The sequence below is a fragment of the Oncorhynchus nerka genome, linkage group LG10, assembly GCF_034236695.1.
Source record: "Oncorhynchus nerka isolate Pitt River linkage group LG10, Oner_Uvic_2.0, whole genome shotgun sequence".
Taxonomy (NCBI): domain Eukaryota; kingdom Metazoa; phylum Chordata; class Actinopteri; order Salmoniformes; family Salmonidae; genus Oncorhynchus; species Oncorhynchus nerka.
The window spans coordinates 63891353-64015428 of NC_088405.1; the positions used below are offsets into that span (position 1 = coordinate 63891353).

Consider the following 124076-nt stretch of genomic DNA (forward strand, 5'->3'; position numbering starts at 1 on the left):
CGAGGTAGGTAGATAGATGGGCTGTTTACAGATGGGCTATGTACAGGTGCAGTGATCTGTGAGCTGCTCTGACAGCTGGTGCTTAAAGCTAGTGAGGGAGATATGAGTCTCCAACATCAGAGATTTTTGCAGTTCCTTCCAGTCATTGGCAGCAGAGAACTGGAAGGAAAGACGACCAAAGGAGGAATTGGCTTTGGGGGTGACCAGTGAGATATACCTACTGGAGCGCGTGCTACGAGTGGGTGCTGCTATGGTGACCAGTGAGCTGAGATAAGGCCGGGCTTTACCTAGCAGAGACTTGTAGATAACCTGTAGCCAGTGGGATTGGCGAGGAGTATGAAGCGAGGGCCAACCAACGAGAGTGTACAGGTCACAATGGTGGCTAGTGTATGGGGCTTTGGTGGCAAAATGGATGGCACTGTGATAGACTGCATCCAGTTTGTTGAGTAGAGTGTTGGAGGCTATTTTATGCTCCCGTTACGCACAATGACAGCGAAAGGTATTGCACGGGAGCTCTTCCATCTATTCAGTCGGGTGGATATTCCACGGGAAATCCTGACGGACCAGTGCACCACATTCATGTCTCGTGTAATGATAGATGTCTGAATCAAACAGGTGAGGACTAGTGTGTACCATCCACAAAAGGATGGGCTAGTCAAACGATTCAATAAGACTCTAAATCAGATGCTGAAGAAGGTCATCGAGAGAGACGGGAGGAACTGGGACCAGCTGTTGCCCCACCTGATGTTCTCGGTGAGCGAGGTACCACAAGCGTCCACTGAGTTCTCCCCCTTTGAGCTCTTGTATGGCCGTCGGCCCTGCGGACTGCTGGACCTAGCCAAGGAGGTCTGGGAGGACCAACAGAAGCCCCTTTACAGCGTGGTGGAACACGTGGAGCAGATGACGGAGAGGATTAAGGTGATTTGGTCAGTGGTGAGGGAGCACATGGCCCTGGCGCAACACGCCCAGGAGCGTGTATACAACAGAGAGCAAATTCCTGGCTGCGTGGCCCTACGACATCGTTGAGCGGATAGGCGACGTCCATTATAAGGTCCGCCAACCGTCGAAGTTTCAATGGGGGAAGACCACAGCCCGACCCAACGACAAGCTCTCTGGGAGTTGGTCCAGTGGAATACGTCCGTGTTCTCCAAGGCGCCGGGGCACACGGATCTTGTGAAACATCATATACACACACGTCCGGGACAAAAAGTATGTAAATGGCCATACTGGATACCAGAAGCCCGGAGGGCGGCAGTCTAGAGGGAAATGATGCCAATACTAGCGATGGGGGTACTGGAGGAGTCCCAGAGTGAGTGGTCTAGCCCTATAGTGCTGGTATCAAAACCGGACGGAACTGTCTAATTCTGAAATGACTTCCGGGGCCTGAACGAGGTCAGTAAATTTGACGCCTACCCCATGCCCCTCTAGTGGACGAACTGATCGACCACTAGAGGGGAAGGCGATATACAGTTGAAACCGGAAGTTTACATACACTTAGGTTGTAGTCATTAAAACTTGTTTTTCAACCACTCCATACATTTCTTGTTAACAAACTATAGTTTTGGCAAGTCGATTAGGACATCTACTTTGTGCATGACACACGTAATTTATCCAGCAATTGTTTACAGACAGATTATTTCACTTATAATTCACTGTATCACAATTCCAGTGGGTCAGAAGTTTACATACACTAAGTTGACTGTGCCTTTAAACAGCTTGTAAAATTCCAGAAAATTATGTCATGGCTTTAGAAGGGGGTGTACCTGTGGATATATTTCAAGGCCTACCTTCAAACTCAGTGCCTCTTTGCTTGGCATTATGGGAAAATCAAAATAAATTGTAGGCCCCCACAAGTCTGGTTCATCCGTGGGAGCATTTTCCAAATGCCTGAAGGTACCACGTTCATCTGTACAAACAATAGTACGCAAGTATAAACACCATGGGACCATGCAGCTGTCATACCGCTCAGGAAGGAGACGTGTTCTGTCTCCTAGAGATGAACGTACATTGGTGCGAAAAGTGCAAATAAATCCCAGAACAACAGCAAAGGTCCTTGCGAAGATACTGGAGGAAACAGGTACAAAGTATCTATATCCACAGTAAAACGAGTCCTACATCGACATAACCTGAAAGGCCACTCAGCAAGGAAGAAGCCACTGCTCCAAACCGCCATAAAAAAGCCAGACTACGGTTTGCAACTGCACAATGGGACAAAGATCGTACTTTTTGGAGAAATGTAATTTGGTCTGATGAAACAACAATCGAACTGTTGGCCATAATGACCAATGTTATGTTTGGAGGAAAAAGGGGGAGGCTTGAACACCATCCCAACCATGCAGCACGGGGGTGGCAGCATCATGTTGTGGGGGCGCTTTGCTGCAGGAGGGTCTGATGCACTTCACAAAATAGATGGCATCACGAGGATGGAAAATGATGTGGATATATTGAAGCAACATCTCAAGACATCAGTCAGGAAGTTAAAGCTTGGTTGCAAATGGGTCTTCCAAATGGACAATGACCCCAAGCATACTTCAAAGTTGTGTCAAAATGGCTTAAGGACAACAAAGTCAATGTTTTGGAGTGGTCATCACAAAGCCCTGACCTCAATCCCATAGAAAATGTGTGGGCAGAACTGAAAAAGCATGTGCGAGCAAGGAGGCCTACAAACCTGACTCAGTTACACCAGCTCTGTCAGGAGTAATGGGCCAAAATTCACCCAACTTATTGTGGGAAGCTTGTGGAGGGCTACCCGAAACGTTTGACCCAAGTTTTAAACAATTAAAGGCAATGCTACCAAATACTAATTGAGTGTACGTAAACTTCTGACACACTGGGAATGTGATTAAAGAAATAAAAGCTGAAATAAATCATTCTCTCTATGATTATTCTGACATTTCACATTCTTAAAATAAAGGGGTGATCCTAACTGACCTAAGACAGGGAATTTTGACTAGGATTAAATGTCAGGAATTGTGAAAACTGAGTTTAAATGTAGTTGGCTAAGGTGGATGTAAACTTCAGACTTCAACTGTATGTCAGTATCCTGGACCTGACGAAGGGGTACTGGCAGGTGCTGCTGGCAGCAGCCTCCCAGGAGAGGATGGCCTTCTCCACCCCAGGGGGGCTATACCACTACTTTTTGGGCTTCACAGGTCCCCAGCAACCTTCCAGTGACTCATGGACAGTGTCCTGCGCCCACACCGTGAGTACGCTGCTGCTAATTTGTATGATAGAATCGTGCACAGTGACAGTTGGGAGTCCCATCTCTGTAGGCTACAGGCGGTGGCGGATGTGCTAAGGGATGCGGGGCTGACCGCGAACCCCCATAAGTGCAAGCTGGGCTACGCCAAGGTGGAGTATGTGGGCTATCTGGAAATGTGAAGCCCCAAGAAGAAAAAAATGCTGCCATTGGTGAATGGCCGGTCCCCCGAACCAATGGGCAGGGTGTAGGCAAGTTGTTCCTGGGGTTAGCAGGCTATTACAGTCTATTTGTACCTAACTTTGCCGCAATAGCTTCTCCCCACACAGACCTAGCGAAGGCACGCCTACCCCAGATGGTGCGATGGATGGAGGACACCGAGGCGGCATTCCAGGCCCTGTTTTCACCCGATACTCGCCACCCCGGACTTCTCAAAAAATCTCCTGGGCCACACCGACGCGTCTGACACGGGTGGAGGCCGTCTTGTCCCTAGAGCAGGAAGGCGAGGAGCACTCCATGTATGAAGGCGAGGGAGAAGTACTCGATTGCCGAGAAGGTGAAGTGGGTGCTGGACACCCTCAAATATGACCTCCTTGGGAGGAATTTCACTTTGGTCAACATGCCCGACTCATGTGGATGGCAAGAGGTAAGAACACGAATGACCGCTTCACCCGCTGGTTCCTGTCCTTATAGCGATTCTCTTTCTCTGTTATCCACAGGTCGGGGGCCTGGCACGGCAATGCGGATGCCCTCTCCAGGAGGGACGCAAACCTAGTCCTAAGCACGCGCAAACCTAGTCCTGAGCACGCCTCCGATCTGGTCAGGGGTGGGTTGGTATCCCGGGAGGTCTACCCCGGGGGTGGGTGATAGAGGGGAGGAACGTGCTGTGAGTACCCGGCTGGACACCCCGACGCTGATGGCACCAATTAGGGGTAATCACGGCTATAAAACCAACCTTACTGAAGCACATTGATAGTTATTCCTATCACTGTCTATTGGCCTCGGCCTACTCACAGGGGTCCTCTTAGGATCCCTCACCCTGGACCCATCTTCCTCTACTACTCTCTTCACTGCCTCAGCATATGACACCTGTACTACTCTGATCCTGGCAACCTCAACTGCCTTTCTCTCACCGGACACTTCTGATCTCCAGCACCATGGGTACCCCTACAGTTAACACACACAATGTTTTGCACCAATACTACACATTCCTTTGACTCATGCCCACCTGCACACTTACCACATCTAGGAATATCCCTCCCTCACTGCTGCAACATGACCATAAGCTTGGCACCTAAAACACTATAATGGGTTTGAAACAAAATCTCTCACAGGATAACTGACACATCCTAGTTTGACTTTGTCGAGTAAAGACTGCATCAAAACTCAGCAGGACAGACAGTGTCGTCTCTGTTTCGCCACACTCTCTACCAGGTCTGTCACTCACTCGTGTGTCAAATTTTTTGGCAAAACACATGTGCATACAATCTGACTGGATAGGAATGTTAGGGGCTCGTTCTCCGCTCTGGTTCAGTGGTGGGCGGGGATGGACAGTACAGTGTAGGCTAATGTCTACGGTAGTACATTGCAGGAAGAAATATAGATAGAAGAATTGTATTGGAGGCCAAGCATTTGTTTCACCTGTCCTGATCAGTGTTGATGAAGACAAGGAGATAGACAACCCCTCTCAATGTGAAGCCCTTGGCCTAGTAGTGCATTGATCTGCATAGGCCAAAATATTGTCAGAAGCTGTCTACTAACTATATTGGCAAGAAATAAAAATGGTTTGCACCTTCTCCTTCATATACTACAGTCATTGGTTTGCACATATATCCTCCATCCATGCAACCTAGTGGAAACTCCTATGTGTAAGTCTTTTTTTTCCCTTGTAATTTTTCCACCCCTCCTTACCTTGAGGAAAAAGGGAGCCAACAACTAGTTGTACAATGCACCCTGAACCCCCCCCCCCCCTCCCCCTACAAGTTACATTAATCAACATTCTGTTGTGTTCCTCTCATTAGTAGACAACTACACATTCTTACTCCTCTCACTCGATTACTGAGCATTCTGACCTTGGGTTTGCCTGTTACCATAAATAATAGATAAACAACAGAATATTTGACATTTGGTTAGATTTTTTGTTGTTGTTGCAGTCAACATTCACACACATTCCTATTTAGCTGTTATTCAATTCAAATGTATGCAGCAGTGGATGAGCAAAGTATATGAACATAGCTATTGTGCAATGTATAATCCATGCTAACCATATGTTACAGGGCCTAGCAATGTACCAGGATAGTCTGAACTATTCCTCATAAAGAAAAAAAGATTGAATGCTGCCATCTGCTGACGGGAACTAAAACTTCATGATAACTAGTCAACAAGTTTGACCGGTTTATCCAAGGCTTCTATAATCTAAAGTAAATATATTGTAGTCTCTCTAAACAAGTGCCTATTCATCAAAGCAATGTCTGAAAAAATATATATACTGTATCAGTCAAAAGTTTGGACACACCTACTCATTCAAGGGTTTTTATTTATTTAAAAAAAACATTTCTACAATGTAGAATAATAGCGAAGACATCAAAACTATGAAATAACACATATTGAATCATGTAGTCAGCAAAAAAGTGTTAAACAAACCAAAATAGATTTTATATTTGAGATTATTCAAAGTAGCCACCCTTTACCTTGATGACAGCTTTGCACACTCTTGGCATTCTCTCAACCAGCTTCATGAGGTAGTCACCTTGAACGCATTTCAATTAAGTTTAGGTGCACCTTGTTTTTTTGTGGAATTTCTTTCCTTCTTAATGCGTTTGAGCCAATCAGTTGTGTTGTGACAAGGTAGGGGTGGTGTACAGAAGATATCCCTATTTGGTAAAAGACCAAGTCCATATTATGGCAAGAACAGCTCAAATAAGCAAAGAGAAATGACAGTCCATCATTACTTTAAGACATGAAGGTCAGTCAATCCGGAAGATTTCAAACACTTTGACAGTTTCTTCAAGTACAGTCGCAAAAACCATCAAGCGCTATGATGAAACTGGCTCTCATGAGGACCGCCACAGGAAAGAAAGACCCAGAGTTACCTCTGCTGCAGAGGATAAGTTCATTTAAGTTATCAGCCTCAGAAACTTGCAGCCCAAATAAATCCTTCACAGAGTTCAAGTAACAGACACATCTCAACATCAACTGTTCAGAGGAGACTGGGTGAATCAGGCCTTCATGGTCGAATTGCTGCCAAAAAAACTGTACTAAATGACACCAATAAGAAGAAGAGACTTGCTTGGGCCAAGAAACACGAGCAATGGACATTAGACCAGTGGAAATCTGTCCTTTGGTCTGATGAATCCAAATTTGAGATTTTTGGTGCCAACTGCCGTGTCTTTGTGAGATGCAGAGTTGGTGAACGGACGATCTCTGCATGTGTGGTTTTCACCGTGAAGCATGGAGAAGGTGTAACAATGTGGGGGTGCTTTGCTGGTGACACTGTCTGTGAATTATTTAGAATTCAAGGCACACTTAACCAGCATGGCTACTACAGCATTCTGCAGCGATACACCATCCCATCTGGTTGCGCTTAGTGAGACTATAATTTGTTTTTCAACAGGACAATGACCCAACATACCTCCAGGCTGTGTAAGGGCTATTTGACCAAGAAGGAGAGTGATGGAGTGCTGCATTAGATGACCTGGCCTCCACAATCACCCAACCTCAACCCAATTGAGATGGTTTGGGATGAGTTGGACCGCAGAGTGAAGGCAAAGCAGCTAAAAAGTGCTCAGCATATGTGGAAATTTCCTTCAAGACTGTTGGAAAAGCATTCCAGGTGATGCTGGTTGAGAGAATGAGTGTGAAAAGCTGTCATCAAGGCAAAGGGTGGCTACTTTGAATAATCTAAAATCTTAAATCAATTTGGATTTGCTTAACACTTTTTGGGTTACTACATTATTTAATATGTGTTATTTCATAGTGTTGATGTCTTCACTATTATTCTACAATGTAGAAAATAGTAAAAAAATAAAGAAAAATTCTTGAATGAGTAGCTGTGTCCAATCTTTTGACTGTTACTGTATATGAAGTAACATATTTAGCATTTTGTGGAGTCAATCTATTTGCAGACAAACTATACAGACTACAAGTAAAATGTAATATCAACACTTTTTGAGGGTCTTTAAGATCCATGCAACATAAGGACTGTATACATTCTCAGAAAGATGTCAATACAGTCCGCGGAGAGAAGAAAATGGAGACCTCATCTGAAAGCAGGAATCAAAACCTCATTTTTATTTTATATTTATTCCATAAACATTATTACAAAACTCAGCAAGTTACCAATATTACATTGTCACCATACAGGCTTGTTCACAAATATTTAAACCTTTGCAACAGTTACAACAAAACGAAATGATACTAGAATGATTTATAAAACAGCAATAAAATCACAAATATGTCTTTATTTCAGTTTTTCTTTTTCTTTTATCATACTTTTTACACAGTAGCACTACACTCCCACAACAAGATTGGTCTGATTACAAAACTTCAGACAAAATGTTACAGCCTTTTTTCCCAGTGTTTTCCCTCTCTCCTTTTATATTTTTTTTTGTCATGTTTGTTATTTTGGTTTTTAAAACCAAAGGCATGTCATTATACATCCCTTTCACTGCCTATAAAGGCGAAAAAAGGGTATCCACATTTACAAATACTTCACAGCACTTTCTAAGAAAAATATACACTTAGAAAATATTTTACAAATTGGCACACTGAAAAATATACAAGATTCATGGAGGATGTCAGGAGTTCTTGTGGAGTCCCTCTGGCAACAACTCTGACAATATTTATAAAGCTCAATATTCTTTTCAACAAAAATGGCAAAACACAATTCTAATTAATGTCAAAATCATGGCAGAATTACATCAAACATAACAGTATCTTATACATTCATAAATAGGGCACAGAGGATTTCTTCATCCTTTTTTCAGTTACCTGTAAGTTCATTTGCTTTCAAGCACCTTTTACAGGCAGCTCAACAGTGGTACATCATATAAAACTCGTGTTGGAGAGGAAGTCAAATACATTCAATTAACAATGGGCAGGGATGATATAAGGCAGTCTACTCCACACCACCTGGTGGTGACACCTGTCCTGATCCCCAGTCTCAATGGCTAGCCTGGCAACTTGGAGAAGATGGAGGGGAAGGGGGGTTTCGAGAGACAAAAGGTCTTCACAATAAATATTCAATCTCTGATGGATAGTATCAATTCATGTAAATTGAAATAAATTGTAGAAATCTAATACAGAGCTCCATGTTTGTGCAGTGGTAGGTGAATCCATGAGATTACATGAAGCAGTATACTAACCTTGAGTAGAGTACAAATTCAGACCTCAAGATTGAACTAACCTGTTAGAGCATAAAGATTTCTTATTGACACAGTGCTACTTTTTAGTTGCTGAAACAGCTTATGGCAGCTCTCCACAGGACCTATTTAATCCCCTTCTCTGTATCGCCATGCTGGCTGTTGATTTTGAGTTCAGATGGCAATCATTTCAAAGGAATGTATGAATGAAAAGACAGTCATTTGCATTTTGGTAAAAGGTGTATCACTGTCAGCTGCAGGTGCTTGGCAAACGGAATGAAGTGTAAGTTCTCTAGAATGTCGACCGGGCCACCGAAGTCCAGAACCCCCACCCCCCAACCCTAACAAAAAGAACATGAAACAGCCAATATACATATAGATAGAAAATGTTTATACAGATACTTGTTCAACGTTTGGCACATAATTCCATTTTTAACAATTATAATTATCGTCATATTCTGCAAATAGTGCATATGTCTCTGTACAATAGCATTAACAAATTGCAATTCTGGGTACTTACTCCACTTACCCTCCCACCTCCTCTCCCCAAACCATGGCAAAAAGCCAATGACAAATAATGCCATTTCAAGATATTAAGAAAATTAGGACAGTATGAGAAAGTCGTCTTATCGTTAATACAAAAATGTCCCTTTTTTATTCTGAAAAGTCTGGTTCCCAGCAGAACAGCGATACAGTTCTCCTACACCAGTAAAACATCCACAAATGGAATGGCTGGGTGGTATCAGTAATGATAGGACACTTCTATTGTTCCCTCATGACTAACTCTACTCCACTCTCGCTTTGTACACTGAAGGCAACCATTGACTAAATGTAAGGACGGACAACTTTTGAACTGTTATTTTAAACATTTGTGGAGAGCCACAAACTGAATTTTGACAATGTTAAGGAGGGGCAATCTGTTCCGCTGAAATGGAGAATTGAAAAAACAAAGCAAACCATTAAGTATCACAAAAATGATTTTCAAAACAGTTTCAAGGCAATTTTTCTTATTATACAAAAGTCAAACTTAAAGTAACAAAAAACAAAACAAACTAAAGACCAAGAAAGGTGAATCAAGCAGCAGTCAGAAACAAAAAGCAGCCACAGTAGTTTGAAATCACAGTCAAGCTGAAGACAATCAATCACACAATAGGTAGTTTCTCTGGAACAAATAAAAGCTCACATGCAAGTTGTTTCAGGGTAAAAGAAGGAGGTGGGGTAGTCAGGGTTAATGTCTTTGCCATGCAACACTTGGATTTAAGTCAAAAAGTGAGAGCAGTAAGGGAACCCAGGGAACTGAGCAAGAGGCGGGAGGAAATAGAGTGAGGGGGACGTATTTTGCAGCCACTGTTACAAAATATTACCTCAGTTTCTCATAAGAGGCCATCAGAGCTACGTTCTTGCTCGAGTCCCGCTTCCCTGTATTGTTTTCGTCTCCAGCAAATTTTGCACTGGTTTTGTGACGGTACATTTTTTTGTGTGCGGGCCCACAGATGCCAGGTATACCGAGGCTGGACTTGTTGAACATGTTGCAGTCTAGAGTGAGAGGGGGGAAGAAGGGGTTTGAAGGAATGAACTTGGATTGGTTTTTGGCTCCCCTGCCAGTTGCCTTCCTGCCCCTTCCTGCCCCAGGGGAGGTGGCATAACCACCCTTTTTCCTGACGTCAGCTGTTGTGCCCGCCAGGATTTTAAGTGTCTTAGTTTTAAGGCTGTTGGCCTCTGGAGGCTGACAGAGTCCAGACATGGGGTCCCACAGTGGCTCGATGGACACCTTCATAAACCTCTCGACCTCTGCCATCCCAGAGACTATGTTGGACAGGATGTTGGAGGGCTCCTCAAACTCTCGCTGGTCGTCATCCACAGCACTGTTGTTGTTGTTTCCGCCGTCTACCCAGCCCCCACCGTGCTCCCCCAGTAAAGGCCAGTCTTCTGACAGTCCAGCAAGACCTTCACTTTCTTCACCTTTCGCCTTTGCCTTTGCATCAAGCAGGGCTTTTAGCTTTTTGGATGAACGAGAATTCTGTCTAGGGGCTTTGTTCTTCTCTGTCTTGGGGGCCCTTGGAGTCTTGGTTTTCTGTTTACTGGTTGTTTTCCTTTTTGACTTGGGACCTTTAGTTCGGCCTCCAATAGATTCAGCCTGCTCATCAAAGACGTCCGTGCCGTCAATCTTATCACCTAACCCTGTGCCATCATTGTCATTGAAAGTATGGAACTGGAACTGATGATTGTTTATCGCTCTGCCATCATGGTTTTGTTGTGGCAGGACATTACAGTCCCACTTAGTCCCATCAGGTGTAGTTGAGAGAGTCATGTCTCCTGTCTCTCCTTGAAACTCCCTGGCTTTTCCTAGGCTTTCCCTCATTTCTGGACCCATCACCTGTGGGGAGAGATTTGGTGTGTCGGGTGGCGACATCTCTGACAACGACGAGTGCCTGAACTTATCGGGGGTGAAGTTGGAGATGTCCAGTAGGTCTGTGGACTCCCTAAGGGGAGTGATTTCATCAGTACTTTGCTGGATCACCAGTTTGGGACTACAGTGGGCCAAGAAGTTCTCGTTCACATCCTCTTCACTCTCCTTCTCACAGGACTTGTGACTCATAGTGCTGTAGTTGCTAGAGGAGGCAGACAGTGAACCCATAGAGTCATAGCTGGCCAGCCTGCTGTTCTCTGTGTTTAGAGTGACTCTATGGAACTGCACCTGTTCCTCTTCAGCTGACCGGCTGGCCTGTAGGGTTGAGTCTGGTCCTGGTGGCTCTTCAGGTAAATGTGCCTTATCATTCAGCAGTCTGTTGCCATCTACATTGACTTGACTATATCCTGACAAGGGCAAGTTGTTTGTCATTGGCAAAGGCATGGTGTTGGAAAAGCCAGCAGATTCAGGTGGAATGTCAGATGTAAATGGTAGCTGTTCACCTCCAGACTGCCATGATATGTGAGTGAAGTTTGGCTCCATCTGATTGGAGTTAGAGGGGGATTGTTGGAGCTCTGACTCTGAGGGAGGAGATAGAACACAGCTCTGGGCCAGCTGTAGGTTAGTGAATGGATTCTCTTCTTGGTAGAGCCCATGGGGAAACTGTTGTCGGGGATTCTGCTGCTGCTGCTGGGAGTAATATGACAGTCCAGTGTTACTGGATGAGTCAGAGGCATCTAGTAATGTCTGTAGGTAGCCTCCGGGGATGACAGGCAGACCACTATTCACATTTACAGGATGGGTCATTGTGCTGGAAGAGGAGCAGGGGGCTGGTGTAAAAGTAGACTTTTCAGTGGGGTCGACACTGACAGTGGAGTCATCACAAAGCTGAGGGCTGCCTGCTTTAGAGTAAACTATGTCAGGGTGCTGACTTGGGGATAGTGGGCCAACCTCTTGTAGGTGTACCACAGTTTTACCATCCTCCTGCTGAGCCTCTGTCATTTTTTTCGACTTCAGTCTGGCCTCGCTTTTAAATTTCCTTATTTTCAAAATCTTATTTCCAAGTCTTTTCCCCTCCCTCTCTAGCGATCTGCTTTTTCCTGTTACACTGCCTTGGTCTAATCTAGCAGCACAGTCAGAGGTTGTTGTTGTTATTGATGCCATATCTGTACAGGCAGCCTGATCCTCAGCTGCTCGCACCTCTTGCTTGTGATCGGCGTGGTTTGGCGAGAGCTCTACAGTGTGAATTCTTTGAATCCGGACTCTATTTGCAATCCTGTATTTTCGTTTTGTCAGGCTAGAATTAAGGGAACGCCTGCAGCCATTCGGAAATGTGTTTTTATCACCAGCAGCCAGCCTGCGCTGCTCCTGCATTTCCTGGCGCCTCTTTTGCCAGTAGTCTTTCAGAGGGGCCATTCTCTGGTACTTATGAACTAAGTCCTTACTTAAGCTTACTGTTGTCTCTGATGTGTCAATTTTTCCCAGCTTCACTAACATGTGCTTCTCCCCTTTAAATCGGTTTATGATGATGTATTTGATTATCACCGGAGGCTCTTTTCGTGAGGATTTTCTCCTCTTCTTTGGACACCAGTCGTCATCCTCCTCTTTTTTTGGACCCATCGGCTGCTTCTCTTTTTTCTCCGTGTTCTTCTCGCTCTCGATAGAATCCACGTCGTACAGATAGTCGTCGCTGTATCTGACTTTCCTCTTGGACCTCAGCCCATAGCTCAGCTGGCTGGAGGAGCTGGAGTTCTCCCTGGAGAGGAAGCAGTATTTCCGTTTGGTCTGGCAGGTGTCAAGGGAGGATCCAGTACAGGAGCTGTCATCGCTGTACTCTCCAGAGTCCTCTGTGGAGTTGTTGAAGTCAAACAGGTAGCTGCTCTCTGGACTGACACTCGGCATCACTTCAGCAGAGCTGCTGCTGTTGTTTTTGTCAACCTTTTCTCCAGCCACCCAGACTTCGACCTTCTCTCCATTCACCTGCGGCACTTCAGCTTCCTTCTTCACTGCTCCCTCTCCCTCCTTTTTGGCGACGACACTTGGGAAGAAGTTGAACTGGGTTTCCTCCTGAATGGTGTTGGTCTTCTCTCGGACGTTGTCCTGGAAGGACTCGTAGCGGATCTTCAGCGAGCACACGTCGCTGCCCAGGGTGGAGTCCTCATCATCAAACATATAGTTGTCTACGTCCTCTTCTGAGAAGAGGTTTACAGAGAGCTCGTTCTTAGAGCAGAGGTCCAGCAGCTCGATCTTACTCTCGCTGATAAAGGACTCAAAGCAGCCCCAGTCCTGGCTGGAGTTAGCCAGCAGAGCCTCCTCACCGTTGCACTTGTCCAGGAGCAGGCCTTCGTAGATACTCTTTGACGTGGCATCCTCCGAGTCACTGTCCTCCGCTGACTTCTCCTCATCTGTCTTCTCCACTGCTCTAACCTTGTGCTCTGGGTAGCTGAGGAGCTGGTCTGAGAGTAGCTGATCCCCGTAGCGGATACCAGAACTCATGCACTGCATGGCCATGTCAGGACAGGAGACAGGACAGGGGTTGTAGTCCCGGCCCAGGCCCAGCCCTGGCTCAGGCTCTGTAGCATCCTTGCTCTCGATGAAGCATCCCAGGCAGGTGCGGCTCTGTGGCATAAGGCAGTCCCCCCCAGACAGGGCCGAGACACTCCCTGTCTCCATCATGGTGAAGGCAGCCTTGTCACTACAGTCCTCTGGAAGAGCCCAGTGACTCACCAACTTGGTGGAGCAAGAGGAGGTGAGGGAGATGGTGTGAGTGGAGGAGGAATCATCAGCAGTAGTGGTGCTGGGCTCAGGGGTCTCTGTTGGGCTGAGAGGTGAGGATGGGCTAAGTGAGGTCCTCTCACTCTCAGGGCCTCCTTTTGGTAGATTGGCTTTAGGAGGGGTGCCGGGACTGTCTAGCTTCAAAGAACTGTCCTGGTTGTGTGATTCTGTAGAGCGGAACAAAGAGATAGTATCAGATATCAAGTAATTCCCTTGTGAACTCACTGATGCACAATGTGAGAGTACTTTAACATACTGTATTTCCTATATAAGATGACATTTTAATATACTATACTATTTCCTTTCTTTAATTATCTTTCATTTTAAGCTCAATGTACACAGTGTACAAAACATTAGGAACACCTCCCTAATATTGAGTTGCACCCCCTTTTGCCATCAGAACAGCCTCAATTCGTCGAGGCATGGGTTCTACAAGGTGTCGAAAGCATTCCACAGGGTCGCTGGCCCATGTTGACTCCAATGCTTCCAACAGTTGTGTCAAGTTGGCTGGATGCCCTTTGGGTGGTGGACCATTCTTGATACACACAGGAAACTGTTGAGCGTGAAAAACCCAGGAGTGTTGCAGTTCTTAACTCAAACCGGCACACCTGGCATCTACAACCATACCCCTTTCAAAGGGACTTCAATATGTTGTCTTGCCCATTCACCCTCAATGGCACACATACACAATCCATGTCTCACTTGTCTCAAGGCTTAAAAATCCTTCTTTAACCTCTCTCCTCCCCTTCATCTACAATGATTGAAGTGGATTTAGTAAGTGACATCAACAAGGGGTCATAGTTTTCCCCTGGATTCATCTGGTCAGTCATGGAAAGAACAGGTGTTCCTAATGTTTTGTGCACTCAGTGTATGTTCCTAGCCTCTCTTTCATCTGGTAAAATGCACAGGTCATGTTTTTTTCAAACAGGCTGCACAAAATAGTAGTTTTTTACAAAGACGAGGCATATTAGAGTTAATTCAAGCTGAAAAGGGGAATTCAGCTTTTTCTTGAGAAAAATGAAATGCTCATCATTAATCATCATCATTGTGTTTCTTGTGCTCTATAATTTGTGATAAGAATGCAATGAGAATAAAATAAAAGCCATAATAGAAAGTAATCATGGGACAAATTTTGTGGAAATATAGAAATCATTAGCCTTTTTTTTTCAATCTTAAATAAGGCCTCTGCCTTTTCTATTACTCTGATTGAACATCTTTATGTTGATGTGATGTATTTACAGGATGAATGGAAGGAATGACAAAAGGAATAACCTTTCCCGTCCTCTGTGTGAGTGACCTTTACCCTTTGACATTCAGGGTCGTTAAGGATGGGAGTGTCGTGCGAAAGGATGATAAGTTCTTTCAGAATTAAAAAAATGGACGAAAACATTCCACACATTCATTAGACCGTCTCTGGGCATTAAAACAGGTAGCAAAGGTTAAAGTCACTAAATATCAAGGCTGAGGCTTCTTGCCTTTCAGCTTTGTAAAGGTCACAGCCAAGCTAAATAGCGGAGGTGAAAACAATGCGTACTGTAGCATCTTGTTCCATATAAGAACTCGTACTACGATTGTGACATAATGTACCGTGATAATGTAGCAGCATTCCCTCTGTTCCTTCATAAAAACACATTGTAAAATGCTATAACATATGATACAATATGATACAATATAGCTACACCTGTGGAGAAGAATTAGGTCTTGGTGTGTCCATTTGTTTTTTTGTTTTTTTAAATTCAAGTAGGCCTCATGTGTTTCTAGCAAAGCAACATACACATGTCTTTACCATTCTGGTCCACTTTGTTGATCTGTTCCAGGTTTGAAGCCAGCACAGCAAAGTTGGGTTCTTGAAAAACATCCATCAATTTAGCGTGGTTCTTGTCCCTTACATTATTACCACTATCCAACCTGCAGAGGAAAAACACAAGACACATGAAAACACTGGTGCTGACCAAAGGAAAAGGTGTATTATGTCATCATAATAATATATACTGCCATGCAAATCCCTTGTTGACTCTCGCCTTTCTCAACTGCTGCATGAGCAGCAGCTACTATTCGGGATGCTATATTTCTACCTTTAGCCCAAGATTCTACTCTTTGTTCCTGTAAAATATATGTCCCCATCTATGGGCTACCAAGGGATATTGTTTTGGGCACCATTATAGGAGACTGCCGTATACTGTATCTAGTAGGCTTTTAAACACCTGAGCCTCAGTCTGCATGCAAATTGCAGGCACATCCTCCTGGCCTTTTGTTGATCGCTTTAAGTGTTTCTCAAATCGCAAAACTCCTCAATAACATGCTTGCTGAATGAGAATTGTTCTAAGCAAATGTCAGAAGTAATAATTGTATAAAATCATGCCCCCCAAAAAATCTTATTTCTGTTCTCTAACTAGCTCTCTAACTCTCTTGTTCACGCTCTCAAACTCCCCGTCCTCCTCCCACTATCCCCTTTCTTGCAGCCAGGGAGAAAAAACAAATGGCCAGATTAATGGAGACGGAGAAGAAGCAATAAGAGGTTGCATAAAATTAGCCCTATGTCCAACGATCATGTCCAATTTAACACATTATTAAGCCATGTTGTTTCTCCTGGAGGCAATTTGCGACAAAGGTTTGTGAGCCGCATGAAACAAGACTCTCTGCCAGCGCAGTGCTGACTCACTGCCAGCTAGAAAGATACTGTTAACCTGGCCTGGCTCTCTGTGTCATTAACCTGGGCCTCTGTCTGTGTTAACCTGGCCTGGCTCTCTGTGTCATTAACCTGGCCTGGCTCTCTGTGTCATTAACCTGGGCCTCTGTCTGTGTTAACCTAGGCCTCTGTCTGTGTTAACCTGGCCTGGCTCTCTGTGTCATTAACCTGGGCCTCTGTCTGTGTTAACCTGGCCTGGCTCTCTGTGTCATTAACCTGGGCCTCTGTCTGTGTTAACCTGGCCTGGCTCTCTATGTCATTAACCTGGGCCTCTCTCTGTGTTAACCTGGCCTGGTTCTCTGTGTCATTAACCTGGGCCTCTGTCTGTGTTAACCTGGCCTGGCTCTCTGTGTCATTAACCTGGGCCTCTGTCTGTGTTAACCTGGCCTGGCTCTCTGTGTCATTAACCTGGGCCTCTGTCTGTGTTAACCTGGCCTGGTTCTCTCAATGTTTTAACCTGGGCCTCTGTCTGTGTTAACCTGGCCTGGCTCTCTGTGTCATTAACCTGGGCCTCTGTCTGTGTTAACCTGGCCTGGCTCTCTGTGTCATTAACCTGGGCCTCTGTCTGTGTTAACCTGGCCTGGCTCTCTATGTCATTAACCTGGGCCTCTCTCTGTGTTAACCTGGCCTGGTTCTCTGTGTCATTAACCTGGGCCTCTGTCTGTGTTAACCTGGCCTGGCTCTCTGTGATAACCTGGCCATGGGTCTGTGTGTTAACCTGACCATGGGTCTGTGTGTTAACCTGGCCATGGGTCTGTGTGTTAACCTGGCCATGGGTCTGTGTGATAACCTGGCCATGGATCTGTGTGTTAACCTGGCCATGGGTCTGTGTGTTAACCTGGCCATGGGTCTGTGTGTTAACCTGGCCATGGGTCTGTGTGTTAACCTGGCCATGGGTCTGTGTGTTAACCTGGCCATGGGTCTGTGTGATAACCTGGCCATGAGTCTGTGCGTTAACCTGGCCATGGGTCTATGTGATAACCTGGCCATGGGCCTGTGTGTTAACCTGGCCATGGGTCTGTGTGATAACCTGGCCATGGATCTGTGTGTTAACCTGGCCATGGGTCTGTGTCTACCACTGTGCACTTACTGGAAAGACTCTAGTCAGTATGAGCCATTGGTAAGCCGTTTGAAAATCTTAACATTAGAATTGTTGAATCTCAGCACTGCATAGAGGGACCATTGGACACATAGTAGTATAGGGAGAGAGTTTGCAGAGACATGACAAATTATTCAGTGGGAGATGCTCAGCATCTTTTTACAACTAAAAACAACACCTGGCGGGCCCAAGATGACAAATGCGTGAAAGTATAACTGCCAGACTTGAATCCATTACTGGCATGGGGTAGCATCTGTGGTTATCAGACCCTTGTGAGGCACATTCAATTTATTTTTTTCCATTTCTGTATGCAGAGAAAAGGAAAACACATCCCATCATATGAAATGAAATGATGTTATTTCTAAGAGGCCCAGGTTATCAGAGCTTTCTCTCTGCTCAGAGTGCGGGCCACTGGCCCAGAGGCTCTGAGGTGATTAAACAGAAGGGATCACTGCTAATGCAGGAGATTCACTTTCAGTCCACATCCACATCACCTGATCCATCTGCTGCAATCAGGGCTCTAAATGGGAGTATATGTGACACTGAGTCTTTCTTCTCAGGAGGAACAACTGAATTCCCAGAGAAACACTGAAATCACAATTTTAGATGAACCAGAAATCAGCCAAATGGTGGTGCTGGGCTACAGCATAGCAAACATAACGTATGATTGACCAGTTTCACTTAAAATAATGAAACACTACAGTATGGGTTTGTAGTGGGGCATAGCAGTACACCATTGCAGAGGTATGATGATGTTATAGAAAATGATAAGTCTTCAATAATTCAACTTTCAAAATCCTACAGAGAACTACGTCAACCACTGCATAGTTACTGTATATTTGACTATATTACATCATACTGCACTCTGCATGCACTCATTCCTTTGTTTGAAGCCATATTGAGCAAAATTTGGAAAAACAGTGTGTTCTTAGCTGCTGAGCAAGGGAATAAAAACACATCTCCTGAAATGTTGCTTATTGATTTAATTTACTTGAGGACACATACAGTAGAGTAAGTGTATGAGAGGCTGTAGGCACCTAATTAATAATGGATGCATACTAGGGCTGGGAAATGCCAGGGACCTCACCATACGATATTATAGCGATACATAGTTGCCGATACGATATGTATTGCGATTCTCACAATTTTACAGTATGTATTGCGATTCGATACTGTGATTTTTATTATGATTCGATGTTTCAAACATATTGCTCACCATATGTCTGCTGCAAACGAGTTTTGATCAGTCTGTCACGTCGGTATGTACGATTCGGGAGACAGGCGCAGGAATGCGTAATAGTTTTTTTTATTACACCCAAATTAAGGCGTGCCGTGCAAGGGCACGGGGAAGAAGACCAAACAAACATGTATACAACACACAAGGTTGAAACCCAAACAAAAGAGCGAGGAGTACCTCAAATAAATAACACAAGCGCACAATGATTAACACACAGGACGAGACCCGTAATCATCTGCGCAATCCACAATGGTACGAAATCCAAAACACACAGCACAGATACTCACACGAACCAACGGACATTGTATCAATAATCGACAGCTCAATGGAAACCAAAGGGCACATATAATCAAATACAATTAGCGGGAATAGGGGCCAGGTGTGCGCAAAGTTCCAGAGGGATCCGTGACACAGTCATGGAAATAAAACTGCTGAAAAAAATGTGCTCCCTATTTAAAAATAATCTGGAGGATAAGCAATGAAGGAAAAATACTGGATTGTTGGTGCAGGTAGAGCCAACCAGCGCAAAAATAATATGATCAATACTGTCAAAATGGTAAGATATGATATATCCCTAAAATTATATCCAGATATGTAACTGTATCTATTTTTTCAACGAATTGTTACCATCGTTGTTCATGACTTGAATTTAGAAGCTGTTTCAATAGTTTAGCGTTTTAATTCATAGCAACATTAGCGTATTTTACTGATGTATTAGTCTCATTTCTGTAATGAACAGAGAAAAGGTTGACCCTTCAGATAGACAGCAGATTCCATGATAAAGGGAAAAAACATTTACAGTAAATAGCAAACAGGTGTGAAGACTTTTAAGAACCTGTAATAACCTCCATACATATCAAGAGGGGTATCAAGGCCAATGGGGAGCTGCTGTATTTCATATCAAAGCAGCTAATATAAATCCTGATAAGAGAAGCTCTAATCTGTAAACCCATAATAGCACTTTATTGTGACTAGCCACAAGCGGCTTAGAAGAAAGGAGTAAATACAGAGTAAAGAGGTAGAAAACCTGGGGTGATGAAGAGGAGGAACTGAAACTGGAGGTACTGAGGATGAAATGATGTTTTATGAATTGTATTAGTTATTTATTAGTATTATCCCTAGCTGTCACGTCTGTCCCCGCTCCCCCTCTCTGGCGCTCGAGGTCGCCAGGCTGCTCATCATTACGCACACCTGTCATCATCGTTACGCACACCTGTCATCATCGTTACGCACACCTGTCATCATCATTGCGCACACCTGTCATCATCGTTACGCACACCTGTCATCATCATTACGCACACCTGTCATCATCGTTACGCACACCAGTGCTTCATCGGACTCACCTGGACTCCATCACATCATTGATTGCCTACCCTATATCTGTCACTTCCTCAGTTTCATTCCCGTGTCTGCATTGATGTTGTTTTGTTTCTCTTGTCCAGACGATGTTCTTGTTTTGTTTCTATTTATTATTAAATCCCCACCCTGTATTGCTTCCCATCTCCCAGCGTCTGTGGTTACAGAACCGTTACAGAATGCAGACACCACAATTGGAAGCATCAGGGAGTTATTATAATGTTGTTGTTTTGGTGACATCGGGTCCAGGTGCCATTGCCGAAGCAACCAGGGATGCCTCAGCTGGCTCTTCAGGCTCCCAAGCCTCGGTTGGCTTGGTAGGGTCCCACGCCATGACTCAGATGGCTCGTCGGGTTCCCGCGCCTCAGCCGGCTCGTCGGGCTCCCGCACCTCGGCTGGCCCGTCAGGCTCGCCCAGGTAGGACGCCAGGTGGCGTCCCTAGAAGGGGGTACTCTCACGTCTGTCCCCGCTCCCCCTCTCTGGCGCTCGAGGTCGCCAGGCTGCTCATCATTACGCACACCTGTCACCATCGTTACGCGCACCAGCGCTTCATCGGACTCACCTGGACTCCAATCACGTCATTGATTGCCTCCCCTATATCTGTAAATTCCTCAGTTTCATTCCCGTGTCTGCATTGCTGTTGTTTTGTTTCTCTTGTCCAGACTCTGGTCTTGTTTAGTTTCATGTCAATTTATTATTAAATCCTCACCCTGTACTTGCTTCCCCGTCTCCCAGCGTCTGTGGTTACGGAACCGTTACCCCTACCAAGAACATTACTTTGAGCATACAGACGACCATATCTGCCGGTTTTCCTTCTGTCTTGCATCATATCCTGATTCATGTAATCAATTTTGCATGATGGATTGATTACTTGCACAGACTCAAATTGACAGTCCCACATAGAGTACTACCTGTATATAGGGCCTACACATTTGTCTGTGAGAGTGCGTCTGTGTGTGTTTGTACACTGTATAGCACGTATAGCTGAAGGTGGGAGGTAGAAGTGATTCATAATTCTGGTGCAGGAGGGCATCCTGACAAAGCTTAACTCCAGTGTACTAAGAGGCCAGTCTGGGAAGGCGCTGACTGACTGACTGATGCAACAATAGTTTTTTCACTGCAGGGAAATAACCCCATAATCCATCTCACATACTATTACACTGACAGCCGCCAGGGCAGCGCAGAGTGGGGATATGAAAGACTTCCCGAGTGATTCCACTACCAAGGCATAAACACAAGAAAAAATAAAACAGAATAGAATAGAACAAAACTCCACAGAGAGCTGGAGAGGGGGGAGCACTACCCACATACGAACCGAACAAGACTTCCCTGGCTGAATACACTTGAGTACTACGAACACAAAACATCAGCTACTTTATAACCATTTAGTATGACCCCCTTGATCCCTCATTTTGCTGACTTGAAACACTTGGGACACAACCATTGTTTTCTAGCTGTCATATCCTGAAACCTGAAACACCAGCCTCTCAATATAGGAGCTGACAACGGATCATTGTGATACATATTTTACAGAGAAAGAATTTCCAGTGTTCAGAATAATCATTGCCTGTGCAGAGCTGTGGTGTAGTGGTAACACTCAAGTCAGAAATACCATGCCCCACTGGAGACTGGGGTTAAATCCACCTACCTGTATCTGCTTCTGATTTCCAAAGTGTCTCAATAATAGTGTCCAATACCCAACAAAAATACGTTTAAAATGATAATCATTGCCCTTCCAATTTGTTTAAATTACTAAGGAACAGTAGTCAGATAATACAGTGGCAAGAAAACGTTTGTAAACCCTTCGGAATGACCTGGACTTCTGCATAAACTGGTCATAACACTTGATCTGATCTTCATCTAGGCCACAACAATAGACACAGTCTGCTTGAACTAATAACACAAACAATTATACGTTTTCATGTCTTTATTGAACACACCGTGTAAACATTCATAGTGCAAAGTGGGAAAAGTATCGGTGAACCCTTGGTTTTAATAACTGATTGACCCTCCTTTGGCAGCAATAACCTCAACCAAACGTTTTCTGTAGTTTCGGGTCAAACCTGCACAATGGTCAGGAGGAATTTTGGACCAGTCCTCTTTACAAAACTGTTTCAGTTCAGTAATATTATTGGGATGTCTGGTGTGATTCGCTCTCTTGAGGTCATACCACAGCATCTCAATCGGGTTGTGGTCAGGACTCTGACTGGGCCACTCCAGAAGGCATATTTTCTTCTGTTGAAGCCATTCTGTTGTTGATTTACTTTTGTGTTGTGGGTCGTTGTCCTGTTGCGTCACCCAACTTCTGTTGAGCTTCAATTGGCGAACAGATTCTCCTGCAAAATGTCTTGATAAACTTGGGAATAAATGTTTCCGTCGATGATAGCAAGCTGTCCAGGCCCTGAGGCAGCAAAGCAGCTTCAAACCATAATGCTCCCTTCACCATACTTTACAGTTGGGATGAGGTTTTGATGTTGGTGTGCTGTGCCTTTTTTTCTCCACACATAGTGTTGTGTGTTCCTTCCAAACAACTCAACTTTAGTTTAATCTGTCCAAAGAATATTTTGCCAGTAGTGCTGTGGAAAATCCAGGTGCTCTTTTGCTAACTTCAAACGTGCATGTTTTTTTTGGAGAGCAGTGGCTTCTTCCGTGGTGTCCTCACATGAACACCATTCTCGTTTAGTGTTTTACGTATAGTAGACTCATAAACAGAGATGTTAGCATGTTCCAGAGATTTCTTTAAGTCTTTAGCTGACACTCTAGGAGTCTTCTTAACCTCATTGAGCATTCTGCGCTGTGCTCTTGCAGTCATCTTTGCAGCACGGCCACTCCTAGGGAGAGTAGCAACAGTGCTGAACTTTCTCCATTTATAGACAATTTGTCTTACCGTGGACTGATGAACATCAAGGCTTTTAGAGATACTTTTGTAACCCTTTCCAGCTTTATGCAAGTTAACAATTATTAATATTAGGTCTTCTGAGATCTCTTTTGTTAGAGGCATGGTTCACATCAGGCAATGCTTCTTGTGAATAGCAATGGCCAAGCTGTGTCAACCATAAAATAAAAGAACATCTATCATGCTTTGCAAACAAATTATAGTGTTAAAAAACTAATGTAATGTTTTATTGTTGCATTTAACTGCCGAAAATTCTGTTATCAAGGTAATTTCTCAGGAAGTGACATCAGAGGTCAGCATGTGGAAGAAGTCGGAGTTCAGGGATGATAGACAAGTTTCCCACTAGTAATTAACAGATGGAGGGGCATAGAAGTGAATTTTCTTTTTTGTATAATATATTTTTTAAATGCATTGTATGTGGTAAATACCACCTTCCCACTTGGCTATGAATGCAGGGTTAGTGAACATTCACTATATATTTCAGCCACATCCGTTGCTGACAGGTGTATAAAATCAAACACACAGCCATGTAATCTCCATAGATAAGAATGGCCTTCCTGAAGAGCTCACTGACTTTCATAGGATACCACCTTTCCAACAAATCAGTTCGTCACATTTCTGCCCTGCTAGAGCTGCCCCGGTCAACTTTAAGTGCTGTTATTGTGAATTGGATATGTCTAGGAGAAACAACGGCTCAGCCGCGAAGTGGTAGGCCATACAAGCTCACAGAATGGGACCATCTAGTGCTGAAGCGCGTAGCGTGTAAAAATCGTCTGTCCTCGGTTGCAACACTCACTACCGGGTTCCAAACTGCCTCTGGAAGCAATGTCAGCACGAGAACTGTTCGTTTCCATGGCCGAGCAGCCGCACACTTGCCTAAGATCACCATGCGTAATGCCAAGCGTTGGCTGGAGTGGTGTAAAGCTTGCCGTCATTTGACTCTGGAGCAGTGAAAACACGTTCTCTGGAGTGATGAATCACGCTTCACCATCTGCCATTCCGACGGACGAATCTGGGTTTGGCGGATGCCAGGTGAATACTACCTTCCCAAATGCATAGTGCCAACTGTAAAGTTTGGTGGAGGGGGCCTCCCGAGTGGGGCAGTGGTCAGAGGCACTGCATCGCAGTTGCTAGCTGTACCACTAGAGATCCTGATTCAAGTCCAGGCTCTGTCGCAGACGGCCGTGACCGGGAGACCCATGGGTCAGCGCACAATTGGCCCAGTGTTGTCCAGCCTAGGGGAGGGTTTGGCCGGCAGGGATGTCCTTGTCCCATCGCACTCTAGCGACTCCTGTGGCGGCTTGGTTGGGTCATGTTGTCGGAGGACACTCTCGACCTTTGCCTCTCCCGAGTCCGTACAGGAGTTGCAGCGAGGAAACAAGACTGTAACTACCAACTGGATACCACGAAATTGGAGAGAAAAAGGGGTAAAAGTAAAATAATACATTTTAAAAACAGTTCGGTGGAGGAGGAATAAAGGTCTGGGACTGTTTTCATGATTCCAGCTAGGCACTTTAGTTCCAGTGAAGGGAAATCTTAACGCTACAGCATACAATGACATTCTAGACGATTCTGTGCTTCCAATTTTGTGGCAACAGTTTGGGGAAGGCCCTTTCCTGTTTCGGCATGACAATGCCCCCGTGCACAAAGCAAGGTCCATACAGAAATGGTTTGTCGATATCAGTGTGGAAGAATATGACTGGCCTGAACAGAGCCCTGACCGCAACTCCATCGAACACCTTTGGGATGAATTGGAATGTCAACTGTGAGCCAGGCATCACTGCCCGACCTCACTAATGCTCGTGGCTGAATGGAAGCAAGTCCCCGCAGCAATGTTCCAACTAGAGGTCGACCGATTATGATTTTTAAACGCCGATACCGATTATTGGAGGACCAAAAAAGCGGATACCGATTAATCGGCCGCTTTTATTTAATATTTTGTAATAATGACAATTACAACAACAATACTGAATGAACCCTTATTTTAACTTAATATAATACATCAATAAAATCTATTTAGCCTCAAGTAAATAATGAAACATGTTCAATTTGGTTTAAATAATGCAAAAACAAAGTGTTGGAGAAGAAAGTAAAAGTGCTATATGTGCTATGTAAGAAAGCTAACGTTTCAGTTCCTTGCGCAGAACTTGAGAACATATGAAAGCTGGTGGTTCCTTTTAACATGAGTCTTCAATATTCCCAGGTAAGAAGTTTTAGGTTGTAGTTATTATAGGAATTATAGGACTATTTCCCGCTATACCATTTGTATTTCATTAACCTTTGGCTATTGGATGTTCTTATAGGCACTTTAGTATTGCCAGTGAAACAGTATAGCTTCCGTCCCTCTAGTTAGCGCTTGCTAACTAGCTAGCCATTTCACTTTGGTTACACCAGCCTCATCTCTGGTGTTGATAGGCTTGAAGTCATAAACAGCGCAATGCTTGACGCACAACGAAGAGCTGCAGGCAAAACGCACGAAAGTGCTGTTTGAATGAATGTTTACGCGCCTGCTTCTGCCTACCACGGCTCAGTCAGATACTTAGATACTTGTATGCTCAGTCAGATTATATGCAACACAGGATACGCTAGATAATATCTAGTAATATCATCAACCATGTGTAGTTAACTAGTGATTATGATTGTTTTTTATAAGATAAGTTTAATGCTAGCTAGCAACTTAGCTTGGCTTACTGCATTCGCGTAACAGGCAGTCTCCTTGTGGAGTGCAACGAGAGAGAGGCAGGTCGTTATAGCGTTGGACTAGTTAACTGTAAGGTTGCAAGATTGTATCCAGTCGACCTTTAGTTCCAACATCTAGTGGAAAGCCTTCCCAAAAGAGTGGAGGCTGTTATAGCAGCAAAGGGGGTACCAATTCCAGATTAATGCCCATGATTTTGGAATGAGATGTTTGATGAGTAGGTGCCCACATACTTTTGGTCATGTAGTGTACTTTGTCTGTCTGCTAGCTACTGTATGCACGGTTTGACATCATATATTAGGGCAATTCCACAGTAAGAGTGATACTGAGGCTAAGATTGTCCACTTTAAAATGTATACCAAACAAAAAGCTATGACTGCAAAGTTAAACAAACCATTCAACTCTATGCACAAGGACTACTTTTAACTATTTCCACTAAACATTTTACAAAAACACATTTACTTGAAGAACAGTGAAGATGCAAAGTTTGGTAACAGAATGACTGTTTGTGCGGTCATTCTGTTACCAAACTTTGCATCTGCACCGTTCTTTAACAGTTCTGAAAAATATCCAATTCCACTTGTGATTGTGTATTCTCCTGGGGAAATACCAACGCTGCAACTGGCTCAAACTGAGAGATTCGCTGGATTCAAACTTCGTAGAATTGTAGAGCTAATTCTGAGACATGAAGTCATTTAAGAGCCCTCAAATGAATACTGGATGAAATATCCTGAGACACGTCAGAAAAGCAAGCAGAGAAACAAAGGTTGCTTGGGAATGGGATGTAGGCTAGTCGATATGATTTGGTGACAATTGAAGCAAATTTCAACCCTGACAGACTATATTTTGCCCTCTATCTTTTGCTGGAAGTAAAGACTTGGCTCTCCAATAGACACCCCCGCCCCCTCCAAGCATGGTGCACTAGACTTGGAAAGCTTGCCAATTGCCTACCCAGCAGAAACAAAGCAACACAACAAAATAAATGAGAAGGTCTTAACAGTGCAGTTAACTGCATCCACCCTCAACTGTCAATTCACCCACTGACTTATGGAAGGAAAACACAGCACAGGGCATACATTTGCAAACAAAATCAAATACATGCATTTCAGTTAATCCAATACACCAGTTTCCCTCTGTTTAAAAAACTTCAAAACAAGACAATGGGTCTCTTTAGTACATTCAACACCCCATCAATCGTTAAATATCGCAGATAATCATTTTATGAATGTATAGTATGTTGAGATATTTTTAAATAAATTACTCAAACTCATTCAAGTTATACTCCAAGATGATGATGGCCATCCCAATACGGTAGGTATTTTGGTCTCAATTCTAGCTCCAGGAATAGCTGATGTACAGATATAATATTGGTTGCAGCAAAGAATTTTCCTGCGCTTATAGATTTCCATAAATTCAATGAAAACTTGCAGTTCTCTTTCTCTCATTAGATCTCACACAAACAATTAGCCTACAGTAACCTTTTACACCTGCGACAAAACTGATCAAATTAAGATCCCGAATCTGTATATGGCTATTTCAACTACCCATCCCCCTGTATGACCAGACAGCATTGCATCTATTCAAAACGTTCCTCGTGTCTGGCAAGAACTGCTGTGGCAGACTGACTGCATATGGGACCCTAAGTGACAGATCGGGAACTCCACATGGCCGACTAGTCCAGAACAGAGCACAGTCATAGGGAACAAAAGAGAGGGACCACATCTGAAAACATCTCAGCAACTCAGCTTGAAACTACCTGCATGGTGGTCCACATTTATCTCACTTTAGGAGAATGAACACAAGACAAAGCAAGCCAAATGACCTAGATAACATAGGGTTGGCTAAAAGCATAGGAGCATGTGCAGTGATGATTGGATGGATTGGCCAACATGTTAAAACGTTGACATTTGTAACGATCATTTCATTATTATTATTATTATTATCATTATTATTATTATCATTTCATCATACCATTCTTATTCTGATATCAATAGTGATAGTGTGAAGGGAAGAGTGTAATAGCTATGAATTGCTATTACAGTATTCCAAGTGACAGTCGGAGACCAAGCCCTGCAATACTAGTTAAATAAAGGTTCAATCAAATTAAAATAAAATACAGGAAAAACCTAGTCAGTTGCACAACTGACTGCATTCAACCGAAATGTTCCTTCTGCATTTAACCCAACTCCTCTGAATCAGAGAGGTGCAGGGGGCTGCCTTAATCAAGGTAATCAGAACCCGAGGAGCAGTTGTTGATGGGGTTTAACTGCCTTGCTCAATGGCAGAATGGCAGTTCCCCCCCCACCTTGTCAGCTCGGGGACTCGAACCAGCAACCTTTCGGTTACTGGCCCAAAGCTCTTAACTGCTAGGCTACCTGCCGCCCACGTGACTCAACCTCTTATGTTAGGTCATTTACAAGTATAGAGAAAGGATTTATGCTGAACAACGCGTGGAATCTGGAACTAAAAAGAGAGTCAGAAGGAGATCATAGCAACAACAACCTTGTAAACAAAATTATTTTGTTTTCAGCCATTCATTTTTCTCCACAAAACATAATGAAGCAAAGGTGACATAAGTAACATACTGCATTTAACTGGGCTGTAAAGCCTCGGCTCTCATCTGGTTCAATAAGCAATTATAATGGCTACAGTTTGCGGCATGACTCATGATTCTGGATTTCTCTCAATGTTTCCAAGTGGAGTCACCGAGACAGACCAGGGCTTGAATCATAGCATCTATTATTTCTGCCTTTTAGACAATAATATATAGAGAGAACATATGGAGCAATCCATGTTATCCAAGGGTGCTACATTTATTTTATTTTTTGTTGTAAATAACAAATATGTTCAACTAGCGAATCCACAGAATGTGACATTTTCTGGTCCTGTTCTTCCCGTCTCTGGCGTCTTTTGTAGTCCAAGCCTCTTTGGCCCATTTGTGCTGCTGTATTAAGAGGCGAAAACTCGAGCTAATTGTGATTCAGCCTCTCCTCTCTCTGCACCCATACAACCCCCTCCACTTACACACACAGGCCACATCTCAAACAGAGTGGGGCGGGTAAGGAGGGTGGGGGGAGTGTGACAGAAAGGGGGGCTTTAGAACAGAGAAGCAGAGGGGTTGCATGCCGATTGCACAATACAGCCCATATAGGAGATGTCCTGGTTAGAACTGGAGACCTGACAATAGAACATGTTTTCTCCTTATTCCTTCAGGTGGGAACTGGGAAGGACTATATACCCATGATAAGAGGAGGTTCTGCAGTAAACAAGAAGCTCTTCCTTATTACAGTCAATAATACCTCCAGCATACACAAACAACAAACCTACTACTACACACACTGTGGAACAGTGCCATTCGTTATCCCTCTGACCAGTTTGGGGTGTTAAATAGTGTATTGAAGAGAACTGTCAACATTGCTGGCTGACCAGCCCTTTGTTCATTCTCCCATCAGCTTCCTCTTCGGTTTCACTCCAAATCATGAAGCAGCTCAAAAGACAAATGGGCAGTTATGTTCACCTCCTATGAAATATACCGTATGCATTATTAGAGTATAATCTAATAGAGTGTATTATTTAGGCCTTCATACATATTGTGTACATTTTGTACATCATTGAAGAAATGTATTACATTCCTCCCAAATTTTCAGTGCAAAAGCCCACTAAAAAACAATCAAAAACAGAATTGCTGGTGACTGCATATATCTTTTTCCTCCATTGTCATAACTTATTTGTCATCATGCGTATGATTATCATTTTATTTCAAATCAAACCAGAGGACGAAAAAAGGAAAAACATTGTGACTGTAACAAAAGTCTACAGTTTCGCATGGCCCCCTGTAAGGTCTGAGCAAGCCCACCTTTGTAGCTAATCTCATGCTATTCTACACATTTTGCCTTAAGGCCGAGAGAAAATGTTGCAGTTTTAAAACTATTTTCCTGCAATTCTACACACACTACCATGGGGCAGAGAGAAACATGTACAGTTTTATAGCTAATCTCATGCTATTCTACACATTTTGCAATGGGACAGAGAGGGAAATGTGCAGTTTTCAATCAAATGCATTTATAAAGCAAATTTTTCATCAGCAGACGTCACAAAGTGCTAATACAGAAACCAACCTCAAACCCCAAACAGCAAGCAATGCAGATGTAGAAGCACGGTGGCTGGGAAAAACTCCCTAGAAAGGTTGGTACTTAGGTATAAACCTGGAGAGGAACCAGGCTCTGAGGAGTGGCCAGTCCTCTTCTGGCTGTGCCGGTGGTCATTAAGGCCAGATTGTTCTTAAAGATGTTCAAACGTTCATAGATGATCAGCAGGGTCAAATAATAATCACATGTTCATATCTAAACATTCTTGCCATGGCTTATGACATGTTCAAATCCTATCTGGGGAGGCGGGGCAACCTCCAGGTCGGGGCAGGATGGAGGGGGTTGTGGGCTCCCAGAGCCCCTTGGCCCCCCTGCTTTGAGGGGGCTGCGTGGTACGCCAGTGAGCAAAAGCTCAATCTGCTCATTAACATTCAAAGACCCCCATCCCAGGGCTTTTGAAATGAGTTCTTCATTTTAGTCACAAATGTGATAACTTTTCCATTATGAAGCACAAAGACTTCATTCTGGGGTGCCTGATGTTGCAAATGATGGAAATAAAAACAACTCCACACAGTGAGACGTCTATAACAAATCAACTCCCCACTCCATTCAGTTTAGAGTGTATCTTTACTGTGTGGTTGAGTGTTCGAAACATGTTTTCTGGCGATGTGAAAAGGACTAATATCTGAAAAGGAATAAAAGGCCATGTGAAAAGGACTTTAGCTAAAGTATAATTACTTTCACGTGAGATGAAAACGTACAGTGCATTCGGAAAGTATTTAGACCACTTTACCTTTTCCACATTTCGTTATGTTAGAGCCTTGTTTTAAAATGGATTAAATTGTTTTTTTCCCTCGTCAATCTACACACAGTACCCCATAATATCAAAGCAAAAACTGTTTTTTAGACATTTTTGCAAATGTATATAAATAAAAAATGGAACTAACACATTTACATAAGTATTCAGACCCTTTACTCAGTACTTTGTTGAAGAACCTTTGGCAGTGATTACAGCCTTGAGTCTTCTTGTAGGTGGACACTACAAGCTTGGCACACCTGTATTTGAGGAGTTTCTCCCATTCTTCTCTGTATATCCTCTCAAGCTCTGTCAGGTTGGATGGGGAGCGTCGCTGCACAGCTATTTTCAGGTCTCTCAAGAAATGTTTGATTGGGTTCAAGTCAGGGCTCTGGCAGGGCCACTCAAGGGCATTCAGAGACTTGTCCCAAAGCCACTCCTGCGTTGTCTTGGCGGTGTGCTTAGGATCATTGTCCTGTTGGAAGGTGAACCTTCACCCCAGTCTGAGGTAGAGGTTGACCGATTAATTAGGGCCGATTTCAAGTTTTCATAACAATCGGTATTTTTGGGCGCCAATTTTTTAAACATTTTTTTTAAACATTTTTTTTATACCTTTATTTAACTAGGCAAGTCAGTTAAGAACACATTCTTATTTTCAATGACGGCGTAGGAACGGTGGGTTAACTGCCTTGTTCAGGGGCAGAACGACAGATGTTCACCATGTCAGCTCGGGGGATTCAATCTTGCACCCTTACAGTTAACTAGTCCAACGCAATAACGACCTGCCTCTCCACGTGGTTGATGATATTACTAGATATTATCTAGCGTGTCCTGCATTGCATATAATCTGACTGAGCATACAAGTATCTAAGTATCTGACTGAGTGGTGGTAGGCAGAAGCAGGCGCGTAAACATTCATTCAAACAGCACTTTCTTGCGTTTTGCCAGCAGCTCTTCGTTGTGTGTCAAGCATTGCGCTGTTTATGACTTCAAGCCTATCAACTCCCGAGATGAGGCTGGTGTAACCGAAGTGAAATGGCTAGCTAGTTAGCGCGCGCTAATTGTTGTTGTGTTGCTGGTTCGAGCCCAGGGGGGAGCGAGGAGAGGGACGGAAGCTATACTGTTACCCTGGCAATACTAAAGTGCCTATAAGAACATCCAATAGTCAAAGGTTCTTCGTTGTGCGTCAAGCATTGCGCTGTTTATGACTTCAAACCTATCAACTCCCGAGATGAGGCTGGTGTAACCGAAGTGAAATGGCTAGCTAGTTAACGCGCGCTAACTAGAGGGACGGAAGCTATACTGTTTCACTGGCAATACTAAAGTGCCTATAAGAACATCCAATAGTCAAAGGTTAATGAAATACAAATGGTATAGCGGGAAATAGTCCTATAATTCCTATAATAACTACAACCTAAAACTTCTTACCTGGGAATATTGAAGACTCATGTTAAAAGGAACCACCAGCTTTCATATGTTCTCATGTTCTGAGCAAGGAACTGAAACGTTAGCTTTCTTACATAGCACATATTGCACTTTTACTTTCTTCTCTAACACTTTGTTTTTGCGTTATTTAAACCAAATTGAACATGTTTCATTATTTACTTGAGGCTAAATTGATTTTATTGATGTATTATATTAAGTTAAAATAAGTGTTCATTCAGTATTGTTGTAATTGTCATTATTACAAATAAAATTTTAAAATAAAAATCGGCCGATTAATCGGTATCGGCTCTTTTGGTCCTCCAATAATCGCTATCGGTATCAGCGTTGAAAAGTCATAATCGGTCAACCTCTAGTCTGAGGTCCTGAGAGCTCTGGAACAGGTTTTCATCAAGGATCTCTCTGTACTTTCCCTCAATCCTGACTAGTCTCCCAGTCCCTGCACCTGAAAAACATCCCCACAGCATGATGCTGCCACCACCATGTTTCACCGTAGGGATGGTGCCAGATTTCCTCCAGACGTGACGCTTGGCATTCAGGTAAAAGAGTTCAATCTTGGTTTCATCAGAACAGAAAATCTTGTTTCTCGTGCTCTGAGAGTCTTTAAGTGCCTTTTGGCAAACTCCAAGCGTGCTTCGGTCTGGCCTGATTGGTGGAGTGCTGCAGAGATGGTTGTCCTTCTGGAAGGTTCTCCTAATTCCACAGAGGAAATCTGGAGCTCTGTCAGAGTGACCATCGGGTTTGTTGTCACCTCCCTGACCAAGGCACTTCTCCCCCTATTGCTCAGTATGGCTGGGCGGCCTGCTCTAGGTTGAGTTTTGGTGATTCCAAACTTCTTCCATTTAAGAATGATGGAGGCCACTGTGCTGTAGACATTTTTTGGTACATTTGTGCCTTGACACAATCCTGTCTCTGAGCTCTACGGACAATTCCTTTGACCTCATGGCTTGGTTTTTGCTCTGACATGCACTGTCAACTGTGGGACCTTATATAGACAGGTGTGTGCCTTTCCAAATCATGTCCAATCAATTGAATTTACCACAGGTGGACTCCAATCAAGTTGTAGAAACATCTCATGGATGATCAATGGAAACAGGATGCGCCTGAGCTCAATTTCGAGTCTCATAGCAACGAGTTATGTTTCGCTGTGTCATTATGGGGTATTGTGTGTAGATTGATGAGTATTTTTCGATTTTTAAAATCAATTTTAGAATAAGGCTGTAACGTAACAAAATGTGGAAAAAGTCAAGGGGTCTGAATACTTTCCAAATGCACTGTATACTACTTCCTTTGACCCTTTACTGATCCTAGAAATGAACATGTATCGGCATGCAAATCAAGGCCCGTTGACACAGAGGGTTCATTTCCTTACAGGAGGGGTGTCAAACAATCCGTCCCGCGGGTGGCTTGAGTAAAAAATGTAATAAACTCAATATACTTTTAAATGACTCAATTCATACAGTGTCTGGACTGGATCCAGTTCGCTAATAATCACCAAAATGGAAGCTATGAAACTATTAATAGAGGACTATTTTTTCTGATTTTGACAACGTTCAAGACCGAATGCAGCCCCTGTGGCATAATGAGTTTAACACCCCTGCCCTACAGTTTATCCTTCATAGTCCCTGGGATGGGAACCATTGTACCTATCCACTATGTATGACGGGAACAGTGTATTTATGGTCAGGAGAAAGCAAACAGAAGAGCAACCTCTCCATGTATGGGGGTTAGGATATGAAATATAAGGGAAATATTTTGAGTTTACATGAGAGTAAAGGGGTGGAACACACACAAGATTATACTAATGGCACACTGATTCTGTGTTACTGTACTATTCCACAGGTCTTAAAACCAGTTTACTTTGTTAATCTTGTTGATTAATAATGTGTTTTGCATACCAGTGCACAAAAAAATCCAATAATTGAACAAATAAAAGCAGTGAAATGATAATAAGCCATCTGGCTTGCTCTAGCGCATACCATAAGTAACAAGGAAGAAATTATATTTCAGATAGTGTTGTGTACAATACACAATTGGTTGACAGTGCTTAGGTTTGATTCCCAAGTTCAATAACCAGAGAAATAAGTATGCTGAAAAAACACAATACAGAGGTCAGGTCACACTTCAATCATTTCAATTTGTGTCCTGAAGCCGAATACTCCCACTTTATCTTCTGATATAATCATATGCTAACATATTCAGCACCCAGTAGCTTGGATTGTTAAAATATGAAAATATTAGGATGAATGAAGTATATTTGTTAGAAGAGATTAAATATCATCCTAGACTCAAGGATTAAGGCCTCAGAAGGAGATTTATCCTGAGACAAGTGGATAAACTGCCATTCTGGCCAATACAATACACCGATGAACATACAACTCTGGTGTGGATGTGTGACTTTGAGCATATTGACGCCACATCTCAATCTCTGTGCCACAGTAAATATATTGGGTAAAACATTTGTAGGGGACCAGTTAACCACCAATCTGAGGTTAGCATGGGGTTAGTCAGGTTGCATGGGAGGAGGCATTGGTTTCTCTTGGACAAATACAAACAATTGAAGCATGGCGTGGTGACTCACAGCTCTAATGAAGCAGTGTATTGACTCACTAAATTCCCCCTCTGTCTGCGAGGCGTGCATCCCAGCTGCCCCTCTGAATACCAATTACTGTACCGATGGGCTGCTCTGTCACTCAGCCCAAATGCCAGTGAGGAGCCAAAGAGCTGTGTGTGTGTGTGTGTGTGTGTGCGTGTGTGCGTGTGTGTGTGTGTGTGTGTGTGAAAGAGAGAGAGAGAGAGAGAGAGGCTGGGGGTCAAAAGCTCAGTGGATGCAGAACAGAATGTGTGAAGCTAGAGGTTTAGATTTTGATAACTGAAAATAACTAAATTACTTTTCAGTTCCATTTTCATATCCTATCAAACCACCTAGTCTCAGAAGATATTGGAGTGTTATAATCTATCACTGCTCAGTGCTCTATCTATAGAACTAAATACTGATGAACCAATAGGCCCAAAATGCTACAGAACATTTTCTAACTTATATTAGGTGTGATGGTGTGCTGACATATTTACATAGATTCAATGGCACAGTGACTAAGAAGAGGAGATGAGAAGTATTTGGTCTCTTCAGCATAATCTCTACATGGAATTGGTAAAGATTCCCTGTAAAGTACTGTAACTGTCAGGGGACAACTATACTATATATACAAAAGTATGTGGACACCCCTTCAGATTAGTGGATTTGGCTATTTCATTCATTAGTGGATTCGTTGCTAACAGGTGTATAAAATCGAGCACACAGTCATGCAATCTCTGTCGAAAAACATGGGCAGTAGAATGTCCTTACAGAAGAGCTCAGTTTCAATGTGGCACCGCCATAGGATGCCACCTTTCCAACAAGTCAGTTCGTCAAATTTCTGCCCTGTTAGAGCTGCCCCGGTCAACTGTAAGTGCTGTTATTGTAAAGTGGAAACGTCTAGGAGCAGCAACGGCTCAGCCGCGAAGTGGTAGGCCACACAAGCTCACAGAACGGGACCACTGATGCACATCGTCTGTCCTTGGTTGCAACACTCACTACCAAGTTCCAAACTGCCTCTGGAAGCAACTTCTGCACAAGAACTGTTTGTCGAGAGCTTCATGAAATGGGTTTCCATGGCCGAGCAGCCGCACATAGCCTAAGATCCCCATCCGCAATGTCAAGCGTTGGCTGGAGTGGTGTAAAGCTCGCCGCCATTGGACTCTGGAGCAGTGGAAACACGTTCTCTGGAGTGATGAATCACGCTTCACCATCTGTCTGGCCGACAGCAGAATCTGGGTTTGGCGGATGCCAGGAGAACCTGCCCCAATGCATAGTGCCAACTGTAAAGTTTGCTGGAGGAGGAATAATGGTCTGGGGCTGTTTTTCATGGTTCGGGCTAGGGCCCTTAGTTCCACTGAAGGTAAATCTTAACTCTGCAGCATACAATGACATTCTTGACGATTCTGTGCTTCCAACTTTGTGGCAACAGTTTGGTGAAGGCCTTTTCCTGTTTCAGCATGACAATACAGAAATGGTTTGTCGAGATCGGTGTGGAAGAACTTGACTGGCCTGCAGAGAGCCCTGACCTCAACCCCATTGAACACCTTTGGGATGAATTGGAATGCCGACGGCAAGCCAGGCCTAATCGCCCAACATCAGTGCCCGACTTGTGGCTAAATGGAAGCAAGTCCCTGCAGGATGTTCCAAAATCTAGCGGAAAGCCTTCCAGGAAGAGTAGAGGCTGTTATAGCAGCAATGGGGGGGACCATGATTTTGGAATGAGATGTTCGACGAGCAGGTGTCCACATACTTTTGGTCATGTAGTGTATAACTGTTGTTCAATATTGTAGCTCCTTTAATTCCCACCCTTTGGTTTTGTGGGAGGTCTTTGTATGATTTCTCTTGTCGTCTCTCCAAACAAAAATATAGGAGCTGAATAAAGATAATAATAAGAACTCTGAGTGGGCCAGGAGCAGGACAGTACAAAGCCTAGTAAACAGCCATTGATTTGAGCAGGGCAGGGCTGTTTACTAGGCTTTACCTCACTTCCCCTGACGGACAGGCCTGACAGCAGCTTCTTCAGCAAACTCCTTTTATTAAAAATGTGATTAATATTTATCCAGCATTAGAGCCTTGCTTAAGACTGAAACTAGACGGATTAGACGATCCCCCAGACAAGGAGTTATGGAAGAAGGGAAAACCAGCTGAAAGTAATTCTTCTTCTTCAAGCCTTAAAGATTTATCTGAATAATGGATGTATTGTGAACCATGGTTCGATTGTACTGTATGTCCACGAGGCTGGAGAAGGAAGGAATTTGAGGAATATCAGTTAATCGTTATTAAAAGCGTTATGCAAATGTCACTGACAGAATTACAGTACATAAAGGTAAATGTCTATGCCGTCAATATCTTTGTGGGAGAAGTAATATTTGCATTTTGTTTATCATATGCTCAATGCAAGGTAAGGTTGAAAATAAGATGAACGTCTTCCCCTTAGGTGTTGCAGAACAACAATGAGTAAAACGTTTTATCCTTACCCCACTTAAAAAGGGTTATCAAACCTCTAACCCATGCACCGATGAACCTTGACCTATGTATCAATACAACATGTCATTTAGAAAATGGTCTCAGAGACTGTAGAGTATGCTCATTTACTGAGAGGTTGACCTGAGAGGTTAACCAATGAGGTATCTGATTGTGAGAGACAGAACATAACTGCCATACCTCTGAAAACACGGACCCTATCCAAATAGAAACGTAAAACCTTGCTGTTATTTTCGTCTGGAACTTTTCTGATGACCAAGGTCATTAATGGTTGGCTGAACGACTCCTCCCCCTACACAGCTCTAGTGCATTAAACCGGAGGCTCCAGCTTCAAGGGGGAGAGGAACACAAAAGCCTCCTGTTATTCCTCTGTGCTGCTGCTTTCACCAGGACCTGTCTTTGCCTCTCTGAGTACATGGCTCTACAACGACGGCAACATGGCCCCGTCTGATGGACAGCCTGACATTCTGCAGCAGCCCACAATGGCAACATGTACTCACCCTACAATATCAACACCTCCCCCCTCAATCTCCCTGTGAATCAAAGCCATTTGTCACATATTTGTTAATAATAGAGCGTGCATGAGTCCTCAGCTAAGAGACATTGGTAGTAGGTTATTTAGCAACCAAAGCTGAGAGAAAAAGCTTTTTTCTAAAGGAAGAGATGCAACAACTGTCTTCCCTTCTACTAACTCTCTAATGCTTGGAGGCCTTAGGAAATATACAACAAGTCACCGTTGTTTTGAGTGTGTGTGCCCTATTCATGCCCTATGGGTGTTTTGAGTGTTTTATACAGCAAGGGAGGGGCTACCAAAAAAGATACAGACAAGAGTAGTCCAGGACCACAGCAGTGGGGTTGGTATCTGTCTGTCTGTGAGAATGATAGAGGAGCATTGTGAATGAAACAGGCCCAGCATGGGCAGCTAAAGAGCTCAGCACTCTGCTCTAATGTCTGTCTGTCTGTCTGTCTGTCTGTCTGTCTGTCTGTCTCTGTCTGTCTGTCTGTCTGTCTGTCTGTCTGTCTGTCCCACTAGAGAGGAAGCTCGGCTCAGACTCTTTCCCTGCAGTCATGAAAGCAATCAAAAGGGGCTGAGCCACCCGTCTCCCGGGGTTGTTACCTTTCTGTTAATTACAGCACACTGCCTCCACTCCCTCTGACGCCGAGCAGCGCCGCAGTCACCGCAACGGTGCAGTACTGAGGGAGGGAGGGGGCGCTCTCTGAGGGAATGAATGAGAGAAAACCAGGCACAATAGCATTTCAAATCAAATCAAATTGTATTTGTCACATGTGCCAAATAAAACAGGTATAGAGACCTTACTGTGAAATGCTTACTTACAAGCCCTTAACCAACAATGCAGAATAAGAAAATGCTAAATAAAATAAATGTACAATATAGTAACACAATAAAATAACGAGGCTATATACAGGGGGTACTTGCAGCGAGTCAATGTGCAAGGGTACTTGCCCACTATTCAACAGGTTCAATCGTATGAAAACATGTCTGTTAATGTTCTGTATAGCCATTTTAACAGAGGTGAAATTCAAGTTGATAGCATACATACAGGGTCCTATATAGAAGACTGAAATGTGTTAAATCAATGTGACATCTGCCCAGGTATTGGTACAACCCCTCACCCAACCTCCCAGGCAGCCTCACTCCTCCCCCTCTGGCACTACTTTCAGACAAACACAATGCAGTGCTGTGTGCAGCCCAGCCTTCAGAAACCTGCTCTCTCTTTGGCTGAGAACCTTGGGCTGCTGAAGTAAGGAAGACAAAACCCATAGAACGGTGGGACAGAGGATACATTAACAGGATTGTTGTTGTCTCACCCTGAACATGCCTCCTCAATCACATGAGGAGAGATGGGATGGGAGGACCAGGAAAGGAAAGAGGAATTGATGCATGGGAAAATGACCAGCATATTTCTTCAAAATGACTTTGAAACCTTATTGCATCAATGGAGCGACCTGGGGCAACACAACCCCTTGGGACAGTAAAGGACACGTACTAGGTCTGGCACTGGGATAGGTAGGCTTTAGCAGGAACCATGCTTGAGTTGATATACAGACCTGATCAAATTAAAGGATGTTCAGGGCCTATTAATGGGGATACTCTGAACTAAATGAACAGGGTTAGTTTGGTCCTCTTATCTGACGTATTTTCCAAAACACGAAACCAATGAATTAACCTTCAATTTCAAATAAACACTTGTGCATAATTAAGCCTGATAAACAATTCCCCAGCCATTTCACAAAGGAATGTTGTTGAGTTAAAGAGAGTAGGAGCCCTTTATCCAGGCGTTATTCTGGAAAGAGGGTGAATCATCTAGTTGAGCTCTCCCTCCCCTCAATCCAGCAGAGAGCTTGAAGTATGTTATTGCCATACATGTGAGAAGTAGGATATATATGAAACCTTACAATGATAATAATACTATGATAACAATTAAATCATTTGTGTGTCATTATTGTACACAAAGAGAGTATATTTCTGAGTGTGGCCGGTCTGAACTTATGTCACATACATATGTGAACTGAAATTGAACACAGCATCTAACCACAGGGGAAGATGAAAAGCTGGGAACTCAATGCTGAAAATAAATTAATCTGGGAGCACAGAGAAATGGTCGATTTCATGCCAAGGGGAGCACATTATTCAGTGAAATGTTCAAGTTGAAGCACCTTGTTTACTGAACTAAGCACTGCCAAATACCGCAAAGGTTGTCCACGACCTGTACTGACAATTCTCATATTGCCTCTGTGTGTGTGTGTGTGTGTGTGTGTGTGTGTGTGTGTGTGTTTGTTTTGGGGGATGGGATGTGGGGTGCAGTTTGCAGGTGCTCTAATGCTCCAATGTAGGGTATCACTTTTAAACCATAACATTTAAGGAATGATGCCTCTTAATGCATTTTATAACAATTGATGTCCCTCTCAGTTTAAAAGTGAAGTAACTGTAATACATGAAATACATGGTTAAAATACACATTCCCCAACAGATGAATGTTGATCTAATGTGATGCATGAAATACATTGTTAAAATACACATTCCCCAACAGATGAATGTTGTTCTAATGTGATGCATGAAATACCCGCCCCCTTTTATTTCGAATGAAGCCATATGAAGAAATTGCAGACTACGTTGAATATTCTTCACGCAAGTGTTTCCCTGACCTGAAAAACCATATTCGTTACTGTACAACATTTAACTTACCTCTATATTCACACCGGCTGCGCTTTTCCCGTCGCCAGCATTTCAATTACACAGTTGTTTATTTGACAGATGGAAACTGTATCTTCTCCTCAATGCAGCAACCTCACCATGTTTTTCCCAAGCCCGGACTCCCTGTATCAGCAGGTGGACGCGCCTCCCTATGATGGAGACAGCGCGCCTCGGTCCCCCTACCACTCCATTTTATTCTACAGTCTTCTTTGTAATCCAGGAAATAAACAAAATATCTTGACCATTCCATGTGTCATGTGTAGGTCATGTTTTATGAAGCGCCATGGCCATATTCATTTCCTATTAGGCTCCCTGGATTCATGTACACCGATACTGGATGCTGCTATTGTTATGCCATATTTTTTTTTCCCAGATGCACCCTGTCCCTGACAACGACGGCAGGCTCGTGTCAGTTTGCTCCCCCTCTTTTGCGACCTGCCATAAAGAGCGCGCCCACAAATTCCACTCGTGACCGCGCTTCTACGTCGTTGACGCGCCCAGTTTAACGGTGCAGTTTGGTTCTCAAGGAAAATAGCTATTACAATGTCATCACACACGTTGAAACGTTAAATGACAAGCAGAGCTCTCTTCTCTTAAAATGTATATTTAGCTAAACCTGGAACCTAGTTTATGGGCTTATAAATTGGATGGATTATATTTATTAGAGTTTTACCATTCTTCCTAACATGAAAAGCATGATTGCAGCCTGCAATTCGGGGCGTTCTTGCATGTGCACCCTACCTCGAGCATCCCATTGGTTCCTGCATGAATGCCACCCCTCGAGCACACGATTCATGCCTGTGTGACACTTTTGATATTCTAGATTTCCACTAATTGCCTGTGCAATAAAAATGTGTGTCAAAGGAGAAATAAAAGTATTATCTGAGTTTTTGGGGTGCAAGGGACACTATTTGTAGCTAGCACACAGTGTCCTTCGCTACCGCCTGCCGAACACCTGCCCTCACCGTCATTAACAGAACTGCTGGAAAGCAGTGCCCAACAGACAGGGGCGAAGACACTGCCTTACCGGTGTCCTAGCTAGCTACCGTTGTCAGCCCCGCCTCTTCTTCTGTGGGGTTTATCGGCAGTTGGCATCAAATTTTATGGTGCATTGCCTACTGTACTGGAGTGGCCCCACCTCCCACCTGTGTACCACAGTCCTAGCTTAAAAATGGACCAATTGAAGTATAAAAAGAGGGGTTCCTGCAGATGCAGAAATGCAGATGCAGAAGACCCTTTTTCCCGGGTGCAACTCCAGTCCTAGAGGGCCAGAGTCTGACAGTCATGGGACAACAGTTTTCTGCACAATTAAATGCAAGGTGAAACCAACATAACCTGCCTGGCCACCTTCAAGGAGCTGGGCATGTGAGTTAGAGATGTCCAACCTTGTAAGAGAATGGCACTTGGGGATAAATATAAATTGCAGGTGAGCTTTTTGTTCAGTGCTATATTCTTATTCACTCTCTGAGAATATGCTGCTCCTAAAAATCATCCAAGGCAGGGCTGTCTTGGCATGGATCCATCTAGTTAAAGGTACGGAGACAGGCTGATTTAACTACTCCTATTCTCAAATCAAAAGAGATGCAGGAAAATCTGGCAAATCGTGGATGTGATCATTTTAATCTTTAAGTTCTTCTTCAACTCAGACGATAATCATTGTCGACCACCTAGACCTGCAATTATGATTACGTTTTGGAGAGGCTGCAGGATCCTCGAGTTAAGTGAACAAAGTGTTTTTCATTTGTCACGTAAGAGCACTCCATACTAATCTAGCTACTAACCCTTCCTCTAACTACCAACTTTTCATTTGAGCAGCCTTTTCCCAGGTATCCTTGAGATTTGACATGAATGCACATGAGCTCTCCTCATCAATGGTGCCTGACTCACTATAACCACATGATACATATTTTCTAGAAATAACACCAAGAGAACTGAACTGGCAGTTCTGATAACCTGCAGTGGCATAGTTTGAGGAGAAAAACATATTGTGCAGAGAATGACATATCCCTTGTATCCCATTTTTAGACATGATTACAATATGTTAATATTCACTGAGTATACCAAACATTAGGAACACCTTCCTAATATTGAGTTGCACACCCCTCCCCCCTTTTGCCTGGCGGGGCATGGACTCTACAAGGTGTCAAAAGCGTTCCACAGGGATGCTGGCCCATGTTGACTCCAACAGTTGTGTCAAGTTGGCTGGATGTTCTTTGGGTGGTGGACCATTCTTGATACACACGGTAAACTGTTAAGTGTGAAAAACCCAGCAGTGTTGCAATTCTTGACACAAACCGGTATGCCTGTCACATGGCCCTTTCAAAGGCACTTAAATCCCCTCAATGGCACACACACAATCCATGTCTCAAATGTCTCAAGGCTTAAAAATCCTTTTCTCCCCTTCATCTACACACTGATTGAAGTGGATTTAACAAGTGACATAAATAAGGGATCATAGCTTTCACCTGGATTCACCTGGTCAGTCTGTCAGTATATGTACAGCAGTAGTTATATATACTGAACCAAAATATAAATGCAACATGTAAAGTGTTGGTCTAATGTTTTATGAGCTGAAATAAAAGATCCCCGAAATGTTCCATATGCACAGCAAAAGCGTATTTCTCTCAATACTTTTGGAGCTCACATACAGTAAGTCCAATTTGTAAGTCGCTCTGGATAAGAGCGTCTGCTAAATGACTTAAATGTAAATGTAAATGTCAAACATTTAATTGACTTATTGTAAAGTGGCTGTTCCACTGGATGTCATAAGGTGAATGCACCAATTTGTAAGTCGCTCTGGATAAGAGCGTCTGCTAAATGACTTAAATGTAAATGTAAATGTTAAGAGGCTTACTAAAGACTCAATTCTGACTGTTGACAGAGAGACCTGAATTTCAGTTTGAAATCAATCATCGCTGAAATTGTATTAATTAATGTTATATAATTAATTTTAGTTGTATGCTGCATAGCTTAGACACTGATATAATCAGTCTATTTTGTCTGAGTATGATACTCCTTATGAAATATCTTATGAGAGATATGGATAACAAGAAGCAAGCCCTGCTGGCAGACTGGGAATTTGGGGTTATGGTCAACCTTCCCACTAACCTTCTCCATACTTAATTTACTGAAAAGCACCACTCAAACATCTGCTATATTCTCTACCCCAGATGCTGCAGGTGCTCTTGTTATATCATGCCCTGTGTAGTGGCCTATCCCTGTTGGGAACTTTGTTTAATACTGCCATACTGTTGGTATGATACTGTTTTGCCCAACTAAGTGTTGGTTCTCCCTTCCTCATTATCCCACAGAGTTACACAGACTGTGAGTGGGCGGCTGGCCCTTTACAGTGGCAGCTTTAAACTGGGTCTTTAAACCTGCTCAGCACTGGGATGGGGGCACAACAAAGCCTTCACTGAGGGAGCAGTCGCTTCTGAGATTACAGATGCAGAGGGAGAAAGGAATTAATGAGCAAGAAAAAATGTATCCTTGTATCTCAGCGATTACACATTTCTGATTGTCTATCGATTCATATAATGACTGACAACAATAATCTCATATTATATACAGTGCCTTACAAATGTATTCACCCCCTGTTTTTTCTATTTTGTTGCATTACAACTGTAATTTAAAATGATTCTTATTTGAATTTCATGTAATGGACATACACAAAATAGTCCAAATTGGTGAAGTGAAATTAAAAAAAGAACTTGTTAAAAAATTCTAAAAAATAAAAAACAGCAAAGTGATGTGTGCATATGTATTCACCCCTTTGCTACAAAGCCCCTAAATAAGATCTGGTGCAACCAATTACGTTCAGAAGTCAAATAATTAGTTAAATAAAGTCCACCTGTGTGCAATCTAAGTGTCACATGATCTGTCACATGATCTCAGTATATATACACCTGTTCTGAAAGGCCCCAGAGTCTGCAACACCACTAAGCAAGGGGCACCACCAAGCAAGCGGGCACTGTGAAGACCAAGGAGCGCTCCAAACAGTTGGAGAAGTTGTGGAGAAGTACAGATCAGGGTTGGGTTATAAAAAAATATACGAAACTTTGAAAATCCCACGGAGCACCATTAAATCCATAATGTCAAAATGGAAAGAATATGGCACCACAACAAACCTGCCAAGAGAGGGCCGCCCACAAAAACTCACAGACCGGGCAAGGAGGGCATTAATCAGAGGCAAAAAGGAGATCAAAAATAACCCTGAAGGAGCTGCAAAGCTCCACAGCGGAGATTGGAGTATCTGTCCAAAGGACCACTATAAACTGTACACTCCACAGAGCTGGGCTTTACAGAAGAGTGTCCAGAAAAAAACACCTCTCATCACCCTGAGAGCACCATCCCTACAGTGAAACATGATGGTGGCAGCATCATGCTGTGGGGATGTTTTTCATCAGCAGGGACTGGGAAACTGGTCTGAATGGAAGGAATGATGGATGGCGCTAAATACAGGGAAATTCTTGAGGGAAACCTGTTTCAGTCTTCCAGAGATTTGAGACTGGAACGGAGGTTCACCTTTCAGCGGGACAATGACCCTAAGCATAGTGCTAAAGCAACCCTCGAGTGGTTTAAGCGAAAACATTTAAATGTCTTGGAATGGCCAGGTCAAAGCCCAGACCTCAATCCAATTGAGAATCTGCGGTATGACTTCAAGATTGCTGTACACCAGCGGAACCCATCCAAATTGAAGGAGCTCAAGCAGTGGCTAGATGTGCCAAGCTTATAGAGACATACCCCAAGAGCATTCAACTGTAATTGCTGCAAAAGGCAGCTCAACAAAGTATTGAGTTTGCTCAAGTTTTCTGTTTTATTGTCTTATTTGTTGTTTGTTTCACAATAAAATATATTTTGCATCTTCAAAGTGATAGGCGTGTTGTGTAAATCAAATGATACAAACCTCCAAAAAATATATTTTAATTCCAGGTTGTAAGGCAACAAAATAGGAAAAATGCCAAGGGGGTGAATACTTTCGCAAGCCACTGTCTTATTATGTCCATTAAGTTACAAACCCAAACAATTCAGGTCCCATTTTCCTAAGGTTATGTCCTGTGGAAATTCATATAAGCAACATCCACGTATTGTTTAATACATTTGTTAAACTATAGGGCTACATGTAAACTCCCCCACCACAACTATTTCACTAATAAGTGAGCTCTAAACAGGCCACCCTCTGGTTACCATGTCCCTAATCCTTAGTGATCTAAACTTTCCACAGATATTAATGCAGTTAACCCTGAAGGCTTCAGACGCGACTAGACGTTTAACAGCAACTTACTCTTTATACTGCCATTTTAAATATTACATGTCATATATCTATGATGTTCAAGTACCAGTAATCTCTGTTGGTTTATGCCCCTTTGTAGAATTTGAATAGAGAGTGGAACTAAAGACTGACGAAGACCTTCTGTTTGAAACGTCACACTCAATAAAACAAAGGGTGCATTCAGTATATGTATTTATTTTTCAGGATGGTTAGTCCAGGAATAAAATATGATAGGCCAGAGAGTTTTCCTGTCTCTTATGCTCATTAACTAGTATAATCAGAAAATGATTGGAGCTGCAGAGTTCCATACCCCATCCAGAGGGGTTATTTTGTAATAATGAGGGTTAATCCGTCTACATTTCTTAGAAACACAGTGTTCAGACAGACAGACAGTGAGGGCTACAGCAGTCAGGTGACACTGGTGAACCTAAAGCTCGTTATGACTGGAGTATCAGGAGTTGTTACAGGAGGTGGGACTCAGGTGAGCTCTGACCCTGGGTGTTGTCAATACACAGTGTCCATACAGGCGCCTTTTGTAGAAAAGGCTCTTGTAGTCATTATCATTTAAAAAGGAGATTTCCTACTGTAGCATATTATGCAGTTTTGCACAAACATTATTTTTTTTCCCATTTACATCATGCCTACATGGTGGCGCAACGGTCTAAGGCACTGCTTCTCAGTGCTAGAGGTGTCACTACAGACCCTGGTTCAATTCTAGGCTGTACATCAACAGGCTGTGATTGGGAGTCCCATAGGGTGGCAGGCAATTGGCCCAGTGTTGTCTGTGTTTGACTGGGGTATGCCGTCAATGTAAATAAGAATTTGTTCTTAACTGACTTGCCTATAAAAATAAATAATATACATTTATTACATTTAATTCACAATGAACTAACATGGGATGGGCACAGAAGCTGTCCTGTTATGTAGATGTCACATTGGTTGTTGGAATACTGTAAGTGTTTTCATGCTGACTGTGGGACTGTATAGCCAGCCATGGTTACTCAGACCTGGACCCACTGAAACCAGCCAGGCTATTTGCATATCCATGTGCTTTCATTGTTGATGGTTTATGGAAATCTGACAATTCACAAGTTTCTACAGGACCAGTGTGTTAGTAAGGCTCCTGGTGCCCAGTGTTTCATTGCACAAATGTAACATATTCAGAGATGGAACACACTGACATAATCTGACAAAATAAGCTCTTTTCTGTTTTACTGTCATTAAGGAACAGAAAAGTTAGCAACACAATTCCACTCGGATGCTGAGGTGATTTGGAAGCATTTCAAATAAGCTGCTTACATTAATTCTATTTGAGGAGCCAGGCTTTTTGTCATTTGTTTTTAAAAATGGTGTTTTGTCTTTGTTTTCCGCAAGAGCCGTCCCTCCCTTTTCACAAAACCAATTAATCTCCACACAGAGTTCTATACACAAGACTTAAAACGGTTTCATTAAAATATCCAGCAGCAGCGAAATTTAGGCTGCTGTGCTGCATTTTATTATACAAAAGACTGAGTTACATATACCGCCAAATGCTACTGTCAAGAGATGATGTTCAGGATTAATTTAGGATATTTGAAATTAACATAATACAATTTAAATGTTAAAGAATGTATTGAATACATTCACAGATGCTACAGTGGGTGCTTGTATTTATTGAGAGTATGTATTTTTTCCATAATTAAGTTGAATGATAAAGCCCCACTGGGCACACCATGTCATTTCAATGTGGAAATGTGGGTAATATTTGGTTGAGACTTTGACCAACAATGTGTTAACCATCTAAAATCAAATTCCAATGGAAAAACAATGTCTGATTTTTGGTTTAGTTGTCATCTAAATGTGTTACCACTGCACATTCAACCATTTAAAAGCACAGCAAAGTTTAAAAATTGGATTTTTAAAAATGTTATACCACAGATTGTGATATCACTGTGCTTCATCTAATAGCAGAACCAAATGACCTGGATTACAGTTGAGATTACACTAAAAGTACATGGTGCAAGTGATCAATTTTGTTCGAGATTCTGCACAGATTATTACAGCAATTGTGAATATCTCCACAGACCTGTGACGACCTATGCATGCACGCACGCTATCTTGAACATGCACGCTTTATATGATTACATAAAAAGAAATGTACAGTTACAGTAACTTCAAAAATCTGTCCATGGATGTCTTACTCATTTTAAGGTTGAATATTACATTAGTTTGCAAAATAGTCTTAACTTTAGGTGATTTACTATATTACAAAAGCGTTATAAAATGTGTTATATTTGTGCTTTACCTAATATCACAACCAAATTACCTGTATTGCAAATAAGATTACATTACAACAGATTGGAGATTCTGCACACATTATTATTATAGCAATTGCAAAGGTCTCCACAGAACTGCACCCTTTGCATGCCATCTTAACATGCAAGCTTTCTATGATTACATAAGACAATTACAGTAACCTGAAAACGTGGCCATGGACGTGTTACTCATTTTAAGGTTGAATAAGTAAGATAACATTAGGATATTTACTGTATTGCAAAAGTCATATTGAATTGTGTTTGGTTGTCAACACAACCAAATGTCAACATTTTAAGGAGATGTATCTTTTGTGCCACTGACTTAGTCTGGGTTTAATTCCAGTCGTTCTACAAACGAATAATTTACATGTTGGATGCACGTCTCCATCTCAACCAAAGTTAAAGAATAGGACTAAATCTAATCAAATTTTAAATGAACTTTAAATAAAGTTTGATTTAGTCCTATCCTTTAACTTAGATTTTTGGTTGAGCCAGAGACGTGAATCCAACATATCAATTATTTGTTTATCGAAAAACTGGAATTAAACCCAGACTAAGTCATATGCACAAAATATACATCTTCAAATTTTGACATTTGGTTGCGTTGACAACCAAACACAATTCGAAATCAACCAAAGCTTGAACCCTTTGCCTATATGTATTGTCAATTTTAGTTGAACTATGGGTTGAATTTAAACAAATCGCTGTAGACCTACATTCTATCCCTGATGACACATGACTAATAAAGTATGGTTTCATTTAAATTGCTCTGTTTAACCTACCCTTTGGAATGACTTTGATAGCAACAGTGAATCTATTTAGTTATTTACAGATCTCTCAATAATAATTCTCAAGATAGCACATTGGTAATAGTCAGTGACAAATATTAAAGCTAGGCTTGGTTAAAACCCTGAATGGGAGAGCAAATGGATAGCTGTAGATACATCAACTCCCCAGTAGGAGGTGCTGCCCAGCCTATAGTGGATATAACTTTGAAGATCTGACGTCTCAAATGTAGAAATTCAACATATATTATAGAAGATTTGTTTGTCTATGTTGAAAATTGGTTACCATGATGACATAATCCTGTGGTTGAAATTTCACCCTCAAAACAACAGTTGATTACTTTTTTCAAATCCAATGTATATTCCAGATAGATTCCACATCACAATATGTTAACAAATTACATTGAAACAATGTTGATTTAACCCGTTTGTGGCCAGTGGGGCATCCACTCTTTTTAAATATACAGTGCATTCGCAAAGTATTCTGACCCCTTGACTTTTTCCACATTTTGTTACGTTACAGCCATATTCTAAAATTTAGTTTTAAAAAATGTCCTTCGTCAATCTACACACAATGACAAAGCAAAAACAGATGTATACATTTTTTCAAATGTATAAAATAAAAAAACTGAAATATTACATTTGCATAAGTATTCAGACCCTTTACTCAGTACTTTGTTGAAGCACCATTGGCAGCGACTACAGCCTTGAGTCTTCTTAGGTGTGCCAAACTCCAAATGGGCTGTCATGTGCCTTTTACTGAGGAGTGGTTTCTCTCTGGCCACTCTACCATAAAGGCCTGATTGGTGGAGTGCTGCAGAGAAGGTTCTCCCATCTCCACAGAGGAACTCTGGAGCTCTGTCAGAGTGACCATCGTATTCTTGGTCACCTCCCTGACCAAGGCCCTTCTCTCCCGATTGATCAGTTTGGCCGGGCGGACAGCTCTAGGAAGAGTCTTAGTGGTTCCAAACTTCTTCCATTTAAGAATGATGGAGGCAACTATGTTCTTGGGGAGGTTCAATGCTGCAAACATTTTTTAGTACCCTTCCCCAGATCTGTGCCTTGACACAATTCTGTTTCGGAGCTCTACGGAAAATTCCTTCCACCTCATGGCTTGGTTTTGCTCTGACATGCACTGTCAACTGTGGGACCTTATGTAGGCAGGTGTGTGCCTTTCCAAATCACGTCCAATCAATTTAATTTACCACAAGTGGACTCCAGTCAAGTTGTTTGAAACATCTCAAGGATGATTAATGGAAACAGGATGCACCTGGGCTCAATTTTGAGTCGCATAGCAAAGGGTCTGAATACTTAATAAGGTATCTGTTTTTTATTTGTAATAAATGTTCAAACATTTCTAAAAACCTGTTTTCGCCTTGTCATTATGGGGTATTGTGTGTAGATTGATGAGGACATTTTTGTATTTAATCCATTTTAGAATAAGGTTGTAACATAACAAAATGTAGAAAAAGTTAAGGGGTCTGAATACTTTCCGAATGCACTGTACGTGTCCAATCAAAACAACAGCAACAGTTATTAGATGTCATGTAAAAAAGCCAAAGCCACTAATTTCCCGGGTACATTTCACTTTGAGACCCAACGACCCTGCAGTCACAATTGAGCAAATTAATAGGCAAGTGAACAATTGGAAAGCCAGACCTGGCAGAAAGTGACAGACAATACACAGCAAATAAGAGTAACATTGAAATGGCTTTTCTGTAAGAAACCAGCTGTTGTCTACGATTCAGCAACCTTTCGGAGAGGAACCAGCCCCTGCCAAGGGACAACTAAGCTAAGCTGGCTCCTCAGCCATGCAGCCAGGGGAGAGGTTGTCATGGGTGATGCAGTTTTGGTGCCAATTCTGTGTATTTCATCATGACATCTGGAACTGGCCTTTCACTGCCTGTAGATCAAAACATGCCAGGCATCATGCTGGTCACCTCTTGAATAGATCTCAAGAAAAGAGTTGTTATTCTCTGACACAGAAACATGCTCGTTATCTCTCTCATTCTCTACCTACACCATGCATAAGGTGAACCATACATTGAGACTTTAATATCTTTAAAGATACATTCAACTAAATGCAAATGAAAATACAAAGGCGAAATAGAAAGTAAATGGTTTAGATCTAGGTTGTCTGTGTGATTGTCTTTCAGGCCAAATTAAGACATTCTATTGAAACAGAGCACAGAGGTTTATTCACAGGCTTTTCACCCACATACAGTATGGTGTTAATCGTTTAGGAGCTACCGCCTGACAGGGGCCACAGGAGCCCTGGGCACATCCTATCGTGTTAATGGTCTGTCGTCAATCTTCATTTGTCCCTCTAATTTGACGAGGAGTTCTACGGATTTATCACACAATCTCACACCATGAAAAATACTTCCCACCTTCTTGAGATTCTGTCCCCGCCTTTTTCAATACAATGAACATTCATAAAATGCAAATAATTACAGAGAAGTTTGACAAGAAATTAGACGTACATTTGCTGTATATGTCAGGAATATAATTTTCTCACATCACCAGAGTGCTTTGAAAAGCAATATAACTCCCACACTGCTGTTACAAACTATGCTAATCACCCGTGGGGATGCCATCAACAGCTCTAATACCTGTTTGAAAAGGACATACAAACAACTGTTTCATGAGCAGACATCCTACACAAAATTGTAAAAAATAAAACATGAATTTTAATTAATTAAAAAAACATGAATGGTAGTTAGAGTATAGTTTGTGGTATGTGACAGGGAACTGTTTGCCCTCTCATTGCCCTCAATCAGTATCAATGGCCTTGCATTAGATTAGCATTTACCAATTAGCCAAACCACAAGAGTAACCTTCCTTCCCCTCACTGATCATTTGGCAAGCTCAACTCTGAAGGACACAACCTAGGTTGTTCCTGCAGTCTTCTTCTCATGTGGCACTAGTCCAAATCAGATGATTCAACACACACGTACACACACACACACACACACACACACACACACACACACACACACACAAAGACAGCTTTCAGGTGAAAATATGAGAATGTCCACAACCTTCAAACCAACAACTCATCAGTTGTGAAGAGAGTACCAGTACTAGTATCCTTTCTGAAAACGTAATTAGTGGCGTAAAGTGGTGCTACACAACAGCAGCTCAGGTTCCAGATGATCGGGGGTACTTGTCTGTCAGTAGAGACGCAGTCAGGCAGGCAGAGAGAGGGATACCAACATGACTATTTACTCTGCTGCCTATTGTCTAATGCCAGCTGCCACTGGGATGACTGCGGTCTCAGATGCATGTGCAAATTCCTCTAATCCAGGCAATATGGCACCCTAAGACTGCAACATGGCGTTAATATATCTAATCTAAAACTAAACTAATTTTCGAAAGCACTCCCGAAAGAAGAACCAACACCTTCTGACGTTTTCCAAAGGGCAATGAGTGATGAGTCTATTTTCCTCAAGAGGTTAGATATTTGTTTAACTAGATCAGATGATCTACTTGAAAGATATTTTTATTTTCATTACTGGAACCATGTTAAAAAAATACTGAGTTGATTCAATAGTAAGCATTTTTGTCGATACACTTCTAATGTAATGGGTTCTTTCTAAAGCATTTATTGACAAGACAAGTTGGCATATTCAAACATGTTCTGGTATTTAGTTTTAATTTCTGGAAATATTAATTACCCGAAGATTGGTTTGAATTTGTGATTTATCGGGAATGTGAAAATAGCATATAGAGAGCAATAGTGAAGGCGTCTTTTTGAAGGCATCAACTCTGGGGAAATTCATGTTATGTTTCACTATATTGGATCACTCCAATATATTGATATCACTCCGCGGCGGATGGATACATTCGAGGTGAGGATTTACAGATTTACTCCCGTGTACACCTGTGTCACGGCTGGGGTCCGCCCCTATATATAGACCCCATGGCCACGACACATGTTCTCTTTCATTTTCTCGGCGGACATCCGTATGGTTTGAGGTACAAACTTTCTGAAGTTCGCTTGGTAAGTCACTGGTAAGTGTAATATCCTGTGTGGAAGTATACTCCCCGACTGTTTGCAGCCTGGAGCAGCTGGCCACATGGCCAGCCCCTCCTCTTGAGTGCTCAACTCACAGTGCGCGTTTTTTCTGTATCTTCTGCCCGTGGTTTGTCGTACTTGTGTGTTGTTAGCGTTACACTATGACTCTGTGTGCATCCATTAGTATGGTGGCTCTTGCTGCCACAAACTGTAATTTACCTTAAACAACTTGTCGACTGGCTTGTTCTACTTTCAAAAAGTGCATGGATGCTCTCCTGGCAAATTCCACCTACCGAGGATGGTTGATTCTCAATTACCTGGATGATTGGCTGATTTGTGCCCCGACAAGGACCTAGATCCTGTCAGACAGAGATGCCCCTGACCCACATTGGCGGGCTGGGCATTACTGTAAACTACAAGAAGAGTCGTCTGACGCCCACCCAGAGGATGGCCATCGACATGGAACTGGACTCAGTCCTCATGAGAGCATGCCTGCCCACCAGAAGGTTCCAGGCGGTCTTATCTTGCCTCGACCACTTTCGGCAGGGGCGGGTGGTATCTGCCCTGACCTGCCAACGCCTGTTGAGGTTGCTGACGGCGGCCTCATTGCTGATTCCCCTGGGCCTGCTCCATATCCGGCCTCTAACGGTGGTTCAACTCCCACCGGCTGCACCCGAAGCGCCATCGTCACCGCCAGCTGCGGGTGACCGCACAGTACCTCAGGGCATTGTTGAGGTAGCATTATCACTTCTTTCTCTCAGGTGGGGTGGAGATGCTGAGGATGTGCCGCGGTGAGCTGGTCAGCACAGACACCTCCCAGATCGGCTGGGGAGGTGTGACCAAGGGCAGGTCAGCCAGCGGCTGTTGGTGTTAATGTAATTTAATAATTCCAATATGTTTTCATTAATTGAATTCACTTAGTCCATTTTATGAGAATTTGTAAGATTCTTATTTGCATAAAATAGACAGAGACCAGTCTTATCAAAAATAGATAATAGTATTTATTCTCGGAGCGCGCTGCCATGAAACCACGAACAACAGTTTGTATACAAAATATGACATCATAGGTTATAAATTGTCCTTCCTCCTATCGACCAGGACCCAACAAAGTTGAAAAGTTTATTCCCACCCCCTTGCTCTCTTACTCCAGGCACACAGTTAATTCAAGATTAAACTACTAAAGTATTCATCCATCACCATTCAGCAGACAGTTCCAGCTAATGGAAAACCTAAGAAAACACACACTGCCTTATCTAAACATCCCAGAGCTAAGTTGAGTCGGTTCAACCATAGGTTAACGACCCTTTTTGCTTACTTAAAAACCCATAATTCCAGTCCTCTCCAACCTGGCTGGAATGGTATTTATTTTATTTAATTACCCCGTTTCATGCTCCACAATCCCTCCCTTATGAATTAATATTGTTAATCAGATATAATAAAACAGAGTATAAGTTTCATTTGTTATAGTTCTATTTAAAATGTAGATATTGTTTAGTCATTATTCATAATATTCCTAACAGTTGGCTACTCTCTTGGAGTGGCAGGCACATTAAATACACTACAGCTCCGAGCTGTACTGCTGGCCCTGCAGTCTTTTCTTCCACATCTGAAGGGAAGACATGTCCTGGTGAGAACGGACAACGCAACAGTGGTGCCTTACATCAACCATCAGGGTGGACTGAGGTCCCACCATCTTATGGCACGGGAGCTCCTTCTCTGGGCTCAGGGCCATCTAGTGTCTCTACGCGCAGCGCACGTACCTGACATCCTGAATGTGGCAGCGGATATTCTCTCCATGGAGGGCCTGCCACCTTGGGACTGGAGCCTACATCCCCAGGTGGTGCAGCACCTGTGGGACAAGTTCGGGAGGGTACAGGTGGACCTGTTTGCCTCCATGGACAATGCACACTGCCCCCTGTGGTACTCCATGTCAGAGCCACCAGGGCCTCTGGGCTTGGATGCTCTGGCTCACGATTGGCCAGAGCTGGATCTTACGCATTCCACCCTTTTCTCCTGATCCAGGCTGTGCTTGTCAGTACCAGGATGACAGAGCATCGTCTGCTGCTGGTGGCCCCATACTGGCCCAGACGACCCTGGTTCAGCCTTCTCCTGTCCCGGTTGTCTGGGACAACTTGCTGTCTCAGGCAGGGGGAACTCTGTGGCATCCAAGACCGTACTGCCTCAGTCTGTGGGCTTGGCCGCTGAACGACACCAATGATCCATGTTAGAACTACAGGAGGGTGTAATGTACACCATGCAGATCGCAGGGGCACCGGCTACAACCGCGGCATACCAGTTGCGCTGGCGGCGGTTCTGCTCTTGGTGCACTAGTATTGAGGTTGTGCCCGAGTCATGCGGTGTACAGTATGTCCTCCAATATCTGCAGTCTCGCGTGGATGAGGGCCTCAACACAGAGGTTATTTGGCCGCTATATCTGCCTGCCATGTGGGGTGGATGGACAGGCCAGTGGGGCACCACCCCTTGGTCTCCAGGTTTATGAAGGGGTTCGTCGCCTGCGTCCAGCTAGGATCCACTCAATGGCGAGCTGGGATCTGGATGTGGTCTTGGCAGCTTTGGCAAAGCTGCCTTTTGAACCGTTGGAGTCTGCCTCCCTGAAACACCTAAGGTGGCTTTCTTGGTAGTGATTGCTTCCATGAAGAGTGTGGGTGAGCTCAATGCTCTTTCGGTAAGTTCTGAGTGCTACTGGATGGACCCCGGTGGGAGGAGTATATCTCTCCGCCCCAACCCTTCATTCTTCCTGAAGGCCCTCCCTCTGTGGTTGGTTTGATGTAGAGAATGTGTGTCGCAGCCATGAGGTCTATATATAGGGGCGGACCCCAGCTGTGGACAGGGGAGTAAATCTGCAAATCCTCATCTCTGATGTATCCCTCGGCTGCGGAGTGATACCAATATATTGGAGTGATCCATATAGCTCACACAACCATGGTTAACCATTTTTTTGTAGGGTTCTTGGATAAACGCTGAAAATAAGGTATGTGGTTAGTAAACACAGGCTTAGAAGATCTATGTTTTGTTATATGATATAATCTTCATCAGCTAACATCACTTGTTGTGAATGTTAAAGCATTTATGTAATCAAAACAAGTACAAAGGCTTCATAATTCATAAAGGTCAGGTTAATGGACTGATATCATCTCATAGAACAAAACTTGTAAAATCTCCTAAACTGTGTAAACCTAAAACCTTATTTTCAGTGTTTATCCCAAACTCCATTCTTTCCCCCGTAGGAACAGTCATGTCTAGATGGGATACAGCTTTTCAAATGGACTTGTTTTTCTTTTATTTTTTTGTGCATTTTAGCTAAGCCCAACCCTTTTCCTAACCTTAGCCTAATTATCCTAACCTGCCACGTTAATTCCCCTAACCTGCTACAAAAAGCCAAGTTTGACAAAAGCTGTACCCTTCTAGACAAAACCCATAGGAATGACTGAACGAACCATAGGTAACTAATTTTCGTTTTTTAGGACTACAAGCTGGGGAGCTTTGTTAGGGGTTTGTGAATGGTCATAAAAAAAAATTAAAGAATGGCACTTGACTGTCCATCAAAGCCTAGGCATTGAAAATAGTCTCAAGCGCTGACAGAATGCTCCCCGTTTCCACTAGATAACACAGTCAAACTTTCACATAAGAACTAATTCATGCTCTATTTGACTCTGTGGCTGTGTTAACTAGTGTCGATCAATGAGCTCTCAAGCGGTACAAGACCTACATCATTCTGACCATTATGAGGCTAGAATCAGGTGTGACGTTACTTCCTGTTACAAAGTTTATGTTCCTGTAGGTTTATACTAACATAGATGTATTTATAATGACGAGATACTCGTCTCCGCCCTAACAATGAGTCGAAGGCAGGCGACATGGTCCAAAATAAGCATATAGAAACGCTAAGGGAAACGCTTCTATTGAACAGATTTAGGCGAGAGTGAACCCTCTCGTTTCGCCTCTTCTTCTCTGGTTTTTGCTGCGGCCACCCAATGGCCGCGACCCAGAATCAGAGAACACAAAAAATGCCCAACAAGACATTTAGCTATATGAATAGCAAAACCGCAGAGAGCCTAAACTGCTCAGCTATTTAGCGTTTTCTTAATTCTATGGAAACGTATTTTGAGAGCGGAATTGGTACGGAAATCAAAATGCCTTGTCAAAATCAGCAGCTGAACAACAATGACAGACAAGAACACGCGGCAATGAGCAGCACCAAGCAGGTTCGGTTTGCTAGCTGCGGAAACAGCGTTCTAACAGAGTCCAATAGAGATGCAGAAGTAGCCGAAACTTGTGAAAATGTATTCAACAGTGAACTACTGAGGCAGATCGGATCGCAATTAAAACTGCTTCCTTTGAATGACCAAATACGAGAATTACAGACCATCATTAGAGACAAGTGAGTCATCATATTTTGATCTGACAGATAATGGACCTGTATTATAATGCACCAGATAACTGTCTAATGATGTGGAATTGAATGATGCATTGTAAACCAAGTGAATGGCCAATCGACGCCATGTTACTATTTATAACTGTCATATTACACTGCACTTATATGGTTACGGTAGCGTTATCTGGGATCTTTGTTACCCAGAACTGTAAATACACATGGTTATTTCTATGAAGACCTAGACAAAATGTCATTATAGTCTGCTCCATTACTCCGTAGTGGCGTAAACGTGGCCACAACTTCCTTGTCTAGCATGAGGTTTAATTTCAAATCATGTTAGACCTACTGACAACAATAGACGATACTGATAACAGAACATTGAATGAGTACACTAATCACAATTTGAGTTTCTGTTGTAAGGTGATACCACGAATAGGCCTACATTTTGGGGGGGGGTGAAAGTGGATCATGCATTGATTTCCTCTTATGTAACCCTTACTGTAAGCATACATGTTATTCTTGTTCTTTTACAGGTCTACTAGCAGGGGAGATTTTGTATTTTGTGCTGATAGATTGGTAAGAAACTGTCTTTGGTTCAATTGACACTGTTGTTTTTACTCTAGGTTAAATACTAATATATTATGTTTTTAATTGAATGACTCATTTGTGTAATGCACACTGTATTGTTTTGACCCACTCGGTTTGTCCACAGATCAGACTAGTGGTTGAAGAGGGACTCAATCAGCTGCCATACAGCGAGTGTACAGTGACCACTCCCACAGGTTAGACCTATTAGATGAAATTCGTCAGAAATGATAGAAATTGGGCGAATACTATGTATTACAGGATTACTGTTACATTTCTAACCAAGAACAGAACTGTCTATTTCAATCGCTCCCCCCTTCCCCCTCTTCTTCAGGGCATAAATATGATGGTGTCAAGTTTGAAAAAGGCAACTGCGGTGTCAGCATTATGAGAAGTGGTAAGGCACTGATCATATAGGATATTAAAGGAAGATTAATCTGAATTGGTCTCTGAATAGAATCCCTGGCTGGTGGACTTGCCTATACCTGACATACCTAGTGCTATCCACTCAACTGTTTGACCTATCAGTTTGACTGTTTGACTTGCTCACCATTACTACATCTTGTATGAGGTTTCCCTTGAATGAATTGAGTTTAATGCAACATCTATTAATTGCTGTGTGTGTAGGCGAGGCCATGGAGCAGGGCCTCAGAGACTGCTGCCGGTCCATCCGTATCGGTAAGATCCTAATCCAGAGTGACGAGGACACCCAGAAGGCCAAAGTCTACTATGCAAAGTTCCCCCCAGACATCAGCAGGAGGAAAGTCCTCCTCATGTACCCCATTCTCAGTGAGTATGGATATACGGTACTTGTGTACCCCATATTCTCAGTAAGTATGGCGAGAGTAGTACTCACATTCCCCATCCTTAATCATAGTCCAGGGGGATTGCACGCATGTAAACAACGAATGTCTTTACATGTCTTTAGGCCAAGTACGTTGTAAAACCCTGCCGTGGAAAAGCATTAATAGACAGTCTCAATACAGTACTAACTCCTCTTGAGGACAAAGAGTTCAGGTGAAGTGTTGCCCTGTCCTGGGCCTGAAGAACTGTCTCTTTTTAATGAACCAGAAATGAAGACTTAATTGCTCCCGTTAGCAAGACAATAGTGTAATCATAGGCATCCTCTAAGATAATTGTGGGAAGGTGTCTTTTATTCAGCTCTGATAATGACCTTAGTAGTTAGCATGCTGCATATTTTTCAGCATAATTTACCGCAAGAAAATAATTACAAGTTTATCTGCTTGGGGTAAACCATAAAGAGCTCACTGCAAGGCCATGAAAATGATAAATAGGACAAATGAAGCCACCGAGAGAAGTAATGTTAATCTTTTTGTCCTCTAACTAACATCCCTCTCTGAAAGGATGAAAAACTGCCTTGAGAAATCAAAATCACATTTTGTTCTTTTATAGAAAGTAGCAGCAGATGAGTCATAGTAATGATCACAAGGCTAGTAAGGGCAGACTTGTCTTCAATACTTCTATAATGTTGCCTGTTTTGTCAAGTCACTGATATCTGTCCTGTGTTTATGCTATATATACATGTTCTGCCTTCAGGTACAGGTAACACAGTGATTGAGGCTGTGAGAGTTCTGACTGAACATGGTCTTCAGCCCAAACATATTATCCTCCTGAGTCTCTTCTCCACCCCTCATGGTACGCCTCACCTACAGTCCCTTGCTTAATATCGAAGTAGATTCTGTAATGTTCAAAATTCTGGGGTTTCATAGTGCAGCATGTTTTCCATTCATTCAGTTTTATTGAAAGCACTGCAAGTCTAATGGTTGTGTCATCTTACTAGGTGCCAAATCCATCATTCAAGAGTTCCCAGAAATCACCATATTGACCACCGAGGTGCACCCTGTGGCTCCCACACACTTTGGCCAGAGGTACTTTGGGACAGACTAGTCAGCCCTCTAGGGCCATTCAATGGGACACCATACTATGAGAACCAACCATTGAATGGTCCCTCTGTCAGTTTGTCCACTTATTTCAAAAGGAGTTGTTACCCTGCTGAAGATTCTTGCTTTGCTGTGTACGCCGCCTTAACCTGTGCTCCTCAGTCTGACAAACAATGCAAAGATTTTCCTGGAAACCACAAAAAAGCACATTCCATGTAGGTCTTTTAGGAACTAGTCTAGCGAGCTTGCATGTACTGCTGCCGTTTTATTTATTCAGTAATGGTAGTTCATTCTAGGTTGTTTTTCCTCATTTGAAAGTCTAAATAATTTAAATATTTTTTTTCAATATATTCTATTCAAAGTATGTGAGCGGAGTTGAGCAGACGGAAATCCTGCTCGTCGCTTATGGAGCGGTGCTCCACGTCCTTTCCAACCACTCCGCAACAAACCTCTCCGCTCTCACGGGGAAAAATGCCGCTCCAAATTCTCTCCAGTCATTAAAATCACCATTTAACCAGCACGCATCTATTTTTTTGACTACCTGGACCTAGCATTTGGTTTTTAAGTATTGAAACCAAACCATATGATTTGAATGAAAAGTATTATAATAAACATGAAAAGGTGAATGTAAAAAGCGCTCATCATTTCAAATAGGCTACATGTCATATTAAACAACGTATAAACACTCAAAAGGTCAGGAGCCTAAGAAGGAACAAAAAAATAATATTTAGGCTATATTATTTCAATTATTACAAAGAAATATATTGTGCAGCATTTGCGAGTGCAACACAATAGGCTGATAGGGACAAAGCGCTCAGCATTTAAACAACGTTTAGTTGTATTCAATCATTAGTCTATAAATTGTGCTTTTAGGCTGTGACTTAGAATGAAATGAAAACATTATTAGGCTCAGTCTACAGTGCCTTTTGAATTTATTTTTAGAAACATCAGTTTGTGGCTTCATGCTCATGTGATGATGCGTGGAGAGCAGGCCAGCAGCAGAGAATATCCTCTCTGCAGAGCCACTGGGGATGCTAAACACCCTTTTGGCCACTCTTGCCAGGCTGGGTAGTGATGCAGAGTTGTATATATCTTTTTCTATCGGTAGGCCTAAAGGTTTTTAGGCAAAGTAACCCAATCAAAACAGAAAGCTCCTTGAATGTTGGAATATTTATTTTTTATTTTACCTTTATTTAACCAGGCAAGTCAGTTAAGAACAAATTCTTATTTTCAATGACGGCCTAGGAACAGTGGGTTAACTGCCTGTTCAGGGGCAGAACGACAGATTTGTACCTTGTCAGCTCGGGGGTTTGAACTTGCAACCTTCCGGTTACTAGTCCAACGCTCTAACCACTAGGCTACCCTGCTGCCCCAATATGCCAGGCTTATTGGGCCAAAATCAATTATGGCCTATTGTGTGTGTGTGTGTGTGTGTATAGAGCTAGATATATGTAACAGAACTTTTAAGATATCTTATTTTTAGTTTATAAATACTTTGCTACAATGACACACTTAGTTCCTTTCTTTTAGCATGTGCACTTAATAAGTACACCATCGTGCTTTCAGGATATGTTTTCAGTTTCCACAATGATTCTTTAGTTGTGGACACTACATCACCACAATCCCTCTCTTGCTCTTGGTCATCATCTTTGTAAGTCACCTTGATTTTGCACATGTGTGTTTTATCAGTTTCTTTATGAAAATATTTAGTGAGCTATAGCAGCACAAAAGTAAACTACAAATGCATGCTACGCCAGCCATGTCCTTGAACTGAGCGAAATTGGAGCGGGCGAGAAGGCCGACGTTCCAGCCTTTGGGGATCTCGCTCTGCGCTCCAGTCAAAAGGGCACGCTCCGCTCACATACTCTGATTCTATTGTCTTGTCTTTTTTTCTTTCTTTAGTGTTGTCATTATTATTGCCACAAACAGTTTTAATGTATCATAACACTGAAAAGAAACAAACCAATCAAGAGAAACTCTGACCAGATCTGAAGTGCAATTTGATGGAATATGCAATTTGGACATTTCAGAGTGCAAAAGGCTGGAAAAAGAAGCTCAGAAATACATTGCCCTTATGACATCTATGTGTAGTTAAGGAGTCATCAATCCTCCATCGTTAACACAATGGAAAGGTCAAATGCTTTATCTAAATGTTGAAAGTGCGTGGGCGACAGAGAAACAAAACGAGGCAGTTTGAGGCCGTGATGGGGGCGATGGGGGTGTGACGTCGAGGTTTCTGTGTGTCTGTATGCTGTTTGTACGTTTTGTATCATTCAAGAAAAAAATAAAGAATACACAGATAAAACCCATATACAAAAATAAATGATTAACTACATTGTGATAAATTATTCAGTCTATTGGATGTATTGACAAAGCATACCCCTTTTCTTTCAGAGTGAGTTTGAGGTTGGAATGTATCATCTTTGTATGGGAAGAAGAGTCATCTTCACATATGCCTGCCTTGCCCAAATGCTGTTGAGACAAACAAGTTACTACTAGCTAATAACCACAAAGAAGTAAAGGTTTGGAACATATTCCTCATATCATGCAAACACTTAGAATAAAACATTATTGACACTGACAGAGAAGTCCCTCACCATATTCTACCAATCCCACTTCATAGAATGTCTTTCTCCCCATGACTCACTGGCTCTGTTATTGACATCAGGGAGGTCTCTCAGAGGTGCTGAAATCATACAATAGATCAAATGTCAATACTCCAAACACAGACAGAAACAACACAATACCTCTGCAAACACATTTCAGTCCCCCAGTTCCTTGTTTTCTGAGAATTGATTATGCACTTTGTCAAGCACTCACCATGACAAACCTTATGGCCACTAGGTAGCACTACACCTGCACATGTTCTGGTGGCCTGGCATGATTTTCATGCACATTACATTGTGTTGAATGTCATTCTTAAGTCTAAGTGGCAAGGATAGAGCGCATGATTGTTTTTAATCATCAGTCGCCAGTTCATCATGCACTGTGACAATTTGACTTCTAAGGAGTCTTATCTGTCTGGGATAAAGTGAGAGGAAAATAACCACTTAATCAAATCTAAGAGTGTACTTTCCAAGAGCTCAAAGAGAAGGAGCCGTCTCATCCACAGACCATTTAGCAAGGCTGCCTGTCATCATACTAACCAACCTATCCTATTTCAGGACTGCTATTACATGTAGATTACCAATAGGTACACCAGTGAACGAACATGTGGTGTGTCTTTACAATGATTTGAGTGAGTACCCGTAATTAGTTTATATCAATACGCACAAGTCAATGAGTGAGTGTGGTTGTTACTGGACTGCTGGTAGTCATACACTTAGGTTGATGAATTAGACATTAACAACAGACATGATGATTTCCCAAAACAAGGGATCAGATTCAATCAAGACAAAGGCCCATTAGAATAGCTTTAAATATTCACCAATGAGAGACTGCTTTTATATCAAGTCATTTTTTGGTTCCGTGACCACCACCAAGGTATGTCGTCATTGTCAGCGCAACTAGTCTGTTAGGTTTCTACCAAGTACTGCATTAGCCATTAAATCAGGGAGAAAAGCATAACTTCCAGTTGCCATAGACACCTAGAAACTGTTTACCATATTATCCTTCCTATTGCTCCAAGGGCTCACTAAACGTAGAAGCCATTCACCCAATCACAGGCAGATGAACAGTAGCTGGTTATGTAATCCTCAGAGGTGAGGCACCACAGAGCTCTTCTCTGCTGGAAAGTGTTCGGCACCTCCCCAAGATGTCCATCTACATTAATTGCCTTGGATTGGTTGCAGTAACTGTGAAGTGTTTTATTCTATTCTAATGACTGGGACGGTTTCCCAAAAGCATCTTAAGTTTAAGTTCATTGTTAGAGCTACATGGTTCTAATGATGAACTTAGCCTTAAGATGCTTTTGGGAAACCGGGCCCAGAGTAGCACCTTGGATTCCCCTGGCCTGCTGGGCTCGACTTACCCAAGCTCTCCTCTTCAGATCCTGCCTCCCTCTCCCTCCACCCCACATTAGCTAACAATGGATTGTTTGATTCATTGTTGCTCCTGGTGGGAAAATTGTGTCCATCACCCTGGTTGGGAAACAAACACAGAGGCCAGATTCAAGATGGAGGAAGGAACACAGCCTGGAATGATACTTACTAAACTGTAGGTATCAGAGGTCCTATTTCCTGCCACAAAGAATATTCAAATCAAATTGTATTTGTTACATGCTTCGTAAACAACAGGTGTAGACTAACAGTGAAATGTTTACTTTAAGGGTAGTTCCAAAAAAATGCAGAGTTAAAGGTAATAATAAAAAATAAATAGTGACGAGGAATAAATACACAGTGAATAACGAATAGCAATAACATGGCTATATACAGGGAGTATCAGTGCTGAGTTGATGTGCAGGGGTACGAGGTAATTGATATAGATACAGTACGTACTGTACATATACGGGGCGGACCCCGAGTGGTGCAGCGGTCTACGGCACTGCATCTCAGTGCTAGAGGTGTCACTACAGACCCTGGTTCCATTTCAGGCACAATTGGCCCAGCGTTGTCCGGTTTAGGGTTTGGCCCGGGGTAGGCTGTCATTGGAAATAAGAATTCGTTCTTAACAGACTTGCCTAGTTAAATAAAAAATATATAGGTAGAGGTAAAGTGACTATGCAACAGGATAGATAAGACAGTAGCAGCAGCGTATGAGGTGAGTGTGTGTGGCGTCAGTATGCATTTCTGTGTGTGTGTTATGTGTTCGGGGTGCTGGGGTGTCAGTGTCAGTATGTGTGAGTGTGTGGATAGACTCCGGTGGGTGTGTCCATTTGATTAACTATTTAGCAGTCTTGTTTAGCAGTTTATAGGCGTAGGGGTAGAAGCTGTTCACGGTCCTGTTGGTTCCAAACTTGGTGCATTGGTACCGCTTGCCGTGCAGTAGCAGAGAGAACAGTCTATGGCTTGAGTGGCTGGAGTCCTTGACAATTTTTGGGGCCTTCCTCTGACACTGCCTAGTATAGAGGTCCTGGATGGTAGGGAGCTCGGCCCCTCTCGCCACCCTCTGCAGTGCTTTGCAGTTGTCGTACCAAGCAGTGGTGCAGCCAGTCAAGATGCTCTCATTGGTGCAGCTACAGAACTTTTAGGATCTGAGGACCCATGCCAAATGTTTTCAGCCTCCTGGGGGGGGGGGGAAGAGGTGTTAATTCCTTAGTGATGTGGACATCGAGGATCTTGGAACACTCGACCCGCTCCACTACAGCTCCATCAATGTCGCCCCTCTGTTTCGTGTTGTTCATGATCAGCTCCTTGGTCTTGCTGACATTGAGGGAGAGGTTGTTGTGCTGGTACTACAATGCCAGGTCTCGGAACCTTCCCCCTCACTCGTCGTTGTGATCAAGCCCTCCACCGTTGTGTCATCAGCAAACTAGATAATGGTGTAGGAGTCGTGCGCGGCCTCACAGCTGTGGTTGAACTGGGAGTTCAGGAGGAGACTAAGCACACACCCCTGATGGGTCCCAAGTTGATAGTCAGGTTGGCGGACGTGTTGTTGTCTATCCTCACCGCCTGGGGGCGGCCCATCAGGAAATCTAGGATCTAGTTGCAGAAGGTGGTGTTCAGTCCCAGGGTCCTGAGCGTGGAGGGGACTGTGGTGTTGAATGCTGAGCTGTAGTCAATGAACAGCATTCTTACATAAGTAAACCTTTTGTCCAGGTGGGTGAGGCCAGTGTGGAGTGCAATAAAGATTCCATCGTCTGTGGATCTGTTGGGGCGGTATGCGAATTGGATTGGGTCCAGGGTGTCTGGGATGACGGTGTTGATGTGAGCCATGATCAGGCTTTCAAAGCATTTCATGGCTATAGGTGTGAGTGCTACGGGGCAATAGTCATTTAGGCAGGTTACCTTGGCATGGGGACTATGGTGTTCTGCTATAAACAATAATTACAGACCGTGTCAGGGATAGGTTGAACATTTCAGTGAAAACACTTGCCAGCTGGTCAGCGCATGCTCGGAGTACGCGTCCTAGTATTTTGTCTGGCCTGTGGCCTTGAGAATGCTAACCTGTTTAAAGGTCTGACATCGCTACGGAGAGCGAGATCCCACAGTCACCTGGAACAGCTGGTGCTCTCATGCATGGTTCAGTGTTGCTTGCCTCTAAACGAGCATAGAAGGCATTTAGCTTGTCTGTTAGGCTTGCGTCACTTGGCAGTTCGTGGCTGGGTTTCCCATTGTAATCTATGACAGCAAGCTTTATTTCATTTCCTGATTCAATTATTATGTCATACTGTAAGGTGTAATGGAGGGATATAGCTGTAAATAAAAATCAGTACGATGCAAGAAAACTAACTGCATATCATGACTTTTGGCCCTAATAGCCAAGCACACCTTGAGAAGGTAAGAATGAACCAGGGCATCTTATCTTCTCCAAACACCTGGAGGAAGTTCTCCAAGAGCCTAATGTTGAAGCCATTCCTGTCAGGAAAGAAAGGAGCAGAGTGGCTCTGAGGGAGGGGAAGAGAGCGGAAAGAAGACGAAGACAAACACACCGTTCCATAAAACAACACCCAAACCTCTGCATGTTGTGAACCGATAACAACATGTAAAAAATCTATAGCATGCTTAAAACATCTTTGATTCAGCTAAATGTTTATATCACATATCAAGCTGCTGTTGAGTGTAGCTGTAAAGGCAGAACACACTGGGTATTTATACTTACCCAATGTAGATTTGTTCCTGGCCACCAGTCAGCAGTGGTACCCAAACAGGAACAGTCGCCAAGAACATCAGAGCTACCAGCATGAGGAAGAGAACATGTAACTTAGCAGGCCTATTAGGGAGCCCCCTCAGAGAGAGAAACACAGAGGGAGAAAGAGAAGAGAAAAAAGAAAGAGCCATTAAGACGACAACACAGAGCCGTAGATGGATATTAATGCAACGGTTGCTCTGCCTTCAGACAAACATCCTCCAATCACTCGCCACCCAGTACTTAAAAATAAAATAGAGTAACACTGTTGCAGGTGAGGAACAGCAGAAAGAACTTGGAGAATCCTACGCAGTTGTTCAACCTGGGGATAAAACAGGAGTGAGAGAGGTGACAAACAGTGAAATTACAATTAATGACTTCCTCTGCAGTTTGAGTTTCTAATAGCATTCTGGAATTACACTATATATACAGAAGTATGTGGACACCCCTTCAAAATAGTGGATCCCGCTATTTCAGCCACACCTGTTGCTGACAGGTGTATAAAATCGAGCACACCTCCATGCAATCTCCATAGACAAACATTGGCAGTAGAATGGAGAGCTCAGTGACTTTCAACAATGCACCTTCATAGGATGCCACCTTTCTAACAAGTCAGTTCGTCAAATTTCTGCCTTGCACTGTAAGTGCTGTTATTGTGAAGTGGAAACATCTAGGAGCAACAAGCGCTCAGCCACGAAGTTGTAGGCCACACAAGCTCACAGAACGGGACCCCCAAGTGCTGAAGCGCATAGCGTGTAAAAATTGTCTGTACTCGGTTGCAACACTCTACCAAGTTCCAAACTGCCACTAGAAGCAACATCAGCACAATAACTTTTCGTCGAGAGCGTCATGAAATGGGTTTCCATGGCCGAGCAGCTGCACACAAGCCTAAGATCATCATATGCAATGCCAAGCATCGGCTGGAGTGGTGTAAAGCTCTGGAGCAGTGAAAACACGTTCTCATCAGTCTGATGGACAAATCTGGGTTTGGCAGATGCCAGGAGAATGCTGCCTGTCCGAATACATAGCGCCAACTGTAAAATTTGGTGGAGGTAGAATAATGGTCTGGGACTGTTTTTCATAGTTTGGGCTAGGCCCTTTCGTTCCAGTAAAGGGAAATCTTAACGCTACAGCATACAATGACATTCTAGATGAGTGAAGCCAGTGTGTCTATGTATACGGATGACTCATCACAATACAAGTCAGCTAGTACAGCGACTGAAATGACTGCAACCCTTATAGGACTGCAGTTAGTTTCAGAATGGGACTATTTACAACTATTTAAAAAAAACTAAAAGCATTGTATTTGGGACAAAATCATTCACTAAACCTGAATTAAATCTTGTAATAAATCATTTGGAAATTGAGCCAGTTGAGGTGACTAAACTGCTTGGAGTAACACTAGACTGTCAAATCAAATGTATTTATATAGCCCTTCTTACATCAGCTGATATATCAAAGTGCTGTAGAGAAACCCAGCCTAAAACCCCAAACAGCAAGTAATGCAGGTGTAGAAGCATTGTAATCTGTCATGGTCAAAACATATTGATACAACAGTAGCTAAGATGGGGAGAAGTATGTCCATAATAAAGCACTGCTCTACCTTCTTAACAGCACTATCAACAAGGCAGGTTCTACAGATTCTCCAAGTTCTTTCTGTTGTTCCTCACCTGCAACAGTGTTACTCTATTTTATTTTTAAGTACTGGGTGGCGAGTGATTGGAGGATGTTTGTCTGAAGGCAGAGCAACCGTTTCATTAATATCCATCTACGGCTCTGTGTAGTCGATTTCAAGTCTCATAGCAAAGGGTCTGAATACTTATGTAAATATATTTTTTTAAATTTTTATACATTTGCTAAAAATCTGGTTTTGCTTTGTCATTATGGGGTATTATGTGTAGATTGATGAGGGAAACAATGTATTTAATCAATTTTAGAATAAGACAAACATAAAATGTGGAAAAAGTCAAGGGTCTGAATACTTTCCCGAATACACTGTGTGTAGCGCCCCCTCGCGGTGAACAGAATTGGTATTATGACATACTGGAGCCAGTACAAAGTATACAATTTTTCATATATACACTGAACAAAAATATAAAACACAATATGTAAAGTGTTATTCCCATGTTTCCTGAGCTGAAATAAAAGATCCCAGAAATATTCCATCCGCACAAAAAGCTTATTTCTCTCAAATTATGTGCACACATTTGTTTACATCCCTGTTATTGTGCATTTCTCCTTTGAAGGCAAGCCATCCACCTGACCTATCCAGACAAGCCATCCACCTTATCCAGGTGTGATATATCAATAAGCAGATTAAACAGCATGATCCTTAATTACACAGATGCACCTTGTCCTGGGGACAATAAAAGGGCACTAACATGTGCAGGTGTCACACAACAGAATGCCACAGATATTTCAAGTTTTGAGGGAGTCTGCAATTGGCATGATGAATTTAATATTAATTTCTCTACCATATGCGGTTTTAGAGAATTTGGCAGTATGTCCAACCGGCCTCACAACTGCAGACCATGTGTAAAAATGCCAGCGCAGGACCTCCACATCCGGCTTCTGCATTTGCAGGATCGTCGAGAGACCAGCCACCCGATGAAACTAAGGAGTATTTCTGTCTGTAATAAAGCCCTTTTGTGGCAAAAAACTAATTATAATTATACCACCACCCATGGCTGCACCCCTGCACAGTCATGTGAAATCCATAGACTAGGGCCTAATTCATTTATTTCAACTGTATGATTTCCTTATATGAACTATAACTCCGTAAAATTGTTGAAATTGTTGCATGTTGCGTTTATATTTTTGTTCAGTATAAATACCTACGTAGTAAATGTTACTGGGTTTGCTACTGTAAAGAACTCAACTGACAATTCATATTTACCCAAAATGTTATTTATTGGTGTCTTTGGGATAACTTCCAATATAACATTTGAGTAAATACCTGGTCTTTTCTGTCAAATAAAGTGCTACCGAGTCCCTTTGAACTGTAAAGAATGTCCTTAATACAAAAACCAAACATTCCTATGTAGCCATTCAACAGTCAATGTGAAGAGATATGAATACAAGTTTATGGATTTGATCTAATGAAAAGGTATTGTTGCTAATGATACTATAACAAGACTGTCACATCTTTAATGCTCCCGAAAGCAAATTAAGTTCCAGGTTATACAGTCACATCACAAGATTTAAAACATGTCAGATGTCAATGAAGGTAAGGTGTGTTGATTGTTTCTGTAAAAAAAACATTACGCAGATCTGCCTGTTCAGAATCCTTGAGGTTATTTCAAGTCAGGTTCCTACTTCAAAATAGACCAGGAAGAGATATGTAATACATATTGCATCAACCACCCTGACTTTATGAAACTCCAGAAGACCAAGTCAAAACAACAATTTCTTATAGCATACCTTTAAAACTAGTGTCCCTCTATAAAACATGGTAATACTCACTTGATCTTTTTTAAATGTATTTTTTTTAACACTCAGTTAAAGAATCCACACTAAACAAAGAGAAACAAGACTCCTCTGTATTCACAAATTACTCTCAAAAGAGTATCGCTTAAATATAAAACAGGCCAAACTAAAAGAATAAAAAAACAAAAGCACAGAAAAAAATGTATTCCTTTTTTCAAGGGATGGTTGGGGGTCTAGCATGTCAGGGGTAGGGAGTAGTCTCTGGCACCTGTACACTCAAACAGTGCTGGACAGTAAGTCCTTCAGTGAAATTCAAGGCTTGTCCTTTTCGGACTCTGCATCATCCTTCATCTTCTGTTCCTGCATACGGGTCCGAGTGGAGCCTGAAAAACAGAGACAACCTTGAGTTTCATGGCATACATACAGAACAGACAGTTAACAGAAAGACAGACTACAGCACTTGAGGCAGATAAAAGCAAAGTCTATTGGATTACAATGTTTGAGGGATGGTAAAAGAAACGTAGAACTGATAATATACGAAACGAAGGATGATGAAAGCAGAATTCAGGTAAAGCCAGAAACAAACGTACCTATCTCTGCAAGTTTCTGTATCAGTCTTGACTCTTCACCAGGTTTGCTGTGAGGAGAGCAAGATGAGATCAGCAACTTATTTCAACCGTGCCTCACCTCTGCATGAACACAACATTCTGCAGCCTAGTTTAACCAAAATTAAAGATAGCTATGTCCTACCTCTCATCAGCTTCATCCTGTCCTTCTACATCAAAGCGCAACCTCTTCAGGGGCTTGGGGGCGGAGCTCATATCCAAACTCCTCTTCAAGGACCTATCACTGCTGTTCACCATCGCATTGATCTTCTGGAACTTATCGGTGGTCTGCAGAGGAAACAAGACAAAACATCATTTTAGTGCACTGGACACAATGCCCATTTCAGGAAAGAATATTTTCCACTATGTTGATGAAAATGATCACCTACTCCAAACGATTCACCGATTGATACCAGGATTCTGTGGAGAACAAAACACAGGGGGGAAATTAAAAAAATAACGATTCATAGAGATTTTTTTATTTATTTTGACATTTACTAGTTAATAACGCAATTTTTTTAAACACACATTACCATAACAAAATAGGAGAGAAATTCACAAAATTTGCTAACATCTTTGCCAGTTTGGAACTGAAACATCCAGATAATGAAATGTGCCTCAGCTATAAATCGGTTCATCACTAAGCGCATACAAAACAAGGTGTCAGCCTGGTTCATGGGTGGGAGGGTACTGACCTGGTACGTGGGGTCATGACTGGAGACATGCGTGTTGGGCTCTTCATGGGAGAGATATAGACGTTGTTGCTGCCAGGCACTCTCAGGGGGGAGTTGGGGAACTTGTAGGGGCTGCGGGGGATGTGTGGGATGGGAGACAGTGTGGGGGGCTGGGGGAGAGAGACCGTAGGGAGTGTGTCAGTAGAGAATACTAGAACATTAAGAAGGCAAGCATTTTGAACCTGCGTGTGAGAGATCAGGACCATGTGAAGTATGTTGCGGTGCCACATGGGAACGCTAACTGTCCGTCTCACCCTGGGAGAGGCGTACTGCAGGATGTTGGTCTTCAGTTTCTGCATGAACACCAGGTTGTAGAAGACAATGATGGAGTCATACTGGCCCTCACGGATTAACACGTGCTTAAATGTCTGCAAGAAAGACGGGGAGAGGAGATGTTCTGCATCTGTGGTAATCCTTCCTCTCATCTGACTTAATAAAGCCTGCCACACTAGCCATATGGAGCAAGTCCTTTTCAGTCCCTCATGTCTACACTACAGCTCCACAGCAGGAGTAGATAGTTCATACCCCTGTGTACTCACCTCTTGGTTGGTGTTGGGCATGTTCTTGTAAGCAGTGACGATGGTCTTGAAACGCAAGTCCACGTTCTTCACCTTGCATATGGCGTACATGGCCGACATCATCAACTGTTTGGGGATAAAAAGCCACGGGTGTCAAAGTTGTACATGATCATGTATAGAGTGTTTTGATCGCACAATTTGCATCAGAGTACGTGTGTGAACACAGCACAGTACCTGGTCCAGGTGGCGGTCTCTCATCAGTTCATACTCATTCTGCAGTGTGTGCTGGAACAGAGTCCACATGATTGGCTCCAGCTCAGGGTGAGAGGTCAAAAGTTGAGTGTAAAGCATCTTCAGCCTCATGTAGGCCAGCCGGTACACTACAGGAAGAACACAGAACGAGTTAGAAACCGGGTTACAAAGACAGACAACCAGTCATACACAAACAACACCCCACCGACGACTGTAGACCAACTACCAACTCGTGAAATCTTACATTTTTTGTAGAAGAGGCTGAGAGAGTTGGACTTTGGGTGCCTAGGGGTCTGATGGGGCGCCGGGGCAGAAGGCTGAGAGGAGGGTGGGGCTGTAGATTCAGGGGCCGGCAGGGTACGGCTACTGGGCCGCACAGGGGAAAGATACCTGCCAGAGAGGAATCACAATATTAGAAAAACAATAGTACAAGCTTCAAGCATAACAATGAGATGGATCAGTGACACACAATTGTTTCTTAAACCATGTTCTAAAAAAAGGTTAAATGGTCAATATCCTGGAGAGATCTTCACAGGTTTTCAACCTAACCTCTGACCAGTCTTTCCCAAAGCCTAGGGCTTTGATATCGGTTACTGTTGGTCAGTGTTCATGTGGCCAGACAAGCCCATTATCCCCCACCCTGTTCACGTCACCCATTCACAGACTTAACATTCCACAACTACTTAGTTTATGCTTTGTCAGGGTTCTGCAAAACAACTTTGATAAGATACATGTTGTTCCTAAATGCAGTTACAAGAAGACAAGGCTGAAAGTGTACTGTGCTTTTTTTGTGAGCATTCAAATGCAAGAGCATACCAATCCAGCTTAATAACCTCAAATTGGTGGTTATCAATCCATTGGGCAGAAGTACAACTTGCGTGCCTTCCCAAGCCTGAAAGGGATGCCATTTGAAAAACAAACAACATTTACTACTCAGATCTCTGGCACCCATCCATGCTTGACCGGATCTTACTCCAGCTTTGTAACAAAAACATTGTAACAAAACAACGGTCAATGAAAGGTTGTGAGTGTATGACCCAATTAAGGTTGGGCAATATTACGATAGCATCGTCTATTGATGATGCTTGACATAGATCGTCGATGATGACATTGAGAAGTGACAATTTGTACCAACTTCTGTGTTCATGCAAGCGACCCATTGAACAAATCCTCACTTATCAGTATCTGTCATTTGGCAGTGCGCCCAGACCTTGTTTTGAGAACAAAAGCTATCAGTGTCAAGGTCTCAACATAGAGAGAAGAAGCCTCGTGAGGTATTGGTCGGTCACAAGATTGAAGCAAACGTTAACCAATTATGAATGATGAATAAGCTAAATCATGCAAATTTGACGTATACTGCAGATAAGGGAATGGGACTGCCCCATTCAATGGTGCATTACGTTTGTTGGAACCTCTCCAGCGTGCTGACAATGATTCATTTAAGATTGACTTAGAATGTCCCTGTCTAAGAATTTCCACAGCAGCTTTCTCACAATGAATCTAAGTTACATCTCAAAAAGTTGTTTGAATATATATATATATATATTTTTTTGTAATAATGACAATTACAACAATACTGAATGAACACTTATTTTAACTTAATATAATACATAAATAAAATCTATTTGTCTCAAATAAATAATGAAACACGCTCAATTTGGTATAATTTAATAATGCAAAAACAGTGTTGGAGAAGAAAGTAAAAGTGCAATGTGTGCCATGTAAAAAAGCTAACGTTTAAATTCCTTGCTCAGAACATATGAAAGCTGGTGGTTCCAGTTCTTCAATATTCCCAGTAAAGAAGTTTTAGGTTGTAGTTATTATAGGAATTATGGACTATTTCTATACCATTTGTATTGCATATACCTTTGACTATTGGATGTTCTAATAGGCACTTTAGTATTGCCAGCCTAATCTCAGGAGTTGAAAAATGGCACCGGAAGAAATGGCAGCAGTTTTACAGGAGCCCAACCAATTTTACTATTATGTGTTTTTTCCCGCGTTACTTGTAACTTATTTTGTATATAATGTTTCTGCAACCGTATCTTATGGCAGAAAAGAGCTTCTGGATATCAGGACAGCGATCACTCACCTCGGATTAGACAAAGATTTTTTTTAACAACAAGCAAGACTCACATGATATTCTCCAAACACCCGGCAGGGCCGACATCCCAGTTATTTGCAAGAGGAAGCGACGCAAGTACAGAGGACGAAGAGCCGGATGCCTCGTCAGGACCCGCAGAAGGCGAGTAGGAAAGCTGCCGTTACCGTCACTATTACTAGCCAACGTGCAATCACTGGACAATCATTGGACGAGATATCCTACCAATATCCTATGTTTCACGGAATCGTGGCTGAATGATGACATGGATATTCAGCTAGTGGGCTATACGCTGCACCGGCAGGATAGAACAGTAAGACGAGAGGGGGGCGTGGTCTGTGCATATTTGTAAACAACAGCTGGTACACAAAATCTAAGGAAGTCTCTAGATTCTGCTCGCCTGTAGAGTATATTGTGATAAATTGCAGGCCACACTACTTGCCTAGAGAGTTCTCAGCTATACTTTTCGTGGCTGTTTATTTACCACCACAAACAGATGCTGGCACTAAGACCGCACTCAGTCAGCTGTATATGGAAATAAGCAAACAGGAAACCACTCACCCAGAGGCGTCACTGGCTTTATGAATAAGTGCATCAAGGACGTCGTCCCCACAGTGACTGTACGTACATACCCCAACCAGAAGCCATGGATTACAGGCAACATTCGCACTGAGCTAAAGGGTAGAGCTGACGCTTTCAAGGTGCGGGACTCTAACCCGGAAGCTTACAAGAAATCCCGCTATGCCCTGCGACAAACCATCAAACAGGCAAAGCGTCAATACAGGGCTAAGATTGAATCATTCTACACCGGCTCCGACGCTCGTTGGATGTGGCAGAGCTTGCAAACTATTACAGACTACAAAGAGAAGCACAGCCGCGAGCTGTCCAGTGACACAAGCCTACCAGACGAGCTAAATCACTTCTATGCTCGCTTTGAGGCAAGCAACACTGAGGCATGCATGAGAGCATCAGCTGTTCCGGACGACTGTGTGATCCCGCTCTCCGTAGCCGATGTGATTAAGACCTTTAAACAGGTCAACATACTCAAGGCTGTGGGGCCAGACGGATTACCAGGACGTTTGCTCTGGGCATGTGCTGACCAACTGGCAGGTTTCTTCACTGACATTTCCAACATGTCCCTGATTGAGTCTGTAATACCAACATGCTTTAAGCAGACCACCATAGTCCCTGTGCCCAAGAACACAAAGGTAACTTGCCTAAATGACTACAGATCCGTAGCACTCATGTCCGTAGCCATGAAGTGCTTTGAAAGGCTGGTAATGGCTCACTTCAACACCATTATCCCAGAAACCCTAGACTCACTCCAATTTGCATACCGCCCAAACAGATCCATAGATGATGCAATCTCTATTGCACTCCACACTGCCCATTCCCACCTGGACAAAAGGAACACCTATATGATAATGCTGTTCATTGACTACAGCTCAGCGTTCAACACCATATTACCCTCAAAGCTCATCACTAAGCTAAGGAACACCTGGGACTAAACACCTCCCTCTGCAACTGGATCCTGGACTTCCTGACAGGCCGGCCCCAGGTGGGGAGGGTAGGTAGCAACACATCTGCCACACTGATCCTCAACACTGGAGCTCCCCAGGGTTGCGTGCTCAGTCCCCTCCTGTACTCCCTGTTCACCCACGACTGCATGGCCAGGCACGACTCCAACACTGAGCTAAAGGGTTTACAGACGACACAACAGTGGTAGGCTTGATCACCGACGAGACAGCCCATAGGGAGGAGGTCAGAGACCTGGCCGGGTGGTGCCAGAATAACAACCTATCCCTCAACGTAACCAAGACTAAGGAGATGATTGTGGACTACAGGAAAAGGAGCACCGAGCATGCCCCCATTCTCATCGACGGGGCTGTAGTGGAGCAGGTTGAGAGCTTCAAGTTCCTTGGTGTCCATATCAACAACAAACTAGAATGGTCCAAACACGCCAAGACAGTCGTGAAGAGGGCACGACAAAGCCTATTCCCCCTCAGGAAACTAAAAAGATTTGGCATGGTTCCTGAGATCCTCGAAAGGTTCTAAAGCTGCACCATCGAGAGCATCCTGACCGGTTGCATCACTGCCTGGTACGGCAACTGCTCGGCCTCCGACCGCAAGGCACTTCAGAGGGTAGTGCGCACGGCCCAGTACATCACTGGGGCAAAGCTGCCTGCCATCCAGGACCTCTACACCAGGCGGTGTCAGAGGAAGGCCCTAAAAATTGTCAAAGACTCCAGCCACCCTAGTCATAGACTGTTCTCTCTGCTACCACACGGCAAGCGGTACCGGAGTGCCAAGTCCAGGACAAAAAGGCTTCTCAACAGTTTTTACCCCCAAGCCATAAGACTCCTGAACCCGGACTATTTGCATTGTGTGCCTCCCCCTCCTCCCCTCTTTTACGCTGCTGCTACCCTCTGTTTTATCATAAATGCATAGTCACTTTAACTATACATTCATGTACATACTACCTCAATTGGCCCGACCAACCAGTGCTCCCGCACATTGGCTAACCGGGCTATCTGCATTGTGTCCCACCACCCATCAACCCCTCTTTTACGCTACTGCTACTCTCTGTTCATCATATATGCATAGTAACTTTTTTCAAATGTCTTTTTACTGTTGTATATCTTTACTTACCCACCCACACACCTTTTTTCCTCCACACTATTGGTTAGAGCCTGTAAGTAAGCATTTCACTGTAAGGTCTACTACACCTGTTGTATTCAGCGCACGTGACAAATAAACTTTGATTTGATAGGCTTGAAGTCATAAACAGCGCTGTGCCTCAAGCATTGCTAAGAGCTGCTGGCAAACGCAGTAAAGTTTGAATGAATGCTTACGAGCCTGCTGCTGCCTACCACCGCTCAGTCATTCTGCTCTATCAAATCATAGACTTAATTATAATATAATAAACACAGAAATACGAGCCTAGGTCATTAATATGGTCAAATCCAGAAACTATCATTTTGAAAACAAAACGTTTATTCTTTCAGTGAAATAAGGAACAGTTCCGTATTTTATCTAACAGGTGGAAACCCTAGGTCTAAATATTGCTGTTACATTTCACAACCTTCAATGTTATGTCATAATTATGTAAAATTCTGGCAAATTAGTTAACGAGCCAGGCGGCCCAAACTGTTGCATATACCCCGACTGTGTGTGCAATGAACACAAGAGAAGTGACACAATTTCCCTAGTTAATATTGACTGCTAACATGAATTTCTTTTAACTAAATATTCAGGTTTAAAAAAATACACTTCAGTGTATTGATTTTAAGAAAGGCATTGATGTTTACGGTTAGGAACATTTGTGCAACGATTGTGCTTTTGTTAAATCATCACCCGTTTGGTGAAGTAGGCTGTGATTCGATGATTAATTAAACAGGCACCGCATTGATTATATGCAACGCAGGACAAGCTAGTTAATCTAGTAATATCATCAACCATGTGTAGTTAACTAGTGATTATGTGAAGATTGATTGTTTTTTAAAATAAGTTTAATGCTAGCTAGCAACTTACCTTGGCTCCTTGCTGCACTCGCATAACAGGTGGTCAAGCCTGCCATGCAGTCTCCTCGTGGAATGCAATGTAATCGGCCATAATCAGCATCCAAAAATGCAGATTACCGATAGTTATGAAAACTTGAAATCAGCAATGCCGATTAATCGGTCGACCTCTATTTTGAAAAGCCTAAAAACGTAACGTAGCCAGGGGACTAGGGCTGACCCCAATTATTCGACTGGTCGATTGTTTGGTCAATAGGCTGTTGGTCGACCAAGATTTTTTTTTTCGTCGAGAAGTACCGAAAATATATTTTATGGGACAAGAGACACCCATCTCATTCACGCCCATTTCAGTTAACTAATCCATTGAGGCAGACTAATCTATTGCAGAGGCTGCGGGGATGGCACAGTCCAAGAAAGGGAGTGTGGCTGCACAATGCAGGTCTCCCTCCAGAATTCACTCTCCCACCAATTTGTGCACATTCATTCATTCATTGTGTGAATTGTTTGCTAATTCCTAATCTACAATGTTTGTTTGGTTACGGTAATGCATTCAATACATTATTCCTTTTACCGTTCTCATTGTCAGAGGGAGTGGACACGTTTGCAGAGCGCACAACCTATGCTACACCTGTGAGAAACAAGTTTTGGTTTATTTCATTCTTTTTATGGGTTTTGTCAATTTAGTCATTGTCTTTTGTTTGGAGCCTCCAGTCAATGTGGAGTAAGGATGCACACATGATTATGCATAGAAGTAGGCCTATAGGCTGCCTGGTCTGCGCGCAAATGTAGGCAAAAACAATGTGTCCATTTGGGGATCTGATTGTATTTCTGATTGGCTTAATGTACAACCACTAATGAGCTGTGGAGCTTCTCAAAGTAATGTTTTCTTCACCTCAAACAGCAAGCAAAGTCGGTTTTTACAGCCATTGAGATTTTTTTTATTTCACCTTTATTTAACCAGGTAGGCCAGTTGAGAACAAGTTCTCATTTACAACTGCGACCTGGCCAAGGTAAAGCAAAGCAGTGTGACACAAACAACAGAGTTACACACATGGAATAAACTAACGTACAGTCAATAACACAGTAGAAAAAAATCTATATACAGTGTGTGCAAATGAGGTAAGATTAGGGAGTAAGGCAATAAATAGGCCGTAGTGGCAAAGTAATTATAATTTAGCAATTAAACACTGGAGTGATAGAGGGGTGCAAAATAGAAAAAAGAAAAAAAACAATATCGTCAGGTAGTTGGATGGGCTATTTACAGATGGGCTATATACAGGTGCAATGATCTATGAGCTGCTCTGACAGCTGATGCTTAAAGTTAGTGAAGGAGATATGAGTCTCCAGCTTCAGTTATTTCTGTAATTTGTTCCAGTCATTGGCAGCAGAGAACTGGAAGGAAAGGCCGCCAAAGGAGGAATTGGTTTTGGGGGTGCCCAGTGAAATACACCTGCTGGAGCGCGTGCTATGGGTGGGTGCTGCTATGGTGACCAGCGAGCGGAGATAAGGTGGGGCTTTACCTAGCAAAGACTTATTTATTTTATTTATATATTTTAGATGACCTGGAGCCAGTGGGTTTGGCGACGAATATGAAGCGAGGGCCAGCCAACGAGAGCATACAGGTCGTAGTGGTGGGTAGTATATGGGGCTTTGGTGACAAAACGGATGGCACTGTGATAGACCGCATCCAATTTGCTGAGTAGAGTGTTGGAGATTATTTTGTAAATGACATCGCCGAAGTCGAGGATTGGTAGGATAGTCAGTTTTACGAGGGTATGTTTGGCAGCATGAGTGAAGGATGCTTGGTTGCGAAATAGGAGGCCAATTCTAGATTTAATTTTGTATTTGAGATGCTTAATGTGAGCCTGGAAGGAGAGTTTACAGTCTATCCAGACACCTAGGTATTTGTAATTGTCCACATATTCTAAGTCAGAACCATCCAGAGTAGTGATGCTGGACGGGCGGGCGGGTGCGGGCAGCGATCGGTTGAAGAGCATGCATTTAGTTTTACTTGTATTTAAGAGCAGTTGGAGGCCACGGAAGGAGTGTTGTATGGCGTTGAAGCTCATTTGGAGGTTAGTTAACACAGTGTCCAACGAAGGGCCAGAAGTATACAGAATGGCGTCGTCTGCGTAGAGGTGGATCAGAGAATCACCAGCAGCAAGAGCGACATCATTGATGTATACAGAGAAAAGAGTCGGCCCGAGAATTGAACCCTGTGGCACCCCCCCATAGAGACCGCCAGAGGTCCGGACAACAGGCCCTCCGATTTGACACACTGAACTCTATCTGAGAAGTAGTTGGTGAACCAAGCGAGGCAGTCATTTGAGAAACCAATAATGACAATAGCTCCTCAATGTTTTTGGAAAATCTTTCCTTTCGATGACCAATGTAATGCTCAGAGCTAGTGGAAATATAACATAGGCCTACTTAATTCATTCTTATCCCTTGAGCAAATAGCCTACAGCGGTGTCAATCCCGAGCTCACTGGCACAGGAAACTGAGGGCTCAGTTAATAGTTGATACAATGTTTCAAGTTTCTTGCAGACAGGCCATGCGTAGCCAATGTGATTTATAGGATTTTAAATTTTTTTAAATCAGGATATTTCTTTTACCTGCAGGCTGCAATGTTTTCATTTGTTGGCTTTATAGGCTATTTTTACATAGTTGGAAATAGATAGATTAACCAAATGAAATTGATTGAGATACAAAGACGTTGTTATAAATTAAATGACAATGTTCCACGAAAATGTTCATATGAAAACCACAAGTGGCGCACATATCGGTAGAAATGGTAAGATAAATTGGCATTCCACATGAGAAAGTTTACCGACTCCTTGTGTAGCCTATTACCGGCAACTTCAGGAGAGTAATGGCAGAATCTACAAAAGCCAGTAGGAGCGGGAGGAGAATGGTCGGGACAGCTTCAGTTCTCCCTCTTCTTGTTATCTTGATCTCTGGTTCCCTCTCGAGTAATTTGTCTTATTTCATCAAACAGTGAGCTTACAACCATCAAACAAGCTCAATGCATATATAGTTGATTTTATACACATAGGGTGTAATATGTTTTAATTTACAGTAAAAACTTTTAATCTCAGATTTTTTATTATATATAAAATCAAATCTATATTTATATATATATATACATATATATTATTAAATTGTAGTGATTCACATGATTTGAGGATAAATCCAGCAGTTCCCTATGCTGGGTAGTGAGTATCAAAGCAAACACTCAACCATGAGCACCACGGAACCTTCAAAATAACTCCGGGACAAAGTAGTGGAAAGGCAGATCAGGGGTTGGTTATAAAAATATTTCAAAAGGCCTTCAATTAAGAAGTGGAATGTGTATGGCACCACCAAGACCCTGCCGTCTGTCAAAACTGGATGGCCGAGCAAGTAAGAGACTGATCAGAGAGGCTACCAAGAGTCCAATGGCAACTTTGAAAGAGAGATAGGCTTTTCTTGCCAAGACTGGTCAAAATGTGCATGTGATAATATCCCAAGCACTCCACCAAATCTGGCATGTATGGTAGGGTGGAAAGAAGGAAGCCATTACACAAGAAAGCCCACCTTGAATGCAGTTTGAATTATGCAAAACAACACTGGAGCTTCTGTAGCCATGTGTCAAAACGTTGTGATGAAACTAAAATTGAACTTTTTGGCCTAAAAGCAAACGTTACATTTGGCGCAATCCCAACACATCACCCAAAGAACCCAATCCCTACTGTGAAGCATGATGGTGGCAGCATCATGTTATGGGGATGTTTCTCATCGTCTTATCAGGATAGAAGGGGAAATTAACGGAGCATTGTACAGAAAGGTCCTTGAGGAAAACCTGCTACCCTCTGCAAGAACGCTGAAACGGGGACAGAAGTTCACCTTCCAGCATGACAACGATGTCTGGGGTGTAGACTTTTTATAGGCTCTGTAAACTACACATTAACAGTCAGTCTCCCCAGACATCATCACATTTCACAATGGGGACTGTGAATAAGGTGCGTTAGTGTCAGATGAGGGTGGGGACTTACAGGTCCGCTGCAGTGTGGTTGTGCTGTAGGGGCTGGTTGAGGGTGGCAGGGGGCTCTGCCTGCTCCACTGGACCCTCCTCACGGGTCCGTTTCAGCAGCTCAAACAGTGGCGAGTCCTAGGGACAAACACACGGAACAGTATTCATTAGACAGGCACTACAGCATTTCACACATGCACCGAAGCACTACAAACACAACAGCAAGTAATACCAATTTCATGGAACTTGTTCCTAAAGCTCATAATGTCATAATCAACACAATGTACATTACACTATGTGCCTAAACGTTATTACATTATACCTCCATTATTGGCAATATATTACATGATCAGAATTTATGACATTATAGATGCAAACGTTATTACATTATCAGCAACTATTACAATAGCATTTTATAACATTAGTTGCTACAGGGTTAACATCCCGTCCTCATGCCACTGGTGATATTGGGTTTGACCTTTGGAACATGGACACTCCCTAAGCCTCTATGTATTAGATCTTATCAGACACACGTAATATTCAATTCAACTATATTCATACAAAAGGGTGGGTGTGTTTATGAAAGCAGGCCTATATGGTTATCTACTCTAAGACTTCACCAGGAACTCCACATTCAACACGTTCAGTTGTTCCACGTGCTATATGCAACCTAAAGGCAGACGAACTTCCTGTGGCTGTTTGTCAAGCTGCATTTTGGGCCAAGATCAAAGGTATGACATTTATTGAACGCTCACATGCACACAAATAGACGCATACAGCACGGCTCTGTATCGGAGTCAGTGAAAGCCGCACCTAGTCGCCTGCCTCATCACGTTAGTCTGCAGGCTCAGGCTTGCCATCGCTGGAACCTTCCCCTTCCTGTCATTCTGAGGCAGCTGCTTCGGTGACGCCACTGACTCCAAAACAGCTCAAGAAAGTACACTGGGCTCTGGGGCTGACATGAGAGTATGACTTAACTGATTCCTTTCACCAAGCAGAGCCAAATGAAGACGTGCTCTGATTGGGGGTAGGATAGCGCTTAGATATCAAACAAAATAAAGACAAAATAATAATACACTACATTTCATTGCTTGATATAAATTTGATATTTTCATGAGATCCTGACAGCATGCTAAGGGCACAGAAAACAAGCAAACACATATCTAGATTTACTTCAGCCTGGGGATATAAGGGGTTAAAGATGACATTTTCAAAACAAACATCAAGAGAGAAAGTGAGCGAGAAAGACTGTAGGTCTTTCAGCTAAAGCTGTGGGCCGGGCTTGGAGGCGTGGTGGCCTACTCCTCCCAGTGTGTGAGCAAACAGTCGGTTAAGCTTCAGTCTAAAGGTAGAGCTTCAGAACAGAACACTGACTCCACTGAACTTAAGGCTGCATCACCGGTGGACAGGCAGGCTGCAGCAGAGCCGCTGTCAGTTTCCAAGTGTAGGGTCAGTAGGAACACCATGCCCCCAAGGGCTGCAGCAGGAAGAGACTGGAAGAGGGCTGCCAGAGGCAAAACAGGAGGCCGGGAGAGAGGGAGGGACCCAGAGGGGCAGCAGAAAGCCTCTCAGCTCACAGACCCGAGGAGAGGCACATGACTCCCCCCTCTTTCACTGGAGCAAGGAACACCACTGACTCTGGAGTGAGAGAAGAAACTCTCCAGACTCAGAAAAGACAACCTCAAGGCTGTTCACAAGAAGACCACAGGACATAAAAACAGACCTGGGATCTTACAATTACTCTAACTAGATACATCTTACTCCTGCCAATGGATTAACTGAGAGGACTGTTATCTTTTTGGATACTAGCACCGGTATTGACAGAGTTGCTTGCTGTTCTTTTTAAAACGCTGGGCTTTCTGAAAAAGCAAGTTGACGGTGGTATTTGCATCAGAGCACATTATTATGGTTAAAAACCATTGGATAGAATGAAAATGGTGTACTTTTATGCTGGGGGACGAGGCTAAAGCTTAACTGGAAATGACATAGATAACATCAACGGATGTGTACCCCTGAAAATAAGGAAACTTATTTTGTACTCTATTCTTTGGAATTATCTTGTACAAGTGATTGCTGCTTTCCACAGAAACTTTCCCATTTTTGTATTGACATTCATCAACACTCCCATCCTCCAAACCCTACACCACTCCTCCCGAAAGATGTATAACAGCACTCTGGAGACTGGTGGCATCAGTTCTCTGGGCTTGAGCCAAAACAACACGAGCTGCATTAAGAGTGACGGCTTCAAGTACACCATGTACACTTCAGTCTTCAGCCTGGTCTTCATAGTCGGGTTGCTCTTCAACATGGTCGCAGTCTACATCTTTGCCTGCACGCTGAAGCTGCGTAACGAGACCACCACCTACATGATGAACCTGGTGGTGTCCGACCTGCTCTTCGTCCTCACCCTGCCCTTCAGGATCTTCTACTTCATCAACAGAGACTGGCCATTCGGCAGGGTGCTCTGCCAGCTCTCAGTCTCCCTCTTCTACACCAACATGTACGGCAGCATCCTCTTCCTCACCTGCATCAGCGTGGACCGCTTCCTGGCCATCGTCTACCCATTCCGATCACAGGTGCTGCGGACAAAACGGAACGCCAAGCTGGCCTGCTGTGCCGTGTGGGTGTTGGTGCTGTCTGGCAGCCTGCCGACGGGCTTCCTCCTGGACACCACCTCGCTCAGAAACGAAAACTCCAACTCCTCCGTCAACTACTGCTTTGAGAACTTCTCCAACAAGCAGTGGCAGTCCAGTCTGTCCAAGGTGGTGGTGTTTATTGAGACAGTGGGATTCCTGATTCCGTTGTTACTCAACGTCTTCTGCTCGGTCTCGGTCCTCCAAACACTGCGCCAGCCCCAGGCCATCAGCCGTGGTGGCCAGTTCAACAAGACGAAGATTCTGAGGATGATCGTGGTTCATCTCCTCATTTTCTGCTTCTGCTTCATCCCTTATAATGTCAATCTGGTGTTCTATGCCCTGGTCCGCACCAGGCTGCTGGAAGGCTGCGCTGTGGAGTCAGTGGTGAGGACCATCTACCCTATCGCCCTCTGCATTGCGGTCACCAACTGCTGTTTTGACCCAGTCATCTACTACTTTACATCTGAGACCATCCAGAACTCCATCAAACGGAAGTCGATGGCAGTTCGCAACAATAAGATGTCCGTGGGGCTTCAGACAGACACGCTGAAGAGCCACAGCACCATGCAGAACAACCTGACGACTCTGAGAGAAAAAGTATTTCACAATGAATCCACTGTGTGACGTCACCACCTTGATGAGGCATCAATATTTCAGGTGACTCAATTGTTGGTGCAACGCACCCAGATGATCTAAAGCAAAAGATGGGAGATCGGTGGTCTGGAGTGGATTCTATAAGAACCATAGCATCACAGGAAGCAAGTGCAGTTGCATTAAGGGTACCCACTAAGTCCACTGACTCAGCTCTGAGTGTTGTCGTGTTAAGGGCAATTCCACGGTATCAGTGACACTAACTAGGTTTCCATTCAATTGGCGAAAGATTTATGCAAATATTCTAAACATCTGCACAAATAAAATATGTGAATTTACCCACCAGTGGTGCGTTTCCATCAAACAAGCTGGTGGATAGATAGATATCCATCTCTCTCTGTGTAATGCCATACTGCACACAAAATGTCATTTCTCTTAATGTTCATGTACCGAATAAAAATCTAAAGTTCAAAGTGTTTCCATCGCATTTTCAACTCCACCGATAGTTGTCAAAAACTGTTGCGTTAAATAGCAAGTGTGTCTACTCTGGTCTTGGCACTTGTGCTCCAGCCAACAGCTGACAGAAACAGTGCGGTTAGGCTAGTCTTGTGAGATTATTCTGGATAAGAGAGAGAATATTTTTTGTAAAAACGGCAGTCAAGCAACGGTCATCATGTCAACAGAATAAGAGGCGCGATATTTACTGGAAAGAAGCGTGAAGATCAGGGTGCACTTTCACCACACTGAAGTTAATCATTTATTTAATCTGTAGCCTAATAAAACTTCATGGTTTCCCGAGTCGTAGTGGGAGGACCACACATTATCGCGACTCCAAGTTTACTTCGACATGGTTAATTATATCAACATTTGCACATGAAGGCATTTCCACTGCCATTTCTCATATAATTAGTTTTACAGACAGAAAAAGATCACCACGTTGAATGAACAAATTCAAATTGTTACCAAAAAGTTGTTCCCAAACTTCGTATCTGCACGGTACTTCAAGTAAATGTTTTTGTCAAATGTTCAGTGGAAATGGTTAAAAGTAGTCCTTGTGCATAGTTGTATGGTTTGTTTAACATGGCAATCGTTGGTTTTTGTTTGACAAAGATTTAAAGTGAAAAATATGAGTCTCAATATCCCTCTGTTACCATGGAATTGCCCTTAAGGATTGCATCAATAGCGGTGTTGGCTGTCAGGATTTTCCTACATGATACAGGTCTGGGGGGGGGGGACCCTGGACTGTGGTGCTACAGATTTACAAAACAAAAAGTGTGAACATTTACCCACAACACACTTTGTGACTTGTCAAACAGTGACTCAGGTGTCTAAATGAGTCTCTGTTGAAATACTTCATACCAGGCAGTGGTCAGTATTTTCCCTGCAACAATAAGTACAGAATATTGTATAATAAACTAAAATAATAAAATAGCACTTTATAGAGCAACACATTTTACTTGCACCCCCCGCCCCCCCCAACAGTGATTGTGACACCAATTTAAAAAATAATAATAATGAAAGCAAACAAGTTCTCATCTATTTTGTTGAGTCACCAGAAGTGAACAGTCGGTGGTAAATATGTATGATATTACCCAGGTTTACCTTTGCACGCCATATATTGATTTGTGGGTAATAAAACAGAGTGAGATATTCAGGGCATTTTACAAAGACATGTGGTTATCAGTCCTTCAGGTTTATGACGCCACCTCACTAGCTTAGCGATAACGTTCTCCCTTGCTCATATTTAATCATACAACTGAACGACTAAATAGCTAGTGCACACAGAAACCACCTCAAACCATTGCCAAGCATGACAAAGAACGTCTGGCTAGCTAATGACAACTGAGTTAAGAAGGATTTGTTTGCTGTTGATACAGTTCATCATGCATGTGTTAAATCATTGTTTAATTAAGTTGAGTGTCACACCATAACTAAATCTCGCCTTTGAGACCATAGAATTTAGTTCAGGGGGTGAAACAAAAACAAACCGAGTAAGAAAGTAGATTTAAGTCTGATCTAATGGGTTGCTGGGTGGCTATTTTAGAACAAAAAAAATGGAAATAATATATATTTGAGAATAAGGCTGTGAACACATTCTGGCCCTGTTCAGCAACATAGAATAGCTAGACTACCACAGCCAAGGGCTGCTACCTGAAGAAACACTTCGACAGCATCAGCCATGAGGGAAATGTGAGAAGCATCTGGCCTCTGTTATACAGCCAGAGGACAGATGTATGTGGTGGGTGGCCAAAATGTCAACCAAAGTGAATACAACAATGATTCAACACTCAATGATTATGGAAAAAAAAAAACAGCGCAATGCTGTATTTTAGGGAATCAACATCTTATTCATACACTGAACAAAAATATAAAACGCAACATGCAACAATTTTACTGAATTACAGTTCATATAAGGAAATCAAATCAATAAGACCCCAATCTGTGGATTTCACATGACTGGGCAGGCGTACAGCCATGGGTGGGCATAGGCCCACCCACTTGGGAGCCAGGGACACCCACTGGGGAGCCAGGCCCAGCCAATCAGAAATCGTTTTTCACAACAAAGGGGCTTTATCGCCGACAGAAATACTGGGTGGCCGGTCTCTAGACGATCCCACAGGTGAAGCCAGATGTGGAGGTCTTAGTGAAACGCAAACTCCATACAGGGCATTCGGAAAATATTCAGACCCCTTCACTTTTTCCACATTTTGTTCCATTTCAGCTTTATTCTAAAATGTACCCTCAAATCTACACACAATCAATAGCCAACAATGACAAAGCAAAAACAGGTTTAGAACTTTTTGCAAAAAACTGATATATCACATTTACATAAGTATTCAGACCCTTTACTCAGTACTTTGTTGAAGCATCTTTGACAGCGATTACAGCCTCGAGTCTCCTTGGGTATGACGCTACAAGCTTGGCACACCTGTATTTGGAGAGTTTCTCCCATTCTTCTCTGCAGATCCTCTCAAGCTCTGTCAGGTTGGATGGGGAGCGTCGCTGAACAGCTATTTTCAGGTCTCTCCAGAGATGTTCGATCGGATTCAAGTCCGTGCTCTGGTAGGGCCACTCAAGGACATTCAGAGACCTGTCCCGAAGCCACTCCTGCATTGTTTTGGCTGTGTGCTTAGTGTCATCGTCCTGTTGGAAGGTGAACCTTCGCCCCAGTCGGAGGTCCTGAGCACTCAGGAGCAGATTGTCATCAAGGACCTCTGTACTTTGCGTCGTTCATCTTTCCCTCAATCCTCACTAGTTTCCCAGTCCCTGCCTCTGAAAAATATTCCCACAGCATGATGCTGACACCACCACCATGCTTTACCTTAGGGATGGTGCCAGGTTTCTTCCAGATGTGACGCTTGGCATTCAGGCCAAAGAGCTGAATCTTGGTTTCATCAGACCAGAGAATCTTGTTTCTCGTGGTCTGAGAGTCCTTTAGGTGCCTTTTTTCAATCTCCAAGCTGGCTGTCATGAAAGCCACTCATTGAAAGGCACGTCTGGCCACTCTACCATAAAGGCCTGATTAGTGGAGTGCTGCAGAGATGGTTGTCCTTCTGAAAGGTTCTCCCATCTCCACAGAGGAACTCTAGAGCTCTGTCAGAGTGACCATCGGGTTCGTTGTCACCTCCCTAACCAAGACCCTTCTCACTTGATTGCTCAGTTTGGCCAGGCGGCCTGCTCTACGAAAAGTCTTGGTGATTCCAAACTTCTTCCATTTTAGAATGGAGGCCACTGTTTTCTTGGGGACCTTCAATGCTGGAAAAGAGCGTTTGGTACCCTTCCTCAGATTTGTGCAGCGACACAATCCTGTCTCGGAGCTCTATGGACAATTCCTTCGACCTCATGGCTTGTTTTTTGCTCTGACATGCACGGTCAACTGTGGGACCTTATATAGACAGGTGTGTGCCTTTCCAAATCATGTCCAATCAATTGAATTTACCACAGGTGGACTCCAATCAAGTTGAAGAAACATCAAGAATGATCAATGAAAACACCTGAGCTCAATTTCATGTCTCATAGCAAAGGGTCTGAATACTTATGCAATAAAGTTTTTCTGTTTAAAAAAATAACGGTTTTCGCTTTGTCATTATGGGGTATTGTGTGTAGAGTTAAGAGGATTTTTTTCCTCTCCATTTAATCAATTTTAGAATAAGGCTGTAACGTAACAAAATGTGAAAAAAAGTGAAAGGGTCTGAATACTTTCCGAATGCATTGTACATTTGAGCAATCTATGGCTTTAACTCAGCGTGTTGTAGTACTTGAGATCGGTCTTGGTCGAGACCACATTGAGTGTCTCAGTGTCGGATACATTTGAACCCGGTCTTGACTCTGTCCTGGACAGTGAGGAAACGTAACTTCTCCCAGAGACCAGCAGAGTTAAAAACAGAAAAATGATCCGCTTCCATGCAGTAAGAGCATAAACCCGCTTCCAAATACACTCCTTTCTTGAAACAATACCTATTATAGACATGTTTGCACAGTGGTGAACCTATTGGACCTCCAGTGTGTGACAAGTTTGTGATGCTTAAAAGGACAGCAACGGTAATACCAGCCACTCATGTGAGAGTGCACTTTCTGTAAAACACAAAGGGCCAGTGGTGTATTGGAGGCTATACGCAGTTATAAAGACTTTATGGGCATTGCATATACTCACTTAATCCCCACTGATACACATCAAAGTAGTGTAGTGGAGGTATACGACTTACCAATTATGTAGTACATTAGTGAAATCATGCACAAAGTAACCTACACATGAAATATATTCACGTTTCTGCGGAATATCATCTGCAGGCAGCAAGAGCGCTCAACTGGTTTTGGCATTGAGCAGCTCACAGAAGAATGACATTGGTAGCAGGTGGGGTAGTTATGAAAGACGTTTCAACGTATGATATCTACCAGTAAATGCTAACTAAGGCAACAATGGGTACGCAAACCAGGTATTGAAAAAGTTTAGTCCTAAATCTTGGTTAGTAGGCTATTTGTGATGTCCAATTCAGTCATCATGCCTGATTTGCATCAGAAGCGTAGGCATGGGTGGGCACAGGCCAACCCACTGGGGAGCCAGGTTCACCCGACTAGATTGGGCAAAAATAATATAAATTCTTCCCAGACCAAAATGTTCTCCTGGTGTAGTTTAAGCATTGTGGACTTAGAACATTGTTTTATGTTGAAAAATATAGCATATTTCACACAGGGTGCTTTCCTTCACTGGGGAGGCTGTTTGGGGCATTTTGGGCATAATGTTTGTACCCATTTCTCCAGGCACCACTACACCACTGCATAGCACCGATGGAAGGACAGAAGGCACACACAGCATGATGTTCAGGATAAGCAGTCCATTCACTCTGCCACTAGGTCCAAAATCACAAGAATACAAACACAACCATTAGGCTAAGCATTTCCTAATCTAAATGTACAACTAATTGAAATCATGGTCTTGCATTGGACTCACATTTTTCTGGTCGTTTTTACTGACCCCTCGTCCTCCTCCCGGTCTTGAAATCGGTCTCGAACACAACACTGGCATGTAAGAGTCCGAATCAAGACTAAGACAGGGGGGACAAGGGGTCCAAGTCAAGACCAGAAAAATGTGAATCCAATAAAAGACCATGATTGTGATGTTGTCAAATCACCACCACAAGAGTTCAAAATGTCCAGTATTTCTGTGTTCATATTTCAGAACAACATATGGATTCTTTAGACATTCAGAATAGTGAATAAATGCTGCTGAGGAACAATAGAGCCACTCTACAAATTATTACTAACCCAAACACGCATTCAGAGAATGGCTAAGGATTTATAAAATACTAATTATATTACTTTCAATAATGTTCTGATTTAATATCTTGTTGTTGGATTAAGGATTAACACCAAAGAGAAAAAATATCCAATAAGGATTTGTCTTCAGTGGTCTCTGGGGAGCTAAAATCAGCCATTGGCTAGACCATCAGAAGTAGTGTAGTGGAGGTAGATGGCCATACCAGGCAGTGATGCAACCACTCGATGGTGCAGCCGTAGAACCTTTTGAGGATCTGAGGACCCATGCCAAATCTTTTCAGTCTCCTGAAGGGAATAGGTTTTGTCGTGCCCTCTTCACGACTGTCTTGGGTGTTCTTGGACCAGAAGGAGAGCACTGTATGTCTGTCAGATAGGGCACTAGGGGTTAACAACCAATCAGGAAAGCAGGGACTGTTTGTTGCTCACACTGACTGCATGGTGCTCTTATAGCTGAGAGCAGTGTTGGAACCCTCGACTGGTCTCGAGACCACATCGAGTGTCTCGGGGTCAGACACGTTTTTACTCAGTCTTGACTCCGTCTCAGACAATGAGAACATGTCATTTCTTCCCAAGACCAGCGGAGTAGAACTCATACAGTAATTATCAGCTAACATTCAGTCAGCGCATAAAACCATTTTGCCAGGCCAAATATATATCTTAACGCTTATTGAAACCTGGACCCCCTACTTAACTCATAACATTTACTGTTCTTTACTTTTTGTAAAAAAATATATCCTCAAACTTTGTCATGCTCGTCAGAATTTCCTTGGTTAGCTGGTAGGGAAAGAGTGGGGAAATTATTTGAAAGTTGCGCGCTCACTATTCGTAAGGTGAGACCGAGGGAAATGGTAAGTCGATCTATTATAGACATGTTTGCGCAGTGGTTAACTGTGGTTATTAGACCTTCAGTGGGGGGGAACATGTACCAAAATCATTTCACTGTAAGGTCTACTACACCTGTTGTATTCAGCACAGGTGACTAATACAATTTGATTCTCTACTCATCCGATGGGAAGGATTGTGAAACAAAAGCAGACGAGTGAGCACACGTTGGTGTGGGGAAAGTATTCACTCTAGTTTGGCTTTGGCACCAATCCTCAAACATACAAGGTGAGGTAAATCTGATACAAGTCAAATAGGCCTAAACATCCAGAAATAACACTGGAAAAGTGATAGTACTGTACCTGACTGAAATAACCTAAGATAACAGCCTTATTAAAAACACTGACACTTTAACTACATAAAATGTGTAGATTGAGATAGAAGATCAGGCAATTTCCCTCTGGTGCCTGTTATGTGGAGACTTTACTAGCAAGCTCCAGGATATTGACTTGCATCAATGTAATACCATACCACTTAACAGGTCAACGACACCACAGAGGTTGTCTGGGAGTTGGGCTAGTGACAGTGAGGTTAAACATCACTATTGATTCAGTGTGACCAGAGAACATTGAATTAGTGTGTGTGTTGGAGAGATTTTTTTTTTCTTAACCTTTATTTAAACTAGGCAAGTCAGTTAAGAACAAATTCTTATTTTCAATGATGGCCTAGGAACAGTGGGTTAACTGCCGGTTCAGGGAAAGAACAACAGATTTGTACCTTGTCAGCTCGGGGATATGAACTTGCAACGCTCTAACCACTAGGCTACCCTGCCGCCCCGATAATGAAAGTACAGTATGTATTTGGGAATTAAGGTGTCCATACATGAGCGTAAACTGATATGAAACGGTTACGGCCTCTCCATTTCAAAATGGACCAAGAGCACAGCAAAATCAAACCAAGCATCATTTCACTATAGGACAGAGGCTGGACACCAATACGCCACTGACCATCAGTCTAACGGAATAAGAGAATTTGGATCACAATTTTTCTGAAACATAAAGTAATGTGCTCCTTTCCTCAATATCTGTTCAAAGATGACTCTTTACACACACCCAATTCCTGTAGCCTCCCAAAAAATTGGAAGTGTCATTCAAGATTGTTTTCCTGCATGGGATTTATAATAACTACAATATACAAATATAAATAACATCTCTGAGGAAACTATTGAGATGTTGCACAGCTAAGAATTAGGCTGTAGAGGTTGTAGTCTGTAGAGGTTGTAGTCTGTAGAGGTTGTAGTCTGTAGAGGTTGTAGTCTATATAGGTTGTAGTCTGTAGAGGTTGTAGTCTATAGAGGTTGTAGTCTATAGAGGTGAGGGTCTATAGAGGCTGTAGTCTGTAGAGGTTGTAGTCTATAGAGGTTGTAGTCTATAGAGGTTGTAGTCTATAGAGGTTGTAGTCTGTAGAGGTTGTAGTCTGTAGAGGTTGTAGTCTGTAGAGGTTGTAGTCTGTAGAGGTTGTAGTCTATAGAGGTTGTAGTCTGTAGAGGTTGTAGTCTATAGAGGTTGTAGTCTATAGAGGTTGTAGTCTATAGAGGCTGTAGTCTATAGAGGATTGTGTAAGAGTTCCTTTTCCAAGGAACTAGGAAGGAGAGACACTTGGGATAAGGGTTGTTCTCCAGGTTAACATGGAGTAACCACATCAGCATTTGTAAATATTCTCTCTGCTTCAGGATCTCTGACCGACACACAATACAATTGAATGGGTGAAGTGTCATGTAAGTTCTAGTAAAACATTGACATTTTTGTTACTTCCTACATATACATTCTGTGACTCATCTATCCACTTAAACATCTATTTTTCTTATACATAAAACAAAATGCACTCCAACATTAAACTCACCAACAATGTAATACCTTATAAAATAAATGAAAACAAGACTAATGTGTGGAAATGAATGAGTGTAGTCTGCACTAGAGTAATGGTGCTTGATCTGCAGTATGAACTCTAGGCTGCACTAGCGTAATGGTGCTTGATCTGCAGTATGGACTCTAGGCTGCACTAGAGTAATGGTGCTTGATCTGCAGTATGGACTCTAGGCAGCACTAGAGTAATGGTGCTTGATCTGCAGTATGGACTCTAGGCTGCAGTAGAGTAATGGTGCTTGATCTGCAGTATGGACTCTAGGCTGCAGTAGAGGCTGTTCGCCTCTGCTCCACTGACTGAAAAAAAACATTTTAAAAAAACGTAATTCCCCCTATATTACTACACTGCTCAAAAAAATAAAAGGGAACACTTAAACAACACAATGTAACTCCAAGTCAATCACACTTCTGTGAAATCAAACTGTCCACTTAGGAAGCAACACTGATTGACAATACATTTCACATGCTGTTGTGCAAATGGAATAGACAACAGGTGGAAATTATAGGCAATTAGCAAGACACCCCCAATAAAGGAGTGGTTCTGCAGGTGGTGACCACAGACCACTTCTCAGTTCCTATGCTTCCTGGCTGATGTTTTGGTCACTTTTGAATGCTGGCGGTGATTTCACTCTAGTGATAGCATGACACGGAGTCTACAACCCCACACAAGTGGCTCAGGTAGTGCAGCTCATCCAGGATGGCACATCAATGCGAGCTGTGGCAAGAAGGTTTGCTGTGTCTGTCAGCATAGTGTCCAGAGCATGGAGGTGCTACCAGGAGACAGGCCAGTATATCAGGAGACGTGGAGGAGGCCGTAGGAGGGCAACAACCCAGCAGCAGGACTGCTACCTCCGCCTTTGTGCAAGGAGGAGCAAGAGGAGCACTGCCAGAGCCCTGCAAAATGACCTCCAGCAGGCCACAAATGTGCATGTGTCTGCTCAAACGGTCAGAAACAGACTCCATGAGGGTGGTATGAGGGCCCGACGTCCACAGGTGGAGGTTGTGCTTACAGTCCAACACCGTGCAGGACGTTTGGCATTTGCCAGAGAACACCAAGATTGGCAAATTTGCCACTGGCGCCCTGTGCTCTTCACAGATGAAAGCAGGTTCACACTGAGCACGTGACAGAGTCTGGAGACGCCGTGGAGAACGTTCTGCTGCCTGCAACATCCTCCAGCATGACCGGTTTGGCAGTGGGTCAGTCATGGTGTGGGGTGGCATTTCTTTGGGGGGGCCGCACGGCCCTCCATGTGCTCGCCAGAGGTAGCCTGACTGCCATTAGGTACCGAGATGAGATCCTCAGACCCATTGTGAGACCATATGCTGGTGCGGTTGGTCCTGGGTTCCTCCTAATGCAAGATAATGCTAGACCTCATGTGGCTGGAGTGTGTCAGCAGTTCCTTCAAGAGGAAAGCATTGATGCTATGGACTGGCCCGCCCGTTCCCCAGACCACACCAAACTGGAAGTCTTCCGACTAGCTTGGAAGGACGGTACCGTGCAGTACCGAAGAGCCCTTACTGCTGCTCGATCATCCTATTTTTCTAACTTAATTGAGGAAAATAAGAACAATCCGAAATTCCTTTTTGATACTGTCGCAAAGCTAACTAAAAAGCAGCATTCCCCAAGAGAGGATGACTTTCACTTTAGCAGTGATAAATTCATGAACTTCTTTGAGGAAAAGATTATGATTATTAGAAAGCAAATTACGGACTCCTCTTTAAACCTGCGTATTCCTCCAAACCTCAGTTGTCCTGAGTCTGCACAACTCTGCCAGGACCTAGGATCAAGAGAGACGCTCAAGTCTTTTAGTACTATATCTCTTGACACAATGATGAAAATAATCATGGCCTCTAAACCTTCAAGCTGCATACTGGACCCTATTCCAACTAAACTACTGAAAGAGCTGCTTCCTGTGCTTGGCCCTCCTATGTTGAACATAATAAACGGCTCTCTATCCACTGGATGTGTACCAAACTCACTAAAAGTGGCAGTAATAAAGCCTCTCTTGAAAAAGCCAAACCTTGACCCAGAAAATATAAAAAACTATCGGCCTATATCGAATCTTCCATTCCTCTCAAAAATTTTAGAGAAGGCTGTTGCGCAGCAACTCACTGCCTTCCTGAAGACAAACAATGTACGAAATGCTTCAGTCTGGTTTTAGACCCCATCATAGCACTGAGACGGCACTTGTGAAGGTGGTAAATGACATTTTAATGGCAACGGACCGAGGCTCTGCATCTGTCCTCGTGCTCCTAGACCTTAGTGCTGCTTTTGATACCATCGATCACCACATTCTTTTGGAGAGATTGGAAACCCAAATTGGTCTACACGGACATGTTCTGGCCTGGTTTAGATCTTATCTGTCGGAAAGATATCAGTTTGTCTCTGTGAATGGTTTGTCCTCTGACAAATCAACTGTAAATTTCGGTGTTCCTCAAGGTTCTGTTTTAGGACCACTATTGTTTTCACTATATATTTTACCTCTTGGGGATGTTATTCGAAAACATAATGTAAACTTTCACTGCTATGCGGATGACACACAGCTGTACATTTCAATGAAACATGGTGAAGCCCCAAAATTGCCCTCGCTAGAAGCATGTGTTTCAGACATAAGGAAGTGGATGGCTGCAAACTTTCTACTATTAAACTCGGACAAAACAGAGATGCTTGTTCTAGGTCCCAGAAACAAAGAGATCTTCTGTTGAATCTGACAATTAATCTTAATGGTTGTACAGTCGTCTCAAATAAAACTGTGAAGCAGCGTTACTCTGGACCCTGATCTCTCTTTTGAAGAACATATCAAGACCATTTCGAGGACAGCTTTTTTCCATCTACGTAACATTGCAAAAATCAGAAACTTTCTGTCCAAAAATGATGCAGAAAAATTAATCCATGCTTTTGTCACTTCTAGGTTAGACTACTGCAATGCTCTATTTTCCGGCTACCCGGATAAAGCACTAAATAAACTTCAGTTAGTGCTGAATACGGCTGCTAGAATCCTGACTAGAACCAAAAAATGATCATATTACTCCAGTGCTAGCCTCTCTACACTGGCTTCCTGTCAAAGCAAGGGCTGATTTCAAGGTTTTACTGCTAACCTACAAAGCATTACATGGGCTTGCTCCTACCTATCTCTCTGATTTGGTCCTGCCGTACATACCTACAGTACGCTACGGTCACAAGACGCAGGCCTCCTAATTGTCCCTAGAATTTCTAAGCAAACAGCTGGAGGCAGGGCTTTCTCCTATAGAGCTCCATTTTTATGGAACGGTCTGCCTACCCATGTCAGAGACGCAAACTCGGTCTCAACCTTTAAGTCTTTACTGAAGACTCATCTCTTCAGTGGGTCATATGATTGAGTGTAGTCTGGCCCAGGAGTGGGAAGGTGAACGGAAAGGCTCTGGAGCAACGAACCGCCCTTGCTGTCTCTGCCTGGCCGATTCCCCTCTTTCCACTGGGATTCTCTGCCTCTACCCTGTTACGGGGGCTGAGTCACTGGCTTACTGGGGCTCTCTCATGCCGTCCCTGGGGGTGCGTCACCTGGGTGGGTTGATTCACTGTTGTGGTCGGCCTGTCTGGTTGGCGCCTCCCCCTTGGGTTGTGCCGTGGCGGAGATCTTTGTGGGCTATGCGGCCTTGTCTCAGGATGGTAAGTTGGTGGTTGAAGATATCCCTCTAGTGGTGTGGGGGCCAAAGTGGGTGGGGTTATATCCTTCCTGTTTGGCCCTGTCCGGGGGTGTCCTCGGGTTGGGGCCACAGTGTCTCCTGACCCCTCCTGTCTCAGCCTCCAGTATTTATGCTGCATTAGTTTATGTGTCGGGGGGCTAGGGTCAGTTTGTTATATCTGGAGTACTTCTCTGTCCTATTCGGTGTCCTGTGTGAATCTAAGTGTGCGTTCTCTAATTCTCTCCTTCTCTCTTTCTTTCTCTCTCTCGGAGGACCTGAGCCCTAGGACCATGCCCCAGGACTACCTGACATGATGACTCCTTGCTGTCCCCAGTCCACCTGGCCATGCTGCTGCTCCAGTTTCAACTGGCCTGGGCCCTAGGACCATGTCCCAGGACTACCTGACATGATGACTCCTTGCTGTCCCCAGTCCACCTGGCCATGCTGCTGCTCCAGTTTCAACTGTTCTGCCTTACTATTATTCAACCATGCTGGTCATTTATGAACATTTGAACATCTTGGCCACGTTCTGTTATAATCTCCACCCGGCACAGCCAGAAGAGGACTGGCCACCCCACATATGCTCTCTCTAATTCTCTCTTTCTTTTCTCTCTCTCTCGGAGGACCTGAGCCCTAGGACCGTGCCCCAGGACTACCTGACATGATGACTCCTTGCTGTCCCCAGTCCACCTGACTGTGCTGCTGCTCCAGTTTCAACTGTTCTGCCTTATTATTATTCGACCATGCTGGTCATTTATGAACATTTGAACATCTTGGTCATGTTCTGTTATAATCTCTACCCGGCACAGCCAGAAGAGGACTGGCCACCCCACATAGCCTGGTTCCTCTCTAGGTTTCTTCCTAGGTTTTGGCCTTTCTAGGGAGTTTTTCCTAGCCACCGTGCTTTTACACCTGCATTGTTTGCTGTTTGGGGTTTTAGGCTGGGTTTCTGTACAGCACTTTGAGATATCAGCTGATGTACGAAGGGCTATATAAATAAATTTGATTTGATTTGATTTGATTTGACCTGAATCCAATTGAGCACATCTGGGACATCATGTCTCGCTCCATCCACCAACACCACGTTGCACCACAGACTGTCCAGGAGTTGGCGGATGCTTTAGTCCAGGTCTGGGAGGAGATCCCTCAGGAGACCATCCGCCACCTCATCAGGAGCATGCCCAGAATGAATATTTCATTCATTCAGATCTAGGATGTTTTATTTTAGTGTTCCTTTTATTTTTTTGAGCAGTGTATATTCAATGAGGACATAGTGCAATATTTAGATTCTAACTAATGTCTGAGTCTTTAAAGGAAATTAAGTTAATGTATATATAATTTGATAGACAGAAGAATATACATAACTGTCTTATGATTTAGATTATCTTGTTTAGTACAGGAGGAATTTGACTGCCATCTTCTTTCCCAGTAAATCACTGAGACACCAAAGTCCTAGGTGATCCCTTTACAATACAGATGATTATCATGGAAATTAAAATGCAAATCAACAACTAAAAGGAATGATTCTTTTCTACAGGACATTGAAGTTAATTACACACCTTACAGGCACAGTGTGTTTTATTAGGGAGAACAGTTACTGGGATGGAAATTACCCTGATATAGCCCATGTGTGTGCGCTTGTGAGCTGTAGACTTTTCACGTCCCATCCGGCACATTCAACACACCACAGCTGTGCCAGCAGACCGCTCTCAAGATCACCACTCTCAAGATCACCACTCTCAAGATCACCACTCTCAAGATCACCACTCTCAAGATCACCACTCTCAAGATCACCACTCTCAAGATCACCACTCTCAAGATCACCACTCTCAAGATCACCGATGTGCAAATATTGAAATACCATAAAGTACCAGAAATAAAAGATGAAAGTCTATCTAATTAAATATATAGTATACCTGTCCTGTATGGTATTCTGCCCTATTTTCCTTCATATTCCCTTAAATTTTCTCCCCAGACATGAGGGAGACAAAGCAATGAGCCGCAACTGGAAAGACCAAAGCTATCCATGGATTTGACGAACCACAGACGTGGTGGACCTTTTTCCTGGTCTGCATGGCTGTAGACCGTTATGTTGCCATAGTGCATCCTCTGATGACACCACCTTGCAGGCTGTGTGCAGCGGCTGCTGAGCGGAGGGATCTGGTGCGGCCCACCACCACCAGCCCTGTCTTCTAGACCCGTCGTCCCAAAGCCAGCGCTCCTTTATCCTCATGGCTCTGTGTCTGGTGCAGGGTGTCAGCCTCGACACTGCTCCCGCTCTCGCAGCACCGCAGCCGCCAGCGCACCCTGACCCTCATCTACTGGGTGCTGGGGGTCTTCCTGCTCTGCTTTGTCCCCTACCACCTCAACCTGCTGGGCCACACCCTGACCCACGTGGGCCTGCTGCCCAGCTGTGGTCTGGCTCGTACCACCAATGCTCTGCACCCAGTAGTGTTGTCCCTGGCCAGCTCCAACCACTGTCTCAACCCACTCATCTACTACTTCTCTTGCAGCTGCCAATGATGACCAATGCTGGGGCTGCCCCAAGAGAGACTGTCGATTCTATTACAGTACGATCTATAATCTATACATGCAGAAACAAGTCCCCCTGACATCAATGAAACCAAGCACTGCTCTGGTAGCACTGGCTTGGAGGTGTTAAACTGCTGATAGAAAGTGAATGCAACCTGTCCTTGAGTGCTGCAGTTATGTCATAATGTAACTACGTGGTGATAAGACTTGCTGTGTGACCTACCTCCCTCCAGGCGATGGTCTCCATGATGAGGTGTTCGCAGCGCTCCAGGTGCTTGACGATGTCTTTGCTCAGGCTGGGCTCAGCCTTGATGAAGCTTTCGATGACCTTGTAGAAGTCAAACGCTGTCAGCTGGAACACGTCCAGGATCCATGGGAAGCACAGGTCCGTCTCCACGGGAACACCACCGTTGCTGTAGCCACCATTCTTGAAGGTGCTCCCTGATTGGAGGACAACAGAGGCAGTGAAATCATGACTCATAGCTCATCAGTGTTATATTGATTATGATCCTGTTTAGAAATGTTATTAAAAGGGAAGTAGTTACAACTAATGACAGACTGCATTGTAACATATATGCATGTTGCTAATTCTATTAAATACTATTAGTGTCCTATGAGAAGTGAGTATATGGAAACTAAAGGGCGGTAGAATAATCTATACGTTCATCCAGACGACTGCATCCATTAGCAGTGAGTGAATGTGGCTTCTGTAGAAACTCACCACCATAGGTTGCCATGACGACCTCCAAAGCGCAGGCCAGGAGCGAGGTGTGGAATGTGGAGTCATTGAGTAGTTTACTGGAATGGAAATCACATGATTTAGGCCAGGGAAATGGGCAGTACACTGCGGTATAAATTCTGCAGCTATATTATTCAAATGTTTGCTTGTTGAGGGTAATTAAAGAGCAAATCCTTTTAATTCTGGTGAGATGAGCACATTTTGTTCTCTTGCATACCTGAAATTCTGCACCGACAGCCTTTTTTCTTCCTATTTGGGGAAAAATAGATTTTTCAGAATATGTCAGACATTTCAGAAAATATAGAGGTAGAACCGAAATAGGAATAAGACCAGGTCATTTACCGATTTCAGCATGGACTCCATGACTCTGTAATACAACCGGATGCCAAGGGTGAACCTCTGATGAAAAGAAGGAAAAGACATGAATGAGTTTACGACTACACAGTATCATATAGTGTTGTCTGCCTGCACTGTATCATGGGGTGAGTTTAGGACTATAACAGTATCATATAGTGTTGTCTGCCTGCACTGTATCATGGGGTGAGTTTACGACTACACAGTATCATATAGTGTTGTCTGCCTACACAGTATCATATAGTGTTGTCTGCCTGCACTGTATCATGGGGTGAGTTTACGACTACACAGTATCATATAGTGTTGTCTGCCTGCACTGTATCATGGGGTGAGTTTACGACTACACAGTATCATATAGTGTTGTCTGCCTGCACTGTATCATGGGGTGAGTTTAGGACTACACAGTCTCCTATAGTGTGATCTGCCTGCTCTGTATCATGGGGTGAGTTTAGGACTAGTGTCCTATAGTGTTGTCTGCCTGCACTGTATCATGGGGTGTGGTGTATCAACCAAACATTATACACCAGTTTCACAAGGTGGCATGATAAGTATTTCTGTCAGGTCTGAAAGTAGAAAAACCCCTCTGTATGAACAGTTTATACCACCCCCCTTGTCTCAAGTAGTGCAATTCCTCTGTATAGTGTGCTGTATTTAAGCCAGGTGGTACCTGTTTGCCCAGCCCCACACAGCGTGGTCCCACAGCCTGACCAAACCTCTGGCTGAACAGCAGACCCAGACTCTCCACACGCTGCAACACCTCCTCTGTTGGGTCCACTGTGCAGTTCTGTCACAAGATGGGAAGGAGGAGAGTGTTAAAAGGGCAGGAACATGCCCCCAAAATGACTTGAGCTATATGATTCAATGGTAAGGCAGGTGCGGTTAACCTTTAAACACAGGCGTGGTGAAAAATACCTTGAAATACACTGCCAGGTTGGAAGAGGGCTGGTCGCCAGAGGTGATGAGATCAACCCTCAACTGTGCGATGGAGTTCATGGCAGCTCTGCAAAGACATGGGGTGAAACACACATGATTAATATAATGTTAGGACTCTACGAGACAGAAACGGTTTAATCAACTGACATGCTGATTAGAATGGGCACACGCATGCATCCACGTGCGCATGTTAATTTTGTCGATCCACAGACACGATCAGGACACTGGTTGAAATATAAAAACAAAACTCTGAACCAACTATATTGCTAGCTAAGTTGTCCTGGAATGTAAATATTGTGTTATTAAGATCTTTGGATCGCTGTAGAATTATGACCCATTTTGAGTCCTCTACTTCGACAATGAATCCACAGATAAAAGGGGAAACGTAGTTAGTTTCTAGTAATCTCACCTCCATCAGTCTTCTTCTGTGGACTTTATATGGCGGTTGGCAACCAACTTGAAGGTGCATTACCACCACCAACTGGACTGGAGTGTGGACCTCAGTTCATTTTCCAATCACCCACAAGTTCTATTTTAGAGTCTGGCTATGCAGACGCTCGTTGACGTGTGCGAGAAGTTTGGATGAAATGATTAACTTGTACATTTATTTTGCAACGTGGCCAACATGTGACTTGTATACCTTTCTAGGGACACAAGATTTAACACTAATTTTAGAAAACCTGAAGTTAACAGGAGTGTGAAATATCTACACAGGACTAAAATCCGAAGCCATGAACTGAGTCATTTGTGTGTGATTTTCAACCCCTGACCCTTCAGAGTGATTGACCTCCCGTGATCCAGATTCACTATAAAGAAATTGAAATCAGTGGCAACGATCTAACCACTAGGCTACCTGCCGCACAAATGAAAACACGCGAGAGCCACGTCAAAACATCAAAGCAGATCTCTCCTTGTGGTATTCAGGGTCACGTGAACTGATACATATAGATTTACAGACTCAACGCACACCCATACAGGTAATCCCATTTATAAAGAGAAGAGGTGGAAGTAATTAAGAACCCATTTCATATCGCCAGGGTTTTTCTATCAATAGTTTCTGCTTAATACACATTACTTTGAGAAGGCAAAACTACCTATCAAACATCATAGGTAGGTAAGCCTCGTTTGAGCCAGAACAACCCATAGGGCAGGAGCTCCTTGTTCTGTAGTGTGAAGCGGTTGATGTGCAAGTACACCCCAGTGGACTCTCAAACATCATCGGAGTAAGTATCTGTTGGTCCAGGTGAACACGCTGTTCTAGCCAGTGGAGGTCAGAGGGGGCTCACCTGACAGGCGTCTGTGGGGGGATGAGAACAACATCTTCTGGCAGGTTCTTCCTTGGTGTCCTTTCCACCGGCATTCTGAGAGGTGAGGGGACATTATACACTATAAAGTACTAGGTATAGCAAGACTTTCTTTGTCAGAGAGAATACTTCAAAAATTATGTAAACATCATTACTTGTGGTTCTACTTACGGTTCTACTTTGGGAGTGAGAAGGGTCTCGTCATTATCCAAGAACAGCCTACTGTCAAAGTCTCTACTCTTGAAGTAGAGTTCCTCATACTGCTTGCTGAGGTCAGTCGCCTGAAACGTCAACAGGAGGTCAAGACAGGCTCTGACAGGAATCCAGTAACATCATGGGTAATTCCAGGTAAATTTCACAATTACACAGAAACTGCAGCACTTTAGTATAAAGGTGTGGCTTTGTGTTGGGGGGGTGGAAAAGACCTCTACAATGACGATTTAGGCAGACTGCCACCATGAATCATAATACCCATGACTGGAGACCATTCGTTATCGAGTCGTTACGACAAACCAACATCACATGTCAAATGTAGCTACTGTCCTGGCAGAGATCAGATAAATAGCACATTAAACTGCCGCCTTTGTCAATCCTTGACTGTTTCCTGGCTAGTGGGGAAATAGTCCTGAATTAAAACAAATCGTTGTCAATTCAAAGTCAATATTAAAACCTATTTCTTCTCCATACCTGCCCCTGTAATATACTGTCCTGAGATACCAGATCTAATGAAAATCCAGCTGCCAAACATTGCAGTACAAACACATCCTGACAGAACAGCTTTCAGACACGCACACTGCCTGAAAAACACTGATCTGTTTTGCGATGGCTGTCATATAGTTATGAAATATGGTGGGTCTGCTAGAGATATTACTACTAGCAACTTGCCACTGATTATTCAACAGACACCATTGTTATTGTTAGTGAACTTATTTTCTATATAACCTGGGTCATAGCAATAAGCTCCAGCATTTAATGTAGTGTGTGGTTCCTACCTGAGGAAGGTCCCGAGTCCCAGAGAGGCTCATGGAGTCCAGGAAAGCAGAGAAACTGGTCTGGTACACGCTCTTCACCTTGAACACAAGTATAACAGACAACCAATGAAACCAATGAGATGACACCCAAACAAACACAGCCATGTAAATGAACAGGCTGAACCACAAACATTAAGCCATTTTATACACCGTGTACAGAAAGTATCCAGACCCCTTCAGTTTCTCTACATTTTGTTAAGTTACAGCCTTATTCTAAAATTGATTAAATTGTCCCCTCATCAACACACAATACCCCATAAAGACAATGTTCCCAAATATATAAAAAAAAACAGAAATATCACATTTACATAAGTATTCAGACCCTTTACACAGTACTTTGTTGAAGCACCTGTGGCAGAGATTACAGCCTAGAGTTTTCTTGGGTATGACACTACAAGCTTGGCAGACCTATATTTGACGAGTTTCTCCCATTCTTCTCTGCAGATCCTCTCAAGCTCTGTCAGGGTGGATGGGGAGCGTCGCTGCACAGCTATTTTCAGGTCACTCCAGGGATGTTCAATAGGGTTCAAGTCCGGGCTCCAGTTGGGCCACTCAAGGACATTCAGAGACTTGTCCCGAAGCCATTCCTGCGTTGTCTTGGATGTGTGCTTAGGGTCGTTGTCCTGTTGGGAGATGAACCTTCACCACAGTCTGAGGTCCTGAGCACTATGGAGCAGGTTTTCGTCAAGGAGCTCTGTTCTTTGCTCCATTCATCTTTCCCTCGATCCTGACTAGTCTCCCAGTCCCTGATGCTTAAAAACATCCCCACATCATGATGCTGCCACCACGCTTCACCGTAGGGATGGTGGTAAGTTTCATCTAGACGTGACGCATGGCATTCAGGGCAAAGAGTTCAATCTTAGTTTTCATCAGACCAGAGAATCGTGTTCCTCATGGTCTGAGAGTCCACTTTCCAAGTGGGCTGTCATATGCCTTTTACTGAGTGGTTTCCGCCTGGCCACTACCATAAAGGCCTGATTGGTGGAGTGCTGCAGAGATGGGACAACCTTCCAGAAAGACAACTATCTCCACAAAGGAACTCTGTCAGAGTGACCATCGGGGTTCTTGGTCACCTCCCTTACCAAGGCCCTTCTCTCCCGATTGCTCAGTTTGGCCAGCTCCATGAATAGTCTTGGGGGTTCCAAACTCCTTCAATTTAAGAACGGAGGAGGCCACTGTGTTCTTCGGGAACCAGCTGTGCCACCAGAGAGTCTGGGTTCGCACCCAGGTTCTGTCGTAACCGGCCGCGACCGGGAGGTCCATGGGGCGACGCACAATTGCCCTAGTGTCGTCCAGGTTAGGGAGGGTTTGGCTGGTAGGGATATCCTTGTCTCATCGCGCACCAGCGACTCCTGTGGCGGGCCGGGCGCAGTGCGTGCTAACCAAGGTTGCCAGGTGCACAGTGTTTCCTCCGACACATTGGTGCGGCTGGCTTCCGGGTTGGATGCGCGCTGTGTTAAGAAGCAGTGCGGCTTGGTTGGGTTGTGTATCGGAGGACGCATGACTTTCAACCTTCGTCTCTCCCGAGCCCGTACGGAAGTTGTAGCGATGAGACAAGATAGTAGCTACTAACAATTGGATACCACGAAATTGGGGAGAAAAAGGGGTGTAGTAAAAAAAATTTAAAAAACTTTTAAGTTGTAGAAACATCTCAAGGATGAGCAATGGAAACATGGTATACTCATGTAAATAAGGTATTTCAGTTTTGTTATTAATTTACAAGATTTCTAAAAAGCTGTTTATGCTTTGTCATTATGGGGCATTGTCTGTAGATTGGACTAAATAATTTTGCCTCATTTTAGAATAAGTCTAACGTAACAAAATGTATAAAAAGTGAAGGGGTCTGAATACATTCCGAAAGCACTGTATTCTTCACATAGCTCATTCTAATACATCTACTACTGTACATATCATTCTTCGTATATCTTTCTGCTGTATATAAGCATGGATTACATTTGGATTAATGATACAGTTTTGTTTGGGTTAACTAAATTCACCCTGACATTCGTGATTTCGTGTTTCTATTTTTGATTATTATTATTTTATTACTTGTTTGACTGCAATGATTTTTTATTTAGAACACTAAAGGGGTAGTGAATTTTGACGACTGGGGGACTGGGATCTAAAGCTACAACAAGCTTGACAAGCCATGAGTGTAAAGGAGTGAAAACGTTGTGTGAACCTCTTCCACGCTGCAGTCGTTCTCTTTGCAGAGGGTCTCCAGGAGCTGCACATCCACCTCTGGCGGGGCTTGACGGGGTTTGGCTTTGCTCTGATTGCGACGGGAGGTTCTTGTTGGGGGGCTTTGGGCTGTGCTGATGACCGATTCTGAGGGCAGGGGTTAAAGGTTAAATTTTATAACCATTCATCTACAGAACGTATCAGACCTGTGGTAATAGAACACACTGAACGTATGTGTTAAGTTAAAAAGGTAACTTTCCCGTTTTTAGTTGAGTAATGAGAGTGATAATATATTCATAGGGGCAGTTGACCAATGCAAATGGAAGAGCATGTCTATCCCAGGGCCTGAGGCTTGCAGTAGTAGAGGGAAAGGAGTCTGTCTTACGGTAAAGTGGTTGCAGAAGGCTGGGCGGGCAACGCCTGATGAAGAACTCCAGAACACACACCATCAGATGGAAGGATATGACCAGGTCATCCTCCATCTGCAGAGCCCTTCCTGCAGACAGTAGACACAACGCACATCAGAAGCAGTGTCATAATACCAGCCAGTCTTAACAGCGTCATGGGAGAAACAGACCGATGGTCAGAAACCTGCTGTTTATCTCGCCAGAACTCTTGAGTAGACATGGAGAGGGAAAACATAACGACTGGAAGATGGAAACCATCTCAGAGCCCTACATCTACAAATGTGTATGTTGTTCTTCGCCTTGGAAAAAACCCATTTACAACGTTAGTGATCAACAAGTGCTGACCCACCCTTAGCCAAAAGGAACATTGTCCAGCAGCTCCGCAGTATTTCTTTCCCCCTGGAACAGAGAGCATTATTGACATTACACAACATGTTGGGAGCAAACACCCCATTATCAACATTGACCCTCATTTACTATTGGATAACCGGGACTGAGTGAAGACACGGTTTAAAAGATAGCAATGATCAGCATTGTGGCAGGGATTATCATTCAAATTAGTGGTATTCCTGTACTTTTTATTCACTTACTTTGCTTCTGAGTCTTCTGTATAGATTTTGCTGCATGTCCTGAAGCAAGATAAGTGGTGATAAATATTGCATTTCAAAACCATTTTGGGAACATAATTACATTACTAAACAGCTCAAATTCAGGTTGTGTACTCTGAAGTTTGCATTTTTGTGAAAATCTAAAGTTAGATAACAATAAAAGCTGACAAAAGGGTCCAGAGAAACTACACTGCCATCTAGAGGTACAGCACAGTTAGATATCAAAACTAGGCATTAGGAAACATGACGTTACGATATTCCCACGCACTTCTCAAACCTCTGGTAGAGTGCCCGTGACACGTCATACTTCTTCTCCAGGCGTGTCACTGCGGAGTTCACCTTGGTGCTGATGGTGTCCAGGTTCACATCCATCTTCTTCAGCAGGCCCAGGAACTGCTTCACGCTGCACACAAGAGGACACACGAAACTGCTAGAACTGCATCTAATTGTAAACAAGAATTGGAATGTGTTCACTTGGCCGAACACCAGTTATGTTTGGTTTAGGCCTGAACTTTCAACAGAGACTTCGGCTGATATATGCATTCCTCATTATAACAGAGGCAGGCACATGCACAGATAGGGCTCTACTGGAGCAGAGCACGTGCTCTTTTGCCCTTCCAGTCTCCAAAGTTACCTTTTGGGTGGTAGTACAATCCCCCCCCCCCCCCCCCAAAAGAAAATGTGTTGTTGGTGTCGTAACCCACTGCCTGCAAGTCATTGTGATGCCGTCAAGTTCGCCGTCCCCCAACCGTTGGTTGGTTTGTCCTGTACGGAGCTCGCACGCCCAGTTATACCCGTTTTCCAGTCCGTCTCCCGGTATCCAAAGATGCATGGCTTGAGAGATGCGGTCACCAGGCAAGTCCCTGTAGTTAGCTAGCTAGTTTAAATATCCACAGTACTGCCACAGCAGCATAACATTTAATTAACGCTTGATACACTTAATTTAGCCTACATCATCAATATCCATCCAGTTTGTCTAATGCACACAGCATAAAGAGGCAGAAAAACAGAAGAGCGGCTGCATCAACGACTCCCCGACCAAACTCCACAGTTCGTGGGAAACGAGCAGGAATAGGCTATTGTAGGCTAAAGTTCAAGCTGTCTTTCAATAGCACAACTGCTGTTGGCATCGAAAGATTATCCAATTTGAATAAAAGTTCTGAGGTAATGACAACAGCAGTGAAGCCTTCGGGCAATACAGATTTACATTATTGATATAGCTACAAAGTGCATTTATTTTTTTATTTTTTTTTAACCTTTATTTAACTAGGCAAGTCAGTTAAGAACAAATTCTTATTTACAATGACGGCCTAGGAACAGTGGGTTGTTCAGGGGCAGAACGACAGATTTGTACCTTGTCAGCTCGGGGGTTTGAACTTGCAACCTTCCGGTTACTAGTCCAACGCTCTAACCACTAGGCTACCACTGCTATTCTCTCATTTAGCTATTTGCCCCTTACAGATTGTAGTTATGGATGGCTGTTCACAAATGTATGTGTATTTTAACCCAATAATAGTTGAATTGAAGAAGTTTAAGCTGCCTATCAATCCTTGTTTTTGCGACCAGGACAGCCAGTGAAAAATGCACTCTTGTACCACCTGCATAGTGCGGATCCCAGCCAATAGAATAAAAGTTGGAGGAAGTTCTCTTTTTATTCTCAATACTGTCAAGAACCGGCTTAATTTAAGAAGACCATGAGTGGGGCTTTTATTTATTATCGAATTCATGCAACAACAACAAAAAGTCCATAGGCCTAACAGACATATGCTCAAACTCACTTTTGATTATCTAAATATCACAAAAAAAACATAATCAATAGACCTATAGCAAATGCAGCATATGGCATACATATTTCACATGCAAATAGCACTTTTCGGTAGTGCTCAAAGCATACCATTCGGAAATCAGCATTTATTTTCCAACTCAAAGCAATGAGTCCAATCAGTTGTTCATGACAACAAAATCAAGAACAGAGCACGCAAGTCCTTAGTTTTGGGGTTATGCTCAGGTAAACAGTTCGGCTAATCTATATTTCCATGTCCTATTATTGAAGATCAAGTGGTATTAAATGAATTGTAATGACAGTAAATCTGACAGATGTTGGGTAATAATGTAAAGACAACCTAACTGTATTATTATCTGTTGTAGAAAGAAAGGGGTTAGAAGAATCCTACATAACCAACCCAGAAATTAAAATGGAACATCCAATGATGGCCATCTATGTAAACTTTAATATTGATTTATCCTGCAATAGATGTTCAATTGGTAATATTCATTTTTGTCTTCTTCTAATGCCTCTTAAGGGGAAAGTCATCTGAAAGTAATTTAAAGTAATCAGATTGTTACTGAGTTTGAGTAACCCAAGTTGTTACTGATTACAATTGGACAGGTAACTAGTAAATGTAACAGATTACATTTAGAAAGTAATCAACCCAACTCGGACAGTGAGTAAGCGACTCAAAAGAGTGTTGCCAGGGGAAAACATCAACTGATCTGGGAACTGGTACTGACAAAGGCCCTACTGGAACGCCTGAATCTAGTACTTACTTCAGATCCACTGCCTTCAGGATTTGAGTAAAGGTAAAACTTGCAACTTCCAAGTCTATCACAGCCACAAACAGACAAGCAGCCCAAAGCCTTTTTTGAGTGTCCTGTGTCGAGAAAGAGAAGAAAAACAATGTATCGTCAGTCTGCGTGAATAGCCTTGAATATAGTTTATTTCAGAGACAGAGAGTTATGGTTCAGTTGTTTATTCACTATACGCTTTCCATCATCAGAGCAGACAGAAAGGGTATCAGTAGGTAAAACACATTGTAAAGTATACTAGTAACTTGGAGACAATGGGTGGATACATACAAGAACTTTGTCCACTGAGGCCTGAACTGCCTTCCATATTGTCCAAGCACGATCACACACAGCATCTATCACCTGGAGACTCTGACACAGAGTCATAAAGTCTGCATCCTTCTCTTGGTGCCTGATGATTCAAAAAAAGAAAAGTCAGACACATTTAGATCAACCATACTTAGTTTGGACATGATGCACTCAGAATAGTAACAAAATCACTTTTGACAGTCATGATTTTGTGGGGGGGGGGCAATAAGTACATGTAGTTGTTGATGTAGAATTAGTGTGTTTTGTCATTGTCTTGCTATATCCATTTTTTTTAATTATAAATTAATGATATATACCCATCGATTCTTAAAGAATATAACGTATAAATGCCTCATGAGCTTAGTTCAATTGGTGCACCCCATCAGAACCCCAAATATAAGCTTGTTTAACTCCAATGTTTAAAAATAACGTAAATGTAAACAAACTATATCGCCTCAAAACATGCTTAAAACTATACTATTGATATCATGGATGTTCAATCCTTGCATCCATAGATGTTTATGAATATGAGAGCAGATATATTTTCTGGCGCATCCCTCATCGTTTTACCAAAACAGAGGCAAGGGGTTCCCCTTTGTTATGGTTTCAACTACGTACTCTAGCTTTAACACCATCATTCTAACACTCAATGGTAGGCCTTGTAGTTCAGACCCAAATGCTGCGGTGTCCATTCTTACTAACGTTGAACACGATTTCTGAAGTGGGAAATAATATTTATGAACCGTGATCAGGGGCTCTATGAAAGTTGTGTTCCCATTAGTGAAAGTGATGACTGTCGTGAGATGGCTATAGTAGCTAAGTTAGTCATTTGGCAAGATGCTTAGCTAACAAGTAGCTAGCTACTGAAACAAATTTGTTTTAGAATCTAGCTATCTAGCCACCTAAAATAGCTAAATAGCTGGAAAATAACAGCTTGATGTTACTAAACTTAAAAAGTAAACTTGTAACAAATAAGACAATGGGCATGTCACATATTACCAAATAATAGCTAGCTAGCTACTGATTGATAACTAGTTAGCATGTTTTCCCAGCTGTTCGTCTTGACTTGTTTTCGTGGGGGGGGGGGGGGGTGTTGGTAACGTTACGGTAGCTAGCTATCAAATAGTTAGCAAACGATCGTTTTACGGAAAGAAAATAACGTTACATTGTAGTCAGTAACATAACCGGGTACGTTATATGTTAAAAAATTATCTTGTTAAATACGATGGATGGACGGGCTGCTTACTTTTCAATTGATAAATCTGGATTCTCCTTGTCCGGGGAGGCGTTTTTTATGCTGGGCTTCATTTCCTTGTTCTGTGCTGCTCCAGAGTTGCGTTTTTTGGGAGGCATCTTTGTGGGTTATGAGATTATTAAAGCTAAATTATTAAATGGATCTGTTTTCTATTGTATGGCCTTTTTAATAGTTTACTTCGTTTATATCCCAATTTGGTCCCGTACAAACCCCGGTTTTACTTGTCAGCTTCCTGAAATCCTACTACGGATTCAGGTCTTCGATTCTCAGAAGAAAGAAACCGCGGGAAAATGTCGCATACGTGACATCCGCCAGACGTCATCTCCGCGCCAATCTGACATTCGTCTTTGGCGCCATCTGTGTGTCGGTCCAAATGTACCACCACCAGAGCAATTTATACATTGTGCCATGGACGAACTGCCTTGTATTGGGGCAAAATAAATGTCTTAGTAAAAACGACACAAAAAAATAATGTTTAAGAGACCCCAAACATGTGCTGCTGCCATGTTGTGTTGCTGCCATGCTCTTTATGTAGTGTTGTGGTGTCTCTCCTCATGATGTGTTTTGTCCTATATTTGAAATGTTTTACCCCAGCCCCCTCCCCGCAGGAGGCCTTTTGGTAGGCCATCATTGTAAATAAGAATTTGTTCTTATCTGACTTGCCTAGTTAAATAAAAGGTTCAAATAAAATAAATCTCTGTAGTCAAAAGTTTCACCTAGCTATACAGTCAATAAAGAACTGCCCTCTGTATACCCACCACCAGCACTAAAACAGATGTACAGTAGCCTAATATTAAAATTATATATGTTTTATTTCTTTGCACAGCTAGTCCTCTGGTGAGCTACAGATCAGAATAGAGATGAGATGAAGAACACACACAGTGATTCTCGTCCTATAGCACGTCTCTTTGTTAGCGGACACTGAAACAGCCCTGCCCTGCACCGCTACATTTGTCCTCTCATGAAGAAAAACATGGGGTGTAATCATTAGACCAAAACATTTGGCAACAGAAACAATTTATTTCAAATGAAAAATGTAGCCTAACAGTTAATAGCATTGGGCCAGTAACTGAAAGGTCACTGGTTTGAATCCCTGAGCTGACAAGGTAAAAAAAATCTGTTGATGTGCCCTTGAGCAAGGCTGTAAGTCGCTCAGGATAAGAGTGTAGACTAAAATGTTTTGCAGTAAAAACTAGTTTCTATTGGAGCAATTCCGGTAGGTCCCTCCCCATTTCATTATGTTAAGTTCTTAGTGAATACACCCATGGTCTCTGTGTATGCATGCTGCAGCCATGGCCTTTAGGCTATATACACACTAACAAAATTGCAAATAGACAATGTATAATGTATTTTTAAAGCATAAATAAAACCACCAATTCACATTGTCCTGAAGGACAATCCGATACATTTTCTAAGTAGTCTTTGTTTTAAAAATGATCTTTAAAGTGTCAGTATAGCAAATGGCAAAATGGTATCCTTCTGGCTGGCAGGGTATGATGCCTGGACAGTGACATCCTTACTTTGTCTCTTCATACAAAGTTCTGCAGGTGATGATATACTCTTCACCTCCACCAGTGAGGAAGGGTCATGCCTCTGTCCCATTTTCCCAGGCTATAGCTGTGAAATCCACCTCGGTTAGGTTGACAGTGTCTCTGTCTGTCAGGTTTACTGTGAACGGTGCCTCCATCCTCTCCGGCTCTACTCGTTCCTCTCCTCCTCCACTGTTGTTCAAGTTGTTCCCCCTCCAGGAATTTAGAGGTCGAATGGATTTCTTAAAACGCTGAATAGAGAGAGAAAGATGAATAAAGAGATTTTTAAACTGAATGGCTTGTGACTGTTTATTTTCATAACTGATGTAACCCTTCAATTATTTGCACACTGGCAGCTTTTAACCTATCAAGTGTTTAATGTGTTCTTAGTGTGGCTTCAGTATTCAAGTCATTTCAATACAGATGTATTTGTCCCCTTAGGACAATTCATATAGCCATGTAACATGGCTTGTGTAATGACAGACAAGGGGAAAATGGGGCGGACGGTACTGACGTTTTTCAGTGTCCCAGACTCCTTGCTGATGGCCACGATGGCCCAAATGGGGATCTGCAGACAGCAGGTGGCGCCCATGCACACGCCCAGTGCCTTGCCCCAGCGAGGATACACATAGGCACCATACTGCAGCGGGGTGTTGTACATCTCAATGAAGATATAGGTCAGAATGATCTGGATGCAAAGGAACACAGAAACAGAGGGGCATGTGAAACAAAGGCAACTACACTAAGAAAGTTTATCAGCAACCATGGAAACAAAGCAGTGATCAAAAACTCACAGTAGCTTTGGAGAGATAGACCAACACACAGACAGACGCAGCAGAGTGCAGCTGAGCATGCACAGACTCTTAAACAGACGTCTGTATGATAATCCAGGCAGAGCCTCTATGGTATGATCCATTCTCTCTTTCTGGCTCAGGACACTTGGTTCGTTCACTCATTTATGTTTCTATTCAACAGCTACTTACATTCGTTTTTATTCAAATACACATATCAGACATACTGTGCATACATGAGGGGTGATTGAAAATAAACCCATAGAGAACACAGCCGGGGGAAAAGGGGATAGAATGTCAGTCTCTTTAAATTATTCACCACTGTCAGGGTGCAACAAAGGGTGGATTTTAGACAGATGGATGCTTTTTCAGAGACAGAATGTAAAGGTAGAGGGTCTGACTCACCAGTAGGAGAAATGGGGTGCAGAATACCCAGCATGCTTTGAAGTAGAGCAGCACTTTGCTGCACCAGGGAGGACAGAGACAGATCATGTCAATGATGTCCTGGCAAAACTGGTTCACTCCTGTGAATGTTACGGAATGCAGACACACATGCATGCTGATTAGTCAGAGTATCTGAAGACACTATTGACATACAGTGTGTGGCATGTCTGAATAGTGTTTAGTATGTTTAGTTAGTATGTGGAATGTAGCATGCAGGGTATGGAGCTGGAGTTGCGTGGTGTACCATAGAAGAAGGAGATGCCAATGCACATGAAGAGGGTGATGATGATGAGGCCGAAGCTAGTGGCGAAGGAGTCGATGAGGGTGAACCAATAAATCCCTCCCTATGTAGAGACAGACATCAGTACACACACACAGACACAGACACACACACACACAAATACTTCAATACAAACTCACATCAGTGATCAACAGCAGTCCCATTAGATAGAAGCCGAAACACAGCAGTCCCAGGAACAGAGACTTCTGCTTCATGTTAGCTCTGAGCTGTGGGAACTCATCCAGCACGGCCGTGGTGATGCCCTCCATGTTACCAAACTACAGAGTGAAAACAGGGCCAGAAGACAGGGAGCGGGATGTTAGATGTATATGTTTTGTTAGTTCAAAGAGATAGGGGTTCAATACAGAACAAGGCTGTGGTTTACCAGAGTGTCGACCCCCAGCATGAAAAGCATGAGGAAGAAGAGGATGGACCAGAACACCGAGCCTGGCAGTAGAGCAAGGGCTTCTGGGTACGCCACAAACGCCAAACCAGGACCTGGAGCAAGAACAATAATGAGCTTATTTTTGCCATAAAAATAGCTTTTTAATGCCATGATAATAACTGGGTATATTGTTATGACCATGTCATAACCGTAACAGAAATGTGCTTCTACATCTGCATTGCTTGCTGTTTTAGGCTGGGTTTCTGTATAGCACTTTATGACATCGGCTGATGTAAAAACGGCTTTATAAATACATTTGATTGGTTGCTTGTTAATACAAGTGGAGTGACTGGCTCATTGAGAGCTACCTGTATCTGCCACCTCGCCAACAGGCACTCCCTTCCTCCAGGCCATGTGACCCAGGATTGAGAATATGGCGAAGCCCGCAAAGAAGCTGGTGCTGCAGTTCCCTATGGTGATGACCAGACAGTCCCTGAAAGCAACACAATGTTCGATATACTCAATTTCCCAGCATGCCTGTTGCCTCAGAGAGAACAGTAGTAGAGTAGAGTACAACTGACCTGATGACATTGTTGTCAAACTTATTGTAGGAGGCCATGGAGAGCAGCCCCCCAACACCAATCCCCAACGAGTAGAAGACCTGTGAGGCAGCATCGTTCCACACCTACAAGGTGAACGGTGACAGTTAAGACATGCTGTCTACTTTGTTGGCCAGCACCAAGAGCCTTGACACTCATCATTACAGGTAGACAAATACACACAAAAACAAACTAACTTGACTTTACTCTAGAGATTCTACCAGCCTGTCTCCACTAGGGGATGTAGTTTACCTGTGCACTGGCCAGCCGGCCCCAGTCAGGGGTGAGGTAGAAGGCCACACCCTGAAGTGACCCCTCCAGTGTAGCACCCCTGATGATCAAAACGATCAGCACGAAGTACGGGAACGTCGCAGTCACATAAACCACCTACAAAGTTAAAGTAACAGCTCTTAAGTACATCGCAACACCAAGTGCAAAGATGTTTGTTTTGAGGGCATGTTTGCGTAACATGAGTATGTCTGTGTTTAAAGGTGTGTGTGTATTCTGATGACGTGTGTGTTATATCACCTTGCCAGAGCTGCGGATGCCCTTGAGCATGCAGAAGAAGATGATGACCCAGGCAGCCAGGAGGCAGAGAGCCAGGGGCCACCTGACAGGACCAGGGTCATGGAGGCCCTTACTGTTCACCACACCCAGAACACGCTCACTGGAACACAACACACCGAGCAAACACACACAGAGTATTCAGACCTCTAGCCAAAACTAGTTGGATAGACCCAGCAAACAGAGACATTTTTAACAGGAGATAGATGTTACATCATATAGTAGTCAGCTCATCTCCTTAACAACATGAACACATACAGCACAGTGTACAGACAGCACAGACATTTTGAAGGACAACATTTCAGGCATTTCATGGTCGTCAATATTTCAATACAGTTGAGGGCCAGCATGACGCTAATTCCCCCACGATAAACCAATCCTAATCTGAATTCAATCATGCAAAGGACATTCGATCATTTTTTAGCGAAAAACACTCTACAGTGGTGGAAGAGCCCTTACTTCCAAAAGACCTCTGAGGGGCTGAGGGCTCTGCCAGAGGAACTGTTCAGTGTGGCGTTCCCACAGAGGTAAGCATTGGCTGGGGCATCACAGGACCAGGGCAGGGGGCTCTGGAAAGAGCTGCCCAGGTAGTAGAATGTCCAGGCTATGATCACGTTGTAGTAGAGGCACACCAGCATAGACACACAAAGCATCCCAATGCCAATGCCTATAAAGAGACACACAGGCAGATTGATATGTTTAGTCCAGATGAGGGAGCTTTCAATGTTGGTGAACATAAGATTGAGGCTAATCAGTGTTGGTGGACAATTATGGAGTGTTGAGAGGACAATGGAGGCATGGGGGTCGTGGAGGTTTACCTTTGAGGAGGGGGCAGCACTTCCACACTGTGATTGGTCCAGCAGCTCCATACTGGCCTAGACTTAGCTCCATGAGAAAGAGGGGGACACCGGTGAAGAAGAGCATGATGAAGTAGGGGATGAGGAACACACCTGGGGACAGAGGAGGCCACAAGTCAAACAGGAAATGGGATGATACAAGAGGCGACATCCCTCATTAATTTGATTGTTATAACACTGAGCTGCTAGTTACACGGATACATGGTATGTCCTACAAATAGCACTATGGCTATATAATCACTTACTACATCTGGAAAGCTGCCAGCCAGCAGAGGGGTTTTTCTATCCCTCAACTATTGAAGTCTCAGCATGTGCTAGCTTCACATGGGGAGCTGAAGTTTGTTTACTATAGTTTTGAATGAACCATTCAGTAGACTGTCTTAAGGTGTGTTTTTCTGTGCACATGTGTGTGTTGGCTTTCTAGCACCACTGGCTGCCTGTGATTGCGTGGCTTTGGTTTCCACTCTCAGATGAACTCTGCAGCACAATCCACAGAGAGGAGAGGACAGTGCGGACCGGAAGGCCAAGGTAACATTATACACATCCATTTCAATATAATAATACAGCTTCATTCATACTTAGAGTCTGATGGGCAGTGTGAAGTGTATGAGGGCTAAAAGCCAGCTTGGCTGTGGGTTACTCACCTCCTCCATTGCGGTAGCAGAGGTAGGGAAACCTCCACACATTCCCCAGTCCCACACAGTAGCCGATACAGGAGAGCAGAAACTCATACTTCCCACCCCACTGCTCTCTTGGGAGAATAAGTGGGTCTGGTGGGGGTGCAGGGACGGGGGGCGGGACTCAAACTGTGGCTGGGATGAGGGATTGGTGACATCATGAGCTAAATTAAACCCATTCAGCTGTGCTGGACTCTAGAACAGATAGAACACATTCAAAACTGTCAGACAGATCCTGTATCAGAATAACCTATAACGATGTCATGCCTTAATGTTGAAAAGTTGGATTCCATGTCACAAGTAAAGTACCCCCCCCCTCTATTTTAACTTGTATGAGACACTGGGACTGCACATTGTTTAAGGTGAACACAGTCAGTGACAATGGTAGGCATAGCTATAGAGTCCAGGTTTACAGATATGGGTGTGGTTCACACATCAGGAAATATGACATGGTCATGCAGTCTTTGTAAACCATTGTGTATGACCTCTAGAGCTGTGTCACTGTTGTGCCATCCAGTGCAACTGATGCAAGCACTCATTCTGCTTCCTCCCCTGCAAGGCAACGACTTTAACTCACAACAAAATAGGAACTATTGCCTCTATTTATGTGTGTGTTGTCAGTGGACCAGTCGGCTAAACAGACAGAAAAGAGAAGAACTACGGACACCAAGAGGACAGAGGTCAGGTGAAAATGGCAGTTCAGTTTTGAAAACTGCCATTCATTTGATTTAGGCCACTACCATCCGCCTCCATCATCATCATCATCATGACACATTGTAAGTCATAAAAGGAGTAGAAAGAGTAGCCTACAGGTAGTTGTTATACAATGGGCTACAATAGGTTATGCAAAACAAACAATAAAATGAGAGCAATGTGATGGATTGATGATAAGTCTGTAAGTCTGTAACTGAAATGTTGATAGTCTTAACTTTGATTATGTCTCTGAAATAAACATTGAGAGGTTTATACCCAAGGTAGTTTTATATTGGATATTTGAACCAAGCATGCCATCACTCTGAAGATGGTATATTCTGAACGCACCATGACAATGACAATTATATATAGAATTGTCATTGTCATGGCGCACTTTGTGTAAGAGCTATTGAAGATTGAATCCCCTACCCTCCAAAAACAAAATCAGAATTTCCAAAAACCAAAAGCCATGGATTTTTTATCCATCCTCCCCCCGATTCAGAATATATCATTTTCATAGTCATGGCACGTTTTGTGTAAGAGCTATTACAGATTTTTTAAAGCTGTGGGTTTTGTCCACCCTTCCCTGATTCAGAATATACCATCTTCATAGTTATGGCATGCTTGGTTCAAATATCCAGTATAAAACTACCTTGGGTATAAACCTCTCAATGTTTTTTTTACTGACAAGTCTGGTGTTTCTATGTCAAACAGTTTTGTTATATTTAGTGATGTATATAAAAAGTAATATTGCAATGCAACTCAAAATTGAACACAACTATTTTTTTAGGCCCATAACCATGTGTGAGGTGTATACTTTTGTTTCAAAGTAGATTTGTTTAAGACTACTAAGAATCACTCTGTGTGGCCCTGGTTTAGCCCACTGCAGTAAAATGTTAAATAGCAGGTTGGTGAGATGGAGGAGGCAGGTGATCAAAATTAAAATGTTTAAAAACAAAAGCTGTAGGTTTTTGTAGATCCTCCACCGATGCAGAATATATCCTTTTCATAGTCACGGCATGCTTTGTTTTAGTGTTATTAAAGATTGAAAGCCTCCCCCCAAAAATAAAATGTAATTTGAACAAAAATAGCTGTGAATCTTTGTCCATCCTGTTCCGATTCAGAATATATCATTTTCATTATCATGGAATGTGTTGTGTAAGAGATATTAAAGATTAAAAGCCCCACATTTCAACAACAAAAAGAGCTGTGAATTGTTATCCATCCACTCCTGATTCAGAATACATCATCTTCATTGTCATGGTATGCTTGGTTCAATAGCTATTGGGTAGAGAAACCCGAATATCCAGTACAAAACTAATTTTACTGAGGTAGAAAATGGTGACCTATAGGCTAGTAGGGTGTTGCACTTTCCATTACATCGGATGTCAGAGGAATGAGGACATACGGGTTAGATTACTTTATAGAACTACAAATACAAATAACGATGGTTCCATTCGTTTTCCATAAATTCCAAAACAATCCAATATTCACAAAGAGGTGAAATTAGACCTTTTAACGACGTTTAAAAAGTTTATGTTAACTAACAACAGGTTGTTTCCTTGCTTACCCCTTGTTGGTGTGTTGATTTTTTCTCTGTAATGTTCCCAGGTGCTGTTTTTGTCTGCTCGCTCGGCATTTTCCCGGGGAGAGATTCACTTGGTTTCTTTGGATGTTCGATACATTGTTCAGATTAAAGTTAATGGTAATATATTCGTGCTTTGACGGAAATGTTCGTCAGTGATGATTGAAATCGGCACTTTTGGTAATGACCGGGAAATTACAGTAGAGCGCAGGTGCAGTCACTGAGGGGATTCGATTAATCTGGCCCGGGCGCCCGTTATCGTGTTTTACACCGGGTGAAGCTTGATTGCATTCGTGAGCCCGTTCAAAGCCCACAGCGAAATTGGCCCAAAACAAAAGCGACATAATTAAGCACGTGGAGTAACGAGTAGGATTCTGTATTTTCAGATGTAAAAGTGATTTATTTTGATAAAAACGATTTTATCCGCCTTCCCAGTTAAAATTAGTTTGACAATTCACATATATTTTATGGAAAAGAGATGTATGTTTCTGGATGATGCACCATACTGCCTTGTTGACAAACATGATGGAGCTGCGCAGATTACTGTTCATTTGAGAAGGGCGCTCCTGTCTCACTGCTTTTGCCCGGAAACGTCATCGGCCATAGACGGGTGCACCGCAGTTCAGCATAATCGAATCCACCCATTGAACAAAAGGGGGAAACACACCCTCTTTTTAAAACACCTTCACTGAGCCACACCCTTTCTACAACTGCACCCCTTCACTAAATGTTTTGCCTACTGTATCTGTCTGTCTCAATCTATTTTCATCAGGTTATTGAGCAGCTACAGCACGTCTAATCAAACCCTGCTTCTTCAAAGACGGTCTTTTTTCTATTCTGAGAAAGCGTTGCTCAGAGCACCAGTAGAGGAAACCAACTGCAACAGCAGGAAATTGCAGCCGTTGCTTTTTCTATGAAATGAGAAACCACATATTAAGCTCCCCTGTTTTGTTGCATGGCCAAGAAGATGGAATTGTGTATGTAACATGTAATAAGATATCTATTTTTAAAAATCTAACAGCAGACCGGTTGAAACAAATTGGCTAAACGAGGAAAAAATAAGTAATGCCTTCATTTGTATGGCATCTTGGCTTGCGATGGGCCATGGCCATAACTTTAAATCAAATCAAGCTTCATTTATACAGCACATTTCAGACACTGAATGCTTTACAGGGGGAAAAAAAAACAAAAAAATAATGAAAATGAAAGCTAAAATATTTACTACAAAACAAACATAACATAAAAAACAAAATAATGACAAATTGAACAACTAAAAAGCACCCTAAGGAAAAGCAAAGCCAAAAATAGATGTTTTAAGATCACTTTTGATTATGTCCACAGTTTCGGCTCCCCTCAGGTTCTCTGGCAGGCTATTCCAGAGGCTGGGGGCATAGTAATTAAAGGCTGCCTCTCCATGCCTCTTGGTCCTAGGCTTTGGGATGGTTAAAAGGCCAGTGCCAGAAGACCTTTGGAACCTACTGAGTACATATCTTAAAAGCACGTCTGACATGTATTGGGGTGCACAATCGTGGATTGATTTAAAAACCAATAGAAAAATCTTACAATTAATTCTCAAACTCACAGACAGCTAGTGCAGAACCCTTAAAATCGGTGTAATGTGTGCTCTCCGTCTGGTCTTGGGACCAGTGCTGCAGCATTCTGTATGTTTTGCAGTTGACCAATGGCTTTCTTGGGTAGACCAGACAGGAGAGCATTACAGTAGTCAAGCCTGCTTGTAATAAAAACATGGATGAGTCTCTCTGTACCAGCCTGAGAGAGAAAGGTCCTCGCCTTGGTAATGTTCCTCAGGTGGTAAAAAGCCATTTTGGTCACATTCCTAATGTGTGATTCGAAATTGAGTTCAGAATCTAAAATAGCACCTAGGTTTTTTATCTGGTGTTTTATCTATGTTGCCTGTGAATTAAAATGTGCGGCTAGATTCTCTCTCTGTGCTTTGGCTCCAACAATAAGTACCTCGGTCTTGTCTTGATTTAGCTGTAGGAAGTTGTGAGCCATCCAAGTATTTGAATCACTAATACAGTCAAAAACCTATCCGTGGAGCTAAAATCCTCTGGTGACACAGAAATGTAAAGTTGTGTATCGTCTGCATGACAGTGAAAATCAATGCTTTGCTTTCTGATATCATCACTATCATCAAACAAATTGTGCCACCTGGAAAACTCTTGATACAGAAACCTTTACAGGAAAGTCCCAGTCACTTCACATCAAGGTAAGCGACATTGGCAGAGATGCAGCCTTTATGAACCATGCAGCCAAACCCGCCAGCTACCAGTCTGTAACCTCTGTTGGGGACAGCCAGCAGAGAGGAAGAAGAAAAGCCCAAGAATGACATTTGAGCCTGAGTTCATGACCAGATAGGGCTCACGTAGTCCAAATAACCCAGGGCCCGTATCCACAAAGCATCTCAGATTATGAGTGCTGATCCTGCATCAGTTTGGACTGATTATGAATAATATAACATGGACAGATCCTAGATCAGCATGCCTACTCTGTGGAGGATGTGCTTATGATGGTTATATTATTATATGTGACTGACCACCTTGATTCGGTCTTATGTAGCAACATTTTACTTTTTAAATTTTTTACATTGGATAAAAGCAGAGACACAGAGCTACAAAATGGTAACATACACTGCATTTGAGGAACAATGGGAAAGTAATTATCCTTTGAAAGTTGATAAACCTGAAACCCCACTTTTGAGAAAATGGCCCTTGAATGTTTTGGTACACCTACTGGAGAGCTCTTCTTTGTCTACACCCATTCAGCATTGTTCACACCCTCTTAAGCCAGCCCCACCCAACAAGGATTCACATGTGAGGTAATGTGCTAAACAGTGAGTAGTGTAGTAAAGATTAAGACTGTAAGTGGTAAAAGTAGTAGCCTACAGTAAGGACAAATTCCAGGTAAACTGAAAGTGTTCAGACAAAAATATGTTATAAATATTAGATGACATAGTAGCAATATCAAAAATAGATAGTGTCAATATAAAAAAAAACAAGTGTCAATGCCAGTAGAGAAATAATTACATAATATACAGTATGTACAAGAACAATATCAATAACCATATCAGTGATACTGGTGATAGATCAGGTAGTAATATGCATACAATAAGGGGTAAAGTGGCTGAGCAGCAGGATAAAACAATAAATAGTACCAGCAACATATGGCATGTGTGTAAGGAGAGAGTAATTTGAGTAGAGGCACTGCAGATAGTGCTGATGACTGGTCCGTGCGAACCACATATGAACAAAGGAATCTATATTCAGAGAGCCTGTTTTTGTCCTGCCCTTGACTTTGTTGCAGGGCATGTGATGTCGCAAAACCCCCTGATCTTCTCAAAAATATAAGTTTGTTTAGCTGTGTCCAGTCCAGGTGGTGCTTGGACAGGCAGACCATCTATGGGAGGAAGGATGTCAGCAGCTGAAACCTGGTCCTGACTGAGTCCGAATGCTCTTTGGTGACAACAACACCAGGCTCCAGAGCATCGAAGCTGTAAAACAGGAAATAACAACAACAAAATAATTGAGAAAACATTACAACCTTGCATAACATCAATTCACCTCCCAAGTTTAAATAAGAAGAAGAATCTCATACAATCAGTGGTGATTTTAGCAGGTAAATCTTGGTGGGGAAAAAAAAAGAAAATGTGGGATGCATGTCAGCAAAGCCACTACACAACACAACAATTGCACTATAACAATGACAAACGGTTCCCACAAACTGTTAGGGACTGCATAAAGCTGTCCCAACAGCAGAGTCCCAACAGCTGTCCCAACACCTTACCACTGCTACACCTGGCTATCAGCAGAGCCTTGTCTGTCAGAAAAACAGTTCAATCAGCCTAATTTACTGCCTTTTAAAAAACCATGATAGCTGATGTGGCTGACTTGCTTAAACAAATGTGCTTTCTACTGACAATTTAGATGTACACATTATGGTATGAGGGGACAACAAGCAGATAAGAGGCCATCTGTAATTTCAATTAAGACATTAATGAGCGAGCTAGGATGAATGTAGTCAATATGACTATTTGTTCAGCACTTTTGAAATGTACAGCGACAGAATTCAGAACATGGGCCATTCTTACAGTGGGCCATTCAGAACTGCCAGATAAATAAGCAGAAAATTAAATAACATTTGTTGATTACATTTCTCTAAAACAGGTTATAGGCTACATGTGCACCACCAAGTCAGAACAGTAGGCGAAATTAAGAGGGGAAAATGAAGGTGAGGCAAATGGACTACTAACAACTAACTACACAACATACACTTAGTATTACTTTCTTAGCTACACTATACATATCTCGCTGGCATATAACAGAATTTATGCAGAAGCATACAAGACATTTTTGGACTCACCTTGTTGTGCTGTGCTCACTTGAACAGGAAGGTTGCGTGGCAGTCCTTCGTGGGCAAATTTTGTCATCAAACTTTGTCATCAAAGCCTAGCTTTCTCTGGATTTATGGTGCTTTCAAGACAATTGGGAACTCTGAAATAAACCAGGTTGAATTATGATGACGTCAGTGATCTTCATGTCGTAGCTCTT

The 124076-nt window shown here is 43.0% G+C and overlaps 5 protein-coding genes and 1 long non-coding RNA gene across 7 annotated transcripts; 2 read left to right on the forward strand and 4 right to left on the reverse strand.

The window, feature by feature from the left end:
• Window positions 1–7462: 7462 nt before the first annotated feature.
• On the reverse strand, window positions 7463–40708 carry LOC115135817 (neurite extension and migration factor-like). Its single transcript, XM_029670929.2, has 4 exons — window positions 40317–40708; window positions 15531–15652; window positions 9924–13911; window positions 7463–9484 (listed from the first exon to the last, which is right to left on the reverse strand). Exons 2-4 carry the CDS (start codon window positions 15604–15606, stop codon window positions 9421–9423), a joined length of 4128 nt encoding a protein of 1375 aa, XP_029526789.1. The 5' UTR covers window positions 15607–15652; window positions 40317–40708; the 3' UTR covers window positions 7463–9420.
• A 15796-nt stretch (window positions 40709–56504) lies between these two features.
• LOC115135818 (uracil phosphoribosyltransferase (FUR1) homolog (S. cerevisiae)) lies at window positions 56505–62101 on the forward strand. 2 transcript variants are annotated; one of them, XM_029670930.2, is made up of 8 exons: window positions 56505–57096; window positions 57624–57666; window positions 57803–57872; window positions 58010–58072; window positions 58303–58464; window positions 59233–59331; window positions 59477–59564; window positions 61971–62101. In XM_029670930.2, exons 1-8 carry the CDS (start codon window positions 56807–56809, stop codon window positions 62053–62055), a joined length of 900 nt encoding a protein of 299 aa, XP_029526790.1. In that variant the 5' UTR covers window positions 56505–56806; the 3' UTR covers window positions 62056–62101. The 2 variants fall into 2 exon arrangements, with proteins under 2 accessions (XP_029526790.1, XP_029526792.1); XM_029670932.2 differs by lacking the exon at window positions 61971–62101 and adding an exon at window positions 59939–61911 and having other exon boundaries at window positions 56511–57096.
• On the reverse strand, window positions 59538–63999 carry LOC115135819 (uncharacterized). Its single transcript, XR_003864534.2, has 2 exons — window positions 63547–63999; window positions 59538–62262 (listed from the first exon to the last, which is right to left on the reverse strand). It is a non-coding gene; the product is annotated as an uncharacterized LOC115135819 (long non-coding RNA).
• A 5364-nt stretch (window positions 64000–69363) lies between these two features.
• On the reverse strand, window positions 69364–111387 carry rb1 (retinoblastoma 1). Its single transcript, XM_029670933.2, has 27 exons — window positions 111096–111387; window positions 109832–109952; window positions 109523–109626; window positions 107244–107378; window positions 106958–106996; window positions 106717–106766; window positions 106346–106456; window positions 105962–106107; window positions 103741–103818; window positions 102920–103029; window positions 102731–102805; window positions 101424–101511; window positions 101179–101295; window positions 100500–100556; window positions 100375–100406; window positions 100140–100216; window positions 99642–99859; window positions 81491–81606; window positions 72082–72227; window positions 71820–71965; window positions 71607–71711; window positions 71322–71435; window positions 71029–71177; window positions 70723–70753; window positions 70479–70621; window positions 70319–70365; window positions 69364–70111 (listed from the first exon to the last, which is right to left on the reverse strand). Exons 1-27 carry the CDS (start codon window positions 111200–111202, stop codon window positions 70041–70043), a joined length of 2733 nt encoding a protein of 910 aa, XP_029526793.1. The 5' UTR covers window positions 111203–111387; the 3' UTR covers window positions 69364–70040.
• LOC115135822 (lysophosphatidic acid receptor 6-like) lies at window positions 82532–85651 on the forward strand. The gene has a single exon (XM_029670934.2). The coding sequence runs from the start codon at window positions 83628–83630 to the stop codon at window positions 84726–84728; it is 1101 nt and encodes a 366-aa protein (XP_029526794.1). The 5' UTR covers window positions 82532–83627; the 3' UTR covers window positions 84729–85651.
• A 510-nt stretch (window positions 111388–111897) lies between the features above and the next one.
• Window positions 111898–119739, reverse strand: slc6a7 (solute carrier family 6 member 7). Its single transcript, XM_029670936.2, is given in 15 exon segments — window positions 111898–112884; window positions 113148–113321; window positions 113830–113948; window positions 114113–114212; window positions 114289–114426; window positions 114534–114646; window positions 114902–115026; window positions 115115–115218; window positions 115385–115519; window positions 115661–115799; window positions 116156–116363; window positions 116515–116646; window positions 117198–117341; window positions 117344–117425; window positions 119494–119739. Coding segments are annotated over 15 exon segments (1977 nt in total). The 5' UTR covers window positions 119563–119739; the 3' UTR covers window positions 111898–112689.
• Window positions 119740–124076: the final 4337 nt, after the last annotated feature.

Bases quoted from the DNA above. Each gene is read 5' to 3' on its own strand.
- rb1 (XM_029670933.2), bottom strand. From the start codon at position 111,202: ATGCCTCCCAAAAAACGCAACTCTGGAGCAGCACAGAACAAGGAAATG. The intron at 106,997-107,243 runs GTGCGTGGGAAT...ATCTTGCTTCAG, and splicing joins CTCTACCAGAGGTTTGAGAA to GACATGCAGCAAAATCTATA. The intron at 71,712-71,819 runs GTACTGTGCTGT...ATCCCCAAACAG, and splicing joins GAGACCGCCACCTGGACCAG to TTGATGATGTCGGCCATGTA.
- LOC115135818 (XM_029670930.2), top strand. From the start codon at position 56,807: ATGGAAACGTATTTTGAGAGCGGAATTGGTACGGAAATCAAAATGCCT. The intron at 57,873-58,009 runs GTTAGACCTATT...CCTCTTCTTCAG, and splicing joins TACAGTGACCACTCCCACAG to GGCATAAATATGATGGTGTC. The intron at 59,565-61,970 runs GTACTTTGGGAC...CTTTTCTTTCAG, and splicing joins CCCACACACTTTGGCCAGAG to AGTGAGTTTGAGGTTGGAAT.
- LOC115135817 (XM_029670929.2), bottom strand. From the start codon at position 15,606: ATGGATGTTTTTCAAGAACCCAACTTTGCTGTGCTGGCTTCAAACCTG. The intron at 13,912-15,530 runs GTAAAGACATGT...TCCGCTCTACAG, and splicing joins CAACAAAGTGGACCAGAATG to AATCACACAACCAGGACAGT. The intron at 9,485-9,923 runs GTAATATTTTGT...TCTCCATTTCAG, and splicing joins GCCTCTTATGAGAAACTGAG to CGGAACAGATTGCCCCTCCT.
- LOC115135822 (XM_029670934.2), top strand. From the start codon at position 83,628: ATGTATAACAGCACTCTGGAGACTGGTGGCATCAGTTCTCTGGGCTTG.